The sequence below is a fragment of the Thamnophis sirtalis genome, unplaced genomic scaffold (genome assembly GCF_051295495.1).
Source record: "Thamnophis sirtalis isolate CommonGarterSnake01/CBP01778 unplaced genomic scaffold, rThaSir2_p1.2 scaffold_3, whole genome shotgun sequence".
NCBI lineage: Eukaryota > Metazoa > Chordata > Lepidosauria > Squamata > Natricidae > Thamnophis > Thamnophis sirtalis.
The window spans coordinates 74,261,629-74,405,807 of record NW_028261383.1 but is presented as its reverse complement, the minus strand read 5'-3'; positions in this window follow the sequence as shown (position 1 = coordinate 74,405,807).

The window sequence follows — 144,179 nt, the reverse complement described above, 5'->3', positions numbered from 1 at the left end:
ACACGAACCTTATCTTGTTTGGAGAGCTGACAGATAACTAGTTTCCAAACGCAGGACAAGGCAAAATTTGGCACAGTCTCTTATAGTCACAAACAGAACTTTCCACTCTTGAAATGACCGAATGAACAAATTGTTTCCTGCAAAAGCCCACTCCCCATTTGCTCCTCTTTTGTTTCCTAGGGGAGGGGCCAATCACCTCTGAGATGAGGATTTACTCCTAAGTCAACCCTGTTTTCTTAGTTGTTCTTGTCTTCTGGCAGCTCTGCGCATGTGCACTCTGGGAACAGGCTCCAACTGTTCCTCTGCCTCGCTGCTGTCTAGCTCCCTCTCTGCCTCTGGCACAAAGCCCTTGTCTGAGCTTTCCTCAGCCCCCAGGACTGGCCCATGTTCCTTTCCAACCTCCTTACTGTACGACTCTGCTGCCAGATCTGCTGGCCACTGGCGGGCCACAACAAGGACATCGAGGTTGTGTTCACATATTTATAGAGAAAATGAAGAGTTTCTGGGAATCAAAATATGTACAATTGCGATAAATAATAAAATGAATAACATGGAAAGTAGCAATTACACCCACAGATTCCTGTCTGATCATGGGCAGAGGAAATAAATGAATTAAGACCAGCTAGTGTGAATTAAGACCAGCTGGGCCAGCAGAAAAACCTAATTTGGGGTAGGATGAGAACTGTTGAGCACAATATCCTGATATCTTATAAAACATGCTTTGATCTGATGAGATGAAATATTGCTAAGAAGCAAACATTAGCAGACCATTGTAATATAGTTGCATTTTCTTTGCTAAGCTTAACTTCAAAAGTAGAATTATCCTGAAGATTTTTCTTAATGTTGGATATATGTAGGGGACATCAAACAAAATGAGGACCAGCTGACCTCTGGCCCTCTGGAGAGGAAACCGTTGCTGGTGTTTGCTTGTTTCTTCCCTGATAGACTTTCTGGTTGAAGAAGCTTCTTGGATGAGAAGCAAAACATCTTCAAAGGAAAATTAGAAAGTCTAGTTGCCTCTTGAAAAAAAGCATCTTTGGGACAACTGTGACTTGGATGACTAAGAATCCCTATAGACATTCCCTGACAGAAAGAATGCATGAATCCAGCTAGCAGTTGATCTTGGATTGCGGTCTGGTTAGAGAACTAATGTGGTTCAAGGAGCTCATACATGGGGGAGAATAAGCTGGTTCCATCCATCAGCCAGAAAAGACCTATTGGAAAGATATTAGAAATGAAAAGGAGAATAGGGAACGACCAGTCAAAAGTTCCAGAGACCAGGGCAAGTGCAGTTGAAAGAGATAAGGGGAGACAGAGAATGGCAAAGCTGGGAGGTGGGCATTGATGGAAGTTCCACCAGTGAAAACACTGCAGAGTCCTTTGGAGCTCAAGTGATTCAGATAAAATGGAAATGTTTGAAATTTTGATTCACAGAGATGGAAGAAAATCGGCTTGACTCCCCAAGGATAATACCAATGTGGAAACAAAGGGATAATGCCAAAGCCCCATATGAAAATTTTCTAAGTCTTCCTATATTTCTCTTGGTTGTGCCATTATAATTAGTTTTAGTGAATTTTAGAAGGGAGACGTCCAGAAATTCCACTAATGTTACATTTATTTAAGAAAGAAAATATGTCTAAGGAACAGGGCTGAGGCAATTAGCAAGGCCACTTGAAAGCAAAGGCTAGCAAATGCCTTAAAAACCCTTCCATTACTTTATATCTATGGAGATTCTCAACCATCCAGTTCATAGCTGTCACAAAGATGCTTTTTCCAAAAGCCAACTCAACTTTCTTGATTTTTTCTTCGAAAACATTTTGCTTCTCATCCAAGAAACTTCAGAACTGAAGAAGCTTCTTAGATGAGAAGCAAAAGGTTTTCAAAGAAAAAACCAAGAAAGTCCAGTTACCTTTTAGAAAAAAACACCTTTGGGACTTTCATTACTTTAGGACTTGTTTTGGCTTACTGTTTGACTAGTAAGTTATAAAGGATCATATTTTATTTCAGAATTAAGCCATCTTGAGGAACTGAGATGGTTCTCCTATAGCCCAAGTTAGCCTACGGCAAGAATTTGAATAGGTAGATCTTCTCTGTTCTCCCACACAGTATTTTTGCTAATCTGATCTTGCAATAATCCTGTACCAATTTTAGGTGTGTTAATTATATTAATGATTCCTTCAATCAGTTCTCTTTCTTCATTTGGCTTGTACATGGACTAGATACTCCTTTTCAGTGGGAGGTACCTCAAAACAAGATCTGATCAGATTCTCTGTTGACAAGAGGAGAAAGTAGCATATCAACAGATAAAAGTAAGGAATGTGGATACAGTTTATCTAAGACTAATTAAATTTTTAATAACAGGCTAACAATAAGTATTCCTCTCTAACTGGAATGAAACTAGATCCAAAGCTGTCGTTCTCCTGACAAGAAAGGTAATTATTTCTTCTCAATATTTACTATCTTTCTAATCCATCCAATAAACAAGCAAAGTCAATTAGAATAATAAATTACAATTATTTAATGAATTCTGCTGTTCATAAAAGGTATTAGACCCTTGGAAAAAGAAAATGGGAAGAGGTTTTTCAGTGAATTCCTCTGGAATTCTTTGGGCTGTTTTCTTCTTTGCTTTGATGGGTCTCCCAATTTTAAGAATATAAAATTAGAAATATGTATCTAACACTTTCTCAAGAGTGGATACCCCTTAATAGGGACAATAACGTGAACAAACATAAGAGAGAGAATCCCACCCAATGTCTTTCCTTGGGATCTAACCAATTGTGAAGAGCCAGGGAAGCACTAGATTGCTTGACAGATCATTTGTGATGAAAAGAGATCATTTGTAATGGTCATATTATCACTCAATTAAACACAAACCCCATTTCCACCCACGAGAATCACTCACAATTTATTTTATCCTTTGAAATATTTGCTATCTACAGCATATTTCGTTTCCCCCAAATGAATGAGAACTATTAGGAAAAGATCAGGAGAATTTATTTGACCAACAAATCTTTGGTCCAATGAGGAATGAAGCTCCCCATGATTTCTCCTGACATGTTTCTCCATGGTCAAGCAGATCTGCAGAAGAGAAGAGAGAAGGATGATGGAACTATAGAAATCCAGAGGAGGGAATCCACAACAGTCCTTTCTACCCCTGTATTGGATGGCTCAAAGATATATAGCCAGAATAAGAGAGGACAAGTCTAGATACCAATTCTTGTTGATATATTTCTAAAACACAAAGAAAACATTTAGATATGAGAATTAATGATTTAAAAATTAAGTCAGTTTTAGTTGATGTCTTTCAAAGAGAAATTAATTGCATGGGACTTTTTGTGAAAAAAGAATATACAGGTAGTTCTCAAATTACAACAGTTCATTTAGTGACCATTTGAAGTTACAACAGCACTGAAAAAAGTGACTTATGACCATTTTTTCACACTTACAACCATTGCAGCATCCCTCATGATCAAAATTCAGACGCTTGGCAACTGATTCATATTTATGACCTTTGCAATTTCCTGAGGTCATGTATCATCTTTTGTGATCTTCTGACAATCAGAGTCAGTTGGGAAGCCAGATTCACTTAAAAACCAGGTTACTAACTTAAGAACTGCAGTGAAATGGCAAAATTCACTTAACAAACGTCTCATTTAGCAACAGACACTTTGAACTCAATTATGCACGTAAGTAAATGATCATCTGTAATTTGGTTTCGGTTTGTGACATTGCTAGATACTGTTGAGTATCTTTCTGCCCTGTGTGTACAACTTTAGCTAATTGGCTGTCTGAATCAAAGAACAAGACGGCTTTAGTACCCATTTCACTTACAGCTGAATTTTACTTTGACACTGTCACTGGGATGTCCTGTATTGAATGTGATGGTTAAATTAGGAGATATAAAATGTATCATACAGCCCACCTCTGTTCTAAAACAATTACAAAACAGCTAATGCAGCAGAAAACTACAAAGATGAATGATGGGGATGTGGGCACGCAGAATACTGAATGCATCTCACAGGTGATGGATGCCCATTTCTATCTTACACTGCTAGTTCTCCAATTTGCATTGACTGTCGGAACAGAGAGAGTTTGCGAGTTGCACTAGCCTTTTCACACGTGCAAAATGTACATCTTTGTGGGCAATATTTGACAGGTCCTTCAAAATGATGTGAAATTGTCCAGAAAGAATGTTACGGAACATGCCTTATCCATGCTGTTAGGCCCATACATAAACTCGTGCTTGTCGTCTGATTTTATTATCTAGCCTTTTTTAAGTGGAAATAATATTTCAGCAACTTCCAATCACCTTAAGCCATTGAGTCAAAGTGAGTTGAACAATTTAAAATCAAGCATTGCTACCAAGACAGTCAACAACGAGAAGTTGGCATTAGTGCACAAGAGAGAAAAGTCAGCAATGTCATGGTATTGAGTAGTTACAAATAGTCTTCAGGGTGTAAGCTTTTTACTTCAGTAAAATGCAATACCACACACACCCCAGATCAGTGTTGCAAGCTCTTGAGAATCAATAATGGCTAGCCAGCATGTCCTTACATGTTTGGACCTGTTAAAGCACAAACATCTTCCCATCTCTTTAGCCAATATTCAGTGACCCATTTGTTGGTTGCGCTCCATTTATGTTATTCTGTTTTCTCTCTCTTCACTTAACTCAATTAGTGGGGACTAATGATACAAAAGAGTGGGCTTGACAAGTCACAGACAATTTGGAAATTATGGATTAAAGATTTGGATTAAAAGCAGTACTAATGGTTTCTTCTTATATTTGATCATGCAGATTATTCCTTGGATCCCGTCTTATCTTGATAAGCACTAAAAACTATTAATCATTTCAAAAATGTAGTTATAAAATTGATAAATGGATTGATGTACTGCTGACATTAATGTTTACTGTAAGTATATCTAAAAAAAACTTTGCTAAAGCAGATCAAAGTCCATCTCGCTCAGCATTCTGTGTTCACCTATAGCCAGCCAGAAGCCAGCTAAAGATTTCACAGCCAACTCATTCATATTCTTTCTTTCTGATTAATGTGAATAAAAGCCACAGATATATCAACACTCACTCCATGAATCTAATAGTTTTTAAAGCTGCTATTTCCACTGGATATTGCCACATCTTGCACCTATAGTTTGTATGTTAGTTATATGTTGTGTAAATAATAATCCTATCCTGTCCTTTTTATGTTAAGACATGTGTTTCAAAAGTCTAAACCATTCCATGCTGCTACTCATTTTGTCCTTCAGCTGTCAATGTTACTGAACTGAATGTATGAAAATTCCTTTTTATTGCTTTTTAGTTTTAATGTAGGCTGCTGAGAGTTTTGGAGTTGGGTGGCCTCTAAATCATAACTTTTATAAATAAACAAGCAAATAAATTCATTCTGATCCCATTGTGCCTAGATTCAGAATTACTCATCCGTGATCCTTCTCTTCCTCAGACTACTTTTTCTGGAATTGACTTCATAGTAATGAATATTGATTTTATTGATCCTAAAATTTATACTGTGAGACATAAATGATTCTGTTGTGATGACACAATACCAGCTTATTTCTGGGAAGCTAATGACCCCAAATCTTTTAACTTTCCCTTATGGGTCTAAAATCCCTGCTTTCAATGCTCTGTAATGTGCTGTCTGAATGTATGTGAGACGATGCAGATTGAGCCAGCCTGTTATCACCAACTTTTGCCTTCATGAGTTTTTCTGAGGAGCCTTAGCATTTATTGCTCTTTATTTGGAGGAACAAGATTATGCATGAATCTTCACCAAGTGATGGCCCTTCTTTTGCTAGCTTTATGGGGTTTTTTCTTACATGGAATGAGTAGAAATATACAAGTTGACGTCTCTTTGTTCTAGCCTTCCCCAAACTGGAACCCTGAAGACATGCTGGGTCTTTAACTCCCAGAGTTTCAAGGCTTTATCCATACTATCCTGGAATGTGGGGACTCATAGTTCCAATGCATCTTGGAAGCTACTAGCATTGAGGAACATTGATTGATGAGCTCCTCCCAGCTATTTGTAAGTTGGCAGAAAACTACACTGGCAAGAAATTTATTGATCCCTGGCCTTTGTCACTTTTCTTCCCAGTTATTGCCAGTCATATGATAGTTCTTTCAGATAACCTGAATATGGTTATATTTGGTTATAGTTCAGATCACCAAGATGATTAGAGAACTGGAGGCTAAAACATATCAAGAATGTTTGCAGGAACTGGATGTCTAGTTTAATGAAAAGAAGGACTAGGGGCGACATGATAGCAGTGTTCCAATATCTCAGGAGCTGCCAGAAAGAAGAGGGAATCAAGCTTTTCTCCAAAGAATTTGAGGTCAGGACAAGAAGCAATGGGTGGAAACTAATCAAGGAGAGAAGCAACTTAGAACTAAGGAGAAATTTCCTGACAGTTAAAACAATTAATCAGTGGAACAACAACTTGCCTCCAGAAATTGTAAATGCTCCAGCACTGGAAGTTTTTAGGAAGATGTTGGATAACCATTTGTCTGAAGTGGTATAGGATTTCCTGCCTAAGCAGGGGGTTAGACTAGAAGACCTCCAAGATCCCTTCCAACTCTATTATTCTATCATTCTAACCAAATCAAGATAGATTTTTACACATATGGTGCTGTCACAGTGTCAAAATAAATGTGTAATATAAGTTGGATATGCCATATCCTAACAAACATTTGAGGGTATTTAATGTATGCCTTGAAGGCAGTATCATAGACACTGCATAAAAATATGCCACCAGGGCATATTTGTTGTTAAGTCCATCAGGGCAAAGCCTGTACGGTAGTGTTACCTCTGATGACATATTGTCCATGTTATTCAAATAATCTTTTTAAAAAAATGTTTAGATTTGCTTTTTTTTTTTTTTTTTACAAAGCCACATAAATGAGCACACAATACCTTTTTTTCAGGTTGGTGAGAATCAGATGCTGAGCTGAAATACTTAACATTTAGATAAGTGCTGTATCATTAGCTTTTCCAGGAACTGAAATGTCTGCATGGCCCATCTAGATTATATTGTTCATCTTACATACAGATGTCTAATAGCTCTTCCTCCCATTTAATCTAAGAGACAACGTTTTAAAATGACTCCTGTGAACAAAGTCACCAACAGTCTTGCAAAACATAATTTTATCTCTGGGTTGTTTTATTAATATATGTTGCTGATTATATAACTTCCTGTTTCTATAATTTATTTCAACATAGTATTTGCATGAGCTTCTATTTACTTATAAACTGAAACTAATTTCCAATTGAGGATTGTCACATAATAGATGGAGTCATTGATCTATAAATTCAGAAGTGGTAATTACTAAAGCTCCAGTAGATTTAGAAATAATCCATACAGTTTGAACAATCTAAGCACAGAGGTGAACTGAATAAAATTCTAAGGCGAGGCAAAATTTTGCCCCTATGAGGTTCCTAACCCAGGCATTGTGTCACACAACATAAAGATTATTGTCTTGAATAGCAATAGCAATAGCAGTTAGACTTATATACCGCTTCATAGGGCTTTCAGCCCTCTCTAAACGGTTTGCAGAGTCAGCATATCGCCCCCACAGTCTGGGTCCTCATTTCACCCACCTCGGAAGGATGGAAGGCTGAGTCAACCTTGAGCCGGTGAGATTAGAACTGCTGAACTGCAGATAACAGTCAGCTGAAGTGGCCTGTAGTACTGCACCCTAACCACTGCGCCACCTCGACCAAAAGGCATTAGGATATAAGCCTTTGAGCACTGGTCCTCACTGGATTTATGAAACAATATAAGAATAAATGCAGTGTCCTGCTAGATCGGACCTCTGGCTCATCTAGTCTAGCAGTCTATTCTCAAAATGAATAACCAACGGCACATGGAAGCCCACTAGTCTCCCAGCAGATGGCCATCAAAAGAAGTCACAGTGCCATTTAATAGCTATTGATCCCCATGATCTCCATTAATTGGTTCAACCCTTTATTGGTGCCCGCCAAGCTGGTAGCCAGCACCACATCTAGTGGTAGCAAATTCCAAAGTTTAATTATATGTTGTGTAAAATGCATTAGAGATTGCTTACTTGGTCTAAAAAGAAAGAGGCGGTGGCAAATAAATGGGAAAAAAAGTAGGGATGGATGAACATGAGAAAATCTATGCAGTCGCTACAAGTTGAAAAATGACTTGATGGCACATATAAACCTTTGTGATTTTCACTCTTGCCTGAGATCACTGACATTTCATCACACCAGTCCTTTCTCTTGACGCCTAGAAATTAGAATTGGCTACCTCATTCTGTCTAATGGTGCAGCTTCTATCAGTGTTCCTCAGTGGAAGCAGATGGGCATTTAAGGGAATCTTTCACTTAATGGGATTGCATTGGTAAACATCTCTGTAATAACAATGTATATGTGAATTAACACTGTATATAAAGGAGCCAGAAGGGAAAAAAAGGAGAAAAAGACTAATAGCCTATATTTTTGACCTGTTTTCAGGTGAGTCTTGCCACTTTATATGCATATGGTATTCAGTACTCAGATTGCACTCTTAGACATCTTTCCTAGAAATAAAACTCAATGAGCACAATAGATTTTTTTGTGGACGAGATATTTACAGGATTTTACTTTACATGAAAATTTTGGAGGACAGTAATATAATTAAAGCTTACTGCATTGACAATTCTATCTACTGAAAATCAGAATTTTCAACTGGAGGCTAGGAAAAAAAAACAATCAATCATACTGAAAATCATTTGGAGAATCAAAGGAAGAAAGAAATCATTGTGATATTTTATTTCTTTATACACTAAACTTCATTTCAGCCACTATGTAACTAAGCATAAGAAGTGATTAAAATGAAGATTCTTGTAATAATTATGAGCAGGTATAGCTAAGCATATAACTATTAAATAAATAATTTAATGTGATTTGTTCAACCAACTTTGTTTCTAAAAAGTTTTATTTTTAGGAGAGGGGACATTACTGTTTCATTAGAGTTAGCCCATGAAAAGAGAAAATTACTAATATAGCCTATTTAATTTTCAATGAAAAACCATGCAGTTTTTAAAAAGAGAAAAAAAAGGCCCAACATTTCATACTGGCTCGCCCTAGAAAACATTTTGGCTTTTGGTAGATAGTGGAACTTCAGATTTTTAGTTTTGAAAGAATGATGTTTCCCATGGGATGTGGTTGAAGGACATGCCTGTGGTTCAAAATGTTTTAGAAAAGTTAGGCATAAAAAATGGACATTTCAGAGAAGCTCTGTAGTAGAGCAAATGTTTTGCAGATGATCTCCCTGCCTCATCACTGGTTCATTCAGGTACAATTGGGAAATACTCCCAATTGGAAAGCCTGAACAACTACTGGCACCCAGTATCAATTGGCAGGAGGAAGATAGTCCAATAGCCATTTGTAGCCCCTGAAATCTTTTTGTAGGTTATGGAAACACCTCTAATGATACAGCAACAGCAAATGTGAGTAATTGGTGTTGGTTTACATTTCCCAGGGGGAAAAAAATCAAATCTTTACCATTTTAAGATCTAGAGCAGGGGTATCAAACTCAGGGCCCAGGGGCTGGATCTGGCCTGCGGGGTGGTTAGATCTGACGCACAGGGCCACCCTGGAAACAGCCCATTTTTGCTGGCAAAGCTCTTGGACCACCACAGGCCACCCCTGACATGAGTGAATATAGCTGGCCACCCCCTACCCCGCCTCCAGAAGTCAAACACAACGCTGATGCAGCCCTCAATGAAATCAAATTCGACATCCTTGATCTAGAAGAAATGTAACACATTTAAAAATCCAAGAAGTCTAGCTTCAAAGAGTCACCCTCCACACCAGAAAATCACAGTGCTCTATATTGTTGCCAAACCCATTCCATGCTTGTCCCCCAAGTAAAGTGGAATCTTGTCCATCAAAACATGGACAAGATGGTCTCTTCATTGTAAAGAGAAGAATTGTTTAGATAGCTCAGTGATATAAGAGCAGTTTCATTGGTTTCTAACTTGCACTTTTCATCTGATCCCCCCCCCCTTAAACCTTCACATTTGTAAGAGGGCCCTGTTAGCCTGTCTCAGTAAATGCAAGAAAAAAAAGCATTTTGATCCCTTTATGGTTGAATTGATTTATTGTAGTATAAACTCTTGTGAATTCATGTCCGTGAGACACAAGAGAAGTCAGAGGCATATTTATGTGAAAGCTTTAGCTTGATACATCTGGAGGACACCTGGTTGGGGAAGGGTGAACTAAAATAACAAAGTGTAACATTCCAGTTCAAAGGAAAGCCATCTTAACAAAGAAGATAGCAAATCTAATTAGTAAGTTGGTAAAAATGTAGGCAGAATGAGAATGGTTTTCATTTGCTGGTCAAAAGTAATGGAGGAGGATTTCCTTGGACTAATATATCTATCATGTGGAATGCAACCACAGAAAAAGCTGTAATCTGTGGCGCCGCATCTCTCAACAGAGATTATAACAATCTCCAGACAGTATGGCCAGCATGAGTCCAGGACATCTGGAGAACACCAGATATGGAAGAGTGACCTAGAATATACTGGGGCTCGGCCATTCCAGTTTTAAAACTTCTTACATAGGCTCACCAGCAAAGTAGAAGCAAATTTAATAAATTGATTGCTGGACTCCATGCTTTAGTTTTTCGAACCAATCGAATGTTAGAAAAAAAATTAGGTCAATGAAGTTAGGCTCTGTTTATCTGTGTCTCTATCACTAGGATAAAAACTGGTATGGGCCAGCAAAAGAACGATTGTGTTAAAATGGGCTTAAATTATCCAGAGGTGAGTAAGAAAATCCTGACAAATATCCCACAAATAACTCTGTATTAGAAGCAGTAGGGCAGTGGTGCCGTATCAATCACTATTCTAGCCTCCCTGCCTCTTTCTTCCTAAACATGAGATTTGAACAACCTTCCTTGTGCTTCCTAGTTCACATATACACACAAACCATTTAAATAAAAAACGAATAGAAAGCATAAGTATATATATTTTTTTCAAAAATTTTTATTTCCATTCCATTCTATACAATCACATGTTTACTGTGCATAACCGGGGCATAAGCAGAAAGCATAAGTATAAATGTATAGGCATCACCTAGGCATCCATCCTGATTATGTTGTCTCTCTCTCTCTCACACACAAAAGAGGCAACATATATGCACCTGTCCTGATTAGACATACACATTTACACATGTGATTAGTCTCTGGGGTGAAAGTGTTGTCTTTTTTACACAGAGAGAGAGAGAGATGTGTAACATTAGTCAGGGCAGGCTTTTATGGACAGTGCTGGCAAGAAGGTTGAAAAAAAATATAGGAATGTTCTTTCTCTACCTTAGTTATTTTCTGTTTTGTTTAACATAAACAATAGTGTTTAGGTAAGCTACGAATTGCAAACTCCAATAGTTGAATTCAAACACCATAAAAGGCCAAACCACACAACTCATCTTAAGTGTAGAATGATGAGTCAATCCATCCTATCATATGCAATGTCCTCTCTTTGACCAATTGTAGTATTAAACCAGGCCTTACAATTTTGCGTCAGAGTGATATGTGAATGAGACAAAGCAAATTTACATATTTAGGTTAGTTTCCACCAACAATAACCACCGATTAATTCCACAACAATAACCACCCATCCAGTGCATTTATCTGAAAAGAACTAACTTCACACCATTTCTTATATGATCTGTGGCAAAATTAAAAAAAATATTGTGAACTTACTCAACATACTGTTCATTACTCTGGCTGTTCAGAACTGCAGTTAGAATTTACTTATTACGATAAGATCATAAGGGTTGTTTAGAGAAAAATTGCAATTAGTCTAAAGATACCTGGAGGGAAGGGAAGGAGTTTTGAGCTTTATGCCTAAAGAAACTGCTCTGTGATAATAAGGACCAAATAAATGGGAAGATTCTGTCACAACCCATAACTATACACTTCCAGATAAAGATAACAATATATCTGACATCAGCTTTATGAGGACATTGCAGGCAGATTCACGCAAGAGCTGCTTCAATTACAAGGAGATGTTTTCTTCACCCCTTTTGGCACAATCCATGTGGAGAGTCACTCAATCCCTCTTATGACTTGTGAACGATTTCCAGAAGAAATTATTTCTTGGAGGGAGAACAAGAAAGAGGTGGAGTTTACCCAACCCAGAAATCAATGACATGCTTTAAGTTGGTTTTGACTTTGGCTGAATGCATTGTATGAGCCCTGCCCAAGCTCAAGGCCAGAGGATTTCCAATGCTATGATTTAGTGTACTAGGTGCAATGGCAGCAATTTTGTCCCAGCTATCATTATTCAAGGTTAGGATACTGAAGCTTCTGCTTAATGGAGCTCAATTTTGTCTTTATAGACACACAAAACCTAAGGGAGCAACACAATAGGTTGCATATTCCTTATTGTGTCATTACTATTCATCAATGGAAGTAGGCAGGGCCTAGTGTGACTCTTTGTGCTAAGTCACAACAGATATTGCTGACTAAAATATGGTTCCCTGGCCTCATTAATACTAAACAATAAGTTTACTTCTTGTTCCAAAATCTTCTTCTCTGAAGAAGCTTCTTGGAGGAGAAGTGAAACCTCTTCAAGAAAAAACAAAGTCCAGGTACCTTTTGAAAAAATCACTTTTGGGACAATCATGACATGGATAACTGAGAATCTCCATAGACAAGTTTACTTCAAGGTTGGGAGTCCACCCTTGTGCCTGAATATTGCAGATTATTGGTAAAATTTGAGAATGTCAGGACTTGAGGGAGTCATTCTTAGAGGATAGAATTTTTACTGCTGTTATAACCTCTGTGCCAGATATTTTTGCTTTCCAAATTATGTTTTTTTTTAAAAAATAACCTTTCGTTCCCCTCACAGAAGCACATTTCCATTTGTCACTCTCCTTCCCTTGTCCTCTGTGTTCTTGGAAGAAAGTGCCAACAATATGTCAACACAAGACAGGCTGTGCCCTTGTCCAGTTGGGGTGATGGAGGCAGTTCTTCATGTTCTGTTATACTGCCCTTTTCATCAACCACGATACTCCAAACTACTAGGGTGCCTACTCACTTTTCACTCAAGAAGGAAGAACTAGCTAAGACCTGGGACTGTCTCCATTCAGAAACGGAGAGCTGAAGCTCAATGAAGCCCAAAGCAATAGCAACAGCATTAGATTTATACACCACTTCATAGTGTTTTACAGCCCCCTCTTAGCAGTTTATAGAGTCAGCATATTGCCCCCAACAATCTGGGCTCTCATTTTACCCACCTCGGAAGGACGGAAGGCTGAGTCAACCTTGAGCCTGGTGAATCAAATTCCTGGCAATCAGCAGAATGAGCCTGCAGTAATGCATTCTAACCACCGTACCACCATGGTTCAATATTAGTCTTCCCATCCCAAAGAGTTCTGGCAAGCGGTGAGTTTAATAAGATGATCGTATTCATTAGGCATTCATATCACATAGTTTTCCTTTCTGTCTTTTCTACGGATGGAGCTGAAATCGAAAGATGTGCTATATTCTGCTGCAGCAGCAGAAAATATCCTGAATCAGCATGGTCATATGATTTTTGCAGGTATCTGCTTCAAATCACAAATTGGTTTGGTGGGATGAGTGAATTAAATATGAACAGAAGCTCCCTTTAAAGCATGGCATTGTTCTAATATTTAATAATTTATTCATTTGAATCAAGGGAAGGAGTTAAAACTTTCAAGATGGGGACTACGCTCATGTGATTGAAGCCCCACCCATTTTTACACCCGCCACCCACCCACAGGTAAAATTATATGTTAAATTATGTATTCAATGTAAAAAGAGGTTAGTTTTTGATTATCCAGTCATGCCACCTCTTGATTTTTTTTTGATCCTCCCAATAGATGCACATAAGTTGAGAACCCCAAATTGAAGGTTGTAAATTATTTAAGAGGCCATTTTATCCTCATGTCTTCAGTCCAGCAGTCATGGCCTAAAGATCTATTTTATTTTGTCCAGCTTTTTGAAGGCTTGTTTTTTTAAAAAAAATTATGGTTCATCACACAGTCAGCCAGATGTTTAGACTGGATTTGGCAGTTTTACTAATTTATTATTATATACTTTATTCATTAAATATGAAACTTAGTCAACTGAACATTCAAAAATGCATCACAAATACCATTGACTGGTGCTAATGGTTGATACAGGTTTCTGCCAGTACCTTTTTAAAAATATACAATGTTCCGAGTAGCATAGTTTTTTGCAGTTCCGCTGGTGTTATTGCCAGAAGCTGCAATTTGTTGATTTATCTTATAAAATTCTTGGACATGGCACCAAGTGCCCCGATGACAATGGTTATCACTGTTACATGTTTCATCCATAATTGTGTAGTTTCGATGGCCAGGTCATGATATTTCGTGATTTTTTCCAGGTTTTTTTTTTGACTCTGGCATCTCCTGGTACTGCGATGTCAATAAATTTTATGTTTCTGTTTTTGACAACTGTGATATCTGGCGTGTTGTGTTCCAAATGATGATCTGTCTGTATTTGAAAGTCCCACAAGATATTCACCTTCTCATTTTCAATAACTTTTCCCACTTTATGTTCCCATGAGTTTCTGGATACAGGTAAATTGTATTTTTTTTACATAATGACCAGTGGATTAATTTAGCAACTTGGTCATGTCTAGCTTTGTAATCAGTTTATGTGAATTATGATTAGTATTATTATTGTTGTTATTGTTGTTATTGTTGTTGATGACTGTTTTTATAATAGTAGACATTCAAGCTTTTGTGTATTGTGACCTTGTAAACTATATGCATCTTTGTTTTCTTAACCCATCAACAGTTTTGACAGCCTAGATTTACATTATTCAGTTTATTTCCTGATTCCAGCAATCAGCTTCCATTCATCCCCTTCAAATTGGTGATCACTGCAGTTTGTAGATCACATGAGTCATCACACATTTCTATGGTGAAATTCAAAAAGTGCATTGTTATTATTATATGGTTTGAAAATAAACATTTATTGAAAAAATATTGCAATTGAAACATCAATTTTCCGATCCTAGGAAAAGTTTATTTATTTATTTATTTATTTACTTACTTACTTACTTACTTACTTACTTACTTACTTACTTACTTACTTAGTAATTTACCCAACTCACTTCTAATGTTTTTCATAGACGTGTAGGCGTATGGCAGGTTTTTGTATGGAAAAAATTGCTATAATTTTTATCATGGATACAGTACATAAGCATTTAGTGCAGGGGTCCTCATCTATGGCCTGCAGGCTGGATATGGCCAGCCAAAGCCATTAATCCGGCCCATGCAGGCCCACGAGACTGCCCCACCCACATCACCCCACCTACCCACCGGCCCCACCCACCTTCTGGAGGCCGAGGAGGCCAAAAATGGGCTGCCTTTTGGCCTTCCCAGCTGAGAGAGAGGGAAGGGGAGGGAGGGAGGGAGACACACACATACACACACACACAGAAGTCCCTCATCACCCCCTCCAGGCAACCACATCCCTTCACTAATCTGCTTTCAATCCCCAGGAGCATAATAAATTAAAGTTTAATTGATGTGAATTGTTTAACAGACTGCTAAACTGGCTACACACCCCAGTCACATGACCACCTAGCCATGCCTGCCCCCCAGCCTGCCCCCCCCAACAGTGTGAGGGACCGTGAAATGGCTCCCTGTTTAAAAAGTTTGAGGAACCCTGATTTGGTGAATTTTTCCCTCTTCCAATTTGTCCTCCTTTCTATTTATCTGTCTCGCCCTTTGCCCATTCAGATATCTGGTAACCTTATTCAAGTGTTACTGAAAAAACTTCAAACCCAGTGCCAGGAAACCCTTTCTGGGGCGTCTCCTTCACCAAAACGTTTTGCTGGTAGTCGCTGCTTGCGTCACTTTCTCTGTGGCAGCTCTGGGAACTCTCAGGAGAATCTGAGATTTCAGGCAGGTTGATTATAGGGCAAGCAATTTTCAGGTAACTAACCAGGTCTTGAAAAGTATGAGCATTTTCAGCTGGGCTGGGAAACCAAATGCAAATCAATGCCACAGATAAAGTGCTAGTGTAAAATAATGCAAATATAAAGTTCCAGATAAAGTGTGGACCAACTGAAGCTTATTTGTTTCTTTCCAAACAATTTCCTCAATTTTCTCCCATTGCTGGTTCTCAATTAGAATTGGATCTTGGGTTTCCATGTAGTTCTCGACTTAAAACCACAATTGAGACCCGAACTTCCATAGTTAAGCAAGGAGATTGATAAGTGAGTCATGCCTGATGTTACGATCTTTTTTTTGCCGTGGCCGTTAAACAAATCATCATGGTCATTAAGTGAATCCAGCTTCCCCCATTAACCTTGCTTGTCAGAAACCCCCTGAGGAGGTCTCTAATGGGGTGTGAAGTTTCTAAAGGATGCCCTAATTAGCAGTTAGCAGTTAGACTTATATACCGCTTCATAGGGCTTTCAGCCCTCTCTAAGCGGTTTACAGAGTCAGCATATCGCCCCCACAGTCTGGGTCCTCATTTTACCTACCTCGGAAGGATGGAAGGCTGAGTCAACCCTGAGCCAGTGAGATTTGAACCGCCGAACTGCAGATAACAGTCAGCTGAAGTGGCTGCAGTACAGCACTTTAACCACTGCGCCACCTTGGCTCTTGCAATTAATTTAATTAATTTATGAGCCTCGAGACAAAGTTAAAAAGAAATCCCGTCATTTATTAGGAGCAACATTTTGGCATGTTCTTCTGTGGAGCTGAAACTGATATATGGTTAATGGTCTCTGAACTTTACCCCTGTGTCTCCCCTCCCCTCAGTCTGTGTCATAAATCATATCCACCAATCAGGTACTGCAGCAGGCTGTGAACTTTGTGCCTCACACGCCTGCTGTAGAAACCTGAGATCCAACTCTTGTCTAAGGTATGCATGGAATTCTGCCTCCCATGTCAACTTGATAACAATCATGGAAATGCTTTACAAATTGACATGGGGAACATGAGAGCTGGGATGCTGCAAGTATTATAAATAGATGTTGGCTGCCAAGCACCTGAATTTTGATTATGTGACCATGGGGATACTGTGATGTTTGCAACGGTGAAGACAGGTTATAGGTCACTTTTTTCAGCACCGTTGTAACTTTGAACATTTGCTGAACAAAAAGCTGTAAGTGGAGGACTATCTGTAGTAGACCAGAAGACCATGTGGCACATTTTAGATTTCTGTATTTCTCTATAATGCAAATGAATTAGTAGATCAAGTCTCTTTCATCCTCCTACAAGCTCACAATTAGTTTTTGATAAAGTGGCTTTCTCTAACTGGTGGGCAGATGTTTCTCGGGTTTTGGCTGTTCATGAAACACTTGCTGGGTTAAACATTAAACAAGCCTAGGATACCAAAGAAATGGGGATACCACAAAGTTTTCCCTTGTTATCTATCATGCCCTTAACACGTTCACTGCCAGTCTCAACTTTAGTGTTCAGCGCTTACTTACGGAGTATTAACGTGTTGTCATTTAAGCAATGGAAGGGCTGAGAGGCTCCATTGTGATCCTGTTTAGGACAGGGGTGGTTGCTGCCAGCATTACTGCCAGTTTGGTGAACATTAAAAAATGAAAAAAAAAACCATGCTGCACCAACCGAGAACCAGTTGGGAGGCGTGGCATACCTGGGTTGCAGCCGGTTCCTGCGACCCAGGCCGGCATACCACTATCGGTTTGGCCGAACCGGTAGGAATCCACCTATGGTTTAGGATATCAATTGTCCTTAATCCAGCTCCTTTTACTATATTATTAATTGTCCTTCAGTCCAATATGCTGCACTTCCAGAACTAATGGGATCGCAACATCTAGTGAATTATTCTTCTGTGGTGGATTACCTACAATCTTAGACATGGATTTTATTCCTTGGGTGGGGACTCTTCTCCATGACCTGCACTATGTCTTCAATAGATTCAAAGAAACAGGAGATACTATTTCAATTCCCACTGGGAAAAAAAAAACGTTTGTAGTTTGTATACAAATATTTGTGTTCAGTGGTGAAACTCAATTTTTTTTTACCACCGGTTCTGTGGGCATGGCTTGGTGGGTGTGGCAGGGGAAGGATACTGTAAAATCCCCCTCCCTTCCCCACTCCTGGGGGTGGGATATTGCAAAATCCCCATTCCCACCCCACTCTGGGACCAGCCACAGGAGGCATTTGCCGGTTCTCTGAACTACTCAAAATTTCCACTACCGGTTCTCCAGAACATGTCAGAACCTGTTGAATTTCACCTCTTGTCTTTTGTTCTGGATAGTCTGTGCTTTCAGTAAATGACATAGTCCTTGGAACAACCCAAGGCATCTGAGGTGTAATAACCAGCCCTCCACCCCAATTTTTTGCCCTTGTCTTAATGAACTTAAAAAAAAAATCTGGTAACTGGAGAGAATAAAATAAGACCAGTGTACATTCTTGATCTGTTCTGTTAAAATACCCATGAATTCCAATTCAGCCTCATTGCTCAGCTGGCTGGCTAGGCCTCCTAACCAGATTCAAAACCTGTTCTGCAACTTTATTTTAATGAATGAACCTTTTCTTCTTGCTTCCCATTTCAAATTGATTGATTTGATTGATGTGTCTCCCTATGCTTATTTTGCGAGCGTGCATGCACACACGGACACATATTGCACCTTTTTGTCCGTTTTCTCTGTCAAGGGCACTGCAAAAGGAAGAAGGCCCTTTGATGCCTTTTTCTTTTGCCCATTGAATGCTCTGCTGTCTGAAGAGTGTACTCTCCTTGACTGACACACAGCCCAAAGCCCAATTCTTCTGCAACATGGTAAAGTGAGTCTGATGTTTGGAACCTTGGAATATCTTGGAAGAAAGAGCAGAAGCTCACGGAGGAAGCACTTTCAGAACACTGAAAAAAACAAAATTTGTTGGGCTGTTAATGACATCCATGCTTCCAAAGCAGTGTGTGTTATGTGTTCTTTTATATATATTTTGTATCTAAATTATAATTCCTAGGTTGTCTAATTTCCTTTTAAAAATGATCCTTTTTTGCTTTGCATTCTACATGAACAAACTGAAAACATGTCCTGAAAAGGAAGCTTAAATGTGCCTTTACTGTCAAATGTGCTTTCCCCGCTTTATCTTTTGCTAACTCTTCCAAATGTTAGCTGGGCACTTGAGATAAATATAGACAACAGACAAGAGCTAGGACCATATAGCCTTCTAAAACATTTGAAAAGGACTACAATAACTATTTTAATACTTCTTTAAGGATCTTTCCTTCCATCATCTTCGTTTTAGACTCCTACCATTTATCAGAATACTAATTTCATTCTGTTTCAATGGTCTATCTCCATCTGGTATCCTCTGGAAAGTAATGTGGCAGTAGTAAGCAACATGGAGCCCTCCAGATACTTTGAATCACTTACTACTTCCATAAATCGCAGATAATGCAGTGACTGGTCAGGATTTATGGGAATATTACTTTGAAATAACTGGAAAGCCTAAGCTGTTCACCACTTGATTAAATAGGTTTCCCAAAATGTTAACTAATTTAGGTTTTTTTTTTAAAAAAAATGAGCATAATAGTATTGACCCATGAAAACCAAGCACCCCCCCCCCATGAAAATGTAATTTCCTCATTGAGGAAGTCAGTTTTTTTTATCATATATGTTCACATTTGGCCTGGCTTGGTTTTCTTCCTCTTTTCAACTATTTTCATTCTGTTTGGGGAAAGATAAAAAAAAGGATGTAGTATGTTTTCAAATTTTGAAGATTAAGAAAATGGGCTGCTTCAGTTTTTTCTTTTACCAATATTCTGATTTAATCTCTCTCTCCCCCCCTTTCCCTCCTTCCCTCCCTCCCTCTCCCCATCTCTCAGGTAGAATGGTAAAAAGTCCAGAATAAAGGTAAACGAATACTGTAGATATGGAGGGCAACAGAACACTGGAAGTCTTTAAGAAGATGTTGGATAGCCATCTGTCTGAAACGGGGGTTGGACTAGAAGACCCCCAAGGTCCCTTCCAACTCTGCTATTGTATTGTATTGTATTGTATTGCATTGTATTGGATTGGATTGGATTGGATTGTATTGATTAGGAGGGTCTCAACTTTGGCAACTTGAAGATTTACATGTATGTATGTATGTATGTATATATATATATATACATACATACATACATACATACATACATACATACATATATATGTTTTCTGAGGTTTTCGCAGGTGTTTAAGCCTGAAGATGACGAATGAGACTTTGTCAAAACGTCGCCAAGACACTTCCAATTTTACGCGGGAGAAAACCCGAATAACCAAAAACATACATACATACATACATACATACATACATACATACATACATACATACTTATTTATTTATTTATTTATTTATTTATTTATTTATTTACTTATTTATTTATTTATTTATTTATTTATTTATTTATTTATCAGCACAAATACAACACAAATGTAACAAAGGCAACAGTAAAAATATTGGGTTTCTGTCTGGATGGTCTCTTGTGACGAGCCGATAGACAGAGAATGGAAGCAGTAAGCTTCCTCCCATATTTGGGCATACTAGGGGTTGTAACACTACATACATACATACATACATACATACATACATACATACATACATACATACATACATACATATGTAAATCTTCAAGTTGCCAAGGTTGAGAAAAACTGTTGCTTGATGAAGCTTTTTTGAATAAATAAACCATTGCCTTTAGCTTTAATGAGACAAAAATAATTATTCCTTAACCAGGCAAAAATCCAGCTATGCTTGTTCTAATTATAGATCTATTTCCTTGATAAATGTGGATGCTAAGATTTTAACAGATACTTTGTTCTACAGATTACAGTTTGTTCTTCCAACTGTTGTAAATCAGGCTGGATTTAGATAGAGTCTGACAATATCATATGTTTAATCAATGGTTTTGCTCCAACTCAAAATAGATACAAGCAGGGGTGAAATCTTCCCAGTTTCGCCTGGTTCGGCCGAACCTACAAGGATGCTTGGCATCCATTCTCCGAATCCCTGGAGGCCCCGCCTACTCCAGCCTGGTTACCCTGTCACCTCTCACCTCTTCCAGCTGCTCGTCCTGCCCACCCAATCCTAACATTTCTCCCTCTGTTCACAGCAGAGCCACTGCAGCCTGTCCCTTTAAGGTAGACCCAGGGAGGGAGGGAGCTGGGAGGGACCATAAAGGGAGTAGCAGCTCTGCTGTGAACGGAGGGAGAAATGTTTGGATTTATAAAAATGTTTTTATTTGTTTGATTGTCTGTCATAAATGAATTCCCAGGAGATTTTTTTCAATTGATAGAAATGAATTTATCCCTTGTTTCAGTGCAAATGAAAGAAGATCTAAATAGATGTGTTTTAGATGAATTGCGTTTTGAGGAGCCTTTCGAGGTTTATTCTATTCTGTTTATATTATTTTCAATGAATGTATAAGGTTTTTTTGGGGGGGGGGCAAAAGCATGCTGCAAGACTTTTTACTGTGCAAAATGACGAGGTATTTAAGATTGGGAACCATATAAATAATTGAAATGAATAAATTATCCATTTAGTCTTCTACATTTTCAGAGCCTTCACTGGGCATTATTTTAACTTTGGTCACTAAGTGGGATAAGAAAATTAAGAATTTAGTTGGGCTTATCTTGGAATAATTATTTGATTGTATTAAAATCTTGCCATGTATTGGGATAGTTTTTAGTTCTGCATTTCTGCATTTAATACCACGAAAATCTAAGGAAAAGGTTGGATTGAAAATATAACTTTGACCCTTTTATGCATAACAGCTATACTTTCTGGGAAAATTCCAGATATTCTTTAAAGGACAGATCTATGTAGGATAAATTAGACTTCTCATAGTATTTTGGATTAAACAGTTTGAAGAAGGAAGCCATTTTAAACACTGTTACTGTTTTTATTTTTTATTTTGTTTCCTGCCCAGATTTGGTTTGGGTGTTGGTTGGTTAAGATGGGCAGACTTACAGTATGTCTAATAAACATTTTCTTAACTGATCATGTGCCTTCAAATCTATGTCAACTCCTAATAACCTCTGCACACAGAGAAGCAAACAAATATTGCAAAAGTTGTACAACTTTTGCAAGAGTTCTTGGGGCTGTCCCCAAGATTTTCAAGAGCCCCAGAATCCCTGGGCTCTCAGATGGGGTATCTATGGGTAGACTGGGGTCTTGGTCTTGCTTTCACATCTGGCAACCAGATTGATTCTTCAGACTAGACCTTGGAATGCAGTCTTCTCCCTATGGAACAATAAATAGTCTTGCAGAGTGACAGGAAAAAGGAACTGTGCATAGAAAACATGTGTTTGGAATGACAGTGGAAATGGTTAAAAAGTTGCTTTATATTTAATCATACTATGGTTTAAGTGCACCCTCAGTCCTGAAAGAGCATAATATCAGAAGATTCCACAACAAATCTAAGACTCTGTGGAAAAGGCAGGATACAAATCAAACAAAATAGGGAAGAAAACCAGCAGTGCTCAATGGAAACTGTGGTATTTATCATGTTAAAGGAAAGCGTTCTTTTCTATTGTTCAACAACAGGAATTTGGGATACTCTATGAATAGCCAGTAAGCAGATAGAGACAGATTCTTTCTATGCTTGTTGTCACATCTAAACCAGTGTTTTCAAACTTGGCAACTTTAAGATATGTAAACTTCAACTCCCAGAATGCTCTACTCAACAGCTGGCTGGGGAATTCTGGGAGCTGAAGTCCAGACATCTTAAAGTCTGAAAAACACTGGTCTAAGGCTTCAATGATGGCAGCAAATTGGATGAGGAAATAATAACCAAAGCTCAATCCAGACAAGACAAGGAGTGTATGAGAACTGTGTTTGTTTCTGTTTTTGTGTGTATATCAAAATGGCCAATTTGATGACTGCAATTCTATGCAGCACCATGCATGTAAAATAGGGTGGGGATTTCAACCCCAGTTATGGCCATAGGAGTCCACTTTTACCTGCCTTGTAAATTGCTGTTGTTCTTGAGTCAATCAATCGCTTTCAATTCTCTATTACCTGTTGGGCAACGGTTTATAAAGGTTGTTGATCAAGAATTGCTTCTCTGAGTTCTTGTGAGCTCACTTTGTGGTATTAGCAACAGTACTTAGCCACTGTATCTCCCGCTGGCCTCTTTTTCTGTAGCCTTTATTTTCTCTGTACAGGCCTGCCTGCATTGTAGGATCTGCAGGTGAGGCTGTGCTTGGCTGTTCCTCCACTCGTTTCAGAGATTTTCAGAGATGACATCAAACTTTGGGATTGTTTCCCTTGGAAGACTGGTTTAGCCCATTGTTTGGAGAGGTTGGGGTGGGTAAGATTTGCCCTTTTCCTGGTATCAATTGTTGCATTTTAATGGATTATTTTAATCTGACTGCAGAATATGCATGTTTTTGTGCCTCTGTTTTTATTTGATTTAGGTTGGTTTGAGTTGATTTGATTGCATCTATGAATTTAGATTTAGGGATGTAGTGGCTCAGTGGCTAAGATGCTGAGCTTGTCGATCAGAAAGGTCAGCAGTTCGGCGGTTCAAATCCCTAGTGCTGCATAATGGATTGAGCTCCCATTACTTGTCACAGCTTCTGCCAACCTAGCAGTTCGAAAGCATGTAAAAAAATGCAAGTAGAAAAGTAGAAACCACCTTTGGTGTGAAGGTAATAGCGTTCTGTGCACCTTTGGCGTTTAGTCATGCCGGCCACATGACCACAGAGATGTCTTTGGACAGCGCTGGCTCTTCGGCTTTGAAATGGAGATGAGCAGCGCCTCCTAGAGTCGGGAATGACTAGCACATTTGTGTGAGGGGAACCTTTACCTCATGGATTTAATACACTTCCTATAATTCATTTTTGAACCAGTCTTGATTTTTGAATTCTGCAATCTTTTGGAAAATATCTTTCTGAATCTGGCTGAATCTGAAATTGACACTCCTACACACAAGATAACCCTTGAGCTGGTAAAAAAAAATGTAATTAGTATCAATCAGCATATAGGCATATGAGGTTTAGGATCTGGGGCATCTTATTAACACTGCACTCTATCTTCTTTAGCTCGGTACCCACAAGCTTCAGTTGCATTACAGGCCTTGATTCTTGTAACCAACATGGATATTAAGAATGCTGGCTAGGGATGATTGGAACTGTCAAACTATTTTGAAAAGTGTCAGAAGTGGGAGGGGCATTTCAGTGGGGGTTAAAAACTTCTGAGAGTCCAGGGATCTTGACCTTCATTTTTTGTTGATTCATGCCAACTGCAGTCAAATGTGATGGAATCTGGAAGACGCAGCAGATGCCATCTGGCAAGCAACAAAGAACTACCTGTACATAATATCTGAAGCAAAGACATGTGTCCTCCTTCAAACTGCCACAATTTAAAGCCCCAGTGCTCCGATAATGATGTACCTTGGTTCCCAGATACTCTCAGCAGAAACTGTGCCAAGTTGGCATACATTCAAAAAACCTTTCTATAGAAGGGAAAGCAGGCAGATCCTAAATATATGTGCTTACAATGAATGAATTGCAGTCTGTTGGCTTCTAAGAGGGATGCAAGAAACTGTTGCTAGATGTTCTTAAACTGATATGAGAACAACTATTTAAAGAAAGAAGGCATTCATGATGTTTATGGGCTCTGGGTAAGAAGTAGCAATGAAATCTGAAAAGTGTTGGAAATGTCCTCAGACACCGGGTTCATATTACCATATGTGGTAGACTTGCGCAGAAGCTAAAAGATATTGGACTAAGATCCACACGTGGTTGGAGAAAATGACAGAAAAATGTATAGACTTTAAACCAGAGACTTTTTTATTGGGAATTATACCAGAAATATACAACAGAGATTTGAAATATTTGATTTTAAATGTTTTAACAGCAGCTAGAATTGTATTTCCAAAAAATTGGAAAAATGAGAAAATACCAATGCAGGAGAAATGGAAAAAGTGTGAAAACTTTTTATATCTTAAGAATAATAGAATATATGCAATATTATAAGGGTTTAGCACTGTTAAACAGATTAGAACAATATAATGGAATAATGTTGTATGTATGATTTCAATATATAGAATATTTTGTTTACAACGTAGGAATAATAATTGGAGTTGAACTATTGAGGCAAAATGATGTTGTATGTATGGATTCAATATTCAGAATATCTTGTTTAAAATTAAGGAATAATAATTACAGTTGAAAAATTGACATTTAATAATAATGTAATCATGTTTATCTAATGAACAATTTGTGATTCGATATATAATTGTAAGTGGTGACCATGTGAAGGATGCACAAAATCTTGTAACCAAATGTCACACTATATGAAATGGAAGAAGGTTGTATGTGTTTTATGTTTTTTATTCGTTTTTGTTTGTTTAAAAATAAAAAAAATATTATAAAAAAAGAAGTAGCAATGAAATCTGCATGCAGATCTCTTCGTTCAATTGGCTTAGTAGCACAGGATGGGAAAATGTTTAGAAATCCTATCTAAAACAATGTGGTTCTAGAGAGATACCTAACCCTAACCCTAACCATCTAACCCTAACCCGGACCTGAACTTGATGGAGTGCATTCGAAATGACACACAGCAATTTCTTGCATTTCTAACCAGCAATACACTTTTGAATGTGCTTTAAGGTATGTGTGCACTGGCATCAGGCAACAGGAAACTAAAAGTTCTGAGAATCATCTCACGGATAATAATAGTGCAAAGGTGCTGAGACAAAAATATGAGGTGAAGGGGAAGTTGAGGCTGCGTGCCAGGCAACAGTTTGCAAGAAAGCAATATGTTACAATTATAGACAAAACACCGTCTCTTTGTTTACACCAGATTCTGGATGTTTATCACTTACACATTCAGTATCATGGTCTGTATTTGGAATGAGGAAGGAAACAACTCTGGGGATGAGCCTTGTGTGTTTTTATTCTGCCTTTCACCACAATCCTTATCTAGTTTTGCATTTGGAAAAGCATACATAATAAACAGTGCAGTTCTATGCATAGGTCCCACCTCACTGACTGGGATATAGTAATTTATTGATCGATTGATCAAATTTAATTACATAGCTGCACATCTCACGTGAAATGACTCTGAGTGGCATACAACAATCACACAAAACCAACTATATAAATACAATCTTCATAAAATATTAAACGGTCATTATTAAAAAATGAAATATATGAAGAAATAATATATACAAAGCATAGGTATAGTGAAAGTAAATATATCAATACTGGAGTCATCTGAAGATGTTATTGGTTCTCTGAGATATAACCAAGTCTTGGGGGATTTCTGGAATATTAATAGGGATGGAACTGGAATGTGACTTAGTAGGGGGAGAATGTTTCATTTGAAGGGTGCCACAGCACAGGAGGCCTACCTCCTGGCAGCCATCAAATCTAAGACTCTAATACCTTGAGTGTGAACTTATGGCATGCGCATCACAGGTGGCACACAGAGCCATTTCTGAGGGCATACGAGGAGTTGCCCTGTCGGTTCCAGCGTGCATGTGTACACTGGCCAGCTGATTTTTGGCACTGATTTTCGGCCATTTTTTGCCCTTCTGAGGCTGAGGCTGTTTTTTGCCCTCCAGAGGTTTCAGGGAAGCCTCCAGAAGCCTCAGGAGGGAGAAAAACAGCCCAACGGGCAATGCAGAAATCATTTCCCTAACTTCCGGTTTGCATGTTGGACTGTTTTTCGCCCTCCCCAGGTTCCTAGAAAGCCTCTGGACCCTGAGGAGGAAGAAATGGACCAACCGGGCCCACAGAAGTTGGAAAATGGGCCATTTCCAGCCTCCGGGGGGCTTGGAGGGGGCATTTTCGCCTTCCTCAGGCTCCAAGAAAGCACTGCATGTGTGACACCCCTGCTCCCCTGCACAAACACAGGCCCAGCATGGGGACATTAAATTATGGGGGTGGGCACGCAAGCATGAGTGCATGCGATAGCATGCATGCATGTGCTTTTGGCACCCGAGGCAAAAAGGTTCGCCATCACTGCTCTAATAGATGATGCTCACAATATATTTTCTCTGTCAGAGCTAATGAGTTGGGACCTAGTAAATGGGGAGAGGCATTCTCTCAGATAACCAGGCCATGAAAGGCTTTGAAGGTTAAAACCAGCACCTTAAATAGGACCCAAAACAAACTGGCAGTCAATTCAGCTTACGGCCTAGAGATGTAACATGTGCTGTTCTGAGAACCCACATAACTGCCCGCACTGCTACATATTGCTCCAGTTGAAGCTTCAAGGACAGCCTCATGTAAAGCACAGAAGTCCAATTTTGGGATGACCGATGTATGAGCGACTGTGAGCACAATTTTCTAATCTAATAGTTGACACAACTGACACACCCAACTGACACATCACATGAAACTATGCAAAGGCACTCCTAGCTACATCTGCCATTTGCTCTTCCAGAAGGAGTTATAAGTCTAGGAGGACCTCCAGATAACACATTGTGTCTGTCCGGGCACTGCAAGGTAAAATGAAGACCCAGATTGTTGGGGGCAATATGCTGACATTTGTAAACTGCTCAAAGAGCGCTGTAAAGCACTATGGAACAGTTTATAAGTCTAAGTGCTATTGCTACTGTTATTACTAAACATAGAGTATTATAAAGCCACTTAAAACTCTTAAATAATTAAATCTAAAGAAGAACAAGATCACATGAGGGTTGAAATCAGAATGTTATACATACTGCAATAATTAATGTAGGGGATGAAGCTATGTCCCTAATAGCAACAAATTATGAAAGCTAATGTGAGTTTCATAAATAAATGCATTCTGTTATGTTAACATCCATCATTTGGACTTCTTTGAGAGGATAAATGATAATCCAAATTACACTGGATTATAAACTGTTGAGCATCTCTCCACCTAAACATCTGTGGTCACAATGCACATACAGAAGAGCTCACATCAATATGATACTTTTATCTGTCTCCCCACCCTCAAATGTTTTAATGGAGTGGATTTTGTAGCTATTATGAGAGGAGATTTATTTACAGGACATACATTATGGGGACAGGTAAAACCTAGCATCTTCCTGGGAGAAAGTGAAAGAGGCATTGCTTTATGTGTCTGGGAAGAAGGAAGTGACCTCAGATTAGCAGTTTCTTAGACAAAGAAAAGGCAGCATGATAGATAAACAGAGGCTTAGAACACATTTCTAACTTTCTATGGAGCTGCATGCATGTTGCCAGCCGCTTTTGCAGAACGATCTCCACTGCCCCCAATTCCCCCCATTGGTCCCCAAAACCAGAAAGATTAGAGAACTCTGCTCTAGCTAACTTTTTAAAAAATATATATTTATTCATTGGAATAGTTAAAGGAGCAGAAGAGCTACACAAATTAAAAACAGAAGATAGAAAGGGACAGATTGGTAAATTTGGTAAATCTATTATAATTACTGTAAAATTGAAAGTTAATTAAATGTAGAGAATTATGTTCATTATATCATCTGAAGAAATTACTAGGAATTTCTATACAACTCTGAACATCAAATTAATATTAACATCACTATTAGAGGCGCGATGGTGCACTGGTTGGAATGCAGTACTGCAAGCTACTTCTGCTGACTGCCAGCAGTTCGAATCTCACCAGGCTCAAGGTTGACTCTGCCTTTCACCCTTCCAAGGTGGGTAAAATGAGGACCCAGATTATGGGCAATATGGTGACTCTGTAAACTGCTTAGAGAGGGCTGTAAAGCACTGTGAAGCAGTATATAAGTCTAAGTGCTATTGCTATTTGCTATGCTTCTGAAGATAAATGCACCTAATCACATAAATGAAAAAGACCAAAGAAGTAAACAAATAAAAAAGGAAAAGTAGCACGAAAGAGTAAAATCAGTAAAAATGGTACTGGGAAACGTCACTTTAAATTCCCTCCCATTGTACTCAGGTGATGATTGCATCAACGTACTTATAAGCATTGAAATTGTTTCTAATTACTGGCTTTACATCAATTGTTTCCCTCTTAAAAAGCATACCCTGTGTAATTGAGTTTGACTTGTGGCATGACAGATGATACATGCCTTCTCTGATTCCCCATGGACAGCCCTGAGGCCAGTTTTGCACAAGGGTTCATTTGTGTCATGGTGAGGCCCATCCTGTGCAAGAATCAGTCTTGTAACTCTGTGAAAGAAGGAACACTTGAGAATACAATGGTATTTTTAATGCTTTTCTGATTTCATCAATTATGTTGCTTTCTGTCAAAAATTCAGGTTCAACCCTTAAGACCACTTATTCTCTAATCCAGTGTTTCTCTATCTCGGCAACTTGAAAATGTGAGGACTTCAACTTTCAGAATTCCCCAGCCAGTATTGCTGGTTGTGGAATTCTGGGAGTTGAAGTCCATACATCAAGTTGCCAAGGTTAAGAAACATTGCTCTAATCAACCACAAATGTAATCTTTGAAAGAATTTGGTGATTCCTTGTTTTGATTCCTTGACCAATAATGCAGAGAGAGATCTCTCCCTTCTCATTCCTTGGCCCTCACGTACCTGTTCATGTACTTCCCTTGAGATTGAACCTGTCCTTTTAGCAGAAAGGACAAATTACTTCACTGCATTCAAGGTGATGCAAAGTTGATTCAGATCTTATCTCTGAGATCTGATTCAATCATGGCAATAATTTTTTTAGCTAATAAATATAGAATAATACACTTTCTCTTGTCAACCTGTTAAGAGTTGCAACACTGAAAAATCTAATCTGGAGTATTCTATCACCTGACACTTGTTTGTATATCAAATTTATTTGCTGATCATCTCAGGGTTCAAGGTGACTCTGAGTTGGGGTGGGTGGGTGTGTTCAGCTATCTTTGCCCATTGTGCAAAACAAGAAAAGAAAAAGCCCTCACTGAAAAGCTGTCAGAAGAAAGCTTTTTGAATAATGAGACATAAACTGGGCTAGCTTGAAGAGGCTATTTTGCTGTTTGTAATAAGGATTGAAAAAGGACAAGTTCCATTTTATTTAGGAACTTAAACAACAAATCCAACGTTCAGCTTCATTTCAGACCAAACTGGATTTATCCTATCAAAGAACAATGAATAACGAATGTGCCCTGAATGTCACAAGCCATGTTTTCTTATTTAGAGTTATGATTTCCCATCTGGATTCCATGTGTGTTAGTTAAAAATCATGTAATCTTGTATGAAGGCCGACATTCTATTATTACACATGGGAATGATGTTGATGATGATTCTGATCTAGGAAAAAAGATTACTTATCTCTGAAATGGAAAATTTGTGCAGAGAGTGATAAAAGATTTAAAATAAGCCATGTGTCTAGGTTACTTGTGATCCTGCCATTTGGCCCACATCACAGAGCAAAATTACACAGCCTGGAGATGACTTTCTTCTAGCATCAAAGTCTGAGGGAAGTCTTATCCTTCCCTGAAGGGGTTGCTAGGAACCTGTTGACCCTGGTCAACTACAAAAGACAGTTTTGCATAACCAGTATTAGTGTTATTATGAAACAGTTCTCCTTCATCCTTATCACCTTTATTGCTTTTTGTCCTTTGTTTGCATAGCCATCCACCAACTGAAGTGCAGTCACTGGTAGGAAGTCTGCTTCTGTCTTCACATTTTTTGTGCTACTTATGTTTGATCAGCATCACTGCTGTTGCCCTGGGTTTTGCATAGTAACCGGCCAACCTTATGCTGGGTGAAATCCAGAGTTGTCAGGTTTTACCACTTAAGTAACAATATCACTGATGCTCCAAGATCTGAAAATCACAGTCCCAACCATAGAAAGTCAAACACAGGAGTGGTATAAAAGACAGCCATGGGGACCGTGTGATTGAAGTCCCATCACTTTTCATGTTCTTTTATCACGCAATTGTGTCCATTATGTTTGTATAGGCACCCCTGCCAACATACGATCAACAGCCAACATAGACATTTAACTTGAAGGATTGAAAATAAAGAGGTAACATAAGCCAGATATTCAATTCAGAAAGATTAAGCTTAAAGTTACTTCCAGAAGGAAGGTTTAAACTTTATCTAACCTTTCTGCTGAACACCCTTCCCCAACTTTTCATCTGTAATGTTCCAAATGAACATATAGCAGTAGCAGTTAGACTTATATACCGCTTCATAGGGCTTTCAGCCCTCTCTAAGCAGTTTACAGAGTCAGCATATCGCCCCCAACAACAATCCGGGTCCTCATTTTACCCACCTCGGAAGGATGGAAGGCTGAGTCAACCTTGAGCCGGTGAGATTAGAACCGCCGAACTGCAGTTAGCAGTCAGCTGAAGTGGCCTGCAGTGCTGCACCCTAACCACTGCGCCACCTCGGCTCTATACCTTTCATGGTTGCTATGATAAACAAAACACACATGACATTTCAGGCAACAGAGTCCTGTGAGAGTACTATAGGATGTCAGAGGCTAAACGCATGACAATAGTTTATATATTCCTATCTTGAACCAACTAGGTCTAGGATGATGACTGCTCAGATCTTAAAGTCCAGAGTAAGCACTGGGTTTTAAAGGATCTTGCAATTCTTAAAAATTGACACCGGGTATGAAATAGATACCTAAATATTTGGCAGAAGACAGAATCAGAACAATTTTTATCTCCCCAGTTTAGGATAATATATTCCCTATAGTAACCCTTTTCATTTGTAGACCTCACAAACAACTATTGTTCTGAAGCCTTTGTTCCAGAGGTCATGAACAGACTAAATAAATTTACCCACAGGTACAACAAATACAAGATACTTGTTGGACTAATATTTGTTGAGCTGCATAAAGCAAACATTCCTACCTCAGCAGGAATTATCTACAATTCTACTATCTTGTGAGTGATTTGCTTTCCACATATAACATCACTTCTGACCTACAAAGAACTACGATACATTGGGTTTTATTCATGACAATTAGCCAGGATAATGAAAGGAAAGGAAACCTATATTTAAATTTATCTGAACCTCTCTTAATGTGGGAGCCAAGGCCCATTGCAATGGTCACCTGAATCAACTCTGGGATTGGAATTTAATTTCTCAATAATTACATCATCAATTTGGGCATGTATGGTTTTGTTTAAGGAGACAGCCAGTTTGGTTTAGTGATTAAGGAACCAGGAGACTATGAGTTCTAATCTTGCCTTAGGCATGAAAGCCAGCTGGGTGACTTTGGGCCAGTCACTCTCTATCAGCCCATAACATCTTGCTTACACAACTAGTCATTTGGTCAATCTTTCCACAACCAATGGATCAATAATTGATATGAAAAAAGTGGAAAGGAGGAGGAGGAGGAGAACGAGAAGGAGAAGGAGGAGGAGGAGAAGAAGTAGTAGTAGTTTCTTATGTGTGTGTATCTAACATGTATAGATGTGAAACCTGGATACTTTTAGTTGTTTTATAAGAATATAATAAGACAATGGAAATAATACTGCAGATATCTAAAGATATTCAAAAAATACACTGAAATATATTGCTTCAGACTAGCATAGGTCATAGACATTTGCTATAAAAAAGAAATGTTTCCTCCTACAGTCTGAAATCAATTTCATATGTGGTTTTTATTAATCTCCTGGTAACAATTTGGATGGACTTGCCACCTCCAGGGTGTGGTTACGATGTCCTCAGCTCGCGTCAAGACCTTTCTTGTTGCTTCCTGCGTGGGAGGGCTGCGGTTCTTGTTTCTGAAAAGAAATGTCATATGATGGGTCAGCAACTTCAGAGCTCTCAGTCTGAGTTCTACTTCCTTCCTAAATTTGATAAACAATTAAAGGAACCATTTGTTTATGTGCATGTTTGTGTCTCTGTTTTGGATTTTTTTTAAAAAAGTTATTTTTTTTAATCATTACTGAACTGTTGCTGCTCTGTTTCTCTCAGACGGAGTGGAAAAAGCCTGGCATTTCTTTTAGGGCCTCTAGAGCTGCCTTTGCCTTGTTTTTTTTTTTTTTAATATATTTTTTCTTGATGTAGAATTGTGGAGAATATGAGAACCTGTGCACCATTTGGTGACCTTGTATTAACCCAAGAAGGCAATTGCCCTAATCCGTACTTGTTGTATGAAGGAGTCAGGTAGAAGAACGGCTTTATGGTTGAAGCATTGCTCCCAATGACTCCACAGATTGGCAGTTTATGGGAGAAACAGCAAAAATATTTGGTGCCAGCTCTTAGGGATGTGAAAGCTAACCAAGAGTCATGGTATTCAGTGCAGTATCTCTTAACTAATTCATCCACATATACATACAATTATTAAAGGTGCTTGTGTTACCATTTTAAAATTTAAAATATAGCACTAGACAACCCATGAACCATTGGGCCACTGTTTCAGAGATATTTGCTTATCTGAACCAAGAAACAGAATGACCAAGGCAGGCAAAAAAAATAAAAGCAGTGGAATTGCAGGCAGCTTTCAACTTCCTGCTGGCTTTCCCATTGCGTTTCCTTGAAGGAAGCTGAAATCCCCTTCTCTTCCTTTAGGCAGAGGATTGAGTAAATGAGAGATTATGCAAGCAGCCAGGAAGATGTTAGGGAACACCAGAGGTGGTATTCAGCAGATTCTGACCAGTTCTGGAGAACTGGTAGCAGAAATTTTGAGTAGTTCAGAGAACCGGTAAATACCACCTCTGACTGGCCACACCAACATCTATTCTCTGCCTCCCGAATCCCAGCTGATTGGGAGGAAATGGGGATTTTGCAGTATCCTTCCCCTGTCATGCTCACCAAGCCACGCCCACCAAGCCATGCCATGCCACACGTACCAAGCTACACCCACAGAACCAGTAGTAAATTTTTTTAATCCCACCACTGGGGAACACTGAAAATGAGGATAAAATGATCACAACAAAACCATGTCTGCACTGACGCAGCCACAACTTCCCCAAATTTCAGTCCCATGGGTTAGTCCATTTGACGCACCCCTTTCTATGCTCATTTCTGTGTGACTGTATTAAGCAGCACAGCGGCATCAATAATTTCCTAAATTTATGCTAGTGCTATGGTTTAAGTGAACTGAACATGTGAATTGAGTAAATTTAAGAGTATCTTCTTAATTTGGTGTTAGCAAAGAGTTCTAATTGTGGCTCAACATAGTGGCAAATTCATCTGTTTCTAATATTTATGAAATTCTTCTGGGTTGTAGAAGAAGAGAAATATGTATATTTCACAACTAAAACAAATGTAGGAATTATTTACATGGACTTGGCTGGCTAAAGTGGTAGACATGTAAAATTATGTCCAGGGTTTAGAATTACTAATTGAGCCATTGTCTATGTGTGTATATGGTATGTATATAAAAGCCACATGTGATAAGTAGATGAGAGTCACTTTCATACCACACCCTTTTTATCATCCAGTTCTTCATCAGGTTCTTTAAAATTAAATTGCAATTACTTTTACCTCTGTTAATCCTGAAGCATAGAGAAGACACAAAGAATATCTTGGGGCAATCAGTGCACATGCTTTCCCATCACAAATCAGTCAGTGCTTACTGAAACTCTGATAAGATTTGATTTAGAAATTTTGTTGAAGACAATTCAGTTTAGTTCTTTTTTCCCCCTTAAACAGAACCATCAGAGTTGATTGTGCAAATACATTTCTCTAAACTAAATTTCAGTTTGAAACAATTCAAATTGTATCAAGTCAGAATATTGTATTGAACTGAGAGAAATCAGTGATTTGAATCAAACTGATGAGGAATGAATAAGAGAAGAATATAAAGTACGTTATTCAAGCAGAACTTCAACTCCCGTGAGTTAACCTCTGGTACTAAAATCATAAAAAACACCTACTTCATACCAAAAAGAAATAAACTAAACTAAACTGCTAACCCCATGCTCTATATTTTTCAATTCACACATTCTCTCTCCAAAATGGTACAAAACTCTCATGGAAGTATTGCTCAATAGCTCTGCTCAAAAGTTTCCAAAAGGATTCCTCTGTTCCCCTACCTCTATCCCACTTTATTATTTTAGTAAATCACTCCAGGCTGTGAAGGTACTTAATACCCCTTTCTAGTCCTAATTTCCTTACAACAATCACTCTGTGAGGTGAGTTGGCCTGAAAGAGGGGAAGCAACTACATGCCAATCCATATGCAGACCCTCCCTGTCCCTCTAAAAAGATGTCTTCAAAGCTTAAATGTAGAGCATGATGTACAGTATACCAAGACCAGAAATTAAGCAAAACTCTCACTTGTAAATTAGAAAAAAGCAGGATTTGTTTCTTCAGCCTATTATTCACCACTTCAAAGAGATATTACTCAAAAACATTTCCTTAACATTCCGATGTCAGATATTTCATTATTTTGTTCGGAGGCCTTATTTCTCCATTCAGGTTCAACCATTCAGTGCTCAAATCCTTAGCAGAAAAGTAAGAGTGTCTTCTATAATATTCATAGCCTCCACCTATAAATTCCCCACCCTTGTCTTGTAGAACAATTGCTGAATTGTTCTGAGATGTTAACCCACATAAATTAGCTCCAGCTATCCAGTGTTTGATCTGGTTCTTTTGTGGCTGTTGGGTTGCATGTAGATGTGTGAGTCTGTCTTACCACCTACATATTATATTATTTACATCTCCTCTTTCATCTTAATTGACTGGAGTCTCTCAGATCTATGGTGTGGGCATGAGAACTCAACTTTCTTTTTCTTATACAGGAACAGGAACAATTTCTGAACACTGTATAATTTATTTCTAGTTCAGGAAAAATGTACTAAATATGCCCACCTCTCCATATGCCTATGACTCAGCCACAATAAGTAGAGAGTTGTTAATCTGCTTCATCTGATTTTCCTCACCAAATCTCAATCTTTTCCAGTCTGTGCCCCACTATACACTTTATATTTTCAAATGTGCAGGTAAAAATTTAAAGTGTGAACTCAGTCAATGAGAGTTTCTGAGAATGCTTGTGACAAGTGTTTTGTCCCAATGTGAGGAAATATTTTCCGGTTTGCTCATGGCCGTGCGGCAGGTGTGTGCTTGATGTGCGCTGTGCAATAAAAATTGTTCTGCACATGCACAGAAGCAAAAAACAAGATGGCGGTGCCAATGGGGCCACACGGAGAACTGGTTTTGGGATGTGGCAGGCCTGGGTCGCCAGGCCGCCAAACCTCTACTGGTTTGTCCAAACCGGTCTGAACTGGTAGGAACCTACCACTGAACCAGGAGGAGAATCAAGTGAAGGCACCCAGGGAACCTGATGTAAGATCCAAACTTCAGCATCCGACCCACACTCTTGATCCCAGTCTCAATGAGTTCAATCTGCAATCAGAATTTGGCCCATTCAGCCCAACGGAATCCTGCTACCTCTATGCGGCATGTCAGACAGCAAGGAGTGCTCAGCCATCAGAAGCCACTTGGGATAGGCAGAACAACTTAAAAGTGACTGGGCATCAAGAATCATCTAGCAAAGACTACATGTTTCCTTGACTCAAAGTCCATTCTCAGTGCAGAACCAGACTCAGCTTTAGCCAAGTCACGGGTCCCCTCTTTCTAATTCTTAATCAGGAAATCTCAAAAAGTTCAGCACATGCCTAAAGTAGAAATGAACATTGTCTTGCCCTTGGAATGTGTCAATATGCAGCCCAAGAAGCCATAATGTAGAGGTATTTTCAGGAGAGAGCTAGGCAACCTTCCTTTTGGGGGACACATTTGGTGACAAATCTGGATTTGTCGCTAGTTTTACTGTGTTTTTCCCTCTTCCTTTTTCCTTCCTCACTCGGTAGGGGCAACCTCAATGGTTGCTATGAACAGGGTTTTCATGATTCTTAATAATTATTATTTTCATAGTTACTCAAATTGAAGGAGCCATTAGTATGCAATATATGAGTTATTGTTCCTGGTATTATGTGGTTCTTTGCTTATTTTCATGAATTGTTATGTTTTTAATTGTTGCTAGCCACCTAAATGAATAATTCTCTATTAAATTTCAGGATTGATGATCTTTGTGGTCATGTGAATTTTAAAATCTATTCCTAATGGTGTGGGGCAATCCAGAAAACATGAAGGGAAGCAGGAATGATTAACTTTTTGAAAAACAGCACAGCAACCAATGGAAGATCGGAATGCAGGCCTAGGAGAGCTGGTGTTTGCCAGATGTTTTGAATTACACTTTTTACAGTCACCAAGCACTGGGAAGCTTTGGGGAATTGGGAAAACTAGTAACTAGTAAGCTTCATTATTAGGCTGCTTTTTCTTATGTAAAAATGAATATACAAAATATATACAAAGTGGCACAAAAATCTATAGTTAGAATAAAATCCATGACTTGGGAAACTAAACTAGGATATGGTTAAATCTTTTCCCCTGATTCTTATTTCAGAAGGCATTATTCAACTGTTTGTCTAAATTTTCAGGCAAAATTCACAACTTCCCAGTTCTTCTTCAGCAAATTGTCCTACTTGAATAGACTTTTCAGCTAGATGTAAAATAGTGTTTGCTTCAGTGGTGGGGTTCAAAATTTTTACTACTGGTTCTGTGGCCATGGCCTGGGTGAGCGTGGCATGGCTTGGTGGCCATGGCATGGCTTGGTGGGCATGGCAGGGGAGGGATATTGTAAAATCTCCATTCCCTCCCCATCAGCTGGGACTCGGGAGGCAGAGAATAGATGGAGGCGGGGCCAGCCAGAGGTGATATTTACCAGTTCTCCGAACTACTCAAAATTTCCCCTACCAGTTCTCCAGAACTGGTCAGAATCTGCTGAATACCACCTCTGGTTTGCTTCTTTATGGAAACATGGCTATAAAGTAATATCTATGTTGTTGTTACTACTGTTGCTGTTGTTCAGTATAATAAATAGTTTACTTCAGAAAAAACTTTCTGGAGAAACAGAGGCTTAATTGTGCTGAGGTGAAAGATATCTTTAAAGGTGTCTGGCACTGGTATAGGGCTGGAATCAAAATAGTCTCAGACTTGCAGAAGAATTCATTCAGTCATTATGGAAGTATCCCATGTCTCTCTTCCCTAGAAGAATACATAATTTTTCTGCCAAAAGTAACAAACTATTTCCTTTCTCCTTATGCTCTGGAAAGCCTGAAGATAATGTTTGCGGGTGCCAAAGTGTGATTGTGAAAGAACCCAGTTTATGGATCCCAGAAGACTAATCATGTTTATAGTAAGACTATGGTGAAAAAAATAATGTGGAGAATTAAAAACTTGTTTTAAAGTTGATCACAAGCCCAGAAACTTCAGCTTAAGCTCTGGTGTTGGTGTGCAAAAACAGAGGATTACTTCAGTTCAGCTGGTGTGTCTCAGACTAACTCATCCTAATACTTGTCCACCTTTACTGGATCTGCAAAATGCCCTTCACTAACACTTTTTAAAATATGAACTGCACCCTTTGGGGGGAAGGTGATCTTTTCACTTTCTATTTTTCAGGAAACCCACTTCCCTTCCCCATCCATTTCAGCTTGGAGTTGTGCATTGGCTGGGAATCCAAAACAACAACAACAACAACAACTGACTGGAATAATGACTTGCAATATAATTTAGGATTTCTTTGAACTTGTGGATCATTGCGCTGTGCTGTGCACCATTTTTAACATCATGGTATACTGTAGATTCAGACCAGAACTTATGCCCATTTCCAGTCATATGTGCTCCTTGTTTTCATCCACATTATTTTAGATGTCTCTTTTATCATTTCACAGCATTATCCAACGCCTTTATTGCCTCTATAACCCAGAGGTTATACTTCCTTAATATCTGAACTCCCCGACATCTGAAACCAAGTCAACCATCATTTTAATGGTCCTGATATAATGCTTCTCTAGGACATTGGGGAACATTAAAATGGTATTTGCAGTACAGTATTATGCCAGATGTATTAAAAAAAATAGCTAGGTGGGATAGACAGCTGCGTTCTTGACAGCAGTACAGAGATGACCACTTCCTCTTTCACTTCCTACAATACATCAAAGTGACAGTTTAAGGAAAGATAACAGTCAGCAGTTATCTTGACCATTTCATTATGCACTCTGGTGCATTTGTGTGTGTTTGTGTGTGTGAGAGAGAGGGGGAGAGGGAGAGAGAGAGAGACAGACAGAGAGGGAGGGAGAGACATAGAGTGAGGGAGGAAGGGAAGGAGAGAGAGAGAGAGAGAGAGAGAGAGAGAGAGAAGAGAGAGAGAGAGAATCTTGAAAGTACTTCAGTCCAACACATAAACTAAGCTGTGAAATCTGAGGAACACTACTTATGGTGCCATACCAACATTGCCAATGACTACACACTTGGTCTGGATCTTAGAGATGTACGGTAATGAACAGCTTCAGTTGCAAAGCAAGAAAGTATGATTTTATTAAGGGTTTTATTGGCTGTACAAAGCCTAGAGATCTGCTGTCTGCCAGCACCCTGCAGTGGAAAACTCAGGCTGTTGCTACTCTCATTTGCTGCTCCTTCTCCTTCCTTTTACCTTGAATAAATGGTTGCAGTCTGAAGGCTTGCAAGGATGCCAGTTGGAATGCATTCCGTTCCTTTTTAACTTGTTAGACATGCAAGACAAGTTTACAGTTTGCTAGTCTGTGATATTTACAGTTCTCCTGAAAGCCAGTCCTGCACTCCCCTTTGGCAGATAATGACAAAGTCTGGACTTTAGAGTTCAAAACTGGTGCCAGTAGAGAGAAACGTACTCTCTTTTTCCATATCCTGTCTTAATAAAGAGAGCGAGGTCCACTGCTGAATTTTGTCTGTACAGAAGTGAAGTCCACAAGGCATCCATTTAATTACTGAGGTCATTCATCCTTGCTTAGTTACAGGAGCTTCCATTGAAATATTTCAAACTTACAGAGTTTCATAATATTTGTTAGAAGTAAGAAAAGGAATTGACTAATTTACTAGGCTAGAAAGTAAACAGTTGTTATAAAGATACAACAATTATAAAAATACAAAAGGCACTGCATAATACAATACCATAACACACCAATACAAATTCCTTCTGCATTTCATAAGACAGTAAATTGAAACAGGAAGGAAGGAAGGCAATGATAGTGATAAGGAGCCCATAAGTTCTATAAAGAGCGACTTGAAGAAACAAAGTAGGTTTGTTCCTACTAGAGAAAAAGGACTGAAAAGAGATATAATAATATTTTTAAAGCAGGGGTGTCAAACTCATGTTGTCACAGCGGCATCAAGTGACATATCCGGACTCCCCCCCCCTTTGCTAAACTGGGAGGGGTGGGACCAGCACGTTACGCATCTGGGCCATGGGCCATGAGTTTGATACCCCTGTTTTAAAGTATCCAAAGGCATGCTACACACACACACACACACACACACACACACACACACACACACACAGAAACTAAGACCAACCAGTGTTTGCTGAGTCATATTGTCAGATATGGAATAATGGTGTTAAATTTCAAGAAGATAGATTCTAATTGAATATTTGGGAAAAGTTGAATATTTGGAAAAAGTCTTTAATGGTAAAGTTCAACTGTAGAATTACAGTTCAATAGCAGAACTAATGACCAGGGGAATTTTCCCCATGGGATCCTTTAACAAGAGGACATACTGAAATATTTTTCAGAGATACTTTCATTTGGAGGTTTGCACTCTCAATTCCAAAAGTGGATTTTATGGTCTAAATATCCTGCCTCAATTCTACCATAATATGATGTAGCAACTGTGAGGAGCTTGTGATGTTCCTATTGGGACTCCAATGCCCACCAAATAAATGATCAGGAATGCTGAAAATAGCAGTTCAGCAACTTCTAGAGCAGTGATGGCTAGAGAAGAACAATAAAGTACCAAATTGAATTAAACCAAACAAACCAAAATGGAAAAGAAGGCTTCACAAACACCCTCTCTCCAAGGCCTAAGAAGACAACCAAGACTTCAACAATTTCCTGAAAGACATAGCATATTTAATACATTAAGAAAAGAGAAAAAAAACATCATAAGAGCCAAGGTGGCGCAGTGGTTAAATGCAGCACTGCAGGCTACTGCTAGATCAGCAGGTCAGCGGTTCAAATCTCACCGGCTCAGGGTTGACTCAGCCTTCCATCCTTCCGAGCAGAGGTGGGTTCCTACCGGTTCGCACCAGTTCGGTAGAACCGGTTCGTCAAATATACCGAACCGGTTAGAAGAGGTTCCACCAGTGGACCCAGAAAGCAGGCCACACCTACAGAAGAGGTTCCAAATTTTTTTGAAACCCACCACTGCTTCCGAGGTGGGTAAAATGAGGACCCAGATTGTTGGGGGCAATATGCTGACTCTCTGTAAACCGCTTAGAGAGGCCTGAAAGGCCTATGAAGCGGTATATAAGTCTACTGCTAAGTCTACTGCTATTTTCTTGAGTGGAAAACTCTAGAACTCCTCCATTCCCAGCTTAAAATTTATAGTCAGTATATTGTGAGATTAAGGTGTTTTCGTCATGACTTTTGCCTGCCGCTTGATGTTTGTGGATGTGTCCTCTCAGTTTTCTGCCTGTTGCCCCACAAAGTTCAACCACAAGTTCAACTATAGTTTCAGAACAACTCAGATCCAGGATGCCTACAGAATGGCACTTAGATGAATCAGCCGTTAACAAAATAACTGATAATTGAGATAAGTTCCATCGATAAGCCATTCAAGAAAAAAAGCAAATGAAGATCAAAGAAAGAGGTAAACAGGCCTAAATATACTCTTCCTCATTGCACCACCTATTTACCAGTAGCCAGATAAACAGGAACCAGCACCAGATAAATATGAACAATCAAAGAAGAAACAATACCCCACCCAAAAAGCAATCAAGGAAATTATACCCCAATCAGAGTTGTTAGGACGAGTTCTCACATATAAACAGCCAGCAAACAGCACTCCTCCATGCCCTGGTGATGTTACCTAGCCTGGTTAGGAAACATCTGCAGAAAGAGAAGCAAGCTCAGAGAACACAAAAAAATCCAACATCTCAATCCTCACTTACAATCTCTATTGGCAGCATCACACAACATATTAAGTGAAAACCAGACATTGTGGCTTCATCCAATGTGCACTCTCTCTCTCTCTCTCTCTCTCACGCACACACACACACAAACACATTTTATTATTATAATATATGTGAACAGAACAATATGTGTCTTCGAAGAAAAATAAGAAAAAATAAGAATAAAAATGTAATACTTTTCAGGCTGATTCATATTTAATTGTTCCAATGTGAGAAAGGCAAAATCAGCCAAGTGGGAGGGAATGGTGTTTGTTTGTGCTACTTTCGTATCTTTGGTATGACAAACTTATGCAATGTAACCCAGCTGTGAGTCCTTTGTAACTTAGTTGGATATAATACATTAATGCACGTTCAGTTTAAATGCATATGACACACTTAAAGCATTTATGGTCCAGACAAATTAGAGACAGGATAAATATAGAACTCGGTAGTCTCATGTGAACAATCATATCCTTATTGTAACCATAAGGCAGAAATATTTTCCTGTTGCTCTTTCTGAACATTGACACGTAGATAGAAAGTGCTCAGCCAAGGAGGTTGGTTGAACGTCTGTAGGAAAAAATATAGCTCAAGCTTTTGAGGGGTCTTTGGACACTAAAACTGTCTGATTAGAGCAGATTTCTGAACCTGATTAACCAAACTAAAGTTAGAATTAATTCAGTTGTCCTTCTACCTAGGATTTGGCCAGTTAGATATAGGTAATGCAGATAATTAATTGAAGCAAATTGCAGAACCTCCAAAAATCCCATCACATTTTTGTGATAGGCTTCTAAACCTTGCTTTTCTCTATCTTTTATATAAATGAGGATAATCTAAATAGGGAGAGACGCCCCAAAGTAGGGGTGAAATTCAGCAGGTTCTGACAGGTTCTGGAGAACAGGTAGCGGAAATTTTGAGTAGTTCGGAGAACTGGCAAATACTACCTCTGGCTGGCCCCAGAGTGGGGAGGGAATAGAGATTTTGCGGTATCCTTCCCCTGCCACACCCACCAAGCCATGTCCACAGAACCGGTAGTAAAAAAATTGAATTTCACCACTGCCCCAGAGAGATGTGTCATTCAATAAAGGTTCAGGTGCTCTTTAAAAGCACTTCCCAGTCTTTCCATTTATGTGGACCGGACCATCAGAAGCTGTTGAAGATCCTCTAGCTAGAATTCAGTAATAAAGTATTTGTAGCATCATGACAAATGTAGCATCATGACAAATTTGTAGCATCATGTAGCATCATGACAAGTGGATCTGCATTAATTAATGAGTGTTTTAAAAAATAATAATAGGACTGAAATCTCATGAGATTATTAAGCCCCTGGTTTTATGATCCCACCTGAAATATTATGAGATTTTGGCTGAGAATATCAAAATCATGCATGATTTAACGTTTTCAAAAGAGTGTGTTTATTATTATGTATACAATGTTCTCTTCTGCACCAAGAAACCACCGATCATATCTTTGAACCACCAGTGAGCTCTGAACAAAAACATTGGGAACCTTTCTCAACCATTCTTAAGTTTGTCAATTCCCAACAATGGAAAGCTGCTCATTCTGCAGTGCAAAGGAAGTGCTGCCAAACTGCTTTCACAGATTCCTTCTGCAGAATAGCTAAGCTGGATATTAATTGGCAAGTCCCGCAGCATCAAGGGAACACCAGGCTACTGTATTGATCCTAGATCAAGCACTCCTTACATTGTACAAAGTCCAGATGTATATATAGATTGCCATAGGTTGAATGCATATCATGGAAGTCAAAGACTATTGGTGGGCATCTATATGTATTTGACTGACAGTACCATCTTTTTGTACATTGAATCATTTCACGTTTCAAGTTCAAATCAGTGCAAGTTTGGTCAACTCCCAGCCCATAAGCATTTGCTCCCAAGTTGGAGTCTCCAGTCCTTGAGATCATGTCCTTCAAATTCAGCAGTAAAATTATCGACTTTCAGCAGCATGGTTTTTAGTAACTATTTGCTAAATAAAAGGTAAATGTTGATAAATTAAACCTCCTTGAGATACAGCACACCATCTGATCTCTTTCCCAAAGGCTAAAATGTACTCCCTCCTGGGGCTGGCATTGCATGCCCCAGAAGCCTTCAAATGAACATTGTCTATGCTTTCCCAAGGTTGCCCTTGTATAATGTAATGTGAAAAATAATCCACAATGTAAATGTATAATATTTCCATTAAATGTTTCCTCATAAATACTAGAGAAAAATGGGATGAGAATATTTTTAAAGACAGAGGGAACTTTCCAATTGCTCTGTACAAATCCCCTTTGAGGGAATTATCTTGGTAAAGAAAACAATGAAATTTCTCTAGAAACAATTTTTTTTTCTCGAGAAAATTCTATGACCTTGATTTATTGCATAAATTTCCTGGAAAGAAAAATAAAGTTTGTTTTCTCGGGTTCTAAGATTGCACTGATGCATGTTCATCTGGACTCCACCCAGTGGTGGGTTTCACATTTTGTTACCACTGGTTCACCATGTGCATCCCCACTTGCTTTGCGTGCATATGTCCCACTTCCGTGCATGCGCCTGGTCCTCTATGCATGCACTTTGCTCATGGATGCACCTTCCGCGCACGCACCCGGCCTCAAAAACATGCCTAAATAGGATGGTATAGAGCTGGGGAGGGTGGGCAGGCCCACCTGCGATTTCCGCTACCGGTTTGGGTGAACTGGTCTGAACCGGCTATATACCACCTCTGGCTCCATCCTTAATTCCTAGAGAGAATTCCATAGTGAGAGCTTAGAGTTTCAGACAGCAACCCCTAAGCCCTAAAAAATATAGGAAATGAAATCATGAGCAGTGAGATGCAGCTGCAAAAAAGGCTAATGCACTTTTAGGCTACATTAGCAGAACCAGGTCTCAAGAAGTAACATTCATAGGGTACTGTACTTTCATCCCTCTTATGTGCAGCCCTATTTTGGGGCAATGTGCTTCCCATAGAGAATATGAAAATTGTACAGTCAAAAATATATATAGTTTGCTGTCCATAAAGAGGATGGTTTAAAGGAACTAATTCTGTTAGTCTGGAGAATGAAATGACTACATAGGAATCGAGATAATTGGAATTACAAGGAATAACAAGGACTCTTCTAAATGCAGAAAATATGTAAACCCCCTTCTCTGTTGTTCTATAATACAAGACTTTTGGGGCTACATTATTGGAACTGGCTTAAACATTAGGAGAACTTCCATAAGAGCAGTTTAAGAAGGGAACAAATGATTTGCAGAGTGAGTGGGCTTTCAGAAAGGGTGAAATTACTGTAGCTCTAGAACGGGGTGTCAAACTCGATTTCAGTGAGGCCCACATCAGGGTTGTGTTTGACCTTGGGGGGCTGGAGTGGGCATGGCCAGGGTGGGCATGGCCAGCTTGATGTCACTTATGTTGGGGCACCTGTGGTGGCCCGAGCACTGCCAGAGACAACAGGCTCCTGAGCTCCGTTTTCAGCTGTGATGGTCTCCTGCAACCATTTGCCAGTAAAAACAGAGCTCAGGAGAACCCACATGTGGCCCTCCTGACCTCTGTTTTTACTGGTAGAGGCACCACGGGCCAGTCCTTCATTGTTTTCAGGCCAGATCTAAGCACCTTGCAGACCGGATCTCAAGTCCCCAGGCCTTGAGTTTGACACCCCTCCTCTAGAATTTCCTGCATTAAATGGGGAGAGGGTGTCCCAATGAAGCCCTTCTCAAGGCCAGTGATTCTTCTACCCCTTTTCACATGCTCCTCAAACTTGGAGTGGAACAAGACATGAATAAGACATGGTATGTTGTCCCCATGCCTTGCCTAGCCTGCACTTTCTGTTGGTTTCTGTTTGCAGTAATAACTCCTCTGTACTTCAGTGGCACAGGGCAGTCAAGTGTGACTTGCTCAGTTCCAGGCAGTATTTTCCCAATTGCTATTTCAGTGAAGTTCTTTGAAAGACAGGAAGGTCGATGTTACTAACTCCCGGGGAGGCAGGAAATTAAACTTCCTCCTCACATCTGAATTAACCCACACTTCCTGTTGGAAACTAGAAGTGGTTGTTGATGTTTCTTCATAGGAAGTTAGGCTGTTTCAAGGGCAAGTCTTTTTTTTTTTTTTTGCCTGAATTGTTTGTTTCTGCATTTTTTAAAAAGAGAACACAGAGAGCTGAAGTGGCTCCTATCTTGCTACCTGGCAAGCTGACTCACCTTACTCGCTCCCTCCCTCCCCTTCCTCCCTCCCCTCCTGGTGATTTCACAGAACAAGGTGACTCTTGCTTAAACAGAGCAAACAACCATTTCTAATCTGCCTCTTTATCTTTCAAATATTAATCTCCAAGGAAAAACACAATGACAGCTCTGAACAGAGGACCTAGAGTGACAGGGAAGGGCTTTTTCAAAGTTATCAGTGCTTTCCTCAATGTAATTCCAAAATCTGAAGTTTATTTAACCTAGCGTTGTTTATATCAAAACCTGTTTAAGTTCCTTTCCACTTCTGTTTGTCACCTACAAAGAAACTTGCAAACTTTGGCTGTAGTTTGAGATGTTTTTTTTAAAAAAAATAGGGCATCAAGCATGAGGGTGCTAGTGTTCGAAATAAAAAGAAGAGATGGCAGAGGGACATGATGCTCTCCAATGATGCTCTCGAATGAGCAAGACTGCAACGTTAGGAAAATGTTTCATGTGCCCCCCAAAAGAAAAAGAATAACTTCCATTCCAAATGCTAAATACGGCTATTTTTGACATTATATTTGTCTGCAAGACGTGGTTAAATGTATCCTTTACCACAGCAAGAGACTATGGTGAGATTATGGCAGAGGGGGTGGTGTCGCTATCTTCTCTATGCCACTTGCGCTCTGACCTGAAGATAGTACACAAAATTATCCATTGCAACATCCTACCTGTCAATGACCTCTTCAACTTCAACCACAATAATACATGACCAAACAATAGATACAAACTCAAGGTAAACTGGTCCAAACTCAATTGCAGAAAATACAACTTCAGCAAGAGTGATCAATGCCTGGAATACACTACCTGACTCTGTGGTTTCTTCCCCTAATCCCCAAAACTTTAACCTTAGACTGGCTGCTGTTGACCTCACCCCATTCCTAAGAGTTCTGTAAGGGGCGTGCATAAGCGCACCAGCGTGCCTACTGTTCCTGTCCTACTATCTCCATTTATTTGTACCCGTTTACTGTGTTTATACCTACATTTACCTTTGTTTATACTTATACCTGTTATCTTCTACATGTTTGACAAACTAAATCAAATAAATAAAAGTAAAATAAATTTAGGCAAAAACTGTACTTGAATAGTTTCTGTATTAAGATGTGGGCAGTCTGTAAAAAAGCTATGCTTTTTGGTGGTTGGCTTTTTTCCTCTTTTAATAGGTTTTTTTTAAAAAAAAACTCTTAAATGTCATAGTAGTACTTTTTAACATACCAATTTCACACACACACAAAAATCCCACAACTTGAGTATAAAATAATGGACTTTAAAGTTGATTGCTGCCCATTTTGTATTGTCAAAAATATTATTATATCCCCTGTCAACCTCAGAGACTGATTTTTTTTTGTTAAAATATGTTTATAAGCCAAGAAGCCTCAAATACATAATTGCATTTTTGAAAGATGACATCACAATGCAATTATCATTATTCTGATGTCATGGTAATGGGCATATGTACTGATAGTAATTGAATGTGGATCTTTGAGTAGCCAAACTGCAATAAAATATAGAAAAGGTGGAAATATTAGTCCCCAAAATGAAGAAAGATCTACCCCCCAAAAAACCCATGCATATTGGAAATGCTGCTTACCATTGGGTAGAGAAAATGGAAAAAGAGAAGTAGAAAGGGGAGATGAATGGAAAATTTTGGAAAGGAGCCTCTCTAGTGTCTGTCTGGTTCCTAGAGAGAACTAAAACACCCTGGGAGCTTTGATTGGGGAAGGATCTTCTTTTCCGAGGAAGTTAATCTGCAAGGGGCATTGCTGTGGCTCAGATATGCCCGCTTTGCCTTTCCTGGCAGTACCTCAGATGGAATGCTGGAAGCCACTTTAACTCCAGGTCCTTAAGGTGAGCACATTCCCCTTTGACACAATTTAGCCATCTTGGTGTTTACCCAATCAGAGTGCGTAAAGCAGGGCAAAGAGCACATTGTTTCCATTCCATCCAAAGAAGGTTTAATAGCTAGGTAAAGTGATCAGTCTGAAATGTCCCAAAGCAATTAATTTGCTATAAAAGGATTTAGTAAATATCCCAAAGAATGACTCCGTAAATGCTTTTACTGAAACAGTGGAAAAGTACTCCCCCACCCCTTGTCTTTTGGTCACATCATTGATAGAAACAAAAGTTTCGAAAAAAGCTTATTAAGAGATAAGCTGTGCCTCGAGGAAAGAGAAACCTTATCCTTCTTATCCGTATTATTGTTATTATTGCATGGTTAATTTTTGGTGAGATTCACAGCCTTTGAGGCTGGTTAGTAGCTCAACAGCTCGAGTCCTAACCAAGGACCTAGGAACTGTTAAGGTAATGTCAGAGGATATAAGGTGTTTATTATTATTATACAATTGTATCACAGCGGCCAGTTGTTTCGCCGGATTTGGCATTGGTTACTAGTCGGGCTCCACCCAGGGGCCTAGGATGTCGTAACGTATTTTCGTAATATCCATGCAGATCCAAGCAGTGCGGCTTTTTGCATTTGACTGATGGTGATTTTGTCAATTTTTAACTGTTTTAAATGTAATTCCAGTGCTTTTGGAATAGCACCCAGTGTGCCAATTACCACTGGAATTACCACTGCTGGTTTGTGCCATAGTCATTGAATTTCGATTTTTAAGTCCTGGTATTTTGTGATTTTTTCATGTTCCTTCTCAGCAACCCTGCTATCACCTGGGGTTGCGATGTCTATGATTGTGACCTTATTTTTCTCAACCAGTGTGATATCTGGTGTGTTATGCGCCAGTATTTTGTCTGTTTGTATGCGAAAATCCCATAAGATCTTGACCATCTGATTTTCGGTGACTTTTTCAGGCTTATGTTCCCACCAGTTTGTTGCTGTTTTAATATTATAATTTTTGCACAAATTACAATGGATCATTTGTGCTACTTAATTGTGCCGCAATTTATAATCAGTCTGCGCGATTTTTTTTACAGCAGCTGAGTATGTGATCAACAGTTTCATCAGCTTCTTTGCAAAGTCTGCATTTGGCATCATCAGAGGATTTTTCGATTTTGGCCTTAATGGCATTTGTGCAGATAGCTTGTTCTTGCGCAGCCAGGATTAGTGACTCTGTTTCTTTCTTTAATGTACCTGTTGTTAACCATAACCAAGTTTGTTCACTGTCCACTTTATCTTTTATTTTTTCCAGAAATTGGCCATGCAGTGCTTTGTTCTGCCAACTCTCCATTCTTGATTTTATCACATCTTTTCGGTATTCTTGTTTCGTCTGCTGGGCCTTCAGTAGTTTTTTGTTCTTTACTTCAATTAATAGATGTTCTTGACTTTCTTTTAAATAATCAGCCAGTGCATGTTTTTCTTCTTCAACTGTTTGCTTCACTTGTAATAATCCTCTGCCACCTGATTTTCAGGGCAGGTATAATCTGTCAGTATCACCACGTGGATGTAAAATGTTGTTGTTGTTGTTGTTGTTGTTATTATACAATTGTATCACAGCGGCCAGTTGTTTTTATTATATTTATTTTTATTATTATTTTTATTTTTATTATTATTATTTATTATTTATTATTATTATTATAATAGTTATTATTATAATAGTTATTATTATTATTATTATTATTATTATTATTATTATTATTATTATTATTATTATTATTATTATTATTATAGAACAGGAAGCTAGGAGAAGAATAGCTGTTCCTTCTCCTTTCTTCAGTTCCTTGTTCCACAAGGTGGTCTAGCAAACATTAACATACCATATGCATAGAACTGTGATGGCGAACCTATGACACGTGTCATAGGTTCTGTGGGCATATGAGCCATTGACCCAGCTCGGCTCCATCGTCATGCATGCCCCCATCCCCACTGGCCAGCTAATTTTCAGCTCTCTGCCACACATAAATGACACACATACATGGGGGAGGTGGAGGGATCATGTGCGCAGGCACAGGGGCGGGGGGGCGGGCGGTCAAATGGATATGCACGGGGGCAAGGGGGAGCATGGGGGGGGGAGGAACCATTTTTGGTCCCAGAAGGCTGCAGGGAGGCCTACTAGGCCCAAAACAGGGTACAAGGAGAGTGTCGTACATCCATGCATGGAAGACTGTAGGGGGTCCCAAGTGCATGTGAAGGGGGAGGGGCATGTTTCTATGTGTGGCACACTCGCATTGCATTATGGGTGCATTACGAACACACTTTTGGAACTTAACGACAAATAGATTAGCCATCCTTGGCCTAGAAACTCACCTCATTGCCATTCTTCATATACCATAGGTAAAAGCACCTAGATAGAAGAAAACATAATTTAGCCTTGCTGCCGAATGATTCATGCATTAATCATTCCCTTTGCTGTGGCTCCAAAGGTTCTCACATTCTGAAGTGTTAAATCTCTAAAAATAGGATGAACCCAAAAATAAATTGAGCTATTTTTACCTAAGATGTACAGTAGATAGTTCCAATGTAGATTGATCTGATTGGTGAAAAAGAAACTTTATTATGGACTATATCACGAAGCATCCCTACATTCCTTTGGAGAGAGCGCTCAGAGAGCTGTCTCTGAGTATGATGATCTTTATTGTACTTCACACTTCATTTTTAATTTTTTTTTAAAATTTGAATTTTGAGGGCTCTCCCTTATAAAGTAATGATGGTGCAAAGCAATTTGCAGAACCTCCTTCCTTCTTCCCTTCCCTCTCCAATAATTTTGTGGAGAAGAGGAGGCCATGTGATTCTGACTTGCTTACCTCGATTTTTTACTGTTCTCATTTCAATGTGCTCTCTCTCTTACTTGAACATGTAAGCCAACCTGGATGTTTGAATGAAAAGAATACAGCTTGAACAGAAAGCGTTGCTTCTATTTTAAAGAAGGAAATGAACAAGGAAATAAATAAGCTAAAAGGGGATTTGACTCATCCTGGAATCAGATCTTTCTCCCCAAGCATCTACCCTTTGTCTTCTATGGAAGAAGAGTAACCTCTCTGGAGATATTTCAAGAGGAGAATTTTCAGACAGTTTCAAGGGGTAGTGGGCCCATCTTTATTCCCCCATTCTTTTTTTGCCCCTTTAATCAACCAACTTCTTTTGGGAACATAGTTTGGGTGTGGCCAATACCATGAAATGGTATTATTTCTAGAGGCACCATTAGCAAAAGACAATTAAGAAATTAGTGAAGACATTAATGTAATTCACATATTCTCAGGGTGAAAATAGTTATAGTGAGACTGATAGAAGGAACCACACAGTAAGAAGTAGTAATTAACTATAGTAGTAGTGAAAATTGTAGCAGTGCATTCTATTCTCACTACTCTAGAGTCTTGTAGGCATGTGTATTGATATGACAGAAGTTGTACTCCAAGTCTTATGAAAGGCAAATTGGAGGATATTATTGTACAGAATTCTATAATCTTGGAAATTTCTGGATATGGGAAGTTCAGTTCCCAGAATTTTCAGCAATAGATCTGCTGGCTGGGGAATTCTAGGAATTAGTCCATATATTGCAAGAGTGCCCAGGCTGAAAAATATTCTTCTAGTAAAGGGTATAAGGCCTGCATCCTGTTCATCATTCTGGTTGGCATGGATTTATATTGTACACTTCACGTTGGACTTCAAATTGTGTACACACAAGTTATTGTTTTAATTTAGGATCATAGTCAGAGATTCATTTTCCAAAAGTATCAGCTAACTGGGGCTCCTGCAATTGGACATGAGCAGATGTAACAATTCTACCATCAATTTTGTGAACAGCACATTGCAGAGAATTAATAGCTAGGTACTTGTAGCTCTGTCTTACAAAAGGAAACTTTTCTCGAGTTAAACTTCCCCAATCTCCTGGACCATGTCTGAAGAATGTTTACTTATCTATTATACAGTATAACATGTGCTGTATATTTTTATGAAAACACATTACAGAATCAGCTGTGGAGTAAAAAAAAACCCACAATCTATACAATTTATTTATTTATGTGTTTTACATTATCATATTGCTGGATATTATTTATATGTCTCCCCTCCCCCTCCAAAATCTCACAACTGAGACTCTGGGCAGCATACAAATTTGAAACAGCAACAACCCCACAATTTGAACCACAATATCCAAAGTTAAAACGATAACCCCAATTTATAAAAACAACTTTAATAAACAGAACTTGCCTAACAGACTACTGTAAATCAAATGCCTGGGGGAACAGACAGGACTTCAATGTGTTACAAAAACCTATTTGGGTTTACAAAGGGATGCTGTTTTACTAGGCAGATGCTGCCACAACTCCCGAGCCCAACAAGACGCCTGTCTCTGATGGAAGGTTTCCAGAGATACCTTCTCTGCTAGAACTGATGAGGAAAGCCAAAATAAAGGGAAGAGAGGCAGTTCCTCAAATAAGTTGGCTCCGTGTCAAGTAGGGCTTTATAGATAGAAATCAACATCTTGAATTGCATCCAGAAGCCCACTGAAAGCTAGTTCAGCCAGCAGATGTAATGTGGGTGCAACAAAATGCCAAAAGCTGCCTGCACTGCGATATTCTGGACCTATAACTTCCAAATGATTTTCAAGGGCAATTACATGTTGAGTCCATTGCAGTAATCCAAATAGGAAGTAACTGAGGTATGAGTCACCATGAGCAAAGGAAATGCTTACGACACTGAAGCCTTGACTATGGGAGGTCGGATCCATGAGCTATAATTGTGGCACTAAATTAGTTCATTCTGCCTTGTTATGTAGTGAACAAGAGCAAGGGGGCTGACTATGTGGATTTCTCAGTGATGCACTCATTGCCACAGTAAGCCTAATACAGATTTCTGCACTACTTTTCTCCCATAGCTGGTAAGTTATTATTTGGCACTAGAAGTTGGATCTCCTACTAGGTCATACTCAACCATCAGAAATTGCCGTGCTACATCAGAAATGTAACACAGCTTGTCTTAATATGGACATTACTTACTATCATTATCAGCAAAGATTATATTTATCATTAGTTTAAAAAAGACCATCTGATCTGCCCTGCATAATAGTTCCATTTACTGAACACCCATCAAATGCCCTTTTTGTAATAGTTTTGCCAACTAGCATTAGCAACCCTTAAGGTGATTTTTTCTCTGTCGATTCATTTTCAGAATCACACTCCTCTCTCCATTCTTATAATGGCAGTTTCTTATAATCCTGTTCCCCATAAAAGAAGATGATATAGAAAGATTTGTGATAATCCAGCTACAGATAAATAGAGAGTATTTCTCTCCCTCTCCTATTTTAGCTGTCAGGCAATAATCGGTTATTTTGATATCGTAGATGGAAGAATTCAGCTGCCCCAATCCTTAATAAAAGTTAGGGTCTTGTTTGCAATTGTTCAGTTTTTCACCATTAGTTCAACAAACATAATTATGGGGATGGGTAAGCATATCAGAATAACCAGGAATACAATTGTGTCAATAAAGGGACATTAGTGAGGGACATTTTCTTAGGAGATCAGTCTAATTTCATAGCAATTGACTTCTACATCTCTTGCAGATCCTGTATGCCTGAAAAGTCATCATCTTCTGTAAGATTATGAATAAAACCTGCTGCTCTGATCGTATGATTTCCTTGCAGTTTAAAAAGTTATGAATTATTTTTCTGGCATTACTACTTATGAAATCATATCTCCTAAAGTAGCTCTGGGCCACGTATGGCCACTACAAACTCAAGATTGTTGTGGCTGCTGAAATCAATGGTAAATACCTAAATAACAGTGGTGTGGTTTTTCCCCGTTGGGTGCTGGTAGGGAAATAAAGCAAGAACTAAAGTGTCCTTAGCAGAGATCAATATCAACATTTTATTCTGCAACTGGTACAAAGACGTTTGGACTATCAAATCAAATGGAATACTCTACATTCAGCCCTATTTGACCCGGTTTAGACAACTTTCTCCTAATATATTCTTGCTTTTTAATGATCTGAATCCAGTCACGTCCAATTGAGAGATTTTGACCAACTGAATGAAACTGGATTATTTTCTAAATGAAATCAAACGTTGAATTTAATTTTACAAATCAATTTGATTAGTTTACTATACTTCCAATTCTTGCTTGTCCCTTAGTTTGATTAACATCCAGGGCTGATCAAGAATTTCTGGTCATCAGGGAAATTTGCTCTCCTGTCCTCTCCTGTCCACTCCTGCCCTATTACTTTATATGTTCATGGTTTTAAAAAACCAAAGCAAACATTTTCTCCAAGTTACTTTTAAATAATAAACCTTGATTATATTATCATTCTTACCACATTATTATAATGATATGAAGTAGTCTGAAGACTGGTTTTGAAATTTTTGCTCCAACCCTAATTAAATTGCTGCCTGGAATAGTAAAAAAAAATGTTTCTTGTGTCCATATTAAGAAAGTGCTAAGAAATTCCTCGAGGTAGTGTATTATTGTCTGTCCCTGTGAGCAAAACCTGTCTGGAGAGCAACAGGGCTGCAAACTCAGTACTGTATATAACTTGCTTACTTTTTGCTACCCCCTAGTCCAGGGATCAGCAAACTGTGGCTCTGGAGCCGCATGTGGCTCTTTCCTCCTTCTGCTGTGGCTCAGTCACCGGTGGGCACCACAATTTTGAGAGGAACTTTCGGTGGACGGGAGGCGGGAGAGAAGCACAGTGTGCCAGAAGAAGACTCTATGGCAAGGGGAGGGTTTTTCAGTTGTCTCCACAATTGACAGGGCTTTCGGTTATGACAGGTAGAGGAAAAGGTACGCCACACTAGGAGGAGACTATGGTGGGGGAACTGAACAACCAGTCAGCTCCAGAATTGAACAGGGGGCTTCCAGTTAAGACCTTTGTGGCTCCCGGTGTTTTCTTTTCTGGTCCAAATGGTTCTTTGAGTGTTTAAGTTTGCCGACTCCTGCCCTAACCAATCCAACTAGCTGTCAACCACTGACAGAGTGGGACCTTCTCTGGTTTAGCAGTTTAACTATATTTTTTGTTAGTGCTTCTTTACTTGTTCTTACTTTTATTGTTTTATTTGTCCCTCTGCAATATTAAATGAATTTATATATTGAATGGATTCCCCCTCTCCCCGAATGCTATATATAGTGTCTTATCTTTGATTAAAAGAACATCTCAATCTTTTGTTATTTATAGAGAAAATGTTCTGCACGTACATATGATCCAAACACTGCCATCTTCCGAAACAGTTCTTGCTTTCACTAGCTTTTTTATTTAATCTGCATTTGTCTTTTCTTTTTACACAGAGTTTCCAGTAATATTTTATCTTGCTCAATAATACCCACTTAGCATCAAAAAAATTGAAACATTTTCCTGGTTCTCCCACAGCAGCTCTTAACTGAAGCAGTTGATCGGTTTTAAAGTGAAGGGACAAACCCTGTCTTGGTATTTTGCCGGGTTGGAATTGCTAATTTTTCAACAGCTACTTATGGACAGTGTTCACGTCCTGATAATCCAAGATATATCTATTCTCTAGCTGTCGTGTTATGAACTTATAAGACTTCTCACCCCCTTTTGTGTTCATTTCGTTTCTTTCTTTTCCCCACAGGCATGTTTTACTATGAACATTCTAGCATATGTCTCTAGGATTATGATTTTTTTTTTAAAAAAGTAAACAAAGCATTTCCAAACAGACGGGCACTCTCTGCTCACTGGCAAAAATAGTCTAATCATCTAACACGTCAGATGGCAAGCAGTAAAACAGTGCTGTGAGCTGCCTGCAATGTAACTACCATGGAAACCTCCACTAGATTGGAATTGCTAAAACTGATCTGCAATGTTTGAACGCACAAAACTGGTATTATTCATTGGTTGGTATTTGTGAAGATAAACTGTATCACAAGAATAATTGGATATAGCAATGATCATCAACGTGCATGAAGAGAAATATTTGTCAATGGCTTCTAACCATGATGGCTATATACTTATTAAAGACAATATTCTATTACTATCCATTGCTGAGGAACATAAATAAGAAGATGGTTTTTTTTTTGTAAAACTGTCTGGTTGAAGTCAGAACTGAAGAAGCTTCTTGGATGAGAAGTGAAATGTCTTCAAGGAAGAACAAAGAAATCCAGTTGCCTCTTGAAAAAGCATCTTTGGGACATTGTTTTGTTGAAGGCTTCTAGTGGACATCTTGTGGCCCACCGGTGGTCAGCAGAGCTGGCAGCAGAGTCAGACAGTGAGGAGGTTGGTGAGGAACATGGATCAGTCTTGGGGGTTGAGGAAAGCTCCGATGAGGGCTCTGCATCAGAGGCAGAGAGGGAGTTAGATAGCAGTTGGGCAGAAGAACAGCTGGAGCCCGTTCCCAGTATGTGCATGAAAGAAGCTGCCAGAAGACAAGAACAACTAAGAAAGCAGAGTCGACTTAAGAATAAAATCACTTGGAGGTGATTGGCCCCTCACATAGGAAACAAAAGAGGAACGAATGGGGAGTGGGTTTTTGCAGGAAACCATTCATTCTGTCATGTCAAGAGTGGAAAGTTCTGTTTGTGATTATAAGAAACTCTGTGTTTTGCTTTGCCCTGTGTTTGGAAACTAGTTATCTGGCAGTGCTACAAACAAGATAAGGTACGTGTGGATAAACATTCCTCTGAAAGACTATTTGCTAGGCCTTGCTGACTGTGAATGAAAGGAATTCACAGTCGTGTAGATAAAAGAGGTTTTGTTGGGACCAAGACTTTGCTTCTTGCTTTCTAAGGAAGCCTGGGTCAGAACAATCTGGCTGATCATTATGAAAATGGAATAATTATTTCTAATTTGCAATATCAGAGTTAGTTGTCTGAATTGCTGGAGAACAAGATCCAGCTTTGTAATTATTTTCATCTAAACTTTGCACCTTTCTACTTGTAGGAACAACATTCTGCATCAGGTGATCTTTTGCTCTGATCCAATATGACTCTTCTTACATTCATAAACTGAAAGTTGAGTGATATCAAGGTGAAGGACAAACTCCCCATTTCCTGTTGTCTCTTTTTCTAGGCAGAATGTGCATGAAAAAATTACTAAAAAAAACATGCTGGCAATGGCAGTGATGACTGGGGAACTGGTTTGGGGGCGTGGCCAGCCTGGGTCACTGCCAGTTCTGCGACCAAGGCCAAAATACCACTACCGGTCCACCCAAACCGATGCAAACTGGTAGCAACCCACATCTGATATAGTCTTTCCCTAGCCATATTGCACAGATTGCTGCTTCATCATATCACATGCACATCACATTAATATGCCAAACGTTTCACTTTAGGCTCTTCAAAGGAAGAAAATAATGGCTCTATTTAGGTGGAGGGGAAAATATAAATCAGAACCATGCTTCATGCAGCACATTTAAGACTGGAGTATTCTCAACTGATGGCTGTCCAGTTTTTACCTGAAGGTTTCCAGTAAGAACCGTCTTCCCTCCATTTAGTAGGATTTTTTAAAACAAACAAACAAACAAACAAGCCATTTGCTCTGTGAGTCAGACCAGAGTTGCACAGTGATGTTCATTAATTTTGTGGTCTGGGTCACAATTCTGAATTTGCAAATTTTATGTACAAAGTGTTTAAATATTACAAGCATATAATTAACAGTCTGGAAAGGTTTCAAGAGTTCAGGGGAAAGGTGCAAGGAAAGAACAGTGAAATGGACTACTGAAAACATGACCCTTAGAAGGAGTTTTCACAAACTTTCCATCACTTTCCTGTCCCATAGTTGCTGACTTTCTGAATTTTAACAGACAGTCTAATCCTCCTCCTTCCTCCCCTGATGCATTTAACAGTGGAAACCTAGATAATGATTCCTCAACCCAACACTGCATTGTTTCCAGATCTTAAAAAAAAAAAGATTGGGTCGGGTCAGGTCAGGTTAATAGTAAAAATATGGTCAATCTTCTGCAGAAAGCACTTTCTAAGAAATAAGTATATAAGAAAACGGACTCTGCTTCTGGAGTCCAACTACTTTGAGTCATTTCCACTGAAATGAGAAATTCCTAGCAAAAGAAGGCACAAAGTGGAGAATAAAATAGTAAGGGTCTGTGGTATGTCATTTTCACTCATTAAAATTCCAGGGAGGAAGCAGTATATAAATATTTGTAAATAAATAAAATATAAACCAGGATGTGGACTGTAAAGAATATAATAGTGCAGCATTCTTGGAAGACATTCCTGCATTACTGTTTTCTAATAAATCCTTCCCCCCAAAAGAAAATTCCCAAAAAACAAAAGAACAAAATCTTCCCTCATGCTTGAAGAGTGTCATGCAACAGAGTACTCCATTTGGATTATTCAATTCTCCTCCAAAGGTAACTTTCATAGCAGCACCCAAAGGTGCTTTTTTAAGAGGCAACTGGACTTTCTGGTTTTTCTTTGATCTTTCCATTCCCCACCATCCATTCAAAGCTGAAGAAGCTTCTTGGATGAGAAGCAAAATGTCTTCAAAGAAGAACCAGAAAGTCCAGTTGCCTTTTGAAAAAAACACCTTTGGGACAACTATGACCTGGGTGACTGAGAATCTCAGTGGACTTTCATAGTAGCAGTACAGAATCTATGCAGTAGGAAGCAAGGTGGCCAGTCCTGATGAACTAAAATGAATATCAAAAGGAGGCATTTCATATAGCCATTTGTATTAAGGGGAGGGGTCACGAGCAGCTACTTTCTCAGTGGAACACTTATTCCCAGCAGCAGGAGCTTAAATCAAAGACTGAACTGGTGGTAGGCATACATTTCATGACAGCGAGCGTTTAAACATGTCCATCACCCATTTGCTTTTTCCTTGAAGCACCATCTAGTTCAGGCTCTTGAGTGCTGCAGTGTTTGAGGGCTACCAGGTACTGTCTAGGGACTCAGCGGCTAAGACGCTGAGCTTGTCAATCAGAAGGTTGGCAGTTCAGCGGTTCAAATCCCTAGCGCCGCATAACTGAGTGAGCTCCTATTACTTGTCCCAGCTTCTGCCAACCTAGCAGTTCAAAAGCACATAAAAATGCAAGTAGAAAAATAAGGACCACCTTTGGTGGGAAGGTAACAGCACTCCCTGCACCTTTGGCATTTAGTCATGCTGGCCACATGATCATGGAGATATCTTCAGATAGTGCTGGCTTTTTGGCTTAGAAATGGAGATGAGCATCACCCCTAGAGGAGGAAACAACTAGCACGCATGTGCAGGGGAACCTTTACCTTTACCTAGGTACTGTCTGGTGGAAGGGACCTTTTGTTTTGACAGAAGTAGTTACCTAAATGTAGAGCAAATTTGGGGAACATTGTGACCAAATCACCAGATGCTTTGATCTAAAGGAGTTTTCAGCTGCTTCGATATTGATCGATCTTGCGGGTCCTGGTATGAGGATACCTGTTGAACTGGTGTCCAGTTTCATCTTCTCAGCTGAAGGCTTCTGCAATTGTACAGATGAAAAAGAATTATGGCTGTAAAAAAATGTGACAAGTGCAATGCCCGTGCACTGTTATCATTCTCCAGTGCTATGGAAACTGTCTCAATTTAATCATTGCTTCATCTCTCACACCTTGTTGAGGCACAAGGTGCTCTGGATCACTGCATTTTGAAATGAGTGCTTGCAAAAGGAATCTAATCAATGCTCGTCAGAATCCCTGAAGCATATTTCTCCCTACCCAAATCCCTTGTGTTAAAAAAAAAAAAACCTGAGTCTTTCATCTCTTGAAAGAACCATAGGGGAAAGATCCTCATTCTATTCCAAGTAATATTTTATGTGCTAAACAAGCCTCAGAAAGACAGCTGACCCCCAAAATCAATATGCAACTGGAGGCACTTCCAGATGGAAATCCCAAACTGGCAAGGGACTGTAATAAGCCACCTCGCCATAATAGTACTGTGACTGAACAGCATAATGATGACAGCTTGTTTACATTTCCGCAGTTGGAGGGGCGCTGTGTACTTTCCCTAGTGAAGTTTTCCTGCTCTTGTAAAGGAGACAAAATGCAATGCTTCTGATATGTCAACAACTCCCATTGTATAAAAATGGTGAAATGGAACATGTCACAAAAGTGATGTCTATAGAGAGGAGAAAGGGGGAGGGGATTTTTAAGCATGAATCTGGGGTGGAGGCAGGGCCAAGCTGGGGTTCTGGGTGTATGCAGGGACTATTTCCTAATTATATTAGTAATTATGGCATATGATTTATTCTAAGCTACGATGTAGAGTATTTTAATTTTTGTATTATTGTCATTATTTTTATCCTATTTTCAATTTTGTTTGCCACCCAGAATCACTTGTTGAGATAGGCAGCCATACAGAAGGAAGGAAGGAATTCCTCCATTTGTAAATTGCTCCTAATGACCACAGAAGCTGCACATTACAACTGGCAGGGTTGGGAGTCAACATGTACCAATATGGTTGCATATTTTTGTATAATCAAAAATCCTAAAATGGTTAATTTAACCCATGCCTATGAAACAGCCAAGCATTTTATTCATGATTGGCAGCAACTTTCACACCTCAGCTCTTCTTGCTATATTAGAAATGCCAGGAATTTAATTTGGGGCCTTCGTCATACAAAGCAGATGCTTTAATCCTGAGCTGCAGCTACCTTCAGGGGAAAGGGATTTGAGATTGATGTTGACCTCACTCTGAAGGAAGGCTAGGTCCATTCACCTATTGGCCCATCTCTACCATTTGGAGATGGACAGGAGTGCAGTGTTTCTGGAATAAGAGTGAAAAGAGTTGTGGCTTGCTATTGAGAAGTATGGTAGAGTTGTGGCTTGCTATTGAGAAGTATGGTAGAAACTACATACATCCCCAAAAGTATGAGAGGCAGGATAAAGAAATAGCTTGGGGCAGATCCTTTGATCCAAATTTACATTTGATCAAAGTTGTATTAGATTAAATAATATATAAGCATATTTTTTCTTCCATTGAATGTTGTCCAATTCTCTGCCTCTGCAAATCTCTGCAATTGGCAGGATTTTTCAGAAGTGGTTTGCCATTGTCTCCTTCCTAGGGCTAAGAGCAAGTGGCTGTCCCAAGATTCCCCAGATTGCTTCACAGTGAAGGTGAGACTAGTTTTCATGATCTCCAGGTTTCTGGCTTGAGGCCTCAACCACTACATCAAAATGGCTCTCATATAAACATAATTACTCCTTGCCTTTTTTTTTTCTGTCACAGAAGTATAACTCAGTGGCAATGTCAGGGTTCCAAGTAATTCCTCTAATGAAAGAAGACCCCGAGGCTTGAGTTTCCTCAAAGTTCCATTTTATTAGAAATGTCATATTGGCACATCTGGAAAAACATTAATCTGAAAGTTTCCAGGTTTTCCCAACCCAATTGAAAGTTCAAGTCCCTGCCCGGCACCCACATGTCCATCACACGATCAACCAGGCACCATCCAAAACTGGAGATGCCTCTCAGTCACACTATCGCAGCTGCAGGGCAAGGTGTCCTTGACTCTCTGACAAAAGAATGTTATTTTGATTCTGTCTCACCCATACTCCATATAATCCCCCCTTCCATTTTCCAACAGTATAAACTGTGGCAGGCCTGAAGGCCCAATGTAAAAGATGGCTTCCAGGTCTGACAAGCAAATTTGACAAATGTTCTGGTGGATTGAAACTTTGGAAAGAAAACAAATATGGCTCTGGAGCCCCAGATTCTATATTTCTGAACTAAAACAATCGATAGCATGGGTTCTCTCCTCACAAGGAAAGTCTCACAACCTTTCCTCGCCTACGTGGTTGAAAGAAAGGATTTGTATTCCTCCAAAGCAGACCATCTCTTTCCAAATATGCTTTTCTTCCTTTTCTAGCAATCTCATTGCTCACCAAACTCCACTTTCTGTTTTCACTGTATCCAATCACTATTCTGAGATCATGGCCAGGTGTAAATGAAGGTCTTGGAACATACAGTGATACTAATGAATAGTTATCTGACTTGTTTAAAAGCTGCCAGTGCGGATGTTCTCCCCGCTGTTCTTACAGCTACGGTAATCATCATTTCAGGCCTTTACAGACTTTATTCCTTTCACCTCACAACAACGTGGTGATTCATGTTGTTCCCACTGTGTGGCCTTTGCCTAAGGCCACACAATATGTCCATATCTTTCCATAGGACCATGGTGATTTCATGTCCGGCTCCCAAAGGTTCTTTACAAAGAGCTTTTGCACCAACCTGTCATACTAATTTTCAATTCAAGCACGTTTGTGAAGGATTCTAGAGGCAATAGTTTTTCCAGAAAGCAGCTTCTGGAAAAGCAGCTGGATTGCCCCAGTTTTGTGCATACCATCTTTTGAATGGTGAACTTAGGACAGAATGGGAGCATAACAAAACTCCAAAGGCTTATCCATTTTTCTATTTTCTAAGAGTGACCAAAAAACATACTTCTAGGGAAGCCCATAACCAGACCCTGTTTCCCCCAAATGCATTCCATATTAATCACTCTGATACATAAATAACTAAATGCAATATGCACATACAATCTCACACACATGAATGGGTAGTAACCAGAGGTGGCGAACCCCTAGCGGTGGTGGTGGCACCCAGATGTTGTCGTAGACACTCTGTGCATGCGCAGAAGTGCCATGTGTGAGCGAAGCAAGCCCGTGCATGCCTGCACTCCTGGTTCCAAACTAGTAGCAAAGGTAAGAGGATTTCATGCCTGGTAGTAATGTACATGGGAAGAAGGTAGGGTTTCCAGGATGTTTCGATATTTGCCACAAAGAAGAGGGAGTCAAGCTTTTCTCTAATCTAATCAAGGAAAGAAGCAACCTAGAACTAAGGAGAAATTTCCTGACAGAACAATTAACCCGTGGAACAACTTACTTCAGAAATTGTGAATGCTCCAAAACTGGAAGTTTTAAAGAAGAGATTGGATAACCATTTGTCTGAAAAGGTATAGGGTTTCCTGCCTGATCAGATGGTTGGAATAGAAGACCTCCAAGGTGCCTTCTAACTCTCTTATTCTAAGATTCTAAGAAGGTGCAAGATATATACCTCAGACTTAATTCACCTTCCAAAATGGAGAAAAAAATAGATCAAACAACCATCCAAGTCTCAGGTTTCAGATTTATTTTTGTACATGCAGAGGCGTAAAAGCAGTGTACCTTCAACCTGAATAGAAGGAAGATAATACCAATTCTACTAATCTTAACCATGAAAATAGAAAATGTTTAAAAATGAGAGGCATTTAATGAGGACTGGAAGAAATTGCTCTGTCAGGGATAGGAATATTTGAAGTCAATAGACATATTTGGAATTTTGAGAGCATGACATGGATCAGTATTTCTCAATATCAGCAACTTTAAGATTTGTGGAGTTCAATTCCCAGAATCCTGTTCTGGCTGAAGAATTCTGGGAGTCTAAAGAAGGCTGAGATGAGGAAACACGGCCATTGATGATCATAAAATGACTATCATGGAGTACAGTTTGCCAGTTCATACAACAACTGTCACATTAGGCAATCTAGTTTTTGTCTGCTTTTAGACTTCAGGACGTTCTTTCATAGAGAAAGAAGATAGGCTGCAACAGGCATTTTTATTTTATAAGAAAAACCAGCAGGTTCAATATGGGACCTAGATGCATTCTTATAAATGAAAATAATATATCATAGACAGTTACTTTCAACTGAGATATGTTGATATGTCTTATTTTGTTTCCTGAAATGAATCTTTAATAGAAATTAACGCCAAGCAGGATAGGCAGCCAGGCAGATATCAAGGGAAATGTCCATGGGCATATGCTTATCTTTAGACACCATATTTCTTTATTATTTGTCAATTTTATATACTGCCACCATTGCACAGTAGACTCATGGCAGTTAACATCATGAGGCATAACCACACCATGAAACATGATAATTAACAATTAGTATAAAACTTATCCAACCTCCACTCATCTTAGTGCTACAGTGAACTGGGAATCTCTTCCCAAAGTTCTAATGCCAACTGCAATCATTTAGGTCACTTTTTAAATCTATTTTTGTATTAAATTGGTATAGATACAGTTGTCCTTAATAATGATCAAGCTTCTCTTTAGTTTCTCTATGAGGGAGTCCTTGGTGCTCTCTGAGCTTGCTTGTTTTCTTGTAGATGTTTCGTTACCCAAATTAGGTAACATAATCAGTGCTAGCAGTCCAGCATCAGCACTGATGATATTACCTAGTTAGAGGAATCAAACATCTGCAAGAAAACAAGAAAGCTCAGAGAGCACCAAGGACCCCACATGTCAACCCTGAGCTACGAATATTCTCCTTTATTAGTTTCTTTATGATTGACATGCAAATATGTCATGTTACAACATTTCTGCATATTATCCACCAGTCATCTCTAGAAATAAATCTCTCGCAAGTACCTAACCATCTTAAAGCTTCTTGATCTTCGTGCATAAGTGGAATCTAGCAAAGTTTTTAAAAAAGACATTAAAATAAAGGTGTATAAATTGAGGCTACATTTAATCTCTGAAAGTATGGGATCTGGCTTACAAAGATGTCCAAAACTTGTTATAAATCATTATTTTTATGTGATGGAGAAGAAAAAAAAAGAACAATAGATCATTGAAGGTTAATCACATTAATTATTAAATTGTGTGTGGAATCTGTAGGCCACACTTATCTGTTCTATAACTTTGCACAGTTTGTAAAATACTACAATAAAGAGCAAATAATTGAAATAAAGAGTTACATTGTCAAAAAAAAATAAGATCCAGTCCCCTATTGCCCAACATCCATTCAAAATGCAAGACATCACATGGATTTACCACCTTTCTGGTCCACCGACTGTGGATAGAGCCAGATTTGTAGGACTTCTTTAAACAGGACAATTAATATAAATTACAATTTTGTCCCGCCTCCATCTGTTAGTTTTTCGAGTACAGCCTTGAAATGTCATCCAATGGACAATGAAAGTCCATGATAGAGGAGGTTTACACTATTGGTAACATAGCCTTGAAGCTGTGTGGAAGAAGGACAAAATCACAAAATCTGATTCAGGTGAAAGCAAATAGGAGGATATTGGCTAGTTGATTCAGTTAAAGCTGGCTAGATTGAACATTATGGTGCCTATAGCAAATTCTTATTGGAATGGAAAGCATAAATCATTCCAAGAAATGCCAACATGGCATTCCATCAGCTAGCATGATTGGATAAGAACAGGGCTCAGGGCTGAATTATCAGGATCTTCATTTGCAGTCTGTTGGTTTCAATCCCCCATGCACCGATGATATCACTTACTTTGGTAATGCAATATCTGCAAGAAGAAAGACAAGCTTAGGGAACACCCTAAGCAACCAAGGAAGACTTCTGGAATGGTCCATTATTCTTGCCAAGTCTTTCTATTGACCAATTTGGAAATATCCATGTGAATTAATTAGGTAGGTGGTGTTACTTTCTATGGGAGGAGTTTATTGCAGCGTAATCCAGTCTGATCCCATCCAGATGTGTTGGGTTGAAAATTCTAGGAATTTTCAGATGATGTGACTACTGCCTATATTGCTAAGAATTATGAAAATTGTCATTGCAATGTTTCTGGTTATCCTCAAGCTAGAAAGACAGGATTCCATATGAATCTCACTTTAATTTAGTCAGAAGATTACTTTGGAAAGCTCAGCGATCCTCCAGGGCATTATTTCCAACAATTTCCTCTGATTCTATTGCTCATTTGTTTCTGCATTTAAATATTTTTGGGAACAATGAATTCTTAACCCACATGGCCAGGATATTGTCAAGTATAAAAGGCACAAGTGTCCCTGAAAGGCAGCCAGCAGAATCCAACACTCATGTAATAGCCAGCACGTATCAACCAACAGGTTTCACTTCAATTATTCTTTCATATTCCTTATTCCAATCTTGACTCAGATGAAACCCTATGATGTCATGTGCGATGTGGACAAAGCTGCAGTCTGTCTCTTCCTCTCTGAGGAGGTGCTGGAATCCCTTTTCAGCATCACTGGCTGCCAGATTCATCCAAGACTTGACCTTTCTCTTTGGAAAGCTCAAGCACACCTCCCAAGGGCAGAAAGTGTGCAGACAGATGCTGGGGGGAAGCTGTTGTTATTTGCAGAAGGATTAGGAAATTCAAGCTCAAAAGATTGCATAAGGAGAGTTGAAAACTGATATTTTAAAGACAAATGGAGAAGGGGAAATAGCTTTTAAAAATGCAGATGAAGCACTTTGGTTTAGGAAAAGTGGAAGTTTATGATCTGATATTTCAGTTCCCCCAAATTGCATAAGTACAAGGGCTTGGCTTTTTAGAGAAACTATTCCAATAGATGTAAAGCACTGGAGCTGTGTAGCCAGCAAGAAGCTTTCTTCAAGTTTCATTTTTAGTGTAATACACAATTAGCATTTTTAGGTGACTCAATGCCTAGGCTCAGCTTTGTGCTAAGACATAATATGGTCTGTTTTATTTTGATTTATGGTGAATGCAGTTATTATACCTTGCCATTATGTGTGCAAAAGAGTGTTAAAGTTTGCTGGAAAAAACCCCCAAGAAAACACATTATGGTTTAGTGCATTGCGCTAATCTTGTCAGAATATTGGCCAAAACATTCATCAGGTTGTTGTTCCCACAGTAGGCTTTATGTTAGAATTACTGTGCCTCATGAATTCACCATTAATTGTGTCACCATACATTTCAAAGCCTCTCAGGTTTTCCAAGATTTCATCTTCCAATGCTTTTAATGCTATTATTTTGCTTTTCTGTAAACCACCTCTGTGATTTAGGTGTAGACAATGACATAACAAGTACTGAAATTCACTGCTCAGCATACGGAATTAGATTTGATAAAAATGGTTTTTAAATTACCACTAAAACAAATTTTATTTTTTTCCTTTAAAGTGCAAAAATTAGCTTATTTACCTATTTTTCTTTTTAATTTCTATTGTGTTAGTATATGACAGAAGAAAAAAGAACCCTAAATCAGAGAAACATAAGGGAAAAAAAGATATTTTTATGTTACCCTTTCCTATTTTGTAGGCCTATGCATCTCACTGAAATGAAAGAAAAAGTATTAGCAATAAAATCCACAAAAACAATAATTGGTATAGCAAATGGGAGTCTTGTGTTCTGTAGACAGTATATTGCTAACTTTAAAAAGAAAGGAAGAAAAATTTCTAAGTACATGCATTTATGTGCTGTAGGAGAACAGCAGGCAGAGCTGAGGATTGGAGTTAAAGTAATCAGCCTAGAGAAGTGATGGCTAAGCTTTTCCCACCGTGTGCCAAAAGTGGGGGGAGTGCAGGGGGGACATGCGCGAGTGTGCCCACACCCATAATTCTATGCATGCAACACACACACACCGTGTGCAGATGCATGTGACCCCCACCCTCCCCCTGCTTTTGGCAAGCGATGGACCCGTTTTCTGCCGTCCCCAGACTCCAGAGGCTTTCTAGGAGCCTGGGGAGGGTGAAAATGATCTCCTCTGCCCCCCTCCACCTCTGAGGCCCTCTGGAGCCTCCGGAAGAGAAAAAACAGCCCAACATGCAAACCATTAGCCTGTTCCTGAACTTCCACTTCGGGGAAGCCTCCGGAGGGCAAAAAAACAGTTGAAAATGAAGGCTGAAGTCAGCTGGAGCTGATAGGGCAACGCTTCATGTGCCCTAACAAATGGCTCCACATGCCACCTGTGGCATGTGTGCCCTAGGTCTGCCATCACGGGCCTAGAGTCATTACATTGCCACAAATGGTCAAGTCCAACCCATCTTACATTCCACTGACCTTTCTTTGATGCCAATTTAGTAATGAATTTTAGTTGACTAGATTATTGTGTATAGGCTTGAGTAGCAAATCTTCTGAACTGCAACTTAATGTATGGTCCTGATTCTTTGTGCATGATGTGTTTTTTCTTCTAATTATGCTTTAAATGTATATTTGTGACTCAATACAAATGCTGAACCTTTTGTTTTTGACATTCACAGTTAGCCAAGCATGGTTAACTGATCGAGTTTGCATGCTCAGGATTATTCAGAATCTACCACCATCACCACCCTCCCCCTAAATAAATAATGCTTAATGAATTGATCCTTTCCACCCCAGCAAGTATGTCAGAACGTTGGTCTGGATGGCTGAATAAACTTTATGTAGAGATGGTGGAAACTGTAGAGTACAATATCCATATCTCTGTGACAAGACAATGGAAATTGTATTTTTAATTTGTAAGAAGGGAACAAAGTTCTATTGGTATCACAAACAATTGTTCAAGAAGAGGCTTTGGTGAACTATTTGCAAAGAAATGTTCGTCTTTGCTGCAATGGGCATAGTATGTTTTCTGCAATGTAGCATGATATGAAGATAAAACACCAGCTCTCTCAAGGCATTGTTCATAGTTCTTCTCCCAGTATACCCACAGGCAGGGCTTTTCTTAATCCATGGGCCTGATGGGCACTTGCCTGTGGTCCCCACAAGCATAGGGGCACCATACTAATCTGTGTATGTTAACCTTTCAATGCATCTTGTATCATATAAACACAGCAACATATTTATTACATTTCACTGCATTTATTAATAGCAACATGCATTAATGGAAATCAACACTGCTAACACCGATAAATATATGTTTATTTTTATCGACCATTTATATTTTTATTCCTGTGAATAGTTGCTGTAGGGGCCCCTGCTTTGCCTAGGGCCCATAATGCTGTTAAGATGGCCCCGCCCACAGGGAACATGACTGTGCCATTAGGTAGGCCCACTATCCATACACCTATCAAATGGTTCCTCCTCTTGCCATGGTCCAGTATTCTCTTTGCAGATGTGGGTGTCTGTGAATGTTTATCATATGTAAAAAAAAATTCAATGCAAAGAAATCTCTGCAGGAATTCAAAGCAGTGACAATAAAGGGCCCCAGCTCACAAGTTCTTGAGAATAAAATGGAAGTGAGTTGTTGTCACCTTCTGACAGGATATTTGTTTGATGTCCTAGGCAAGCTATACTCCTGAGGTTTCCTGTGATATCCCATCTAAAGAAGCCTGATCCTACTTAATTTCTGTCAAGGTTCATGAAGATCCATCAGGTTAAGCCATCTAGTGCAGCAGGCCTACAGATAAGCAAATAGGAGAATGGCCCTTCTCTATAGGCTTTTCGACTCTCCCTGCCTCGGAACGTATATAACTTTGGATGGTATGGCTTAGCACATGCTTGCAGATATGGCCAAACATTTTAATAATTTCTGAAGAGGGTGTACAGAGGAGTCCAATAACATCACAATAAGCTGCTGAGGACTAAGCAGCTATTCTACTCTAAAGAACATCCTGTGCCCGCAATGTCTGTTTGGTATGCTTTCTTTCTCCATGTGTGTCTTATGTCTTTGATGTTTTGGCCTCATATTCTCCAGAGGTTCTGAAGGAAGCCATTAATTTTTGCCCTATTGTTCAATCACAGTAATGATATGAAAATGACAAACTTTTTTTTTTTTTAAAGTGCAGTGCAGGGAGAAAAAGAGGCAGCACCTTATGACACTTGGCAATGAGTAAGCAGAAACTTTCATGGGCAAAAAAACCAAGTGCTTAAAAATGAGCATTGCTTAGATTTAATAACAGTCTTTCCATAAGTGGCCACTCCTGATAAGGGCACACTTATATAAGGAATGTCCTCTTTTTAATGAGTTCATTATGCCACAATTTTAAAAAAAAACCCTTGAAGTAGTCTTCTCCAACTTGGAGTTTTTCATTTTGTTACTGTATAATCGCTAGGGAATTAGAAGAGTTTCAATCCAACATATCTAAAGTGGCCATATTGGAACACAGTGCTCTAAAAAAGTATGAAAGGCTGGTAAAAAGCAATGCAAAAAGATAATTGAGTTTGGTCTATGGATCTTATCCAAGATGTGCTCCAAGGCAATTTTCCTGAAGAAAGGGCCATGCCACTGGAATAAAGAAATAAAGAATAAAAAGATTATCCTTGTGTACAAGGATAATACACAGATACAGTGTAGGTGGTACCTTGCTCAACAGTAGTAACTGTGAGAGGGATCTTGGAGTCCGAGTCGACAACCATTTAAATAGCCAGCAGTGTGCAGCAGCTGCCAAAAAAGCCAACACAGTTGAGATAGAGATTGAGATTTATTAGATTTATATGCCCCCCTTCTCCCAAGGACTCAGGGCGGCGTACAACAATGAAAAGAAAGACATAATATAAAAGTTTTAAAAAAATTAAATGGATATCCCAAACCTAATTAAAATTGACACTACATTTTTTTTTAAAAATTCAAATTAAAATTAACAGTGATCAATACTTTTTTTTGTTTTGTTCAGGCCAGGCTGGCTTGCTGGAAAAGCCAACTTTTTAGGGTGCATCGAAAGGACCAGAGGTTGGGGATTATACGAAACTCCGGGGGCAGCTCATTCCAGAGGGAAGGCGCTCCCACATAGAAGGCTCTCCCCCTGGGGGTCACTAGCCGACACTGTCTGGCCAACGGCACCCTGAGGAGGCCAACTCTGTGGGAACGCACTGGACGATGGGAGGCTACCGGTGGCAGTAGGTGGTCTCGCAGGTACCCTGGGCCTAAGCCATGGAGCGCTTTAAAGGTCATAATTAGTACCTTGAGTTCTAGGCTGCATAAACAGAGGGATAGAATCAAGATCACGTGAAGTGTTAATACCACTTTATAATGCCTTTTTAAGGCCACACTTGGAATACTGCATTCAGTTTTGGTCGCCACAATGTAGAAAAGATGTGGCGACTCTAGAAAGAGTGCAGAGAAGAGCAACAAATATGATTAGGGGACTGGAGACTAAAACATATGAAGAACAGTTGCAGGAACTGGGTATGTCTAGTTTAATAGAAAGAAGGACTAGGGGAGACATGATAGCAGTATTCCAATATCTCAGGGGCTGCCACAAAGAAGAGGGAGTCAAACTATTCTCCAAATCACCTGAGGGTAGAACAAGAAGCAATGGGTGGAAACTAATCAAGGAGAGAAGCAATTTAGAACTGAGGAGAAATTTTCTGACAGTTAGAACAATTAATCAATGGAACAGCTTGCCTCCAGAAGTTGTGAATGCCCCAACACTGGAAGTCTTTAAGAAGATGTTGGATAGCCATTTGTCTGAAATGGTATAGAGTTTCCTGCCTAGGCAGGTGGTTGGACTAGAAGATCTCCAAGGTCCCTTCCAACTTTGCTATTGTATTGTATTGTATTGTATTGTATTGTATTGTATTGTATTGTATTGTATTGTATTGTATTGTATTGTATTGTATTGTATTGTATTGTATTGTATTGTGTAGATAACAGAACACATGATGCAGGAGAGTCAATAAATACCTTCCCAGGAATGGTAAGATGCTTACATCCCACCTAAATCAATTACATTTATGTTCTGCAGATCATGCTGCTATAAAGGAGTGGTGATGAAAGACAAGGCAACCAATTTTACCAAAGCTTATTTTTCTGCTACCTCCCTAACAGCTGAGGTAAAAGACATCAGGCACAACTCTAGTTTGAGTGGAATTATACACTTAAGAAAATAATTAAGTCTAATAAATCCCAATGATACTTCATTGGTTAACTAATTCTTTAACCAAGCATAATTTTCAATGCTGTTACTCATCTTTAAGTCACATCAAGTGACAGCATTTAGTTGATTTTGGCTAACCTTTCAGACTAAGGAGAGTTAGTCCAGCCAGTACTTTCCACCAGGAAATTCCATGATTGTAGTTTAGATTGGGAAGTTTCAAAAAAAAAAAATTGGAGGAAGTTAATAGCAAACAATTTATATATGGGACATCACCATGTAATCAGTAGGAGACAAGCTCATTTTCAGAGAGTTGATACTGTTTAAACTTTTTTGGGTCTTAATTTATTTACAAATCTGACACACCTCTGAAATCACCAACTAAGTCATATTTGAGTTGCCCTACTTTGAGAATATATTACATTCAAAACAAGTTCTTTTTAGTGAAAGCACCAGTAAAAAAAAAAAGTGGTGGCATCACACTTATGAAACTTATTTCCTGCTGACATTTATGTAGGACTTGATCAACAAGAATGTAGTTCTTTACTGATTTATCTCTGGCTAGTATTAGTCTGACAAATTAAATTTTCACTAGTTTTAAAATTGTTTACTGGATTGTTTTGTCATAGTTCAGTATTGATATTGTGTGGTAACCTGCTTTTAAAAGATGTTATCTTTAGAGCAGATTTATAGCCATCCCTAAATAGGCTGATAAACTGATTATTTAATTGTTGAAATGTATGAGTATTGTTGCATGCTCTACAAGGAAAGTGCAAAAACCAAAAATATCAATTGACCTCTAGCATTTTTTTTTTGCTGCATGGCACCAACAAGCTCTTAAACAGGCTCCAAATAAAGAACGAAAAATCTTAATTGTTCCTCTTTGAACTGGAAGCTGAAAAAACTCAGACATCCTGGCATAGGGTACTTATCGAGTTACCTCTCATCTGATCATATAAACCTAATTCTCAGTGGCCAGCTAGCCCCTCTGAATAAAGCAGCAATATTATTCTGGGGCTGGATCATCTTCTCTTCTATGTGAAATAGTTAAGGACACCCACATGCTAATTGTTGGAGTAAAGCAGACTCTCTTTAGTCTGCCATTCTGTTTCCTTAGCTGCAACAGAGATCTATGGAAAGTGCATAAGCATAAGATGAAAGCAGCAACGTTCAACATTAATTTAATAGCAACTAATACAGTGGTGGGTTGCCAATTTTTTTTACTACCGTGTGTGATGCTTCTGCGCATGCGCAGAAGTATCCAGGCATGTGGGCGGAGCCTCCTGCCACCGCTACTACTGGTTCACCCAATCCGGGCCGAACTGGGAGCAACCACCTCTAAACTGACATCAAGAGACATATTGTCTCTAATATTGGAGGCAGCACATGACCATCATGTTTATTAGACCTGGAGAAACTGATCTATTAATTTAACTGAACTATTAATTTATCTAATTTATTTTGAAAACTTAGTCAGCCCTTCCACTGGGAAGCATGCTGCCTGTGGTATTCAGATAATATTGAACCATAATGATCAGTAATGAGTAGATGGCCTTCAAGCCTAGTATAAAGCAAAAGGAAGAGCCATTCTATCTCTCTGTTTCCCATGTCATGCATTATTTTATGCATCTCTATTTATGTTCCCACACAATTTTTCTAAAGTAAAGAGCAATAGCATATGACTTTTCTTCTAATGAGATTTATCCTTGCTAAATAGGCTGCTGTTTGTATCATTTCCAATTCAGCAGCTGAATCACACTGATCAGAACTGTACTATGTATTCCAACCGTATTCATAACATAGAATTGTATGGAAGTCTTACATGAATGTCAATATTTCCCAATTTGGATTTTTTTTTCACCACAGTCAACTATTGGTCTATGTTTGTTTGAAGCTAGCAACCATGACTTCATTTAATCCTCCAAGGTAAGATTGAAGGCAAACAAGGTCCAGGCAGATGAAGAACATCAAGGCTTCAAAATCTAAGGGACTGATTTGGACAAAACAAAACAGCACTTTTTTGTGCAGCTGTTGATAAAAATAAGATTGCCAACATGATCGCCAATGTCCGATGACAGATATAGCACAAGAAGAAGAGGAAGAAGCAACCATGACCTCAAGATCTCTTGGTCTGTCTCCACATACATATATGTTAAATTGGGATATATTGGTGGGGTTGGTGTTTTTTTTTTGCTTACCTTGATTTGCATTTCCCATATTGATGTCAATTCTCCAGTTTGGAGAGATTTTCTGGTAACCTACCACTGTTTATTTAACATCAATATTGCTGACTTTAGCACATTTTTCAATCTCATTAATCCTTGACCAACTCCCAAGAAACATCCTTTCAGAGCCTAAAGTATTTATTTATTGCTATTCTCTGCTTTATCTTCTTTCCGTAAGAGTTATTTTCTTGTCCTATTGCCACCCAGTTTGTAAAAGTGTCTTTGGTGAGGGACTTCATCAAAAGCTTTTGAAAGTTCAAGTAAAGAATATCTGCCAATGATTTGTTGATATCCAAAGAATTCTAAAGGGTTGTTCTACAGGACTTATCTTTCCAGAAATCATGTTGAACCTTCTCCCACAGGACCTATATTTTATTTCTAAGGAATAAATAACCTCTTTGAGAGATTCCCAGCTTGGACTCCATGGTTATTACATCCAATACTAGGGATATTTAGTTTTGAAAAATGGAAAGTGAATGGAAACATAATATTAGTATTTAAGTATACAAATTGTGGATAAAATGAACAGAGAAATATCGGTCTTCTTATTTCGATTTTGAATTCTTAATTCAAATAGGTAAGCTCATCCAGGAGAGCTAAATATTGATTCAGAGATACTGCTTGACATAGTAGACAAACTATGGAATTCTCTGTCATAGGAATTCAATGGGTAACATATTTGACGATGGCTGCTTAATGATGTCTACATGTCCCAAATCAGCTTTTGATATGATAGATTAACTATAGTAGATAGTTAATCTAATCTAAGCTTTTTTGATCCCAAAACTAAGCAAGGTCACACATGGTTAGTATTTGGATGGGAGGCTACGAGAAAATACTAGGGCTATAGGTTAAATGGGAGAGTTGACAAGATCCCTCTGAAGAAAGCAATGACAAATCATTTATGTATTTTGGCCAAGAACATTGTATGCATTTATCTATGTAGCCATCAGTAGTGGATTCTTTTAAAAACAAAAAGCAAAAACAAAAATGCATTTAAGGTATATGACTGAGAATGTTCATATCCTACTTACAGATTTCTTCGATGCATCTTGTTGATCATAGCGGGAAAACAGACGCTTTGCTGGGTTTTCAGTCAGATCCCAAAGGATTTTACATAGTTTCTTACCAGTGGTGGGTTCCGGATCCTGTTGAAACCGGTGCAATGGGGCCCGGCATCCACTACATGAATGCATGCAGCACCCACGCACATGAGTGCAGTGCACGCATGCATCCTTACCTTCTGCGACGCCTCCGCGACACTCCAGCTGCTCGGCAGAGCATTGTGCAGGTGCCGCACGCTCTGTGGGCATGCGTGGAACTGCTGAAGAGCTCAAATAGCGGTAAGGAGCATGAGTGGGTGGGTGAGCCCTCCGGAGCACTGTACTGGAATGGTACCCGGTGCTCCTGGCAGGCACCAGTATGCCTGTACCGGGGCTTACCGGTCGTAACACACCACTGTTTCTTATGCAAAAGCTGCTTTGTTGGAGTTGCTTATTCTGAGATTAACACTTGGTGCTTGTTTTACACTCTGATTAGGTCTCCATAGAAAGCCAAGTGTGACCAATATGTTTTGCCACTCTGTAAAATTATCCTGTATTCAGAACTCCAATCCCATTGTATATTTTGGCCTGTTTGCCTTTGGAAAATTGATTTTGGCCCTCTTGATGGCCTTGGGAAAAGTGAAATGCAGTAACATAAGACCACATAGAGGACTGAGGAAATGGAGTCCAAGCCAAAAATGAGCAAACAGCACAACACAAAGACAGCCTTTTTTTGTGCCTAAGAGACTTGCTGGAGGTAAAATTGTTTTCTTCATCTTATCTATTAAGCTTCAAAAATTCAAGCAGTCAAGCCAGTTCTCTGGCACAAAAGGTTAGGAAAGATGAAATGATTATTTCCAACAAGTCTTTTTGTTTGTGCAGTTAGACAGACCTAGGGAGGCTGGGAGAAAAGAGTCCAGTGTTGGGGGCTATTTTGTACCCAGAGATTTATTTTCCCATTCTTATATTTCTTAAGAAACTTTGCTAAGGGCAACAGGTATATACTCAAATCCCTTTAACTGGCCTGCCAGATTTTTAAAGGATGACACATTTAAAACCAAAATAAATAAATATGTATATTTAATTGCATGTTGTTTCCAAACATTAGTACTTATGCATATGGGAGGAAATATATGTGTATAACAACGAGGAATCTGGTAGTAAAATTTAGTTATGCTTGCTTGAAACCAAGAAGGCAACAGCTTTGGTGCTATTCCTGTACACATATACAAAATTGCTCACTTTAGCAAGACAAAACTGAGTGATGACATGAAATGGTTATTTATTAAGCCAAGCTGCCTTTATTTGTAAATAGTTATGATTAGGCAAGTAGATTCAGTAGCCATGGCATGACGAACAATTGACCCCTTAGCCACCATATAAAACTCACAGATTTTTTTTAGGGGAAAGATCAGTGCTATCCATATCATATCCTTGCTAGTTTACTTCATGCTAGGGATCCCTTGTCATTCTCAATTGTCATTAATCTCTAATCTAGAGAAGCACTGTCAATTCTGCACTATTTATTGTGAACTGGAAGATGAGGAGATGGGATGAAAACATTCCAGACACATCCAAATCCTGCCAGTGCAATGCGATAAGATGCCTTATTTTGCTTAGCACTAGATTTGATCATCTTTAAGTTTGTTGACTAGTGTGAAAAGATGTCAGGACCAATAAACACCACTGATTTAAGGCTGATGCTAACTTTGAAACTGTATCTTGTAAGAATTGTATTCTCAATCACCACCAATTTCCATTTGGTAAATGATCCACGGGGTAACTGAAATGAAGTAAAACAATAAAACAAAATCCAGAATCCTTTTGTCACTCACAAAAGTAAAGGAACCAGAACAATGATTTTGTAAAAACTAAAGAAATCAATATTTCACATGCATTCCTGTTCATTTACTGAAGAATGTTTTGCTTGCTGCTGTTTCCCCCCCCCCTGCTATTTGTTTATTGATTGATTTATTGCTGCTAGTTGTTTATTTATTGGTTTGATTTCTTCATTCTTGTTGAGATGAGGAGATTCAACATCATTAACAACAAAGTTGTTAGGCATCTTTCTGAAGAAAAATTAAACACATCCACAATTAATAAAACCAATATTCAAACCATGCAGAGGGAAAGAGGTACATCATCTTCTTTTTCTAATCACATCAACCATTACTTCCAAGAAAGACATTCTATATTTTGGAATTTATGCAGGAGAAGAATCTCTTCCATACAGACCTTTATTTATGGAGACATTTGAAAAACATTTCAAAAGTTCTGAGATTTTGAACTTCAAAATTCAGCTCTCCCTTTTGGATATGAACTGGTAGGAAGAATGAGAAGTGAGATAATACTTACTCTGTTCTGACAAGTAGTTTGGGAAGTTTCATGGTCAAGAATACAAAAGGTAGTTAAGAAGTCCTGGAGAACTAGAAATATCCCTCTTCCAGTTTCTTACTTCCCACAAAATAACCCTAGTCCCCCATATATCAGCCAGAAGCAGGATTGAAATCTTATTGTCCAGGAGTTCTGTGAAAATTCAGAATGGATAAAAAAGATGGGCATCTTTTTCCAGAAGTCTCTCACCAGTGGTTTATTGTCCCAGCTTTGTGAAATGTTCTTAGATTGCTGCTTACTGTCTGGAAAAATGCCAGGTCTACAGGAGGTATCTGGATGAGAAAATCTCATTCCTCAGGATATGATTACTTTGGCAAGCAGACTTAATCACGCATAACTGTAAGTAAAAAAAAAACCCCCACAAAGAAACAAAACACAGCCCAAATCAGTGAGCTAGCAAGAGTGAGCCTCTTTCATACACGCAGCTCTGTTGACAAAGGTCACAAAGAGCATCCAATCCAAAATTCCAAGGCTGCTTTCAATTACATTGAATACTATGAACAATATTAAGATAACCCATCCTGGGAGATTTAAAAGAGGGGGAGGGAAAGCTATATAACATATGTGCATGTTCCAGACACAAAGCCCTGGAAAGCATTCTTCCCCAAGGCAATGCCCTGGAGATAATGACCAAATCGTCCCTGTTATTGTATGTTATATTATTCCTGTTTGACAAATTACATATATATATATATATATATATATATATATATATATATATATATATATGTATGTATGTATGTATGTATGTATGTATGTATGTATGTATGTATGTATATACACACACACACACATATATACATACATACACACATATACATATACATACACATACACATACACATACACATACACATACACATACACATACACATACACATACACATACACATACACATACACATACACATACACATACACATACACATACACATATACATACATACATACATACATACATACATACCTTTCACCCTGGCTTGACTGATAAGTACCTTGGCTGAAGGTACTTTTCACCCTGGCTTGGCTTATAAGGAGTCGAACTCTGTGGTTGAGTGGTTAACACATCTGCCTAAGATGCAATACAGCACAGGTTCGAATCCCAGTAAGAGTATGGCTAGCTGATGAGAGCTAAATAGCTTGAAATAGATCTATACTAGTCTCCCTTTATTTATTTATCAGCACAAATATAACACAAATGTAACAAAAAGGCAACAGTAAAAATATTGGGTTTCTGTCTGGATGGTCTCTTGTGATGAGCCGATGGACAGAGAATGGAAGTAGTGATCTTCCTCCCATATTTGGGCATACCGGGGGTTGTAACTCTAAATATATATATATATATATATATATATATATATATATATATATATATATATATATATATATATATATATATATATATATATATATATATATATATATATATATATATATATATATATGTTTTCTGAGGTTTTCGCTGGTGTTAGTATGTAGGTCTCTAGTTATTCGGGTTTTCTCCCACGTAAAATTGGAGATGTCTTGGCGATGTTTCGACGAAGTCTCATTCGTCATCTTCAGGCTTGTTTGCTTGGCTTGGTGCTTCCAGGAGCAATGTGAGATCTTGGCTGTTTCTTCCTTTTAACTGCCAGTGGGGTTTGAACTGATTGGGTGGGAGCTTGGCTGTGTCCTGATTGGGTGGAGGTGTGTTTTGATTGGTTGGGGGTTTGTGTTTCATGTAAGGATAGGAGGGGTTTAAAGAGGCTAATTGTGCATTTGCAGTCTGGCTTCTGGTCCTTGGTCGTGCCTCCTCCATCAGTGTGGGTTTTTGTCTGCTTTCTTTGTGGATGTTTGGTGGTGATATCCTGTGTGGCTCTTGTGAGTGTGGGCCTGGTGTCATTCATCATGTTGGGGACTCATTTATCAATAAGGGCAGGCTTCCAAATGGCTTGCAGGTGGGAGGTATTCTCCCGCCTGTTCATGCTATGTGGGCGTTTATAATAATCAGAGAAGCCATTGAGATAGAAATATCAACAGAATAATCAGAGAAGCCATTGAGATAGAAAAACGCCCACATAGCATGAACAGATGGGACGATGTGGAATTCTTAACTGTCATTTGTCAGCCATTTTATTTACCTAGAGAGATTTCTGTTATAGTTATCACTGCTGTCTATATTCCATCTGATGCAAATGTTAGCACAGCACTCTCTAAGTTACATGATGCCATCGAGAGGCAGCAGCTAACTTACCCTGAGGGTGCTTTTATCATGGTTGGGGATTTTAATCAAGCCAATCTAAAGTCTGTTCTCCCTAGGTTTGTGCAGTATGTTCAGTGTACCACCAGAGATAAGAATACTCTAGATCATATGTACCCAAACTTAAGACAGGCATATAGAGCAATCCCCCTCTCCCATCTGGGTATGTCTGGCCACATCTCTCTGCTCCTGTGCCCAAAGTATATCCCCCTTAGGAAAAGGATACAACCAGTCTTGAAAACTGTCAAAATCTGGCCGGAGGGAGCACTCTGCCAGTTGCAGGACTGCTTTGAGACTACCGAGTGGAGTATATTTGAACATTTGGAGCTGCAAGAATTCACTGACATTCTACTCTCATACATTAAAATGTGCACAGACAATGTAACAGTGAATAAGATCATCAGAGTTTACAGTAATTGTAAACCCTGGGTGTCAGCAGAGGTACAATCACTTCTGAGAGCCCGAAACTCCACCTTCAAGGCAGGAAACGAAGACAAATACAATGAAGCCAGGGCAAACTTGAGAAGAGGCATTAAGGCGGCTAAACAGAAATACAAACAAAAGCTAGAGAAGTATCTGGAAGATAATAACTCAAGACAGGTGTGGCAGGGGCTACAACACCTAACCAACTATAAGGACAATACGAAAAAAATAGCCAATGCTAATGCCCTGCTAGTAGAGGAGCTAAATAGCTTCTTCGCCTGCTTTGAGGTCAAAAGATCAGTCTCTGTGGCTCTAGCCCAAAGGCCCTCTAACCTCCAGCCACTCACCCTGGATGAACATCAAGTGAGAGATGAGCTGAAGGCTGTAAATCCCAACAAAGCTGCAGGTCCGGGGGGGGGGGGGGGGTTGGGGAAAGTGGTAAAAACCTGTGCTGACCAATTAACAGGGGTCCTGACAAGTATTTTTAACCTCTCCCTGCAACAGGCTAGAGTCCCATCAGGCTTGAAAGCAGCCACAATTATCCCAGTTCCGAAGAAAGCAGCCATAAAAAGCTTGAATGACTATAGACCCATTGCACTGACATCTATAGTGATGAAGTGCTTTGAGAGACTGCTCCTACAACACCTCAGGTCCTGTCTTCCACCAAATTTTGATCAACACCAGTTTGCTTATAGAAGCAACAGGTCGGCAGGGGACGCCATCACCACTGCTCTACATATTGCACTGAGCCACCTTGAGAAATCTGGGAATTATGTCAGAATGCTTTTTATAGACTATAGCTTGGCCTTTAACACCATTTTACCAGGTATTGAAAAGTTGACTGACCTGAATTTCCCTCCCCTCACTTGTGAATGGATCAAAGACTTCCTGATGGATCATCTACAAACAGTAAGGGTTGGGTCCTTTACATCTTCCATGCTGAAGCTCAGCACAGGCTCCCCTCAGGGCTGTGTGCTCAGCCCCTACCTGTACTCACTGTATACATATGACTGCATATCCTCTGATCCATCCAACATCATAATAAAGTTTGCAGATGACACAACAGTACTGGGTCTCATAACTGGAGGGGACGAATCGACACACAGGGAAGAAGCCCAGAAGGTATCCGCATGGTGCTCAAGTAACAACTTACATCTAAATATTAGTAAGACAAAAGAGATGGTGCTAGATTTCCTGAAGCACAGAGAGGAACCTGCCCCACTGTATATTGATGGGGGCTGTGTGGAGAGGGTTTCCTCTTTTAAATTCTTGGGAGTGCTTATTAGTCAAGATCTCACCTGGAAAAACAACATGTCTCTGGTGATTGAAAAGGCCCAACAGAGACTTCATTTCCTTAGAGTCCTGTGAAAAAATCAAGTGGAACAATGGCTGATGACCTCTTTCTATTGGAAAGCGTCCTCACATATTGCATTATAGTATGGTATGCTGGTTTAACAGCTACGGACAGGAAGGCACTACAGAGAGTGATCAATTTGGCACAAGAAACCATTGGTTGCTCTCTAACACTACTAGATGACACTGCCAGATCTCGCTGCTTAGCAGAGTAAGGAAGATACTCCGAGATGATTCACACACTGGTCAGTGTCTCTTTGCACTTCTACCATCAGGCAGAAGACATCAAAGTATAGCCAGCTGAACAAACAGATTTAAAGATAGTTTCTACCTCAGGCTGTCAGACTTTTAAATACAACCACAATCACTCCAAGCACACACTAGTTTTTTTTCTTTTTCTTTCTTTTTTCATTTCTGCTATAATTTTGCACAATGAGGTAAGAACCAATTTTGTTGTATTTAAGTACAATGACAATAAAGATTAGGGACTGGAATGAAAGGATGGGCCAAAAAAGTCAAGATGGCATCCATATTTGTGTCATTGAAGCCCGGCCTCATTTTACATTCATTTTTTTTAATCCCCCCCCCCCCCCCGCAAATGACTATCCTCCTAAAATAGAGTTTAGATAACTGGTTTTAATCTAATACAAGTAACTGAGAGACCAGGCAGGGAAGTTTCCTGGGCCCCAGTACATCATTCTGGGAGGAGAGTTCAGGCACCAATATTCACCAGTTTCAGAGATTGGGGATGGCTAATATGATGGAAGGAGGGAGATCACACAGCTGCTGCTTCTCTTCTTGCACTGAAACAACAGGCCTGCATCTGATGTATGTTTCAAGGGAAAATGAGGGAGCAGTTACTGCTGGAAAACCTTCCTCAGTGTCTGAAGGCACTACTTCTCCTTCAGGGTCCTATTTGTTTGTTTGTTTGCCTTTCATTTATACGATTCTTGATGTTTCTATAGGACATGTATTGATAATTTTTCTGCTACTAAGATGCAGAATGCAGTCTTGTTCATTCTCAAGCTGGATATTTTGACCCAGTAATAATATTAATCATAAAGTAAGTGACCATCTCCGGGCTATAAAATCTATATGACCGCTAACCAGCCCTGTTTTAAAGAATAAGATTCTGCTTTGGATTATCCACATAATAATGTTGATAAGGTTTTTTTCCCACACCCTCTCCATCTCCACAGGGCTTCTGGAGAGGGCTGCTGCAATGGTAACAACTTTTAATATATATATTTTTTTCATTTTCATTTCATCAGATGTCCTTAAACAGTCTGAAGTGGTTGAGATCAATTTGCACATTTCCTTACAGCAGATGGTGGTGGTAAAAGACAGGGATATTGCATTGATTGTTCTACTTCATCAGGTGCTAATCATACAACCATTAGCATGAATAAGATATCTCAATTGTAATGGAACTATTTTAACACACATACACATGCACAATATATAAATAGGTTTATTTTTTTATCAAAGTTTAGGTTAGTGTGTGTGTGTGTGTGTGTGTATGTGTACATACTATACTATACTATACTATACTATACTATACTATACTATACTATACTATACTATACTATACTATACTATACTATACTATACTATACTGTTCTGACCCGCACCTTGTCCGTTCAAAAACTAAAGCCAAACAGAATGTGCAAAGGAATGTTTTTATCAGTCCCGGCTCTTGCTGGCTGCGAGCCCAAAATAAACACAGATAAATGCTCTGGCAAAAGTCCTCACTCATAAACTACTACAAAACAGGATTATATAAATCAAGTCACTTATCCAAGTGCTTTTTCTCGATGGTTGCACACAAACGGAGAGCTTGACTAGAACAGAAACGGAACGGAACGTTGACTTCTGCAACCATGGCGTGGCACCATCCGTCTTTTATCTGCAGGAGGAGAGCCTAACAAGCCACAGCTGCTCGTTATCATCTCCTGTGAGTCCTCAATTGTTCCTTACGTCGCTCAGCCCTTCTCCTGCGTGCATCCCAAAACAACTCACAGGAGGTTTCTGTGTCAGCCTCTCTCACTGCTCCAAGGCTCAGTCATTATCTGGAGACCAACTAGTCTCTCTGAGCCCTGCTCGGAGTCAGAACCCTGTCCAGGGCCCTCTGCCTCCTCCAGGCCTGACTCATAGGGCCCCTCGCTGTCAGAGTCTGATAGCAGCTCCAAAGGCTCCTGCCGAACCACAACACTATGCTATGCTATGCTATGCTATGCTATGCTATGCTATGCTATGCTATGCTATGCTATGCTATGCTATGCTATGCTATACACTACGATACGATATATGATAATATATAAAAATAAACCAATACAGAGAAAAGTGAGATAGAACCTTAAGAGAATCACTGTTTATATTCTGATGTATGAAAGTAGAGAAAGCAACGAGCATAGAATATAGGTAAAAATACCAGTAAATGTATTTTTTAACATGTGGGCTCAGCATCAGTGAAAATATGTCATGCCATTAAATCAACATCAAACTTTTTGCTATTTTTCTCTCTCTCCTCCTTCATTATGTTTCAATAGCCACGATTATATATGTATACATTAATAGCAATAATTGCATGTTAATTGAAGAAATGAAATACAGAACCTGGAGGAGCAAGGGCTGATCTTTTGCACATGTGTTTTTGTTGGCAACGCTGTGTCTGCATTAAGGGATTGGAGGGGAGTTGACTTCAGCTTAACCTGAGCTGGAAGAACAAGGCAAAGCATCCAAGTGGGGTCTTTGCAGAAAAGCATATGCAGCTGCAGAGAAAAACCCTTTCTCTGGCCCCTTGCTATGAGGCTCCTGTTATTTTGCCTGCAAGGAAAGAAGCAGCAGGCCAACAATAAGACAGTTTATAATATGTCCCAGACTTTCTTGAATCAGATGGGCATGTGTGTTCTTGAATGCATTTGTATCCATTTCAGAAATAAATTTAGTTTTTGTCCTTCTTTCCTTATTCATCTTGCTGTCCCTACCCCCTATCCCTGTCTGATCATTACTGCCAAGCACTGAATGGGTTTCATTAAATCTTAATACAAACGCCAACATTTTGGCAAATGAATCTAGAAGAGAAAATATCAAGATTTAGCATGAAATGTGAATTTTCATCAAATTCCTGCTGATTGTTGCCTTAAAAAACTACTTAGTTTCTACCTGAGTATCGGGGGAAAAGGCAATTTCTTAAAATGCAGATTTCTGGTGAATCGGTATGTAAGTAGTCAGTCCTTCAGTAGAACAGGAAACCTATTTCAGCAGCATGATTGCTGCTTAGATTCAGAATGGTCTGAATCAGGGGTGAAATGCTACCGGTTCGCGTGAACTGCTAGGGATGATTGTTGTTGGTTCTGCGACCAATAGTTAAAAAAAGCTTCCAAGGATCATGTGGCTCAGCTATGAGCCACGTGATCATCAGAAGCTTTTTTTCTGTTTTTTAAAGCATTTTTTCCTGCCAGTTCGGGTGAATAGGCAGGAAAAAATGCTTTAAAAAGGGCAAAAAAGGTTGCCACAATCGCATGGCACAGCTGAACATTTTTTCCACTTCTTAAAGCATTTTTTACTACCGCTTCGGGTGAATAGGTAGTTAGAAAAAGTTTTTAAAATTCAAAAAAAGTTGGCCACGCCCACCCAGTCACATGACCACGCCCACCAAGCCACAGCCACTAAGCCACGCCCAGAGAACCAGTGGCATTTTTTTTACATTTCACCACTGGCCTGAATAGAACCTGAGATAGGTTCTTGCAGACTATTGAAGGATGATTTGAGCAAATGAATGAATATAATTTTATTCTGCCTTGGGCTCTGTTAGTTCTTCAAAATATTTAAGAGTGCTAATCTGTGAAGCAGGTTAAATGCATTAATGATGTCATGCATTATAGCCTGCTAAACATTAAATATATCCCATGTTACTGCATTCCCAGGCAATAATACATGTGGTAGTGGTTAGATCTAATAGAAACCAGAGGTTTATAGCTTCCATGGCAATTTAGGTTTGTCCCGAGTAATTTGGACCTGACATGCAAAAATCTCTGTCCCAGGTAGAGTTGCAGCTCTACCTGCTGGTGTATTAGACCTTGTAGTGGAAAACTGTGATGTGATCTGGGTATGGAGGGCATTGCTATTACCCCTTTATTGTGGTCAGATCATTTCCTAGTTTAGATGTAATGGACAGCTGTCTATGATCTCTGCAGGTCTGAACCCATTTGGATGATCCTTCCAAGATTCCTCATGGATCCAGATGAATTCTGGCATATGCATGGGAGCTTTTCCAATAATTTGACAGGCAAATCCATCAAGGCTCTACATGAAGCCACCAGGACAATTCATCCAGCAGTTCAGTGTTAGATATTATTGATATTTTGAATGTAATCCTACATTCATCCAGGCCATGCTGGTGATGCTCTTTCTTCATTTATTTATTTAGAAATTTTACACGGCCAACCATCTTACATGTGAACTCTGGGCAGCTAAGAATAATAACAAGAACAATATAATAAACTGCTATAAATCGATCAGCCAAAAAAAACAAAAAAAAATAGAGTAATGTTCAAGTCTTGTCCCAGTATATGGAATGATCAGGATCTGGCTGTCAGATATCAGGCTCAAACTGAATCCTAGTAAAACAAAGCTACTGTTGGTATTCCCTGGTAGTTCCAGTGGTACGTCTGGATTGGAAAACACTATTGGGGAAGAAACAGTTTGATGACTTGGGGACTTTCCTGTAGTTGCAATGTCTGCTTGAACTGGCAGAAACCACAGAAAGGGGGAGGTTTGGGTCAATTTTGGCTAGAATGCCAGTTGCAGCTCTACCTGGAGTGACAAGACCTTGCTGTTGCAACTCATGCCCTCATCACCATTCCCTTTGGATTACTGCAATGCATGGCACATAGGGGTGCCTTTAAAGATACTTGTAGGCTTCAGTTGTCCAAAGTTCAGCCATGGGCTGGCACTCGTTGGTAGGAGCACATGCCATCTCTGCTACAAGTCCTGCACTGCCTTCCTGTAGGCTTCTGGATGCAAATTAAAGTGCTGATTTTAATCTATGAAATGTTTTGTACATTAAAATCAGCACTTTAAATTGTACCCAGAAGCCTACAGCAAGGAAATGCAGAACTTGCCACTTGCCACTAAATTGCCTTCAAGGCTGGATTTGCTTATAAAAATTGGCTTGATCAACTGATCCCATCAGGAAAAACTGGTGGTTCCCTATGTTGGGGAGCAAGACTCTGAGGCTTTATTTTTCAGCAGCAGCACCAGACACTAGAATTGTCCTCCTGTAGAGTTTAGGTTAGTTCTAAGTGAACACATGAGGACTATGAAGCCACTAAGACAATCCATTTGGCAGTTCAGGATCAGATATTGCTGATATTCTGTATATATTGTTACATTGCTACTTATGGTCCTGCTGGTGATACCTTTTTCCATTTATTTGTTTAGAAAATTTAGATGGTTACAGGGGTGGGTTCCGGCAGGTACGACTGCCGGTTTGCTTGTAGGTGAGCTACATGCGCATATGCATTGCAATAAAAATTGTTCTGCGCATGCGCAGAAGCAAAAAACAAGATGGTGGTGCATACGGCATCACCTGGAGAACCAGTTTGGGTGTGTAGCAGGTCTGGGTTGCTGTTGGTTCCAGCGACCCTGACTGCCAAACCACTACCGGTTTCGCCAAACAGGTCCGAACCGGTAGGAACTCACCATTGGACTACCCTCTCATGCCTTCATGTATGGTTACAGAGGACAGTTTAGGATTTTGTACTTGAGATGGGGAAGGGTTGCATTTTTAAAGAACTTTTATTATTGTTTTAATATTGATGATGGATATTTTAAGGTTGTAAAATCACCAAAATTCTGAATTATTGGGATTGTCACAATGAAGGATACATTTTGTAATTTCTAGCTTTCCAGAGTGGAAGTAGGGTAGTAGTATCCATCCATCCACCCACCCACCCACCCACCCATCCATCCACCCACCCACCCATCCATCCATTCACCACCACCACCACCACCACGATCATCTCTCTCTCTCTTTTCTCTGTCTCTGTCTCTGTCTCTCTGTCTCTGTCTCTCTGTCTCTCTGTCTCTCTGTCTCTCTGTCTCTCTGTCTCTCTGTCTCTCTGTCTCTCTGTCTCTGTCTCTCTGTCTCTCTGTCTCTCTGTCTCTCTGTCTCTCTGTCTCTGTCTCTGTCTCTGTCTCTGTCTCTGTCTCTGTCTCTCTCTCTCTCTCTCTCTCTCTCTCTCTCTCATCTCTCGTCTATCTATTGTGTATCCATCTCCAACTGAGGAACATACTATAAAATCCTAACTTGTTACCACATCGGAGTGGTTTTTCAGCTTACTTTTTCAAATACTCATGTATGTACTTGGCAAGTCAGCAACAATAGAAGCCTTGTTGCATGATGAACATGATTACTGGCTATTCACTGTTTCCTTATGAAATTCAAGCCTTCAAGCCCTGTGTGGTGCAGTAGTTAGAATGCCACATTACAGGCTACTTTTGCTGACTGTTGTCTGCAGTTTGGCAATTTGGCAGTTTGGCAGTTCAATTCCCATCAGCTCAAGGTTACTCAGCCTTCCACCTTCCGAGGTAGGTAAAATGAAGACCCAGATTATTGGGGACAATATGACTCTGTAAACCACTTAGAGGGGGCTCTAAAGCACCATAAAGCAGTATATAAGTCTAAGTGCTATAGCTATTGCTTGGAGTCATTCTTCTATCACAGAATTGCTGAGGCTGGGTGAAAAATTAAGTGAGTTAAGCTATGAATATATGTTGTTGCTTATTATTATTCTCCTGTCTCCAGTTGCTTCCTGCCCACAAAGATAGCAATCTAGTTTAGCATCCGTCTGAAATAATGTTGTGAAATGATAATTGAAGCAGCAAAGCTGCCTGCACCTCCTTTTCACACATCCACATGTATACACTTACCTTTGTTGAAGATAAGGCAAAGACACAACACTTTTAAATAAAGTTGTGATTCTCTTTATTTTTGAGAGGTATTTGCTTTTTGCTGGCAGGCTGAAGGATACATTGTTTTATTGTTTTAACATTTTTATTTTTTTAAAATAAATGAATAAAAATAAATATATAAATAAATATTATTGTGCACTGAATGTTGAGTTGAATGATGGAAGGCAAGATGCTGAAGAATACATGCATGTATGTACTCATTGCTGTCTTTATAAGATTTATAAATCAGCTTACTTCGGAGGCTTTTGGCATTGTGCAAAATGAAAACCCAATAAAAGGAAAAATAAAATAAAAACCAATAAAATCCTAAACTATGGTAAACAATAACCATCAATGGGTTGGATCATTTTCTACCTGCTTAATCACCCAGGAAAGCCATAAAAATGGGAGAAAATGGGAGAAAAATGATCCCAGAGAAAAAAGACAGCCATCAAAAATGTCATTGTTGGCTAATGACAGAAAACTGTGGTTGGAATAGAGCTGTGAGAAGATTAGGTGCCCGAGTGGTATTGTCAGTTGAAGAGTAGCAAGTGGAAATCAGCTAAATTACAAAAAAAGAGGAACCATATATGGTGTAGAAAGCAATCAGTGGTAGCCAGGACAGCCTGTAGGGTGAGGGTAACTTAGGCAACAGGTACCCATGAATTTTCTGAGTGTTGGCAGTCTCCTTCCTTCCTTCCTTCCCTCTTTCCTTCCTTCCTTCCTTCCTTCCTTCCTTCCTTCCATCCATCCATCCATCCATCCATCCATCCCACAAGCAACGCGAATCAGCAGAACAACTGCTGCATTCAAATCAACAAATATGAGCCAGGATTCACAAATATCCCAGTGATAGACCTCAGCAAAACAGCACAAGGAAGAATGGGTGACAGGACTGTCTGGTAGAACTTAGGACTGGTGTAATGGAGGGCAAGAGTCTTGATGTCTCCTCTATGATATACCTGGAAGATTGGCAAGGTCAGCTTAATTAGGTTGCTAGGAGATTTAGATAGCTAGGAGAAGAAATGGAAGGGGGAAAAGAAAAGAAAATTATCTAAAAATAAAATCAAAGAATAATGGTGCAGGAGAGATAAAAGACAAGGTCTGGGATTGAAACGCAAATCAAATAGGTTACTTCTCTCTTAAGTAGAAGTAAACAGTAAAAATAAGAGAAAACAATAGAAATAAGATATCTAGAAATAGAACCCTAGGTGGTTAATATGAAGGTAAGAATTAAGAAACAATATGGTAGGAGATAGAAAAATAAGACATACAATTAAGGAAGTATATATTGTTTCTCTCACTGTAAATAAAATATTTGATAACTTAATTTTGTATAATAAAAGTAGTTTCCCCAGCAGAAGTTGGCCTATGTTTTTCTTTGGCTTGTTCCATCCTTAAAATTGCAACAAATACAAATGAATTTTCTCACAGGCAGTTCTAAATATTACACCTGAGTGGTGGTTAAATTCAAATGGGTTTATTTTCCCCATAATATAAAATGTCTGCTTTTTGTTTGTTATAATGATACTTACATTTCTTTAAATTTTTGAAAGCTGTTTTCTATTCTGCTTTTGAATAAACAGAATATTAGAGCACAACCTGAAATAACAAATTTTAATAGTATTCCATCAGAAAGGAGCTGTCACTCAGTGTATGGTGCTTGGTTTTCATGCCAAATCTCTATATTCAATCCCCAACTTCAGCATTTTGAAATAGACTCTGCACCTCTTGGCACACCCTTGAGATATTTTGCTGAACACAGACAGTACCAAGATAGATAGATGAAGGCCTGACTCAAAAGAAGAGTTTTTTCTAATCTACCACTCAACATCACTGAATTCAGTGGGATGCTTTCTTACTTAATAACACTTAATAATAGGCTCATTATTCAATTCCCATAGAGGAGAAGAGAAAAAAGAAGTAAAAAATATATATCATGAATTGGATATTCTGTAGTGGAGTACCCTGGAAAAATGCTGAAACTCTTGAGCAGTAGCACTTTATAAACTATTGCAAAGAAATAAATAATGGAACACAGAAGTGACTGAAACAAAAGTAGTGATTGTAATAATACTTTAAAGCAGTTTTATTTGTAATGCACTAGGTAAACAGAGGAATTATACTTAGTAAAAATTCATCAGTGAAAAATGTTCCTGATACTATTATTGTTCCTCTCTCCTCCTAACCTTGGGATTGTGTATTGTTTGTAGAGGTTGCAATTATAATAAAAGTTCACTGATAATAGCAACAGTTAAAACAACCATGTTACTCTGAAAACTGCCACGGTTTGGAGAATTTTCTTGAAGAAATATATTGATGCTTAAAATGTTATTCGGGTTCTCAGATAAAATATGAGATAGAGACAATTCTATAGGTTCATTCAGAGGCATTCAGTTAAAAATTCCTAACATGCCTGGATCTTAAAAGAGCTACTATTCATTGCATGGCTTTGTTAATGCTACTCTGAAATTTTTTAGTTCAAACATGTCTGCAGTCTTGTGCTGAATCAGAGCGATTGGTGCACGTCAACAGAAGCTGGTTATCATTTTGTACATCAGGGTGGTGGCCTCTTGTTATTAATAAGCCGGATAATTTTAATATTATTTTTAAAAGTTTCGTGCTCAGAAGAATTCTTTATTACTCATCCTTCATTTGACAGAGTTGAACAAAATAATAACTTGGAGAAATCGCGAAGCAATTTATTAAAATCTGAGAGCTAATTATCTTGTTCGTGACCTAGACTGTGTGTCCGTTGAGGGAAACTTTAATTAATTGCAACTTATCAAAGCTAAGAATAGCTGCAGTGCATTCTGGATCTCATCAGCCTTCTGATGTTGGTGTGTCTACCATCATGATTCATTATAGTCTTCCTGTAGTCTCCACCCAAGACAAAGCTGGACAGGAATCTCAATAAATTATTTCAATTAATTTCTCTTCTTCCTCAGAAAGCCTACGGCAGCAGCAAATCTGAGCAAAACAAGAAGCTTGTGGTGTGTCCCCTTCCATTCTAGATGACAACCCAGCTAAGGAAGGTGTCTAAGTGAAGAAATATCAAGCAAAAGAACTAGAGATAAATAGAAGGTTTTTACAAGTGCAATTCACTAAGATTATGTTCCACAAAGGGAAGTATATTTTGACCTCAGCAAAGCAAAGTATCCCCTTCCCATCAATTGTACTTTGCATTGCTGCTTTTCAGAAAATAAAAGACAGCATTAATGGGAGAAGCTATGTTCACAACCTCCTCCCCCACCTGGCTTTCAGACTTTCAGCTGATGGCAGAATATCATTTCCCAGCAGCTTTTCCCAGCAGGTAATAACAACAACGAAGAAAGAAGGGATTTGTTGTAACTTGATTTTTTGGTTTACAGCAATGAATAGATTCTTCCTTCATATGTGAGGCACAAAAGCCACACTCCCAAATTCTTTTCTGGGCTGTAATTTCACCCCACTACCATTGGAAACAAACTCAGATTGGCCACCTGATATATCATAAATCCCATTCGGATACTGCCTTCATGTAGGCCTGGATTTAATTGTCTCAAGAGGTTTGCTTATCTGAGTACTATTTCACAATTACAATTTAAGTTACATCAAATACAAAACCCCAAAGGGCTCTTTGGCATCCCAAAGACCAGATAAATCTAGAATGCTTTTTTGCTTAGCATGGAAGACATAAAAAGAGACATTCCTTTCTAAGATATCATTGGAGGAGAGTCTATGGTGGTGTGGAATCACAACTCCCAATTACCATTTGAGTTCCATTGGGTGTAGTCTTATAAAATCAAGTTCCTCTAGGCTTGATGTCATATCTGACAATACTGTACCTAAGGTGTCCACCTTATCATCTAATATACGTGAGCCAATTATAGTGCATGTCTCCTAAGGAAATGAATAAGGTTCTTAGATCTGTATCTACTGCTACTTGTACTGTATATCAGATCTTTCCTCAGCTTGACTTAGAAGATCCTTTAAGGCTCTTGTTCTCAGACGAATAAAAATACTTATATTTTTGCACAGTTTTTTTCCCCAGGCTAAAGGGAGTGATGGCAAGACTATAGTGAGCAATCTCAAGATCCACATATTTTTAAGAAGTGTAAACCAGTAGCTAATGTTTCGAATTTAGCAATCTTGTTTGAGAAAGTTGTGATATTGCAGCTTCAGGAATTAATAGAGGAAATGGAATATCCAGATCATGTACAGTCTTGAACTAGGAAAGAATTTGGCATAAACATGGATTAGATCAACTTGATGGATGAACTGTATTAGTGAAACAGAGTGTGCAAGTCCCTGTTGATATTCCTGGATCTTTCAATGGCTATTTATATCTTTGACCTTCAGCAACATTTACATAGAATAGAATAGAATAGAATAGAATAGAATAGAATAGAATAGAACAGAATAGAATAGAATAGGAAGGGACCTTGGGGGTCTTCTAGTCCAATCCCCTGCTCAAGCAAGAAGGCTGTCCAATCTCTTCTTAAAACCCACAGTGATGAAGCACCTACAACCTCTGAAGGCAAGCTGTTCCACTGATTAATTGTTCTCACTGTTAGGAAGTCTCTCTTTAATTCCAGATTGCTTCTCTCCTTGATTACTTTCCATACATTGTTTCTTGACCTACCCTCTGGTGCTTTGGAAAATAAGTTGACCCTCTCTTCTTTGTGGCAGCCCCTCAAATACTGGAACACTGCTATCATATCACTTTTATTTCTTCTTTTCTCTAGATTGGTCATACCCAATTCCTGCAACCGTTCTTCAGATGTTTTAATCTCCAGGCTTTTAATAATAATTGCTCTTCTCTGCACTTTTTCCAAAGTCTCAACATCTGTTTTGTAGTGTGGTGACCAAAACTGGATGCAGAATTCCAGGTGTGAACTTACTAAGGCTTTATAAAGCAGTACTAATACTTCACATGATTTTGACTCTATGTCTCTGTTTATACAAATACAATCAAGGATTGTATTAGATTTTTTGGCTGCTGCTGCATACTGCTGTCAAGAAATACTTGGCCACTGTCAAGCACACTGAACTCAGGAAAAAAGTTAGAAATGAATATATCCCTCTGGCCACCCATGGCGAGTTGTCCTCATGGCTGTATGAAGTTGACCTGCAGAAACATGGTGGTGGTTTGTTGGCAGACACAAGTTGGGGATGGCTGTGGCAATAACTTGGCTGTGGCAAGTTATTGTAGATCCTAGTGACTAAGGTTGCTTCCCAGCTTGGAATGATAGTTATTAATTCTTTTGAGGTATACATCTATGTATATCTTTAATTTATCTGGTCTCCACCTCTACAATGCTTTTGGGAGTCATCACACTGCACTGCACTGCACTGTAAAAGTGTCTGTATTTGCCATGTGTTTTGATGTCCTTTGATGCTTGCTCATCTAACACACTGGTAGAAAAGGACATGTTGGATTTAGGTCTTGTCAGACCCATCCTCAAATCAGATTAGCTGTTGCTATTAATTATTATTTTTTGTAATTGTTCTAAGAGTTATAAAGTAGAGGGAAAATATTCTTAATATCACTGCAGTCCCACCTTCATTTTGCCATGGATGTCTTCTGCTTATCTGTACAGTATAAGGATGACAATTCTTTTAATTTTTTAAAATTCCCATTCCCCTGCAAATATTTTGCCCAACTTTCCATTCTCATCCTTTCTCCCTTTGTTCTTGCTTGAAGACAACAATCTTTTACTTATTCTAGTGTGTATGTTTGATTTTACTTCCGTCATTTCCAAACAGCCAGTCCCTCAACCTTTCTGGATCCACCTGAAGTTCACCTCAGCTGTTTTGACTCTTTCCTGATCTATTCGAACACAAAGATTCTTTGAGAACAGCACATTTATATATTTGTGTATTCTTAGAATTGGGACAGAACTGTCAGCTAACCCATGTTTGCTTTTTCTGGTAGCAGCCAAGCACAAATAACTATCATCCAATCAATGCTCATTTGCCAGCTAATAACTAAGTACATCCTCTTGTCCCTTCATATTTGTGTATAAACATACATCTCTACCCCCAAAATAAAAGAGAATAAATTACTCACAACTTCCCATCATTCTATGCTTGATGACTAACCTCCTTTGCCTTCAAAACTCTGAATGCTGACAGCCCCGTAATTCTGTTTTCAGACTCCATCTGCCTTATGAAATGGTGCAACCAAGCAAGAGGTATCTTGGGTGAGATTGCTTCTCGCTTGATTTAACTCTTGATCCAGGGATAATCTGTGGTTGCTTTTCATACCTGGGTGCCTTCTTTTCCACACAAAGCTTTATTTAAGTATTTCTAGGACTCTTAAGTCATGTTAGGCATGACACACTCCATCCCAAAATCTATCTCTGTGGAGACACCCCTGGCAGCTATCACAATACAACTGAATGCATGCCATATTTGCTCACTTTGGATGGATGCTCATTTTGTTCATTTTTAAGAAGGAAGTTCTTGTCCCAGCATCCTTAAAATAGCACGATTCTTCTTTTTGTGAAGCAGAAAAATCCAACCAGATTCAATCACAACTGGTTTGAAGATTCAGAGACAAAGCACCACTCTCTTTGTTCCCAGCTAATGTTTAAAATAAATGTTTCATATTTCATGGAAAATAGGCTAATGAACAGATGTTATTATGTGGAAAAATGTATATTTTTTCATTATATTCTACAAAAAGAGGGACTTTAGTATATGCATAGTGGATTAATTAAACAATATTGCCCAAATAATAGAGTAGCACATATTAATACTTTCTTCAAGCAACAGTGGCTATGTTGGTGTTTTAGCGTTTGCAAAATTAATATATACCTTAAAAAGGTAAAGGTTCCCCTCGCACATATGTCACTCATGACTCTAGGGGATGGTGCTCATCTCTATTTCAAAGCCAAAGAGCTAGTGCTGTCCGAAGACGTCTCCGTGGTCATGTGGCTGGCATGACTAAATGCCAAAGGCACATGGAATGCTGTTACTTTCCCACCAAAGGTAGTTCCTATTTTTCTACTTGCATTTTTACATGCTTTCAAACTGGTAGGTTGGTAGAAGCTGGGACAAGTAACGGAAGCTCACTCCATTACACACCACTAGGGATTCGAACTGCTGAACTGCCAACCTTTCTGATCGACAAGCTCAGTGTCTTAGCCATTGAGCCACCGCATCTCTATAATATATACCTTACTTTCCTCCTAATATAGACCCTGAACATTGAAGGGATTTGTTTCTCCTTGGTAGAACCATAGATGTTCTTCAAACTTTTTTGAAACCTGTTTTCCATTTCAGTACAGGCTTATAAAGTTACTTGCTCATAATAAATCCCAGAAATACTTTAGCTTTTCTGCACTTATTCTGCAAGTCCCAATTCTAAGAACTCCAAAAGTTGTACAAGACATTCATTTATATCTCTACAAAGTACAATTCCATCTCCCTGCTGCTTTCCTGTGATTTCTGGAAGACCCCTTGTCCAAAGTTGTGTCTGATCCACCAAGTATCTGATACAAAAGGAGAGGTTAAAGTACTACTAAGCCCTAGAGAGATGATTGAGTTTCAGCCCAGAGATACAGCACTTAACTAAGAAGCAGGTTCAGTCATGAGTAAATGTTTCCTTTCAAAGAGGATCCTACCTGCCAAGATACATTTCTTCTAAATGACCTGACAACTTCATCTCTGGCCTAGAGAGGGTTTTTTTTTGAACCTCTGGTTTTCTAAGTTTCCAGTTCCTAGCAGCTAATGCTGGAGCAAATTCTATCAAACATACTATCTTGTGAACCTGATTGCTCTTGGCTTGCTGAACTTTTGCTTCCTAAGCCTTTAAATAATTCTGGCATTGCTGTTGAACTTTAATTCTCTGCTTCTATTTCATATAGTAGCATAAGAAGATTTTAAAATAAATAAATAATATTATTTATACAATGGACAAACAGCCAGAAAGGCCTATGTCAAGGTTGCATTTTGAGCGGGTGATTGCTCAATATATTACTTTCTGAGTATTTAAGTAGAGAAGACAATTATTATGAATTATTTGTCCATATTCTCCTTACTCTTGTGTCATCAATAATATTGTGATTGATAAATGGTCTGCCACCACCATCATAAAAATGAGTGGAAGCAAACATATTGATATACTTTCTCACCCTTTTTACTGCTACATTCTATGTCTTTTTTCCTGAATTGTCTCTGAGTTGGAATGTACAAGGATATGGATGCATTACCTTATTATAACAATAAGAGACTTAGACAGGACTGTCTGTTTCAGCAAGATCAATGAAGCTGACGTAGGCAGCTTGTGGAATTACAGGTTTGGAAAAATATATATAGAAAAATGACACATACATGCAAGCTTGGTTTGCAAAAGGTGTTTTTCTTTTGTAAGAATTTCACACGTAAACTGTGAGTAATTATCCAATGAAAACTTGGCTATATTAATTGCTTTTGTTCTAATTTCCCTTCCCATCTTTTCAGGACATTCTGGTGCCATTCAGCTCTTTCATCTTTCATTGCTTCATGAATACTGTCTTCAGTTGGGTAATGAGTGAATGGAAATCAATGAACTTTCAAATGTGTTCACTCCATTTTATCTGACTAGTATTACCAGAGGCTTCTCTGAATTTGTCCTAAGTACTGCCACACCTTATTCCAGATGAATACACCATGTATGAACGTCAGAACACCTCCCCCCTCTTTGTGTTTATGTTTGTCCTCATGGGTAGGAGCCTAGGGGAAATTCTTTACAAGTTAAAACAAGCCATGGAACAAAACATGCCAGCAATGAGATCATCAGCGCTTCACTTTTTGTAGTCTCTTCTCTCCCTCTACAGTTGTGTAACACAGAACAGAGATATATGGTGAAGAGAAAACCATCCATATACGACTAAAACTCTCATGTCGTTTGATTGTTTGTAATCTTTGATGAGAGAAATGGGGCATCACAGGGCAGCAATTTTTGAATCAACATAACTCAAATAAGTTCACAGAATATGTCCCAAAACTGGGAATGATGGTTCTTGTGGGATTGAAATTTGGCAAAGTTATGGCTGTTTCAGTGCTTCCACAATGCTATATCATTGTAGTCAATCATGGTCACATAATTGTAATTTTGAATGCTCCCTTCTAACTTCATATAAAGAGTGTCATTAGGAAACCAGCAGAAAATTGGAAGTCACTTCTTTCCTACTACTTTTTTGTCTACCCATGATCATTCTGTGTTTAAATAAGGGAGTATTCCTAAAGTGATGATCCAACACATCATAGGTTATCTAGCATTCTGTAAAGTGTGGTTTCCCACTCTGATGGTGCCATCTGAATGATCTGGACCACATCCCCAAGCTGGGGTGATAGGAGTTGTGATCCAAAAGACTCCATGTTTTAGGTCTATGGAAAAACTAGTAATGGGAATTTGTGAAGGTTCTCTGTAATGAGTAGGTAACTTGACATTAACTTATGAATTGGTGTTCTATGAAAGTATTTATATTTAAGGTGCTTTATTCATTTTAATACTGTGCCTATATTCTATCGTCCTATTTCTTGAATGTTGTATTCCATTCTTAAGAAGCTTTAGAATGTTAATTAAAAATTTCTCTGACAGTTTGTATTCCTGAGCTTATTGCATTGTTGCTTAGAGGTTGTTGCATCCTCATCATCTATTTTGTAAGTGTTGATGTTATTCTCCATCACTCTGTAGCTTTTCTTGTGGCCCATGATTTCTGATTAGAAGAAGTCCAGTTGGAAGAGATTCTATCCAAACTCTTCTGTTGGAATTAATTGAAGTGAATAGGAAGCCAAGTAAACATCAAACCATAGGACATTCTTCATAAAAAAATAGGACACTCACCGTTCCTTTAAGCAGCATGGTAGGGTATTCCATTGCATACTTTGAAATTATACACTCAAGTACTGTAAGATTTTTTTCCCCCTTTAAAAACACAAAAGGGAATTGTGTGGGGTAATCCAGTGATGACAACCTTGGGAAAACATCTTATCAGAAGCCTCTTTGGATATGTTTGGGGCAAGGCATGGATGGCTGAAAGTACACATGTGTGTCTAAGCATAACACATAATTGGCAAGTAAGAAAAGTCTCTTTTCACAAATAATTACATAAAAGAAGCTTCCAGGATTAGGCATGAGTTATTTATTCAGTTTACAATTCAGACTTTAATTCGTAACAATATCCTTAAGGTGGCAAACATCAACAAAAATACAAAATGCAAAATACAAAAAATGGTAACAAAGAAAACACGACACAAGATGATTAAAACCACGCACATGCCTTACTGAATCAGTCAGTGAAACCAACAGAGAAATGAATGATCTACATTTCGCTTCCCCCCTCAAAAATGTCAGAGGTCCTGATAAATATATATTCCTGGTATCTTAATTCTGAAATAGCATTAACAGCATCTTAGTACCTCCAAAAGAGACTTGCACCTTCATAAAGCTTCACACACATTTCACTCAAACTTGCCATTTTTTAAAATGTTAAAGCAGGTATTCCTAAAATGGAACTCTGGGAATTCTGGAACTTAACATTTGGAGATTATCTGGGTTAAAAATTTCTCATCTACCTCTTTTCAAGTCAAATGGGCCAGATAACGATCACACCATTAAAAATGCAAGAATGCCCTTCATGTGCACAAATTAGCACAGCTGTCTCCTTTTGGCTAACAAAAGATACTGGGATTCTGATCCTAATGGAGAGACAACTCTGAAAAGTGTTGTTTTCCTGGCCATCCATGTAGAAACCAATGGATGCTTCTGTATGAACAAACATTTAATAAAGGCATCTTATCCTCTATTTCTGTGGTTCTTGCTGCTTTATGGCCACTGGCATGGCAACTACTTTAAAACCTGTATATGCTTCAGAAGGGTATTAAAAGTATGGGAAACTCTAGTGAATTCAAATTTGTATTCCCAATTTTAGTTCTGTTTAGATTCTGTCTTTGACAGATTAAGGGCTGGTCATTGTAACATGGCACAATGCTACTGTATCATCCACTAGGTTGAGATTAGTTGTGAAATTCAATTTGTTTTGCTACTGGTTCTGTGGGCATGCTTGATGGGTGTACTGTGGCTTGGTGGGCATGACTTGGTGGACGTGGCAGGGGAAGGATTCTACAAAATCTCCATTCCCTCCCCACTCTGGGGCCAGACAGAGGTGGCATTTGTCGGTTCTCCAAACTATTAAAAATATCTGCTACCGGTTCTCAAGAACCTGTCAGAAACTGCTGGATTTCACCCCTGGTTGAGATATTGCTGCGTTATGAATCTCAGGAGCCCTTTCCTGCCATGAACATACTTGCAAGGCATATTGACATGGATATTGATGTTCAGCACCATTTTGAGGGTGGCAAGTTCTCCACCCGTGAGATAGCTTGAAGTAAGAATTGTACCTACCTTCATACTGATGAAATCCTGGCCTGAGGAGTTCTGTGGAGGAAAGGAGCCCTCCCTATAATATCTGCCAACATTAGTAAGAATCTAGATTCTGTGCTGTGATACAATGTGAAATGATGACATTGAGTGCCAGCTCATAACATGTTGCTGCTTGAATGCTGGATGTCTTCTCCCAGTTCTACTGAGCTAACACGTGAGAAAGCATTTGGACACCAATGAGAAACCTAATGGTTGCAGAGTGAATATAAAGTGCCCTCCAGATTTCTTGAGCCATGCATCTGCTCTCTGGAGAGAAATTGTGGTTGTGTGCATGATGTGCCATGATGGCACCCAGGGGACTGATCCTATGAGGTCAAGGTAGTTCTACTGGAATATATAGGAGAGACGCAGAGAGACAAATGGATGGTGCTCTCAGCGATGCCATAAGCACAGCCCTAGTTGCACGGAGGAAGCTCTTTGGCTGTTACAGAAAACAAGACTCCTGGGGAAGAAGAATGTCAGTCAGAAGAAAAGGGAAGTTCTTCCTCAGAAGAGACCTATTTCTTATAGGCCAAACAGGTTTCCTCTCACATTGAGGATTCTTATCCTGGGGAAGCAGGGCTTCTGGGTATAGGTGATTCAATAATTAAGAATGCAGATATCTGAGTATCTGGTGGGCATGCTGACCACATGGTGACTTGCCTACCTGTTGTGAAGCTTGTAGATGTCACACACCATTTACATAGGCTGCTAGACAGTCCTAGGGAGCTGTCATCTGTCATGGGGTGTGGGGGCACCAACAACATCTTTGAATGTGGTTGGGAGGATTTGGAAGCCAAATTCAGGCCGCTAGGCTGAAAATTGGAAGCCAGATCTTCAGGGTAGCTTTTTCTGAAATGCTACCTGTTCCATGCACATGACCAGCTAGGCAGGCAGAGTTAAAATGTCTCAGTGTATGGGTGAGATATTGGTGCCAAGTGGAGGACATCCCATTTATTAGGCGTTGAAAACATTTTGTGAAAAACTGGATGGGCTCTATTGGAACCAAAAATGGGACCAAATACCAGCACTTAAATTAAAAAGAAGGCAGGGCAGCTGTTAATCTGAAGGTGAAAGGAAAGCTGGCAGGAGCTGAGAAGCATCTGGTTTGGAAGTAATCACGGCTTAGAGAAGAAATAGAAAAGGATTATGTCTGTTCTAAACGGGAAGTGATTGTAATAAGAGAGGATAATGTAGGGAGATGTGATGATTCTTCAAATGTCTAGTATAAAAGTCAAGAGAACAATTCTCTATGAGAATTGTTTCTCTATATTATTTTGTTTCAGCTTAGAAAACAGAGATCCTATTTAATGATGTTGTTTTTTCAATCTTGTTTCCAATCTTAGTATGAGACATAACAAGAACAATAGTAAAAAAAAGAACACTTTTAAAATGAATTTTCGGAGCAAACAGAAAAGATAAGTTCTTCCTATCGCAAGCTGGTGGTTTCTAATTCCTATTGGAGTGACTCCCATAATTTCCTACAAACGAGACCTTGCTGGCTAGGAAATATGAAAGGAGAAGACCAACAGATGCGATGGCTAGACTAGGATATGATGTACCTGGAAATTACAACTAGTCGCCCAGTTCAGATCACTGAGAAGATAGGTGGCAGCTCTTCTACAAGGCAAGCCTCTTTACTATATCAACCCAAAGCTTAAAAAATATATAATGGTTCAGTAGTTGGAATTCAGCATTTCAGGCTGACTCTGCTCACTGCCAGGAGTTCGATCCTGACCAGCTCAAGGTTGACTCAGCCTTCCATCTTTCTGAGGTCTGTAAAACGAGGATACAGATTGGGGGCAATATGCTGACTCTGTAAACTGCTTAGGGAGTGTTGTAAAGCATTATGAAGCAGTATATAAGTCCAAGTGCTATTGCTAGTGCCATATCCAACATTTATTTGCTTCCCATTAATGACAACCAAAATATCAAAAACTCTACCCTTATTTTCATACAAGGAACTACCCAATCTAAAACAGATGAGCCAGGAGGATGCTGCTCAGTTACTTTACAAAGAGGCTACATGAACCTGATGGCTACTTTTGAAAACATTTCTGAATGTGAAAATGTGAAATCTCAGTACTGATGACTATTTCATACTGATTCTGGCTATGAGAGTTCTCACAAATTGTTTGCTTTATTAGCATGTGTGTGGTTTGAGGAGCATTGGAATGTACTTTGGCTGTTCTGCACAAACAAATCCAAATCAAAGCTCTACCCAAACCACCAGTAGACATTTGGTTTTAACCCAGACCACAAATTGAGAATACAGACACACACACACACACACACACACACACACACACACACACACACACACACACCTATTATGCTGGTTGAATTCTATTAACTGCTTATAAGCAAAACAGTTTAATCCAACTTTTTCCAAGAGATGTGTTGAACAATAATGGCTAGAAGTATGAGACTGGTGGTCTAACACATCTACCGTAGATAGATACCAGCACTCCAGGAAATGCCATCTTAAGCCATATTTAGGAATTGAATACAAATGAACTCAGGTGATTCAAAGTGAATGCAGATGAAATGGAAAGAATAATGATTATTACATCAAGCAACTTGTTTCAACAAGTTTCTGAGAAGATAGTTATGGTGACATCCTTCCGTTTCAAATGAAGGAACAATCATTGCACAAAAATGATAATATCAAAAAATAAGCAGCACTCATTAATTTACTTTTGCCAGCCTCAATGGAGGAGAAACCCAGGAAAAAATAGAATCATAGCTTCACTTAGAACAGAAGAAATGAACCCAAAGTTCTCACTCAAGGCACAAATAGCCAGACTCATTATGTGCATTATTTGAAGCAACATTATGTGAAGACCCAACTCTCTGGAAGAGGCTCCAATGCTGGAAAAGGTGGGAGAAAAGAGGACAGCTAGTAGCAAGGTGGATAGTCTCAGAAGAGAGAAATTGTATAGTATATGATAGCACTTCCACCTGAGGTGATCTGAATAGCTGTAAAGGCATTCAGCCTTAAATACCTATTGACCTAATCTTTCCTTGAATGGCAAGGAGGGAGAAAAATCAGTGCTGCTGGTATTTTTCAGTTTAGTTTGTACCCACATACCCCCAATCAATCTTTACATACAGATCATAGCAAGCACACCCCACACTCAGTTCAGTTAGCAAAAATAGAGCTTGATGTTTATTTATTAAACATCATCAAACATCAACCCTTTAAACTGGCAAAAATAGAATAAAAGGCAGGCAAAAACAGGGAGAGGAAAGCATGAACAATGAACAACAATTTACATTGTATACAGTTGTTGTTGTTGTTGTTGTTGTTAGTTGCAAAGTCATGTCCGACCTATTGCAAACCCATGGACAAGGTTCCTCCAGGCCTTCCTGTCCTCTACCATCCTCTGGAATCCATTTACGCTCACAACAGCTGCTTCGGTGCCAGGCAGCCACCTCATTCCCTTCTTCTTTTGCCCTCCAACTTTCCCAGAATTAGGCCAATGAGTAGCTATATACAGTAGCTATATCTTATATACTGTAACTATTTGCCTAGACATAATCGATCCTGAAGATCAACCTTTCTCAAGCAGGGACTCTATCTATAGGAGATTACAAACTATGGTCCCCCAAAGTTGATAGAGATGGTGGATGATACAGTCTACATCATTTAGTTGAGGAACCTTGCCTTAGCCTGAGTCTTAAAGACTTGTGTGAATTCAGATTGTAACCTATTAGAAGCATGCTTCCATGAACAAAGGAACTTGTAACCATGGTTGAAAGGAACCCTAATGTTAAAAAACGAGTTTCCTAAATGATTTCTCTTAACATTATTTTGAAGGAGTTGATTGACCCTTCATATCAATTTGTCTTTCTCTTCTTTAGAGATAAATTATATGTGCAGATTGTCATGTTACTCCCAACAGGCAGGACAGCTTCAGAAAAAAAAAAAGAATAGCCTCCTTTCACCCAAGTAGCAATTACCATCTGAAGAGCCCCTCTTTCTAAACTCCTTAAATAGGCCCACAAAGTGATAATTATTTTACGAAGGATGAAGTAATTCACAAAAGGGTAAAGTGAACAATGTGTTCCACCTAAAAACTGTACTGGATAATGGGATCTGGTGTATTGAAGAATTTTTGGAACAATGGATTTGGATCTTTTCTGAACGTCTTATGTGCACTTAATTTAATTTTATAAATTGTGATAAAACTGGGGGCAGAGGTGAATTTAAACCAACAGCAATTTAAGTATTGTCAGAACTATGGTTGTTTGCAATGTCATTTGCAATATTATTTCATTTGTTTGGGAAAAAAATCCCAATTATACTCAGCCTTTGAAAAAAGTCCCCAAAAACATGTTTTAGCACAATTTGGCAGCTTCAATGGAATTTTAGGTCCATTTTCCTTTCCCTTTTCACTCTTACAACTTCCATGCAATCTATTGTGGAAGAGGATCAATTGCATCATGCTGAAAATTAGGAAGTATTATTGGTGGCTATATTTTAAATTCTTCCCTCCAGCAATTCTACAGCAGTATTTAAGAAAAGAGTTATCTGAATTCATCTTTTGTCAGCAGAATGCTACAGTGATTCATATGTGCAAGGTAATAGTGCCCCCTGCCCTCAAAACCCATTATTAATTCATATATGGCTCTTCTTGACCTCTTGGCTTCACTTTTCTGAGCTGTCACTTTCTGGCACAATCATCCTGTGCTTCTGGGAAAGCATCCCAAGATAGATTAATTCCCTGCTCCATGATCAGAGAGAAACCTCCGACTATCAGGAGAGAAACTGTTTTCAAGCAAGTCCTTTATCTCACTCGTTCACCTCTAGGATCAATTTTCTAAACTTAGAAATCCTTATTTCAGAAAGGCTTCAAAGAAGGGATAACAAATGTTGGGTAAACTGTTAATCTACATCACTGTTCCCAACTCCCAGACCTTCCTCAAGCTTGGTTAATGACACCCACCCACCCACATGCACACACTTGCCCGAAGAACCAAGATAGGAAGTATAATCCATCAAAAGTTAAAGATAGGTCAGCAGTTCTTTCTTTCCATCTTGAGGATTTTATAACCTCAAAGCTGCCTCTTGCTAGACAGACTCTCTGTAAAACTGACCAGTGTTTCTTTCCCCGGGATACCTGAGCAATGAGATATTTATAGTACTGTGGAGCAAAAATCACCAAGGCTAATACAAGAAAATGTTTTTTAGTTAACCAAAGAAGCATCTCTTCTTATTCCCTAAAACTGAAAATCATTTCTCATCCCTGAATGAAGTACTTGCGAGAGTCATAGAGTTGAAAGAGATCATTTGAATTCCATGAATGCACTTTCCTACTTCTAGCAAGAATCTAAGCTAAATACATGGCAGTTGCATATTCACCTTCTATTTGAACCAGAGACATGCGGTGAGCTTCATGGCCGGTGAGGCAAGCGTGAAAGCCCCGCCGAAGCCCCGGCGCCGGGTCCGCCATAGAGTGGTAGAATCCCAAACCCAGTCAGCTGAGTCAAAGCCCACCGTAGTCACTGCTGTTGCTCCGAAGCCTCCAGGAGCACTTGCTCCTTTGCAAAACAATAAACTGAGCGGCGGGAGGGAAGGCGGTCCCTAGAGCCTGAAGTTTGCTTGAAGAACTGACTCCTCCCAGACTCAGCTCTCGTGCGGTCTCTTCTGACAAGAGCGAAATAACCTGCCCAACATAGGTGTGCTCAACTGCAAGGCATGATTCGCTGCTCCCAGATCAGGAGGTGGGAGAATCACATGCCTCCTTTCCATACAAAATTTTTCACTTTTTAACCCTTGCTTAACTCTTAAAAGGCGAAAATTCCTTATGCAAAGGAGGCCCATAGTTCTCTTGCCTCCCCCTATAGTTAACACTAAGCAGACTCAAAGTCACTGTGACTTGGAGTCTGGCAGCAACTACCTTGGCCTTTTTAATTATTTTAAAAAATTTCTTTAAAATTCTTTCCTTTTCCTCGTGAGACTGGTGAGGCCCCGCCTCCCCTGCCTCTAGTGACTGCACATTCCTGATTTGAACACATCCAGAGAAGGGAGACCCTTCTCTAGTTATTGGCCTAGTTCGGGAAGGAAATCAAAATTGTGAGTACTGGTACTGTCTTCATTGTAAAGTTTCAGCAACAGAATCTTGCAAGTTTGAAAATACTTGTAATAGTATGTGAGAATGACCTTGGGAAACAGGGGAAAAGGTGAGAATAGACAATAACCAGACAAGCAGCAGCTGAAGGAATAGGAGTATGGCAAATCTCAGAAGGGTCCCTCCCTAGTTTCTTGGATTGTCAAAGTGAGGGAGAAAGAGATGCAATATCATGTTAATGTAACTTTACAATAAAGATGAAGCTAGAATTTCTGGGACTGCTGCTTCTCAGAATAACCCTTGCAAATTTGGCAGCATACTTCTCCATTCTCTTGCCTTTACTTTCCAGAGAAATAGGGTGCGTCCCTTTTGAGATGATTTCTCCTTCCCCAATCTTTCTGTGGGTTGAGATATCTCTTGTCTGACCATTGTTCTGGCTTTGGATATCCTTGTTTTCCAGCATTATTCTTACAGCCTATTATGCTGGTTAACTGAACCTATGGTTGAATTGCTTGTAGCATAAGAAAAACTTCCCCAACTTTCAATCAGAATCTGCCTTCCTTCCAGCTGAATGCATGATTTTTATCTCCCTTAGAAGAAGGGCAAAAAGGTCTTGGCCTTTTGTTATGTTACAATATTTGAAGTGAACTAACATTATCGCCTTTCTTTGGAGACCTGTATTTTTTTTAAAAAAATAAACCCTGTTCTTGGTGCCATGGAGGTTCTGTGAAAAGAAAAATAGGACATAACCTGAGAAGTAAACTAGCAACAAATAATGTACAGAGGTTTCTATTCCTAATGCTCATCTAATTTTCTTTTGCAGCAGAGTGCTGAGTGGTAGGTTGAGCCTCTTCTTCCAATTAGAGCTTATGTGCACATAACTTGATAAGCCTTGCTGGCAAACTCCCAACCATGCACCAACATGATGGAAACAGGAGACAGAGGGGAAAAAATGCCTCAAGTGAGTAGGAGGAGTATGGCACAGGCTTGGCAGTTGCCATCTATTCCTAGAAGTTATCTGTTTTTTTAGGAAAGTGTTGCCTAGACAGGACTCTGAGGCTGAGGGAATAAGACCCAGGCCAATTATGGATTCTGACATTCCAACCACTCATCAATAGTCTGTGCTCACAGAAGAGAAACAAACGTGATAAGAAACATATCAACACATTGCCTGGCATCAGGTTCAGATAGTTCTTTTCTAAAGGAAGTTCTGCTACTTAGGCCCCGCAGCCGAGCTCCAAAGGCTGACTAAATGCACCTCCCTTTCCTTCCTTATTGATATACCGTGTTTTCCCGAAAATATGATATGTCCTCATAATACAGCCATGCCACATTTTTCTGGTGGGCAAAAATATAACCCCCCCCGCATATAAGCCCCCTGGACAACCCCCCACCTCTGGCCAGGCAGAGTGCGGCTCACCAACCTAGCAGTATCCCGAAGATGCCAAGCCGCGGAAACATGGGGGGAAGCAAAGGTGATCGCGTTCCGTGGGCACCTTTGGGATACTGCTAGGTGGGTGAGCAGCACTGTGCCCAGCTGAAAAGGGGGGTTGCCAGGTGGCTGCTCTCTTGAGAGCGGGCTCCCAAAGAGCTGGGCACAGCCTCATGGGTGAATGGCTGTGTTGCGCTGTCTCAACAGCCATGAAGTGACCGTGCTCACGAGCAGCCACCTGGCAAACCCCCTTTGCAGCCGGGCACAGCACCATTCACTGACCTAGGGGTATCGCCAAGCCGTGTGAGCGCCTGTTCGCTGCTGCCCGGCTCCCGCGGCTTGGCGCCTTCCAAATGCCAGTGAATGGCACTCTGCATGGCTGGAGAGGGGGGTTGCGTGAGCAGCTGTTCCTCTTTTGCTCACCCACCTCCCAGCCTTACGATGCATGGCCCAGCTCTCATTATGGAACCAGCAGCAACCCAGGCCTGCCACACCCCTGAACTGGATCTCCGGGCGGTTCCATAGGTGCCATCATCTTGTTTTTTGCTTCTGTGCATGCACAGAGTAATTTTTATTGCACTGCGCAAGTGCATGCAGTGTGCGTCAAGCACATACTGCATACCCATGAGTGAACCAGCAGTAGTGACTGCTGGAACCCACCCCTGCTCTAAGTCAGTCCTGAACCTTAGTGAATATCTGTGCACCTGAAATATCATCAGTTTTTCTTTTATTTCAAAGCATCATCAGCTCAATCTATTTTTTGCCCCTTTCCCTCCAAATAAGTTTTACTACACAAAACAGAGCTAAGTGTGTCCTTTCTGCAGGGGGAAAAACTGGAACCTTTGGAAATTGTTAGTCCAGAATAACTAAATGCTAAATACCCATTTTCTTTTAAATTACACATTGATTTATTCTATGGCCTTTAAGGAGCTCAAATACATGTGAACTATTATTTATTTCCAAAATATTAGTATTCAGCAACTTGAGTTTGGAATTAGAAGGAACAAATGGGAGCTATAACAAAATGTCTTAAAGAAAAATGCTCCTACACAATCAGCCAGTTAGCCAGTCATGCCCTCTTCCAGCAGTTTTTCTTCCACAACTCTTTCCTCTGTTTCTCACCTAAAACAATCCTGAAAGAGCTGTTTTTTTAAAATTTTGCTAAAGCTCCTGTTTGAAAAAATATCTTGCAAATTATAGGCAAGTGCTGATATCTCATTCTTTCTGGCCTACTATAGCTACTAACTTGTACTCGTCACTGGCTCTGTTCCCAAAAGACAAATAACTCACTCATCTCCTTTCCCAGTTTATAGACTCCCCATCAGGTGCCAGCAGCTGCTGATCAAGGATGGTTTGGCTTGCCTTCCTTTTGATAGTCACACAAATCAAATGTTTATTACAGTCATAGACCAACATAAGATAAAACAGGTTTTCTCCCCCCTTGATGTATGGTTTTCAACTTCCAGAATTATCCAGCCAATGGATGGACAGACACTCAAACTATGGTGATTGAAGCAAGAAGAACCCTCCAAGCATTAAGGAACAATCTATGGCAGTGAAATGGTTATCTGCCTCCCATTGATTTCTGTTCCCCCCTTCACAATAATTAAGGATCCCTTTACAGTTTCTGTACAACTCAGGTATTCTTTTCAATCTTGGGTTAGATAACTCCATGGCTGCTTGTTCTCATGACCCAGCTGACCAGAAGATGTTAGTTTAATTCTGCAAAGGTTTGGATTGGTTTAGGGCCAAATCTAACTCCCTTTGGTTAGTTGCCTTTGGTCAGTTTTTCTATAATAAGTCTCCCTCGCTCCCTGGCTGATCCTATTAAAAGTGAAGTGGGAATGAGCCTCTATGTGTCTGCTGTTTCAGGATAATGTAGTGATGGTGATGCTGCTTGAAAGCACCTACAAATGTCAAAAGAAGCTTCGTTGAGCAATTAGCACACTTATCCAACCAGCAGGATAATGCATGCAACTGTTCTCTGATCAGTGCCAGCCTTTCTGCAATTTCCTATATAAGTATTATCCATGACGAGAGGGAGAGCCTGTTAGCAGGCAGTTGTCAGGTTTAGAGGATGGTTGAGCGAGCAGATTTGCAGCCTAGTTCCAGCATTGTCACAAGAGACTAGCTGATTTCTGTGGCATTGAGTACCTTTGGCCAGCTACTTAGCAGCCATATCCATTTCTGGGCAAGAATAGCTCTTGTTCCCTCTGCTTAAGTGAATTGTTGCCATGGGTTATGCATGGGTCAGCCTCAGGCAGAAACACAGTTTGTTAAACATATAGGAGACAAATAAGCATCTCATTTACAGGGTAAGCAATTGTTATCACGTTGCTTGGAAATCAAAGCTACCGTACTATCAGGGCAATATGTGGATTGTTATATTGAAACACTAACACAGTTACTTTCCAAGAGGGAAATGTTTTGAAAGCCAACAGTTAGTTACAGGAAGAAAAAATGATTAGGACTGAATCCCTCTCCAGTTTAATTAAGAAAGGCTAAAAAAGAGTGCTCATTAAGTCTTCCTCAAGTATAGTGTTGATGCAAAGTAGCATGATGTACTAAAGAGCTGTGGGAGGGATTACAGATGCCAGTTCTGCCTCTAATGATGCCAGATTTGCTCTTTTGATCTCTGTCTTTGTCATATTTACAGAGAAGGACAGGATGATACTTCCATAAGCTGATATGTGGATAAGCCTATGGAAGAGTGCTACCTTTAGTATGTGCTGAAGGAAGACTGGGAACTTATTGTTGTTACTATTGTTATTTTTAAGATCCAGGATAATATACTGATTATGGGATTGAACTAGGACCAGGAAGGAACCTCTTATGTCCGAACTCAGTCACTGAAACTATTGAGCTGTCTATGGCCCCAGGGATGTGTCCCTTTTTGGGGCCAACAAAGGCTTCTTTAATTATCATTGCTGAAGACCAAAGGCATATTTTTCACCATTTTAAAGTGGAAAATAGATGGGAATTATAGTTTAAAAAACTTCCAATACTTCAACAAAGTTATTCTCCAAACTTTAATGGTTCCATACTTTTTTAAATATCATCCATCCAAAAATATTCAGCAGAGCTCCTGGGCACCCAAAATTTGCCTATCACTGACCCAAAAGAAAGAGAGGTTTTTTTGTGTGGGATTAGGTTTAGGATAAAGACTTATTTGTTTATGCACAAAAAAAATATCAAAAGGATTTTCTCATCTTCCAGACATCTGCTTTATCATGACTGGATCTGGGTATGGACCAGGTGGATCTTGGTGGATCAACAGATCCAACAAATCATCTGTAGTTGTATTATTGTTGTCATCAAATTTTCTTAAGAAGGAACAACTTAGTGGGTGGCTCAAAGATACATTTACTGTATTTTGGGCATCCTAAAGCTGAGTGAGGAAGTGCCATAAAATCTGAGTTTCGTTTTGCTTTTAAAACATGCAGAATCTATTTTAGAATGAAGATTTGGAATAACGTTCATCACCAGCAATGACATCTGGAGTTGGGAGTTCCTGGGCTGCAGGTTGTCTCCCCCACAATAAAAGTGCTGAAGCAGAATTGCTTTAGTGGGGAACTATTCCAGATCCTCCAAACTTTGTAAAATTAATTTCTTTCATCAAAGAGTGGCCACAAGCTTCATAAGAAAAACCGCAGTGAGATTTCCAGCCAGCGGAACACACTAGCGAGTGTATTTAGGACTGGGGCCACAGGCCCAACGGGATATGACTCATGTTGAATAAAGCACAGAAACAAAACAAAGCACAGATGATTAATAGTGCAAAGAGCCGTGTGGGATATTCTTGGTAGGAAGAAGAAAGCAAGTGATTACTGGAAGAGCTTGGAACAATAGTGCCCTGTTTGGAGTTCAGCAGCCAAAGCCTATGGAATTTTTCTTGCATAAGGGCTGAAGATGACTGTGAGAACAGAGGTCTTATTGGGCCTCATGCAGATGGCTAGAGCTCCTATAGGCAGCATTCTTTAAAGCAGAGAATACAAGGGACAACTACCCAGATGAGAATGTAGGACTTTGTTCCACGCCTAGCAGATCAGGGTACAATAGCAGTGACCAGATCATTTTGTTTTTAAAAAAAGTTATTTATTAAAAATGTTGGACATAGTGTGACATTTCTGGCATAGTCATTTCCATAGAGTTATTTTGTTCTTACAACAATAACAGTTTGTATCCATTACATAGGTATGTGTAGTCAGTCAAATTACCTACCCATTAATCCCTTTCATAATATAATTACTCTCAGTACATATACATATGCAATTCCTACCTTTCGTACAATCGTAAAACCATGTTTTCCAATTCTTAACTTATCCATGTTTCTCTGTCCTGATCTTTTCCCCTAACCATTGGTACCATTTGTCACAGATTTTGTGGTCAAATCATTTTGGATTGCAAGATAAAGACTCCCTAGAATGGGTTTAACCGAGTAATGATTTATATGGAAGCATCCATATAATTTTCTTGGAAATAAGCTGTAAGTGATTTTTGCCATTATATTTTGAGTTTCTATTTCCAGTCTAGCCTAAGACCCTGGATTGCTTAGTGGCCTCCTATTGAAATACTACCCAGATCCAGATCCAGAAGGTAGGGAACAAAACAAACAATTCTGATACATTCTTGCAAGCATCAAGTCATTAATCATGAATTGATCTCTCCTAAACTGCTCTTTAGAAATGTATGCCGAGCCTTAATGGGAATGGGCAATCCTGTGCATTTAATTTGGCTAAATTTCTTTCCTGGCCAGGCACAGATTATATCTGGATCCCTGGTCTATGTATTCAAGAGAAATCATCTCCACCGGTATTTCTGCTTATTTTCATGGCAAACATGGAGCACAGAGTTTTCTACCCATGCTTTGAGAAAAGTTTCTTTTGCATTCCTTTTGTCCTTCGCATTCAATCTCAAGGGACATAAGAAAGTTGTTTCCAAAGGGAGGATAATTAATTAATTAATCCAATTCCTTGGATTGTTAGTGGGTTTCTACATTACCCAAGTTACTTGCATTAACATCCTGCCTTTTATTATGGGCTCATCTCTCTACCAATCTAAACCTTCCTGGTTGCAATTACATTAAAAAAGAAAGATATCATAAGAAAACTCTTTGACCTCATAAAAAGGGGGAGCCAGGAGACTGCATAGTGATAGAGTGATGGAAAGAATCATAACAGGGGCATTTTCTCCTCCTTAAATGCCACTCTCCTGTGGCAGATTCTTGATTCTGTCAAGTATTTAGAGGATTCCCAGTTGATCTAGCTATGTAAGCATTCAGATGGGCTGAGGTTTTCACTCATCTGTGCTTTGATCCCTAACTCAGTCCCAGAGGCAGTCAACCTCAATGTTTTAGATCAGATATAGGCATTTGCCATTAACCATACATTACATTTGCCTTGGATTAGACAACTGTCAGTTATAAATCACATAAATCTGAACGTAAATAACTCAAGATCACCTGAAAACCTTTGTAGTGCTGATATGTATATACTGATACTTTCTTGAGATTGTCTTTCACAGATTTCCCAATAAAAATCATGCCCTGGTTGTTTTCTGAGCCATGAAATGTTCTGAACGGAGAGTCATCAGATAATCCCACTCCCTAGTATTTTGCAATAATAGTTGTATTGCAACAAAACACAGAGGTCCATTCTTAAAGTTAAAACAAAGCTTAAGCTAAGCCTCTTATATTGCTTGTCAGACTACATCTGTAAATGCAGAATCAATATAGAGAATTGAAAATTTGGTAAACTTTACCTGATTCAGATTAGAAAAACAAAATCTCACCAGTTCAAAGGAAGAAAAAGCATCAAAAACCTCAGGAGTTTAAAAACAGAAGAAATGTGTGAGACAGTATGTAGTAGAATATGTATGCATTTGTAATAATTCAGTCCATACAAAAATGCAATAGTGCCTTTGTGATTTTTAATCTCCTAGCAGTGTTGGTTAACAGCAACAACTAGGAATATTTTTTCTAGAGCAGCAGAACAAATAAATATCTGTGACTTTGTGCTCTCACCATGTCTTAATATTACTTCTAGAATACTTTTTTGCGGAATCTTGCAGAAGTGGCATGAAGCAGAAATGTGTGTCATTCATCAACCTTTGAATTAATTCTTTTCTCTGATAAATAAATAAAGAAGATTGAAAAGTAATCTGGACAAATTTTCTGTTCATGTTGTGGAAAAAAGCTTATATACACAAGTATATATTATATATATAGCTAGTGTTTAGTAAAATACTAGTAATAAGAAAAGTGAATTCTTTTCACATTCAGCTTCTTGGCATTATGTATGGGAAGAGAGGGAGGGAGGGAGGGAGGGAGGAAGGGAGGGAAGGAAGGAAGGAAGGAAGGAAGGATTGATTTATTCTTCCTTAACAAAGATTCCAAGGCAGGCACACCATCATAGTTTTTCACATCGTGCTTTTTAAGGTTAGATTCACTTTCAATATAACTGCCCAACCCTGGAAATACAGGTTGCCAAATATCTATAAATGATTTACCAGAAGATATCTTATCTCCTCTGGGCAAAACACATTGGAGAACAACGTGCTGTGAATCATCGATAGCTCTAGCAACACATTCTCTATAAATCTGTCCCAACAGTTTCCATGCAGAATTTATGATGGTAGGATGCAATCAAGCTGTTTTCAAGAAGAAGATTATGATAATGCAAAGTAAAAAGATATAGATTTAAGGGAATGAGCCTGGGAAACACCCAGAAAAGTGGTTCCCAATTAGATACTCTGCCAACATTTTGTGACTATGGTATATCTGTAGTCTGAATTTGTATTTTTAATAGTATTCTATTCATATTATATATGTGTACAGTTTTATCCTTTTTAACACTGCCCAGATTAATCCTGTGGTACGATGGGCAGCCATTAAATTTAAGGAAGGAGGGAAGGAAGGAAAGAAGAAAGGAAGGAAGGAAGGAGGGAGGGAAGGAAGGAAATAAATAAATAAATAAATAAATAAGCAAGCAAATAAACAAACAAATAAATACATACATACATAATAAATGAATAAATAAATAAATAAAAATATTTCCTAGAATCCCAACCCAGTATGGCTCCAGCTGACTGGGATATTCTGTGACTTGAAAATTTAATATATCTGGAAAGTTCCAGAAGGAAGTGGTTCAAGAAAGGGCATATGAAGAGCATCACAAGCCTGCTCATCTTTTAAGTGCCAAAACTTTCATTTTCCCTCTTATTAATTAAGGTAAATAGGAACTCTATTGGGAGAGAGAGATAGAGAGACAGAGACAAAGAGTATTATTAGAAGCAGAATTGCAAACAAACATTTCCCATGAAAGAAAAAAATCAGGAGGCTGCAAAAAAAAAAAAAATGGAATGACTACCCCAAAAAATCTTAAGGAATATTTGAAACACACAAAACATCACATATAGGAAATGGAAAGAAAGGTAACCACAGGAGAAGAACAGAAACAGCCTGGATTGCTGCACTAAGTGTTTGGATTTAAGGGCCCAAAATGTCCTTTCTAAGTTTCTGATTCTATTAATACAATTTCTGTTTAAGGTGAAACAAATAATCCAGGAACAGTTGACACTAGTCATTCCCAGCAAACTGCCTTAGAAATGTGCTAGACTTCTATGTCACCAATATCAGCAATGAAAGCAATGGTATTGGGGGAAGACACTGGGATGCAGAAGGCTACATAAACTTTTTTTTAATTGTCCTGTAAATTGTTAGGCATCAAAATTCATTTCAGGATAGAAATGAAGTATACTTAGAAACATGCATGGCTGGTTTTGTAAAGAAGTGGAAACAACGGGAGAAGACGAAGTACAGAAGGCGATAATAGCTATAGAATGCAACATGGATGCAATATATATAATTTAAATTAAATTAATATATAATACATATTAATGCAGAATAACCTTAGCTTTGTGCTTATGTTGTACAATACTTCATATTTCTTGGGAGAACGCCCAGAGAATATGTTTCCTTTGGGCTAAGAAAGGGCTGGGAATGATATGGTGTCTTTGACCATGTCTGTTCATACATGCACAAGCTGAGGAAATGGAAGAAGACAAACATCTGGACAGATCATTCTGATTGCTAGGCAACATCAATTTGCTGAAGGAAGAAGCCTACCCATCTTCTCTTGCAACCACAGCAATGTATCTCTGTGCAGAACCCTGTCCCCATTTTGCCTAGTGGTTACATTCTAGCAGCTCAGATTCCCCCTTGCATAAAGACTAACTGCTTAGGAAATATCCCCCCTTCAACAGAAGATGAGAAGAATTTTTCATCTCTTCATACAGTACCACAGGGCAACATTCCTGTTCAAATATGAATGCTATGTAAAAATTGACTGCCTTTTCTCAAGGACCATCCTACGATAAGATGCAAATAGGAGCTTGGAGATACAGTACGGACCAGAAACATCCATCTATGTGATAATGAGATTTTTTTTTTTGCCATTCTGATTTAATATTGCTGCATTATTCTTGCCACAGTATCAATATGCATATATTTAATTGGATGCAAGAATGAACATTCATAAGAGACCAAAGGAATATTGGAGATTTTCTTTGAAACATTACTGCTAAAATAGTTGAAAACCTATTCCTGTTGTCCTGTCTGAGGCTGTTTTGCCTTCTGAGGATAGCATAATCACCGCACATCTAGTCAACAATACATTATTTACATTTCTGAATGGCATTTATTTTAGTGACTAGATGCTGTGACTATCGCCATTTGCTACAAACACAGAGTTATGTTCTTATAAAGTGTCTAACCAAATGCATTTCTTCAATATATTATAGTTAGCTCGTTAGTTAGTTAGTTAGTTAGTTAATTAGTTAGTTAGTTAGTTACCGGTAGTTAGTTTTTCATAGCTTATCATCTTGTGAAAATGCAGCTCTGTTAGTTGATGTATGAGTCAGCGTATTGTTTGAACCCAGAACACTGTGCTATGCAAATACCTGATGCCACAATCAACAACCTCTTTGCTAATGTTGCTTTCCTCTTCAACGTACATCTGGCAGTTGGCTTATCTATATGTTATTTAAGTAATAAATGAAAATCAAACTTCTGCATGAGACACATGACCCATTTTTTTCTATTTATTTTATGCCAATGAATCATTGGCAGAGTTCCAATGTTATAGCAGCAAAAAAGCAATTTGATGACATACTCCTTCACTTATTTTTTTTCCTGGTTAAGATTTAACAATCAGACACTACTTAGAAACAGAACATTGTGTAAATTGTGCAGGAATAAACTTGATAGAAAACTTGGCATGTTGATTCAGACATCACGAAAGCTTTATCCCTTGTTGCTGAATTACTTATATTCAAATCTGTGCTGCCTTAACAAGTTCCTTTCTTTAACAAGGCATTTATGCATCATATTATAAACACAGAGAATAAAAGCTGTATAGTAATTGTAAGCTGCCCAGAATCTTGGTTGAGAACAGCAGCTATTGAAATTGAATGAATGAATGATAATCTTATTTTATTTATTTACTTACCTACCTATGTACCTACCTACCTACCTACCTACCATCCGTCTGTCCATCCATCCATCCATCCATCCATCCATCCATCCATCCATCCATCCATCCATCCATCCATCCATCCATCATCTTAACTGCCCATTTCTCTTGCAGGTAGTCCCACTCAGTCATTTTAAGTAACCCTAAGATTGATGACTTCTGTCTTTTATTTAAAAACAAAGATAATAGTAACCCATAAATTGCTCTCAGGCCCAGCATTGACATACCTCTGGGTCTCCAACTGAAGCTGTTTTTGGCAGTGATAGGCAGCCCTTTCTATATATGGTACTTTAGCATCTCAGAATCCCTGTAGAATATTGTTATGGAGATTTATGTACTTATTACATTTCAATCAATGAAACAATAACAAACATCCTAAAATATATCGGTATTTCTCAACTTACAGCAGTTTGTTTAGTGATCATCAAAAGTTAGAACGGCACTGAAAAAAGTGATTTATGACCGTTTTTCACAGTTACGATCTTTCCAGCACCCCCATGCTCATGTGATCTAAATTCAGATGCTTGGCAACTGGTTTATATTTATGACTGTTGCTGTCTCACTTAATGACAGAAAGGTTGGGCTCAATTGTGGTCATAGGTCGAGGACTACTCGTATTTCAGTTCATATATACAGTGACGTTTAAGCCACCAAAGGCTTTCTACAATCACCAATTTCCAAAAGGCAATCAGCATGGCAGCCAACATTTCTTTACAACTGGCCAATGTAAGAATGCATACGGCCAACAGAGACTGTTTTCGAATGTCAGATTCACAACAAAGGAACAACATTTCCCGGCCTTAATCCCAGATGCTTCTCCCAAGATGAACCCACAGTGGTCCTGAAGATACCTTGGTGCCAAGCCGTATGGGTTTCTTTAGGTTAAAAAAAATCAGCATTTTGAACCGAAGTGTCTGAGTAACCAATATAGAGACCTCAGCAACAGTGGTAAGAGGCTCCTGTCAGTAAGTGAGCTGCCATATCTTGTACCAACTGGATTTCCTGGTAATTCTCTAAATCACCCACATACCGCATATTACAGAAGTCCAGCTGGATGGTGATAAGTATGTGTGTTGCTATTACATAATTCTCACACTCCTAAGAACACGAAGGCATCAATGGAAAGCACCCTGGGTGTGGCTTACCTGAAGTTCCATTTACACAGTATTTAATAACAGAGGCTGCCCTAGAAATCAGTCTCTGTGTTGGCGATCTCATTGCTACTTGGTGAGGAGCCATGCTTAGCCACAGCACACTTATTTTCTAAGTAGATTTCTGATTCAAGACCCCTTATCCAGTATTACAGGCTCCTTTGTGCTGAATGGGGCAAGGAGGCTTTTGAGCTCCCTTCCTGCTCCGATGGGCTTTAGCTGTGGAGAACTTCAAACAGCCAAAGACGCTTCTTCAAGAGGCCATTGGACTTCCTGTTTCTTTTTTCTTTGAAGACAGAGCTGAAGAAGCTTCTTGGATGAGAAGCAAAACATTTTAAAAGCAAAACAACAAACAAACAAAGAAACAAACCAGAAAGTCAAGTTGCCGCTTGAAAAAAGCACCTTTGGGACAATCATGACCTGGATGACTGAGAATCTGCATAGATACAGAGCTTTAAACTATTACACTCCCTTTGCTTTTTTTTCATAAATTGGGTTACAGATTTTCAGGTTTTTCCCCCTTGGCATACTGTTGGTTTTTCTGGCCAAGCATAGCAGCTTTGTGCAATTTCTTTATGCTTTTCACTGACCTTTATCATACAGCTATGAGTGTTTGGAAAGTGACTTGAACAAACAGTTAATTAAGAGAAAGAGGCAAAGCGTTGGTGGACATAAGCCAGCTGTATTGTGCCACCAAAGCACTCTTCTGATAAGAGAGGACAATAATCCAGGTATAAAGTTGCCACCTGACTAGATATGCCCATATGCTTGATTTCTTTCTTTCTTTCTTTCTTTCTTTCTTTCTTTCTTTCTTTCTTTCTTTCCTTCCTTCCTTCCTTCCTTCCTTCCTTCCTTCCTTGTTATCATTCTCACATGAATTGCATTTGCCTTCATGGATCGATGTATATAAGTGTACAACAGTGTTCAGATTGTAATAACTACTCAATCTATTTATTTCTGAAAACTATAGGCTGATTACAATACTGTTGTGATGTTTTACATTTAAATATATATACCATTATAATCTTGTTCCAAAATAAAATTGTCTACTGATCTGGATTGATTCAATAACAGGAAGTGAGGATCCTCTGTCTTCAAGGCTACAGGTGAACTTCAGCCAAATTTCATGTACTCATTAATGTCCTTTGGGTCTCTTTGTCCCATTCACTTTCTCTTTTAATTTGTATACATATATGTTTCTGTAAAATCTGGTGCAAACCATTTTCATAAACACATGGCACAACATAGGAGAAAAAACACACCAGGACTAGATTCAGCAGTCCATCTGCATTTAAAAGACACAGATCACTCTTTTGAAGACAACAAAGTCCATATTTTGGACAGAGAAGGTATCTGGTTTGAAAGAGGGATCAAAGAGGCCATCTATGTCAACATCGAACAACCCTCTCTCAACAGAGGGGAAGGGATATGACATCATCTATCTCCAGTCTACAACACAATCCTTTCAACAGTTCCAAGAAGGCTCCACACCAATTTGCACCACACAGGTGACCCTGATGACACAGCTAAACCTCCAAGTGACCTTAACAACCCACTAAAAGAATGAAAATGTCCAGCTGTCTGCAAGGAGTATAAATCCTTCCATTCCCATCCAGTCAGAGCTGAAGAAGCTTCTTGGATGAGAAGCAAAATGTCTTCAAAGAAAAACCAGAAAGTCCAGTTGCCTCCTGAAAAAGCACCTTTGGGACAACCATGACCTGGATGACTGAGAATCTCCACAGACATTTGGTGAACAAGAGATAACAAAGGCTCAAGGAATATTCACTGGAATATTTAGGTGACTATTTTACAAACCAAACCTCAGGCTTCTGGCCTGTGTAATACCTGCTCCAGGTGCTTGCTCCAGAATGGTGTTTGTGGCCCATCCTCTCTAAACAAAGCAAAGCAAAGTAAAGCAAAAAGAAAAAAAGAAAGTATCTTTTGTGATCTATGACTAATTAACAACAAACTCCTATTCAGCACTAAGTTTGAATAAAATCTGTTTGCTCACTGCACCTAGAATAATGGAAATTCACTGATCTTGCTGCTCACTGCTGATCTTGTCTGGACTTGGGAGCGATGCAGAGTCAGCCATGAATAGTCCTTGGGTGAGAGTTGTGGGGAAGTAAGTAAAACACTTCCTTGAAGAAGGCTCTGCAAAACACTTCTGAATTATTGCCAAACTAACTGTAGGGACATTTAATAAAGAGACCAGGAATTCAATTTTACTTGAAAGAAAATTTATCTTTAAGAAACAAAAGGGAAAAACTGAGATGATTTCAGACAGACCCCTTCACCTGTATATGAAGTAAGGATTTTTTTCAATATAAAAGCCATCCAGGGAATTATACTATATTACATTACATTACTTTTAGTCCAATTTTACCATCAGGAAATGAAATTCTTCCTAATCTTAAATGCAATTGTCTTATTCAGGCTACTGATTCAAAGAATATGATCTGGATTGCTTTGTACGTGATGAAATTTGCTTTTTCTCTGAATGAAATAACTTTATTTAACTGGTCTTCCTTTTACTGCTGCAGAGATCATAGATTATATTCATATTCTTGTATGATGGGCCATATCAAGATAGGATGAGAAATAATTAATCACATGAAAATAGTGAGTTTGCTTATAAAATGTTGCAACCCTTCAAGTTGCAAAAAAGATACACCATATGAAGTCTTGTCTTTTTTCTTATCAATTCCCTCAGTTGGATTTCACTGCATTGCCTAACCATGTTTTGGATTATGTAATGGAAAAGATTTATGAAGATTTGGTAACCACAGACTTTGTCACTGTTCAAAATGAATGGTAGCCAAGCAGATAACCATGTCCTCTTATCACACTTTAGCTGATCGTTTCCTGTCCTGTGCTGGCAATAACACAGTTAGCCGATGTGTGATGAGTGTGTATGTTGGCACTTTAGTTATGTTGGACCAGGGACTTTTAACCTTAAAATATGCATTATACTTCTGGAACGTTGTCCTGTTTTGTCTGTAGAGAGGTAGGGAGCAACACTCTGGGTCTGAGCTGGTATTGTTATTTTTGTTATGTGGAACCCTAAATCAGAGGTGACCTCAAGATTCCTAAGCCAGATGTGAACCCTACGTTTCTCTCAAATGTTTTAACATCATTTTTAAAGTACTTTTCTAAAGACAGAAAAGATAAATTATTACACGCATGAGAAGTAGTGGGTTTTATTAAACAATAACGAATGAAATTCATCTACTTACAATTAAATCCAAACTTTCATTTATTTGGAAGTTGTCCTGGCTCAAGTTAGTTCCTCCTTATTTTTTTGCAGGTCTGTGTTTCTGTGCATCTCTGATAAAGGGGATATAAAGTCAGGACAGAGTTGTTGCTCTACAATACATAACCAATGCACAGGTTTTGGTACAGCTTTTTTTAATGCACCAACAATATGCCACACATCCCAATGGTATTGAGTAAAATAAACTTTATCCCCATATTTTTTATTTTATTTTCTGGTTTAAAAACTAATTTTTAATCTTCTAGAAATTTTAGGACGGTCCATAAATTTGGATAGGAAAAAAAATACAGTGTTATTTTCACCAAATTCTACCTGAAATATCACTTCTCATTCAATAATGAATGTAGAGAACAAAGTAATGTATAGTCTCTAGTCTCCAAAAATGTTTGTTAGATTCAATAGATCTCACTGTCTAAGAGTAGTTGAATTCACTGTGTTTTAACATAATAAGGTTCCTTTGCAATGCAATTTATATATGTATTTTATTATATGCATTTAACTACATTTTCTCTGGGAGGGTCTTTATGTCATTACTGATTGACAGAGAGATAAAGGGGGTGGGGGGTGAGCTGAAGGCAGACCATCCACCCCTTTTGTATTGTATGAAAGTAGCACTTATCTATTGGCAAAAACTGGTCAGTGATGCTTTATGAATATCTTATCAGCTGTAATGCTCATCAGATTGAAAAGGCATTGGACTGGATGAAAGACACATATTTGTACTGCAGTGTCCCTAACAAGCCCATGCAAGATAGTCACAATTAGTCCTGATGAGACACTTTGAACTGTGAAGATGACACTATTTGCTTTGATGCCGTTTGCTCCATTGAGGAAATGTGGGCAGTCCTGACAATCTTCTCTAGTGTTTCCAGTAGACATTTGTATTTCCTGGGCTATAAGAAGTGGAGAAGGAGGCTGAAAGAGCAGCATGAACCAAAATAACACGGAAGCTTCATTTCACTTTTTGGAAAGGAGGACTGTGGGGGAGGGACCCTATTGCTCCATATGTTAAATGTTGAAAACAACTTTACAGCCTCAGTGAAGCAAAGCACATTTTCAAAGCTTTGTACATCCTTAGCACTCAGGAGGAAAAGTCCTTATGGTTTAATACTGCCACTCAGCCTTGAGTGGCCATCCTACACACACACACATACACACACACACACACACACACATCTTGTTGTATTCGGGTCTTTTCCCATGTAAGATTGAGATTGTCTTGGCAACGTTTCGGCGACATCCCACTCACCATCTTCAGGCTGGGTTTTGGGCTTAAAGCGTTGTTGGAGCTGCCATCTTTGCCAAGACAATCTCAATCTTACACGGGAGAAGACCCGAATACAACAAGACAGCATACCTACACCCATGAAAATATATATATCCTTTAATCCCTTTATTTTGGGTAGGGTCAGGGTGACTGAATGGAACTGAGAGTTTGCTGGCTGGATGCCCTTCCTGACGCCTATGCAGAATTCACAGCAGATGTTTTCTTTTTGCACCCTGATAGAGAAACATCTGCAGTTGCCTAGGATTGAACTCTTAACCTTCTGAGTGGGAGATGAATGTCTTCATTCTTGGCCACCACAACACACACACACACACACACACACAAACACACATTTTATGTTGCTTTTTTGTTGATAAATAAATGAAGGGAGACTAGGAAAGAGAGAAATCTCTGTGTTAATGTCAGGGGCAAGATATCAAGAACCAAGGTTGTTCAAAGGAATACAAGTGTAATCCATGGTACCTCTAAACAAGAATCTTAAGACTAATGATCAAGGTAAATTGTGGCAAATAAGAGTCAACAGAATTCAAGGTGGACAAGACTTAGATCTCTTGTGGGCACAAAGGAACTCCAAACTGATAATGCACTTGACCATTCCTTCAGACACAGCCTGGTCATCTCCTACAGTTTCTTTGTGAGTGTTCTTGTGTGATGCACCCCATCAAGCAGCAGAAGGGTCCATGTTGAAAATGTGACATCAAGCTTTCTTATTACTTTTAGACAGCAATCGCTTGTCTGAAATTACAGCAAAAAGCTCAGTTAGTTTTGTGAACTAACAGGCTATTTCTGGAGGCTAGACAATCATTTCTTAATCCCATTCAGAGTGCTTGCTGCATCAGAGTATCTGAAAGCTATAGCCTCTTTCCCTTTGACTTGTTTACATCCAGCCAGACCAGTACAAACCTGTTCCTGAGCCACTCCTTGAAGGAGAGCTTCTGGGAAAAAAAGGGAACCTCCCCCCCCCCCCCCGAATTTGTTGAAATAGGATTATATAATCGATGTACTTGTGAAGGAGCCAACTCAACCTAATCCAGGAGAGCTCTTTTAGGGAAGAATTTACAAGGAGTTAAAGAAAGGTATATACTTTTTCAAAAACACTTGAAATAACTATGATAAATCTAATGTAGATTCCAGACCAGCCTCTCTGCTCGTACACTATTGAGACAGGCTCTGACCTTCTAAAGCTCATATTACAAAAGCGTTCTAAGACATTAGCTTATGTTTTTATTCATTTATTTAAGAACCACCCATCTCCCTCACAGAGAGTGGTGAACAATAAAATATTAAAAGCATAGAAACTGTGTGTAAATTTTAAAAGCGAAAATGAATGTTAAAAAACTGATTAAGAGTCAGGGGTGAGGACTTTCAGGGTGCTAGCCAGCCCCATGGCTGTGTCCTCTTCTGTGCACCTCAACAAAGGCTACAGAACCATGTTTTAACCCCTTTTTGGAAAGTCAAGAGAAAGGAGGTCTGCTCACTTCTGGGGGGAGAATGTTCCACAGTGCATATGTGTGAAAGAGTAGGGGGAGGAACAGCAGAGAAAACTCCCTTCCTGGACCCCGCCCGTTGTAATTCTTTGGATGTCTTGCCTTCCCTGCCTGATTGGTGGAATGGATTGATATAGTGGGATGAATATGGTCCTGTAGATAATCTGGTCCTATGTCACGTAAAGGTCGCAACCAACACCTTGAATTGGACCCAGATGGGCATCCAATGTACCAGTGGTGGGTTTCAAAAATTGTTTGAACCTACTCTGTTGTGGGAGTGGCTTGCTGCCCATGTGACCGGATGGGAGTGGCTTGTCGCCCATGTGACCGGATATGAAGATGCCGACGACACCTGTCAGAACCACCTTAAATTACCTCGCACACAGCACTGGCATGCATAAGAATATGATGTAAACTTGTTTTTTAAAAGACATCTTTCCTTTGTGTTAAAACAACTTCAACACACGCAATGTTCTGATTGCACCACAAACGCAGTAGTCATCCTTACCTTTCACAGAGGCACTGAGTTTTATACATATGAGCATGATAGTGTAGAATAATCATATCCAAGGACCAGTGGTGGGTTTCAAAAAAAATTTGGAACCTCTTTTGTAGGTGTGGCCTGCTTTCCGGGTCCACTGGTGGAACCTCTTCTAACCGGTCCAGTAGATTTGACGAACCGGTTCTACCGAATAGGTGCGAACTGGTAGGAACCCATCTCTGCAATGCACCTTGCACAATACAGTGTTTAATGTGACATTTTTTGGGTGGCCAAAAATGCACAAGGAGCCTCATTTTGTATCAGCTGAAGTTTCCGGATATTTTTTTAGAGTAGCCCCATGTTGAGTACTTTGCAATAGTTCAGCTAGGAGATTACGAGGGCATGAATGACTGAACCGTGAGCTTTCTTATACATGAAAGGCCATAACTGGCACATGACACAAAGTTGATCAAAGGCCTCCAAGTCATGATTGCCACCTGCTCTTTAAGCAGGTCAGACTATGAGACCTCCTGATTATTAGGTTTGTCTGGGTAGTGCAACCCCACCCAAGCCCAAAGATGATCAACGCCCAGATGCAGAAGGAATGCATATTGTTTGCCTAACTATTTTACTATTGTTTATCTTCTATCTGTTGGCAACTTTCTCATCAAGTGGAGATTCCCATTTTGTGCTGTCAGACTATTTCAGTGGAAGAATCTGAAGATTAGGTCTGGTCACAAAGTGATTCCTCATTTTCTCTGTCCTTTGGTGAGGATTCCAGATGGTGAGATAATTGTTTGTATCTAAAGATGAATTGGAAAAATGAAACACAGAAAAAATACTGTCAAATACTAAAGATAGACTAGATAGACTGTATGATTTTATTTACTCATATTATATGATTTATTCTCCAGTTTTCCAACTATGGCACATTCACATTAGTTAATTAAAGAAATATTTAAGCAAAACATCTAAAATTAGCGTAGTGCAGATCGTTGGATTTAAAAAGCAAAAAGGTGTTTCAGCATGAACATAGGTGTTCGCTTCCCAGGATCATGCAGTTGCAAGCCAATCCTAGAAGAAGATTCATTTTGTTTATAGTCAGAAACTATGCATTTACTTCTATGTGTTCTGGAGCATTTTGTAGCCTTCAATTAAGCAACCTTAATTAAAATAATAGTTAAACTAAAGGTGCTTTTTCAGGAGGCAACTGGACTCCCTTGTTTTTCTTCTAAAAGACTCCATGGACTTTGAGCTACACAATTTGGGATAAACACCCTTTGAATGGTGTGGGAGTAGAAATGGATTTCCAGAGGAAAAACCACAGACTACAGGAAACAAAAAACACTACTCAGGTGACCCTGAGGAGACAGATAAACCTCCAAATGCTTCAGTGACCCTCTAAAAAGATGCAAATGACCAGCTGTCTGCAAGGAATGTAAATCTTTCCATTCCCCACTGTCCTGTCAGAGCGGAAGATGCTTCTTGGATGAGAAGCGAAAAGTCTTCAAAAGAAAAAAGCAAGAAAGTTCAGTTGCCTCCTGAAAAAGCACCTTTGGGACAACCATGACCTGGATGACTGAGAATCTCTACAGACACTGTTAAACTAGATCAGGTCAGAAGGTCTTAGCAAAGCCATATTTTTAAAATTATTTACTAAATAAATCCTAGAAAGCTGGTTTTACACAATTCATTAAGCCAGTCATAGCTTGGATTGAGGAATGACCTCAGTCACATTTGAATAACCCCCATCCTTTTTCTTTCTTTCTCTTTCCTTAAATCCACTTTTCACTTTCATTCAAACTATTGGTGTTTAAAAGAAAGAATAGGCATGTCTTTCCTTGAATGTACTATGGAGCAAGAAGATGGCCACAGGAAACAGCCAAGAGGAAGAAGATTCATCCTACACCCCCCCCCAAAAAACTAACTGGACTCTCCTGTTTTTTTTTCCTTTCTAAAAGTGTCTACAGACTTTGAGCTACACAATTTGGGATGAACACCCTTGGAATGGTGTGGGAGTAGAAATGGATTTCCAGAGGAAAAATCACAGACTACAGGAACCAAAAACACTACTCAGATGACCCTGATAAAAGAAAAGGAACGGGATGAATGAGGCAGTTTCCAAAGAAGAGATGGATGTTGCCTTGGACTAATGAACAATGCAGCAGGAATAGTGCAGGGTGGTGACAACAGCACATATACAAAATGTAGCCTAGGGGAGAAGAGCTATGAACCAGGAGATGCTGAGACTGATGTCCTGTCTGCTTAATTTCATTTGGCAAGTGACTAAGAAGGAACATGCAGCCTACAAGCATGAATCATTTGGATTTCAATTTAAGTCAGCTCAAAATGGCAAGGATGTTTGGCTCAGTTTTTAACTTGGTCCACCAATAAATTGCGTCCTCTTCAAATGCAACTTTCCAGAAGTTCATTCAGTTATAGAATGGAAGGAAATGTTTCAAAATCACCTGCAAAGAATATCAAAATGTTACTAAAAATATTTCTTAAAATTGAGGTCTCGTGTGCTACTTACTTTTTCCGCAAGGGGCTGAACGCAATGCCAGGGGAGCCCTTCACTGTGTCCTTCTGAAAACATGGTAAATTTGTATGAGGAATGGCAACTAAGTCCAAGGTTGACAGGGACTTGGCAGAGGCTTGAACTCAGAATTCTTGGATTGACTCCAAACAGATTTCTTCAATCTTTGTGACCTTTTGTAACTGGATTGTCTGTTAGTAACGGCTTCTTTAAATCTGTGTAAGCTTACATCAGTGTTGTCATCTAGCTATGAATTCTGTCAGCCTCTTTCTCACTTTCCTTTGATTTTCCTGAACATCAAAGACTTCCTCAATGACTCTTGCCTTCACATTATGTGTCCAAAGGATCTACGCTTCGCTGGTAACCTCACAGTGAATAGTCAAATCTAACTTTTTATAGCAGTAAAAGATTTGTTCTTTTTGAAGTCCAGGATATTCTTAACAATTCTGCCTAGCACCACAGTTCAAAAGCAACCATTTTTCTTCATTCAATTTTCATTCATTCAGCTTTTCAGAGGAGCCACTTTTCACAATTGGAAAAACTATAGCCACGAGGCCTCTGAACTTTCACCTTTTGGGTAGACTTACAAAAAAATGTCGGCCAAGCAGCATTCATCTCTTTCTGCCATGGCTTCAATCAACACTTTCCCTTTCTATTCAGTTGTACCATATATTTCAAATAATCTGCATTAGTCCCCCTATACCCAATGATGGCAAGCCTATGGCATGCATGCCAGAGGTGGCACGCAGCGCCTTCTCTGTGGGCACATGAGCCGTTGTCCCAGTTCAGATCCGCTGCACATGTGTGTGCGATTCCCGCTGGCCAGCTGGTCTTCGGGTCTCTGCTGCACATGCGTGGCGGGCATGAGGCATGCAGATACGTGGAGGGGCAGGGTGCATGTGCGGGGGCAGGGTGCATGTGCATTGCATTTTGGGGGTTCAGGCATGCACTTTGGGCACTCAGTCAGGAAAGGATTAACCATCACTGCCCTATCCTGTATTTTATTGTAGGCAATAAGTACATTGAAACAAAAATCCATTGGAAACGTGAGTATCATCAAAAGTGGAAGCAGATTCATCTTAACCAGCGAATTCCCTTTTATTGACATGTAGCCAGGTTTATGATGTCCTCGACTTACAAAAGTTCATTTAGCGACTGTTCGAAGTTACAATGGCACTGAGAAAAGTTACTTTATGACAATTTTCCCACACTTATGGCCATTGCAGCATCCCCATGGTCACATGATCAAAATCCAGATGCTTGGCAATTGTCTCATATTTATGATGGTTATAGTGTCCCAGGGACATGTGATCATCTTTTGCAACCTTCTGATAAAAAGTCAATAGGGAAGCCAGATTCACTTGCAACCAAGTGACTAACCTAGCAATTCCAGTGATTCAACTAACAGCTGTGACAAGAAGGGTCGTAAAATGGGTCAAAATTCACCTCACAACTGTCTCACTTAGCAACAAAAAAGTTGGCCTCAATTGAAGTCATAAGTCGAAGACTCTATATACTTAATATTTAACTATCAGAGAGGCATGGTAAAAACCTGTAATTATCCTCTTATCTATGCTTCTTGTTTTCCTAGGGGAAAGGGATACTGTCAGGGTTTCAAGTAACACCCCCAACAGAATAAAAACTCTGAGGCAAGCATTTTCCTCAAAGTAAGAATTTATTAGACATGTCATATTGGCACATCTGAGGAAAACCTGAATCTGAGGTCCCTGCATTTTCCCCACCCCAAATCAAAGTCAAAGTTCCTTCCCCTTCCATTCACATCTGCATCACATGGCCCAATCAGGCCACTGTCCCAACATCATGAAACTTACAGTCATGCCTCCCCAGGCACTGGTGAGATGTCCTTGAGCCCCTCGGGAAAGAATGTTGTTATGATTACACACCCCATAGTAATCTCAGCTCTCCCCTCCCGTTCCCACAGCTTGCTTAAAGGTGACTGTGGCAGCCCTGAAGGCTCTCATCTAAGATGGCTCCAGGGCTGACAGATACTCAACAACCTAAGCTTAACATGACCCTGGCAAAAGGATGGGACACTCAGCAAAAGAGCTTAAACTTCTTGATTACCCAAGAGATACTGCTGGCATGTTGTTGTTTTTTTAATGTATATGGCTTGGAAAACATGGGGACGGTTGTTAGAAGTCATTTGACAGAAATGTTGGTAGCATCCTTAATTAAATTTGTGCAAGCTGAATTTACAACTACCATCTTAGTGGCACAAGAATTGCAGGTAAAAGTAGTACAATAGGCAATATTCTACCACTTACCTACTCTATAGCTTAATAAAACATGACACTTTTTCCTACTAGAAGTCACCGAGAGTTTAGCAAAAGCCTGTATAAGGATGGCTTTTCCATTATGAGATCCCATCATCAGTGAAAAGACATGGGCTCATATGAAAATGATTTAATATGTTTCATGTGTTGAAAAAAATTTCTAACTGAATGCAACCATTGAACCACAATATATGATCAGGTCAGCCCTGAGGTTATGCATAAGGAGACATGGGAATAATGAAAGGGTATCCAGTAATGTAATTTATTATTGCTGTATCCCCCCACCCCACAACCATATAAAAATGCCTGCTTCAGACCCCTTGGATAATATGTAATTTGACTGGAATGCATTTGCCTTCACTCTGTGTCTCAGGCACCAAGCCCATTTTACTGTTTCTGGAGTCTCATTCTCCTTCTTATCCTGTCCATTTGTAAATATGATTGGCAGTCTTCCTTTCTGTTGATTCCAATGAAGAGGAAGAAGAGGAAGCATGAGAAATCCACTCACTAGGGCATACATTGCTTAAACATTCCCTTCTCAAGGTGAATAACATCCTCTCTGGGTAAAACAATTGCATTAATATAAAAAGAGGATGTATAAGACATAACACAAGCAGAGACTTTGGCAGAACTTCTTTAGTCAATATTGATGCTTGCCAAAAGCAACTTTTAGAAGTGGCTTCTTATAATCCCTGACAAAAAGAAGGGGAGTTAATAAAATAATCCTCATTTATGGGACATAAATGAGGATTATTCATCCATCCATAATGGACAAAGATACAAACAGATAGAAGGAGCACCCATGGGATTAACCCTCTCACCCATCATCGCAAACTTATACATGGAAAATTTTGAAACTAACGCCTTAGATAAATCTGAACACAAACCCAAACTCTGGCTTAGATATGTAGATGACACTTTCGTGATTTAGCCACACAGGAAAGAAAAACTGGACAACTTCCTCACACATCTCAACAGCCTACACCCCAAAATACAATTCACCATGGAAATAAAAGCAAACAACCAACTTCCCTTTCTGGACGTCCTAATCTACAAAAAACCCAATGGCTCCCTAGAACACACCATCTATTGGAAAAAAAACACACACCAACCGCTACGTAAATGCACAATCCCATCACCACTCTGCACAGATCAACTCCGTAGCCAAGACCCTCATCTCCAGAACCAAACACCTAGCCAACAAAGACCACCTGAAAACTGAATTACACACTCTCATAAATGTATTAATCTCCAACGGATTCCAAAGAAAAACAATTACCAACCTAATCCAAAGGGAGACTCCCCCAAAAACCAAGACACAGAACAGGACAACGGCATCACCCTCCTCCCTTATATCAAAGGCACCACAGATAAAATCAGCAAAATTCTCCACAAATACAATATCAAGACAGCCTTCAACACTGACCAAAAATAGCCAACATCTTAAGAAACCCCAAAGACAAAATTCACCTAGAAAACCAAGGAGTCTACGAAATACCATGCAAAATCTGCCCTGCAACATACATAGGACAAACGAACAGGAGAATAAATGCACGCATCGCAGAATACAAGAACATAGTAAGAAAAAAAGAAAAAACTTCCTCCCTTTTCCAGCACCTTAAAGCTACAGGACATGAAATTAATTTTGAAGGAACCAGGTTAATCTCCAAAACTGAACACTTCAACAAGAGAATAATTATGGAAGCTATTGAAATAGAGAAACATCCTCACAACATGAATAAACATGATGATACCTCCCACCTATCAGACATCTGGAAACCAGCCTTAGTCAACAAATGAGCCCCACCCACCACGCAGGCTGTTACAACACGAAACAACAACAGACACATAGCCAGCACCAATCAGCACCAATCTACCAATCATGATACAACCACACAACCAATCATTCCACTTACTGAAACAAAGCCAGCACTCCACACCCACCCACCAAGATTTATAAAAGACGGCAGCTCCGATCACACTCTAAGCCCAAAACCCAGCCTGAAGATGGCGAGTGAGATCTTGCTGAAACGTTGCACATACATACATACATACATACATACATACATACATACATACATACATACATACATACTGTCTTGGGGGAAAATGAGCAACCTTCCATTTTCTCATGTCACATCCTGAAAGTGATATGGCACCAAATGGCAGAGACTGTCTGGGTCCTAAGACTAATACATGCCACCCTGTCCGAAAGGATTTTGATTTTTCTGAAAGCGGCTAAGGATGCAGTGATGGTTTGTACATGAACTCTATTGGCATGAAAGGAAAGACAACAATCACCTTTGCCCACCATTCTTTTGTATCTATTTGCTAGTGTTTTGGCACATTATTAACAACAGCATCCTGTTCATCCTGTTAAGACAGCATTGGGATTTTATACAGGGGTAGGATTCTACCGGTTCGAACCAGTTCGGGCAAACCAGTAGCTCAACAATCAGTTGGGAGCCAACTGGTTTGCTCCAACTTTGAAGTGGGCCCACTCACCCAACCCTGTGCTATATCACCTATATTTCCTTTTCCGAAGCCCAGCTGATCGGCGTGGCAGATTGCTGCACCCCAGCTGTTTTCCTCACCAGCAGTAATGCTGACGGTGAGTTTTTGGTAAACTGTGCACATGCACGCAGCGAACCAGTTGTTAAACTGGTAGGATCCCACCCTTGGTTTTATATTTCTGGGAATTGATCCCAGATGTCTGATTCCTCATTCCAGAGGACCTGTCAAAGACAAGAAGAGGGACACAAATGAATTTCAAGCAATCATAAGGGAAAAAAAATACTTATGTAGGCTGATTAAAGTGAGCAGATAACTTTTTTTTAAAGAGTAAAGGTAAGATATTCAGGGCATTTTGAAATGCTAATATTCATTGGCATATACTTTAAAAAAAAATATGAAAAAAATTATTCTGTTCCTTTTAACCCCTTAACTTTTCATTCACTTCCCCAACTAACATGCCAACATTGTTAGAAGTAATTCTTTGAGGATTATATCAGAAGACTGTCAATAGCACTTGCCCTTGCCATGTAGTATTACACAATGCAAAAAGAACTGCCAAGGAATTACAGACCAGTTCATATTTAAGACTTTATTATTGCCATAAAAAGCTTTAAAATGTTAAAATTGGGAGTGGAATAATTAGCAGCTTTCCTACTGATTTACTAAGATTATCCAGGGGAATTGCTCCCTCCCCAAACTGTGTATTTTCATCTGGAAGGTATTCTTGACAGTGGCACTTTCTCTCTGAAATGCTCTTCCCACTTTTATATATTGGACTCCTATAGCATTATTTAGAAACCTATGAAAGATCCATCTTTGCACCCAGGGCTTACATGCAGGAAGAGAAGTTTATCCAACACAGCCTTGGAAAAACAATTAGTTTCATTGAATGTTTATGAGCTTCCCCATAGGTTTCCAATTAATTCAGATCTGAAGGGTGATTTATTTATTCAACTATTTCTTCTGTAATCATTTTATCCATAATACTTTTTGTAAGGTTCAAGTGGCAGATTGAAAACAATTTTGTTCTTTGGAAACATCATTACAGGCATTGAGTACTTGAGAATGGGTTTTTCAGAGAAGACTGGCTCTCATTCTCCGCCTCTCCCATAATCTTGTTTTATCTCATTTTTAAAGTTCCAGTCTTGTAGACAATTATTCCCTGTTGATTTGCCAGGGGTGATTTAGGTGTCCTTGAGAATCTTTACTTAAGTATTCTACAGCTACTTGGTGTATGATATTATTGGAGAAGACTTGGTTTTGGGTGGAAAACAGACATCTAACTCAATATTTGAGACAATTTCCACCACCACAGAATGCCTTCCCACCCTTCATGTGTTTTAAATTAGGAAATTAGAACTGGGAATTGAACTTCCCACCCCTCTCCTCCCTTGGCTGCTCTGCTTATGTGGATGGAATAGTGGGAAGTAATTGCTTTTAATAAAAAAATACTGTGGGAAATTTTGAGCATAAATTTTCCATGTTCAATCCAATTTGACAATAAGCCTTCAGATTTATCAATTCACTTCTGATCATGTGTGATTCTCCAAGAGATTTTGGGTTGTCGGTAAGCTATGAAGTGATGACAGTTAAATGCTAAGATGTCAGAATGAAATTTGGTTCCATTGTAGAAATATAAATTTTTACATTTGCCTCAGTGCCTTTTGTAGCCAAGTAGCACATAGTTATGAAACAAAAATTCCCCCATCAATCCAGAAAAAAAGAAAAAGAAAAGGATGTAACAACCTTGGGAACTTTTCTATGCTCTGAAGCACTTGATCTAAAGTGCTGATTCATTCATTTCTGCTGTTCACTAGAATTCAGCTGTGAAAAGGTTAGTTCATTTGGTCATTTCCTTTCTTGCATCACAGATCAGACAAGGTCACTTCCTCAACCAGTCACTGATTAATCTTTATTTCTGCCAACTTGTGGGCAATGATTACCTAAATAGTCAATCATTAGGTACGGGTTACTAACTGGCATATACAGAAACTGGGTTCAATTGAAATCAAGTCTATAAAAGAAAGTATGGCAAGCCACACTTCTGATGAACTAAAAGCCACAATGCCGATTGAAAAAGGTCATGTCGTAAACATTCTTAAAGTGGGAAATTAATTCAATTTCTGTAGCCACAGAGCAGACAGTTGGGAGTTTCAAAAGGATGCTTACTTTTGACAAAGCTTTGAGTGAAGCATCCTACTTGAGTAAACAATTAACAGGGGAGAACAAGTTGCAATTGCCACAGGAGACAAAATACTTCAAAAGCTTTTGCCATATAAAGCATGCCAACAAGGAATGTTTTAGTCAGCATTCTTTGTCTTTGAATGAGGTCAGATGCTTCATCTTTGAGGTCATGAAGGAGGAAGATCTTTGTCTATCTCCATAATATAATTTTTTGACATCTGATATAATATCTGGGTGAGAAAGAGTTCCATCAAGGATTTGCAGAAGCTGTGGTGTAGATCAGTGAAGTTACGCTTCTATTCCTGTCAGGGGTGTCAAACTGGTGGCCCAGGGGCTGGATTCATCATGTGCAGGCCTTGTCCACCCCAGCTCCATGAAGGGGGAAAATGTCACCATACATCACGTGACATCAGTGATGCCACGAGTTTGACACCCATGCTGTAGTTAGTTCAGAGTCCTTTCAAAATGTCACCCAGATTCTATCCAGGTGAATTGCAGTGGCTTTATCCAATGAGAGCAGCGTCTCCCCATGCCCAGAACTTAGTAGATCCACCAATCTAGAGAACCTGGGCCTCACTTGACTCATTCAGATGGTGTGGTATACCTTCAATAGGTACTTTGCTATGTGAAAGCAATGTGATGAAGCTCTGTCAGGTGGAACATCTCATATACACCTTTGGTTGTTCAACCTCTTCCCTCAGTAGTCTAGTCCTTCTTTTGAACTTCTTATAGCTGTGTACAAACTGAGGAGACAAAACTATGTCCAGTATTATAACTTATGGAATGTTGTACATATGCCTGTAAGCGTGTATCAACCTAGCTATCAAATATTGGCCTTTTAAAAAAAGACCCAAATAAAAGGCCATTAACACATGGAAACTATACTGGTTGGAATTAAGAATGGACAAATTTTTTAAAAGGATGGGGGGGATATAGAGCAAGAACAAACAGCAATTAGGCCTAAATCCAAATTATCTGTTACTTAGATGAAGGATGGAGAAAACATAGCCTTAGAGTTGCATGCAGTGTACCAGCACACTTTTGTGGTCTCAGGAACAGTGCAGAAAAAAAATCAGCCCCAAATTTGATTTTTTTCCTCGCATTTCAGGAGGCTGAGGAATTTTAATAAGAAAATGAAAATGCTTAAGCACCATTTCATTTCATAAAAGTCATGAATTTTGCTTTAAAAAAAAATCCTGATTCTGAACACTTTGGAGGGCATGGACCTCAACATGCAGTATAAAATCTTGTTTAGTCCTCAATCTTAAACCTGGATCATCTTCTCTTCTGGGACCTTCTATTTGAGATGGGCTTCTTGTAACTGTGGTACTTCCCTAAATTGTTGATTAGCCTTGTTCAGTACAAGATTCCCAACATTGCCAACCAATATGGCAGCACCTGGCTGGATTTGATGAAGACTAAAATTGAAAAATAAGCTGATAGCCAGTTACGGAAGGTCAACAAGGCCTATGAAATGCAAGGTTATTTGGATTAAACTCCTGAGTGCTATTTCCTGTCCTCTTAGTTCCTAATGGTTAATGGCTGATAGTGACATTGGCAAGTTGTTCACTGTTTACTTACATGGGGAAATAAGTCCTTGAGTTAAGGCTGGGAAGCTTCCTGAATAAACTGGATGAGTTGTATTAACATACCCCTAGCTGGCTGGTCCTGAGACAGTTTCATAACATCCAGGACTTTCAGCCAGCATTGATTTCTCAGGCATCATACAGGGGCATTGCTACACACACACACACACAAACACACATCCACATTATAAACTACATATATTTCTGGCAGCACAAGGATTCTATATAACAGAAGCAATTATTTCAAACTGAGTTGATTGGGTCACGTGCTGTGTGTATAACATGGCATGAGTGGAGTTGCTGCACGAAGGACTTTTAAGGTATCCCTAGCAAATATTTTTAAATACACAATTTCTGTTCCAAGCAACAAGCCATTTTAAACATTCCCAAGAAAATTACAGCTCATACAAGTACGGTGTTGGAACATGTTCATGAAATCTAATGCTTCAGTCTATTCACTTCCTTTTAAACAGAAATTCTGCCATGATAATTACATTAAAATCCTGCCCTGAAAAATAAGCATCTGAAAGCACCATACAGGACATACATTGTATACGAATAGATACACGTTCCCCCTCCTCTAAGAGGGGGTAGAAGGCACAGAGAACCTCATCTATGAGGGTATGGCATAAAATTACATATTTATTTCTCTCTCTTTTTGAGAGAGCTTAAGGGAAGGTGAATATGCCATTATGATATTTTTAAGGGTAGCATCTTTATTTAAAAGAACTAGCACCATAATGCCATTTTCCAGTGAGTCTGTTAACATACATTTGCTATGAGCAGATATTTCTTCACTCGCCTTTTTCAGTATAATGCAGTTTTTCATATCAGTCTTTTTACTCACTATATATCCAAGAGAACACTGTATTTTTAGGTATTTTAAGAAGATGCTGTATTTTTAGCACTATCAGCAGAACAATGCTGATGCTTGTAAGTGTTAGAGGTTTGTGTAGTCTAATTGCAACTATTAATTTGCTTTTAAAGAGTTGCTGGATTAAATCTTCAAAGTGGAATGAACATCCAGAAATGTGTGAGTCACATGTGTGGTGCACAAAATCTATGGCTGGGCCAAATATTAATTTTATTTTTTTAATAAAAACCATTATCAAGAAGCTAAATCTGTAATCTAATATTATTTGCAGCTAAAACTGGGGGGAAGTCTGTGTTTGCAGAAACATGAACCAAAATATATACAATATTTTATATGGACATATTTGTAAAAATGAGAAACTAAGAAAAACCAACAGCGACAGATCTTCCTGTGACTAGAACACATTGGGTTTTAAAATATGTTTGAAGTTCAACCGATAAACAATGTCAATGAACAAACCCTTGGTGAATTTCTTGAGATCAAGAGTTCAATTCCAGAACTAGGCTCTTTGCCAATTCACCAGATGCATGTCCAGTTGACTAAACACAGAAGACAAGAGATCAGGAAGGCCCAGTAGAAGAATCTTCTCCCTTCCCTCCCAGTCACCTTCCATATCTGGAAGGCATCACTGGAAAGGAGGAGAGAGAGAGTTCTTGTCTTCTGATACGAATAAGATGTCCCAAAGAGAGAAGGATTATCAAGACACAAAAAGTATGAAAAGGGACACACATCTGCATAAGATCAGTATACACTATTACACTGTATGTATATAGAGATGCATGTGAAATGTATTACTAACATAAAAATAGAAATACAATATGCTCACTAAGACTTGTCACAGAGCAACTGCAGGTATTGTATATGGATGGACAACTTCAAGGCTCCCTTCTTCTAAATTCTCTGCATTGGAACTGGACTGACCTTCTGAGCACCCTCTATCAAGTAAGGCACTTAATCAACCTGCATACTAGCTTGAAGTCAGACAAGCCAAGATTTGCTGAAGATGTTGGCAAAAGTTGTCTTTTTGTGTCACTATTTATCCATTACCCCTGGAAACAAAGCCCAGGTTGGCTCCACATTTTTCAGATAGGACTAAAAACTAAATGAGTGCTTTGATTATCTTTGACTGGGATGTGAAAGTTAGTAGGCCTGCGATATTTGATTTAAAAAGAATATCCATTACCTTCCATTGGGGGCAAGTAAACACAACAAAGAGTTTTGTGGCAGTTAGCCTCTGATGAAATGGATTATGATCCGTTCAAATTTATGTGATAATAAACATATGAGTCTTTCCCATACCACAAGTAATTTTACTGCTTTTATTGTCAACGATCATTGCAACTGCATCCCTCTGGTGATAGGAAATGAATGAATTCAGCCATGTGAATGTTCTTAATGCCTGATGTTCTGGAACAAATTCAGACCCTTCAGCCCTTTAGAGTGAGACATTTGATATCTCTTGGGTATAATTCAGAATAGCTTAAGCACACAAGTCTTTCTAAAATCAATAGGATGAAACAGTTGTATACTGGAAGTTCTAAAGGTTTTTTTTCCCCATTTAGAATTAATGCTGATTACCTGTGTCCCTTCAGCATAGCAACTGTTTGGGAAATTAAACATCTTATTCCAATGCTCCATTTTTAAAAAAAAAAGGTAAATCAATGTATATGGGATGAAATAATTAGCCTCTTTTAAATGTGCTTAAGCAGAAATCAGTCCACTTATCTTTATCGGAATTATTCTTTCCCAACAACTTGTTATATGACACTTAGCCAAGAATGGGACATTGAAAAACGACTAGCTAGGAATTCTGGGAGTTACAATCCTAGCATATCTGTGAATGCCAGGTTGGGGCACTTGTGTTAAAGACACTTTTTAAAGAAAAAATGGAAGCTGAGAAATGAACCCACAGCCTCCTCCAGTAGCAATTATTATGGGAGTAGGGCTATTCAGCTTCAAGCTGGACCTTCAGTGTTATGCCTCAGGAGTTTATACAAGTCTTTTACCCCCTACCAATTTTTCCCATATTGTGGACTGTCCTTTATCTCTTTTCTGCCTGATGAGGCAAGGAGTGATGTGGTGCTGCCTCCAACAGGAAAAAGTCAGGCAAGAGAAGAGCCAGAAGGCAATCATAACCTAATCTTTCCACAGTATCATTTATATTAGAGAGAAAAAAATGAGTTGTCCTTGCTTAGAATCCTTTCTCCCAAAGATATTCCTCCTTCTCCTCCTTCTCTCAAAAGAACTGTAAACCTAATCCTATTCAACCCTGCGAGATGATATTCTCATCCCCCAAAGTTGCGTGGTATGCACCACTGCAAGTGATTGGCCAGGAGGCTGTTACTATTGCCCTACTCCAGTGTTTTTCAACCACTGTGCCGTGGCACACTAGTGTGCCGTGACATAGTGTAAGGTGTGCCGTGGGAGAATTACTTTATATATAGTCAATATAGGCACAGAGTTACATTTTTTTAACATTTTCTAATGGTGGTGTGCCTCGTGATTTTTTTCATGAAAAAAGTGTGCCTTTGCACAAAAAAGGTTGAAAAACACTGCCCTACTCCAACTAAGGCAAACCTTCCTTCTGCCTGATGGGCTGGGATCCCAGAAACAAGAACCAGGGCAGAGGGTTTAGTCAGGTGGATTGAGCCATCAGATCCTACTCCATAGCATTGAAACAGTTATGGTATTTTTAAACAATGATATGGGCACAGTTTTACCTTGGCTGATTTTCAAAAGCTTAAGCAGACATGGCTAGAGATTGAATTGAAATGATTATTAGGAAATCCCAAGGCTTTAAAAAAGAGACTTTTAAAGAAGAGATTGGACAACCGTTTGTCTGAAATGGTATAAGGTTTCCTGCTTGGGCAGGAAGTTGGACTAGAATACCTCCAAGGTCCTTCCAATTCTGTTACTCTGTTATAAACCCCTTCCACACTCTTGTCAAGAAAATACATAGGCATGTTCATGAAGTCCCCAGGTGTGGAGCATGATTTAAAAGAGACTTTACTTACTTAAATATAAAATGTGATGAATTCATTAGGGTCATTAAGGTTTTTGTTTTACTGTAAATTCAGTGATATACATCGATATTTGACACAAAGGAACTGAAACTTTACATTACACATCAAGGTAATTAATTTTGGAATCGGTGTTATTTTGATTTTAAACTTTAGTTGAGCTCGCTGAACTTTTTAACACTGGGCTACTGTGTTCTATTTTGGGCTGATTACTTTTGTCATGCCTTTTACATATTATCCTAATTTCAGAATTGTGATTGAAAGAATTTAAATAATAAGTAATAAAACAATTTTAATTTTACATGCGGACACACACACGATTTAAATTTTATTAAATAAAATATAGAAAAGAGAGCTTTTTGGATATTAGTATAGACCCATCTATTATGGTCTATACAGAGCCACCCCGCAAGAATTAATAGATAACTGTGACTGTGTTTATATAACACATTCACACCAAATTAAACATCTGATACATGAAACTAGCAATATTCTTCAATTATCTTCCAGGTAGTAGATCCTAAGGACTGAGGAAGATGTTGGAGTTCAGAGTTGTCCGTACCATACAAACTGCATTTCCTCAACGAGCAATTATACTTTCTGTCTACTGGCTTGTATTCAGCTGCCTGCCTGTTCAATCTTTCTGTATATGATAGAAGAACCAGCTGTACCGAGAACAATGATCCTGTGCTCTCTTGTGCAGAATTCATTTCAACAAGATTTAGCCCACATACTAATGCTGAAAGAAGAATGCCAGTACTGTGTATTAAATCTTCCATAGCTCCACAATCATGCTACATTATGGCGAGTAGCAATGCAAGATTTCCAAGCAGGACATTGGTTTGATGATGCAAAGTCCAACTCATGCAAACATTCTTGAAAAAGTGTTACCTCATCTCGCTGAGGCAAACTGCAGCTGCCTTTCAGGTGCCTAATTATATATGGATTTTCTGGGAATAAACAACTTCGTCTTTTCCAAGATCTGTTTCATTTGAAGGAAAGAGCGTGCACTTTGTTGCATCTTTCTGAAGAAGTCTTTTAGAAGACTTCCTCAGAAAAATTGAAAAAGAAAGATATTGTAAGGAAGTTTGCAAAATTTTCTGTACCGGAAAAGCTAGAAAGCTACATTTTGTTTTCCTCTCAAACAAGAGCCACACAAAAACTAAAATGTCCTCAAAACCAATATCCCATTCTGCCTTTTTATGAATTGATAGCCTTTGGTTTGGTTGCACCAAATTGATGACAACTTTCTACAGTAGAGCACATATAAACAAAACAACTAGAGTGGAGTTTCCTGCCCTCCCCCCTCTCTAAACCTCCAATTGAAGAGACTCAGAAATATGTAAACGTAGGAAGCATAAAAGGAAGGAGGTGGCAACCTTTCAAAGCTGCATGCTGTAAACAACCATCTGTTGCACAAATTTCTACGGCTTCTTTAATGCTATGATTGTTTACAAACGACTCATTTTTGAGGCCGTGCCAGAGCTGCATATCGTTTTTTGTGCAACTTGGCTAGGAAATGCTCTCCCACACAACTTTGAAGGATCCAAATTGGTCCTTCAGCTGGTACTATAAATATTTCAGGCATGTAGCTTTAGTGTGAGGTTTTTGTTTTTGTTTTTGTTTTAAATCACACACAAAACACTGGCGCTCTCACATACTGTCACCCCCGTGGCTGCCAACAGCATTATCTTCAGAATAAATCTGTGGGAACCAAAGAAGAGACATAAATAAAAATCACAACAAATTCTATGTGTGCATTTTTTCAATGTGTCACGGATCTCTCTGTGTGTCTCTGTGTCACTCTGTCTATCTATCTATCTATCTATCTATCTATCTATCTATCTATCTATCTATCTATCTATCTATCTTCTATCAAATCAGCTCTCTACTTGGGGATATAAAGGTCTATTCGTGAAAGAGGAAATAAACATTTTGTGAATGGAGAAATAGGACATACCATTATTGTCACCTCTCAGATTCCGTGAAACTGAGTTAACTGCAAGTATCCTCATCACAGTCGGCCTTGAAACAATGATAAACTCCCTTTGCTTCCTCAAGCCAACCAATCCCATATACCCCTGTGCTGTATTTCTAAAACAACAACAACAACAACAAAAATCAGTAGTTGTTTCTGAGCTGTCTGAGAAAGCACTGCAGCACCACTGCCTACAAAGTGCTCAGTGCAACACAGGTGTAACCAATGAACCTATGGAGGCAAGAGCCAAGGAGTAAAAGTTTCTCCTGATTGAAAAACATCCCACTTTGAACTCTGTGTATAATGGATATAGGGTCACAGGGTATCCTGAAGCAGCACCAAAGCTTCATGGGGAAGTACTTTACTTTATTTCCATACTGATGTGCCCTCATATGCCCCCAGGTAATCATATAGGTTAAAATATAATTCCAGCATTACTTGCCTCTCATCTCATGTGTTTCTGAAAGAAGAGATTATTTCAAATTACTGGGTGCTTATACAACTGTTGCTTTCCCCCACTGCTTTCCCAGTTGTACTTTGTGATTTACTACGTTGCTTTCTGGTAGCTTATTTTAACAGTAAGGTGGAGCATCCATGCAATTATGACTCAGACCCAATTATGACCCACCGTAAAACTTGGTGATGTGTCCCCACTACTTCTAACCCCTCAAAAGACAAAAAATAAAACAGCATGAAAGTTGCACACTTAGACAAAGGTACAAAAGATAAAATGAGATTAATTTACTATAGAAAAATTTACTATTTTCCTTGGGAATATAGAGGACAATAAAATATAAAAGCAGAATTGCAGGTTCAAAGACTCGCTTTTGCAGTTAAGAGCCTTACTTTTGATTATTGCTACCCTCCAGATGGCTCTCAAAAGTGCACAGCTGGTTCATCCTCTTGGATGGTCTCCATGGCACTTATTCTTATGTCGGTCCAAATCCTCCAGCTCAGGACAAATGAGTTTTCTCACTTCATAGGCAAATAATCAAACCTGTGATTGCTGCTTTCCTGGGATGTGACCAAACCTTTGCTGGAGGCAGCTGGATGCTTCCTCCCCTGCACGGAGGCCTTCTCAGAGGGTTCAGCTACTTCCAGCATTTCTCATAAGAAGAATAGATTCTGATGGAGAAAGTGGTGTGCAGAGGCATATGTGTAACAACAGTCAGTAACAATGATATATGAAATAGGAGGAGGAAAGAGTATATATCCACTGCCTTGATTTACTTATAAAGTAATAAAGGTGGGATTAAAATCTAAATAAGTAAATAAATACTTCTATAGGTCCTATCTCAGGACATTGTATGTCTGTCTGTGTGTGTGTGTGTGTGTTCCACTTTTCCCTCCACCTAATGTTCATACAACAATACATCATCTTGCTATTTTAAACAGCCTAAAAATGTAAAAAAAAAAATTGTGGCTAAAAAAACCTTATACTAACTTTATCCACAATTAGTTCATATTTGGAATCATGCATTCGTGGTTGTTTTTTCTTTACAGTAACACAGGGTTGTCAAACTCGTGGCGGTGTCACCTGACATATTGGAATCCCCCCTTTGCTAAACTGGGTGTGGGCGTGGCCAGCGCATGATGCATCCAGCCCACGGGCCAGGAGTTTGACAGCCCTGCAGTAACACATGGCAAATTCTTACTTTCTTTGATTGGAGATAGGTTTTTAAAATTATAATCTCAGAATGAGTATAGATAAGGATACCAGTTTCTAAAGGTTAAAGCCAATCACTTATATGATGCTTTTATCTGATGCTTGACACATCCTTTTTATGAATACCAGGATTAATAATTACCTTGAAAGTATAGTGTTCATAGTTAAAGATTTTTTTTCCATATGCGTTGTTTATACAAAGCATTATCTTAGCTTCATAAGTGATATAAGCAGATAACAATAAGTATTACTATTTGCTGATTACTAATTATTAGTGAACAAGAGATACAGAATTGTCCTAATGCATTCCCATTGTATGAGTATGTGTATGTCAGGGGTGGGTTCCTGCCAGTTCTAACCTCTTCTATAGAAGAGGTTCCACAAATCTACAGTGCCATTTAGAACCAGTTCCAGCTCCATCCCCCCCGCCCGTCCGCACATCATCAAGATGAAAAGCGAGAGGAGAAATTCTGGGAGTTGAAGTCCACAAGTCTTAAAGCTGTCACATTTGAACATCCCTGGGTTTTTTTTCTAAAGAGTTAGGGTGCAAGGGTCTTGTAAATTGACAACTTTAAGACTTGCGTGCTTCAAATGCCAGAGTTTCTGAGTCAACATTTTGGTTGCTAAGCAAGAGCATTAAGTGAGTTTCAACACATTTTACAAGTTGGCCATGCCCACTCAGTCACATGGCTGGCAAGCCACTCCCATCCAGTCACATGGCCAGCAAACCACTCTCACAAAGCAGGCTACACCTACAGAAGAGGTTCTAAAGAATTTTGAAACCCACCACTGGTGTATGTGTATGTATATGTATATCTAAATATGCAAAAGTCGAGCAAAATGTATATATACACCCACACACACACCCCTCTAGTCTTGAGCTTTGGAAAAGTCCCTGTTTTGTAGCAGCATCTTTAATTAACTTCATTGGGACACTAATAGGTTTCTTTCTATGGTTTATGATTATTTGCTTTCTGCCTGAAAAAAATAGGTATTACCAGCAGATAAAATAAGCTATCACTCCCACACTATTTCTTTAGCTGGACCTGCACAATTTGTGACTCATCAGACTGAACACAGCTCACTGATCAGGATACCTCCTGCCATTTAAGATCAACCATCAGCAGTAAAGCAACAAACACGAAATGCACCCCAAACTAGCACTTGGTAGAACAACTGTTTTGTAAAAGATATTCAAATGCTGTGATCAGAATCATCAGACTATGGTAATCTCTTTGATGCTGTATGAAGTAAAAGTTGAACTTCAAAGAAGCAGGATTGGAAGAATATTGACACTTTTGAACTTTGACATTGGAGAAGATGCCTGAAAATATCATGACAGCCAATTAAAACAGATGGATTATCAATAAATCAACCCAGAGTTCTTATAGAATGACTAGGCTCAAAATAACCTATTTGGATTCATTCTGTGAACACCTAGCTCTT